Source organism: Schistocerca cancellata, chromosome 1 (genome assembly GCF_023864275.1).
Source record: "Schistocerca cancellata isolate TAMUIC-IGC-003103 chromosome 1, iqSchCanc2.1, whole genome shotgun sequence".
NCBI lineage: Eukaryota > Metazoa > Arthropoda > Insecta > Orthoptera > Acrididae > Schistocerca > Schistocerca cancellata.
Window position 1 is genome coordinate 535752226 of NC_064626.1, and position 144179 is coordinate 535896404.

Below are 144179 nucleotides of genomic sequence, written 5' to 3' on the forward strand. Positions count from 1 at the left end.
GTTAGCAGAGGGAGTTGATGGAGAAGAAATAAAAAGTGTAAGTTTGATAATAACATTTCAGTTCTGTCACAGAGAGCAGAGGACTTCAAAAAGTGGTTGAACCTAATAGATAATGACTTGAAAAGAGATGATCATCATCGACAAAAGTAACACTAGGGTAATGGTATGTAGTCGAATTAAAACGGACGATGCTGAATAAATTAGATGAGGAAATGAGACACCAAAAATAGTAACCGAGTTTCGCTATTTGCGCATCAAAATAGCTAACGATGGCCGAAGTAGAGGGGATATAAAATGCACACTGACAATAGCGCAAAACGAATTATTGAAAAGTAGGAATTCGTTAGCTCCTAATACAAATTTAAGTTTTAGGAAGAATTTTATAGAGGTATTTCTATGAAATGTAACATCCTACGGAAGTGTAATGCGAACGATAAGCAATTCGGACAGCTTGAGAATAGAAGCTTTTGAAATGTGCTGCGTAGTAGAATACTGAAGATTAGATGGATAGATCTAGCAAGTAGTGAGGAGGTATTGAATCGAATTGGAGAAAATATATTTACGGCACGTCTTAACTAAAACCTTGAGTTGATTGATAGGGCACATCCTGAAGCACGAAGAATTCGTCACTTTGGTACTCGACGGAGGTGAGGGGGACAAAAATTGTAGTGGGGAGGACTAAGGGTTAAATACAGCAAGTAGATTCAAATGGAGGTAGGTTTCAGTAGTTATTTCTACATTAACAAGTTTGCATAGGACAGTATAGAGTAGAAGGCTGCATCACACCGGTCTTCGGACTTCTGACCACAACAACAGTAACTCAGTATCAAGTGATAGGGCTAGCTTTCCATGTACTTGTGCGTAAAACGTTGATTGATATTTTGATTTCTCTTCTTTTTCTGGAATAGATAAATCATTGTTTCTACGCCAGTATTGTTTTAGAAATTCTGGCTTGAATTTATGGAAACAGCCATAACGACAATGTCATTGTCCACTGGTGGAGTTTTTGCCTATTTTAAGTAGACTATTCAGATTCACTATAGTTAGCTGGTCTGACAGCTAGCGGCAGTACGTATTCTTGAAGGCCTGATTGTATATATGTTGTGAATACTATTGCATCGTAGACGAGGAAGGAAGAATGGAAGGAAGGAAAGTACAGTAGGGTTTAACGTCCCGTCAACATCGAGGTCATTGGAGACGGAGCACAAGCTCGGAATGTATCACGGGTGGGGAAGGAAATCGGCCGTGCCCTTTCAAAGGAACCACACGGCATTTACCTGGAGCGATCATCCTCCCGGATGCGAGTGCAGTGTGCTGATCACTGCGCCACCCCGCACAGCTGCATCATAGAGAAATACCCCCTTTAACTGACAGCACTCACCTTCGTCTGCGAGGCAGTTACTCCTGCATAAACATCTGGAAGCGTAAATCCTAATTATTCTGTGACATTAGATTAACAGGCGCACACTTTGTAGAGATATCCTATAACTGAAGCCTCGTCGGACATTGCTTGAAAGTACAGGAACCGACTTTGACAGTCACATTACGTACGTGATCCTAAACAAGCGAATGTGCTAGAAAATGGTCGTGATTTCTGACACATTTCACAGTTGACACAACAGAAAGAACCACTGACCATACGAGATGGATTAATTTGTTTGATATACTACCGACAGTTCTATGACGTCACGAAATAGAACCCTACTTCTTGTCCTAATAATTTACTTCCTCACGCATGCAGCTCATCTTGAATTTAATCGACAAAAAAATTAACCTTCTTCAATCTGCCTCCATTACTATGCGCAATGTTGGAGCTGCTTATGTGGTGCCTCTCCCTTCCTGTAACCAAACTGATCCTCCAGTTCGCGTTGAACATTTGTTTCTACTGTTCTCCATATTCTTCTGGTTATCAATTTAGAAGCGTGTCTTGGCGCACTAATCGTCTGCTGATTATCACATTTCTGGCACATGTCTCCTCTGAAAATGTGATTGTAACGCTTTGCTGGAAATTTTATGTCAAGCCATCCGGTTTGAAGGTGCCAGTAACTCAAATAATCTTCTAGTTCCTACACCTCCCACAGATTTCAGTAGTTTCGAAGCAATGTCATCAACTATCGCTGACTTGTTTGAGCTCAGATCGAAACTAAGTTACAAATGTCATCTCATACTATGACGCAAAAAGAGTCGCATTGTGAGAAGCGACTGCATTTTTGGCCCTACTGTAGACACAGTTTTACTTCGGTACGGATAAAAAGTTCGTAACAGACTGTGAACGAAATGGTGTGGCAACTCGAAACGTACTCATTAGGTGAAGTATGAATGCGGTACTGTTCAATTACTGTTGGCAAAACGCCAAAATTGTACACAGGGTCGCCTTGAAATTGCTGCGGTATGTGGGCCAAATGAAATTTCGGGTGCAGGTGTGGTGAAATGGTGCCAACAATTTGTCCAAGTCCGTACAGACATGGGTGACGCTGATCTGGAAGTCCAAATCATGCACCATGGGATTTCCATCTTTCCAGCATATGTTTACTGATCGCACTTCTGCTGTCGAATAACTGAATGATTGGTAGAACGTTCCGACCGTTGTTATAGAGACTTGACCAGTAAATAGTGTCATATATCTGTGTGACTTTGACGTGTAGTGCAGCATTCAATAAAAGCCACTTGGCCAGCCATAATATTGTAAACACCACCAGGGAAAAAAGGCGAATGTGTTGTGGTTCAAAACACACCTATCTATCCCACCTTCTGCAGCAGCTTCAAAAAATTTCCCAAAAATTTTGGCATGCGAACATATTCCCGTTCTTCTTAACATGCAAATCATCCCTCATGTCCACCAGCTCCCCTAATTGTAACTCGCTCACATCCTTTAGTCCATCGGCCGTAAGTCGATCATACCCGTCCATTCCTACTTATCCATCCTCACTCAGTCACGCGGCCCACTTCATTGCCATTATCTCTTTGTGTCTCTCTGTCATTGTCTCCTGCCCTGTAGCCACAGTCTCCTTCGTTCTGTTTCCTCTCTATTACCGCTACTATCGTCTTCATTCCTTCCCACTGCTGCTGTATCTTCTAACTGTCACAATCCTACCCTTCCTCGTTTTGTAACTGTCTTATTATCACTGGCTCTCGCTCACCTCTGTTTCCCCCATCTCTTCATTCCTCTCCCACTGACAGTGCCTCCTCTCTTTTCCCGGCTCTGTTATGTCACTCTCAGCTATGTTCCATTCCCACTGTTTCCCATTCTTTCTCTCAAGCAGCCATTGTGTCCTTCTCTCTTTCCATACTACAACCACTGTCTACTATCTCCCAGTATTTATTACTTTTCCATCTCCTTCCGACTGCCACTGTCTCCTCGCTCACCATAAAGAAGCGCGATTATGCGTGCATGCTAAAACTTTTGGAACATTTTTAAAGGTGCTGTGGAAGGTAGAATGAGGCTACCGGTACCCCACTTTTCAATCAAAGTCCTTCAATAACATTCTCCTTTTTTGTGTTCCGATAGGAGGACTTTTCCGCTGGATACATTCTCGTCCCTGATACAGCAGGGCATGTCACTCATATGAAAAGAACTTTATTGATACTTTACTTACATGAAATTGAAATAATGCACAAGTTATTTTAAACTTTATACCGGATTTAATGTGCACAAAAATTTTGCGTGTGCTTTAGTACTATAATGGTTTCCCAGAACACTTCTGATGATAACAGAGACACTCTACAGAATATTTCTCCGACCTACGTTACATTATATATTACGTATTCGCCTCATATCGATTTTACGAAAGTATTTTATGTGTATAACCAGGGTATCTTTGAATCTCTGTATCTCGGAAACGGATAAAGATATTAAGAAAATTTTCAAGATTCCTCCTAATCGTGATCTTAAAAATATGTCCTAAATATTTCAACCATTTTCAGTGCATATCTGTCTTGAAATCCGCAGTGTTGTTGGGATACACTGGAATCATATTTTTGAGGTGTTTCTTGATAACAGATACAGAAAAATGAAAATGGGAAGATGTCATTTCTGGATGAATGTCTAGATTCTATACCGTTAAAATTCGAGCAATTTGCTGCAGATAGTTGTTTACACTGAAGAGCCACAGAAACTGAACACCTGCCTAATATCCTGTTAAGTCCGCATGAGCACGCAGAAGTGCCGCAACACGACGAGGCATGGACTCGACTACTGTCTTTAGTAGTGCTGGAGGGAACTGACACCACGTATCCATAAATCAGTAAGAGTACGAGAGGGTGGAGATTTCTTCTGAGCAACACCTTGCAAGGCGTCCCAGATGTGTTCAATAATGTTCATGTTGGGGAATTTGGTGGCCAGTGGGAGTGTTTAATCTCAGAAGAGTGTTCCTGGAACCACTCTGTACCATTTCTGGACGTGTAGTGTGTCGCATTGTCCTCTTGGAATTGCTGAGTCAGTCGGAATGCACAATGTACATGAATGGATACACGTCATCAGGAGTCACATATCACTCCAACTGCACGCGCCTCACACCATTACAGAGCCTCCACCAGCTTGAACAATCCCCAGCTGACATGCAGGTTCCATGGATTCATGACGTTGTCTCCATACCCATACATGCTCATCCGCCCCATACAACTTGAAACGAGAATCGTTCGACCAGGCAACATGTTTCCAGTCATCAACTGTCCAGTGTTGGTTTGAAGGGCCCAGGCGAGACGTAAAGCTTTGTGTCGTGCCGTCGTCGGTGGTACACGAGTAGGCCTTTGGCTCCGAAAGCCCGTATCGATGATGCCTCTTTGAATGATTCGCACGCTGACACTTGTTGATGGCCCATTATTGATATCTGCAGCAATCTGCGGAAGGGTTGTACTTTTATCACTTTCAGCGATTCTCTTCAGTCGTCTTTGGTCCCGTTCTTGCAGCATCTATCACCGGCAGCAGCGATGTCGGAGATTTGACGTTTTACCGGATTCCTGATGTTCACAGTACACTCGTGAAATGGTCTTACCGGAAAATCGCCTCTTCATCGTTATCTCGGAGATGCTGCGTCCCATCCCTCGTGCGCCGAGTATAACACCATGCTCAAACTCATTTAATAACCTGTCACTGTAGCAGCAGTAACTGCGCCAGACACGTGTTGTATTATATAGGCGTTGTCGGCCACAGCGCCGTGTTCTGCCTGTTTACATATCACCGTACTTGAATACGCATGCCTATACTAGTTTATTTGGCGCTTCAGTGTAGATTTCTGCTGCTGAAGGCGAAAAAATGGTGAAAAACGCTTTTTGCGGGTTTTCTCGGGAAACATCCGTGAACCAAATAGAGCCTCCGTAAGTCCCTTCAGGCGCACTGTGGGTCACATCTAATTGAAAAATGGGGAATAGATTTGTTCTATTTACCTAAGCTGGAGGAAGTGTGTAATATTCAGACTTTCAGCCTGTACTGTAGGATAGTTACCAGTAACACGATCGTTCTGCTGGGTATACTAATGGTCCCTAGTCCAAGGTCTACCCGAAACACTAGTTACCTTTCTATCCCCAACAGACCCCGAGATATGAGTCCCGAAAAGGTCCCGTTTTTAGGAGCGGCGTTTTGTAACTTAGCGAGAGCGCATGCCGTCACGGGCGTAGCGATACCTTTTGAAATCCTTTCGTACATTTTTACGCTTTGGTTAACACCTTTACATTTCCTTCTCCAAATTTACGCACAATCTTTCAGTATGTTCTGTCGACTTTCTCTGCAGTCATATCTTTCCTGATATCTCTCAGTCACTCTGATGTAACGTTTTTGCACAAACTACTATTTACCTTAAGATTCATATATTTTCATTTTCTCTCATAAGCTCGAGTATTTCTTGCTAAAACCTATACTCCTTGTATACTCTCAAATGCCAACGTGCTGTTCATCCTTACTTGGTTACGGTCTATGTGTGACCTAAAGTGCATAAAATACCACGCTTTCAAAAAAATGATGTTTCCGCATTGCTGTACCTAGAAGAAGAGGGGAAGCTGCCGTAGCTTCTGTTTAGACGTGTTACCCCGTGACTTGCGAAGATGATGAGTACTTGATAGCTACAAACTAACTCCTCACTGACGCAACAAATAGAGAGGTCACAGATAAATTCAAGGAAGAGTTGACTGATGTGCAGAAATAGGCGGCCTTGTGTTCGTGCCGTACCAACCTACGACCGGCGCCCGCTCCTCAGTCGTAATACCAGGTCCGCGCCACACTCCAGCTGCAGCAGGAAGATCCTGTTCCTCTGCCGCGCCTATGCCTTCAAGCAAATAGACTCTGCTATTAGGGGCAATATCTTTCCTCTTAATAACGTCAGAGCGGTTCAATCGTGCACGTCATTTCCTGGGATTTCAATGTTATGAACAGAAATTCTAAGCCTATACTTGACGTAGATGTAGCAGATGAGTGAACTTTTTACAGAGACACTCTGTCGAATTCTTTGACATGGATATTCAGTCAGAGATGTAGGATCTGGCGAGTACTAAGAACTTGAGGAATCGTCCAGAACTATTTATATTTATTTGTTCATTACTTACAGTTTTCGCTAATACAGCTGATACAATACAAAAGTATGAAACGTTAATAACTTGTAATGACATTAGTTGTGATGTAAAGGTTAAAATTACTCTAAAGTAATAGGAAGGTCGCAATCACGGCACCGAGCTAACTTGGCATATTTTATTTCATTTACTTTTTCGTTTAAGTAAAGTTTATATACCTATTTAATGAATCCTATGGTTATGCCTAAAATTTAGCATTAAATATGACTTAAGTGATGCCGAAATTGATGCCGAAATTACGGCGAACCAAAATACTTTTATTATCTGGTTTGAGGATTTCACAAAATACACTCCTGGAAGTGGAAAAAAGAACACATTGACACCGGTGTGTCAGACCCACCATACTTGCTCCGGACACTGCGAGAGGGCTGTACAAGCAATGATCACACGCACGGCACAGCGGACACACCAGGAACCGCGGTGTTGGCCGTCGAATGGCGCTAGCTGCGCAGCATTTGTGCACCGCCGCCGTCAGTGTCAGCCAGTTTGCCGTGGCATATGGAGCTCCATCGCAGTCTTTAACACTGGTAGCATGCCGCGACAGCGTGGACGTGAACCGTATGTGCAGTTGACGGACTTTGAGCGAGGGCGTATAGTGGGCATGCGGGAGGCCAGGTGGACGTACCGCCGAATTGCTCAACACGTGGGGCGTGAGGTCTCCACAGTACATCGATGTTGTCGCCAGTGGTCGGCGGAAGGTGCACGTGCCCGTCGACCTGGGACCGGACCGCAGCGACGCACGGATGCACGCCAAGACCGTAGGATCCTACGCAGTGCCGTAGGGGACCGCACCGCCACTTCCCAGCAAATTAGGGACACTGTTGCTCCTGGGGTATCGGCGAGGACCATTCGCAACCGTCTCCATGAAGCTGGGCTACGGTCCCGCACACCGTTAGGCCGTCTTCCGCTCACGCCCCAACATCGTGCAGCCCGCCTCCAGTGGTGTCGCGACAGGCGTGAATGGAGGGACGAATGGAGACGTGTCGTCTTCAGCGATGAGAGTCGCTTCTGCCTTGGTGCCAATGATGGTCGTATGCGTGTTTGGCGCCGTGCAGGTGAGCGCCACAATCAGGACTGCATACTACCGAGGCACACAGGGCCAACACCCGGCATCATGGTGTGGGGAGCGATCTCCTACACTGGCCGTACACCACTGGTGATCGTCGAGGGGACACTGAATAGTGCACGGTACATCCAAACCGTCATCGAACCCATCGTTCTACCATTCCTAGACCGGCAAGGGAACTTGCTGTTCCAACAGGACAATGCACGTCCGCATGTATTCCGTGCCACCCAACGTGCTCTAGAAGGTGTAAGTCAACTACCCTGGCCAGCAAGATCTCCGGATCTGTCCCCCATTGAGCATGTTTGGGACTGGATGAAGCGTCGTCTCACGCGGTCTGCACGTCCAGCACGAACGCTGGTCCAACTGAGGCGCCAGGTGGAAATGGCATGGCAAGCCGTTCCACAGGACTACATCCAGCATCTCTACGATCGTCTCCATGGGAGAATAGCAGCCTGCATTGCTGCGAAAGGTGGATATACACTGTACTAGTGCCGACATTGTGCATGCTCTGTTGCCTGTGTCTATGTGCCTGTGGTTCTGTCAGTGTGATCATGTGATGTATCTGACCCCAGGAATGTGTCAATAAAGTTTCCCCTTCCTGGGACAATGAATTCACGGTGTTCTTATTTCAATTTCCAGGAGTGTAGTTATCAGACAAAGATATAAGAATTATTATTATACCTTGACAGAATTAATTACCAATTGCACAATGTGCTTGGAGATGGTAACTAAATGTAGTTACAGTCTGAAACTCAAACAATAAATGGACAAATAAAAGATAAATACTGTTTCCGGATTTCTCCTTTACTTCTTGGTAGATCAGTTGAATAACAAGTATACTGTTTTTGTTCTACTAATTTTTCATTTCGAACAAGTTTGCAGCTCACTGTGCCATCTTCAGGAAACAACTGACTAACGTTCGGAAGGAACACTACTTTTTACGTAATTAAACATTTTGTCTGTAATATTGCATAGTTCAATTATTTATTGTGCTTAATTTTGCCCATTGGCTAAAGCGTAATTTTCATTTTAAAAAACAACTTTGATGCAAGTGGTTTGTAAATTTGCTTATATTGTTCGGTTACCCAAGAGCTAGTGTTACTTCCAGAGGCTAGTATAGAAAAATCAGTAAATCAACAACAGAGTACTTGTTATTCAACCTTAAAAAGATAAATAATCAGCATGAAAGTAGAGCGCTGCTTTCCGCCGAATGCCTGTGTGGTTTTAGCTCGCTAATGACGTGCATGTTTCAAGATTGTCACGTAAAGCGTACACAGTCATCAATTTGACGCAATGACAAGCATTTGCACTCCCGGTTGCGCTTAGGATCCCTCCTTCTACATGTCTTCCGTATGTAGTTAAATCTAGAAAGAGATTATAGTTCCAAGTGCCCAAATAGCAATATAAATAAGCCGCATTGAGCGAAAGGAAACTATTCCTATTCTTAGTGCACATGACTAGTTTCAATGACAGACGCTATACCAGTTAAAAGTACTAGTTGTTTATTTTCCTGAGAAATGGCCGTATGTTTTACAATAAAGAAGGCAACTGGCGTCAGGAAGGAGAGCAAAAGGAAAAACTGCTTAATGAAACGCATATTTATGTTGCATTACAGCATTTAGACTATGTCATCACTAAAGATGTAGCGCAGGGACAGATTAAAACAAGGGGCTCTCGTCGTCTTGTTTACAAAGTTAGTCCAAAATTTCGATTAAGTATTTCAAGGAAATTATGAACACCCCAAGGCTGGCAGGAAAATTATTCTTAACGGTGACTCCTTCATAATGAATCTATATCAAAACAGCGCTGCTTGACAAGAAACAACATCCAGGAAGAATTTATGGAACACCAGACACTTGAAACAAACCGAGTTCTCTTTGTTGAACTCATTAATCACACCTACGAAGCTACAAAAAGAAATTATTTTGGTAGAGGACATAAAAAAGCCCTACAACGGATAAGATTGCATTCAGTGCACTGCATGAAGAAATAAAAGAGACTGGAAACACTTCTTTTAAGAAATAATTGAAACATATGCTAATATATATAGATCTTCGAGAACTAAAATCATCTATTCACAATCTAAACAGACAAACACTGTTACAAGACGATATAAGGGACCTGATTCGGAAACACTAGAGTCGAAAGTTATAAGCGAAATGCGTTCTGATACCTCTCACAGTGGAACAGATGTAACGCTGCTGTTGTTACTAAGACTGTAGGGTACGCAACTTTTCAGAGGTGGTATTATGGACCAAAACAAGAACATATGCCTCCTAACCTGGGCTCTAAAATGTTTCCTTTAAGAGCTACGAGCGCTTGTTTCTTTCGATACCGTGAAAGAAATCTATTCTACTGAATAAGTTTCCTTAGCTTTTAAAGTGTGCATTTTAGACTCTCTATTAACTGGACATTTTTTCCTTGTTTTGGTCCATAGTACCTTCTCCAAAAATATTAAAACCAAATAGCTTACAGTAGAAGAGTTGTGTTTCACCGTATCGAAGATGAACAAGTTCTCATAGCTTTTAAGGTATGCATTTTAGAGCTCATGTTAGTAGACATTTTTTTTTGTTTTGGTCCATTCTGGTACCTGTCAATGTTGCCTAACCTACAGTGTTAGCTGCATCAGTACTGGTATGTGTATTCCATTGTCAGAAGTACCAGAAAGCTTTTCGCAACTCGGTCGTTTCCAGACCAGCGGCCCTTATCTCAGTTTGATACAGTTACAGTCTCCATCATCCCAGAAAATTTGTAGCACCATCACGGAATCACCTTGTATAATTGTTCCTGATAAGTTGACGACTCGCGCTGTGGCTGCTGGAAGCAGTATGAGGCGAGTCTTACCTCTACATTTGGACTGCCGGTGGGAGAGGAGCACTGAAAGGAAGGTGGCACAACCTCCTTGCCGCAGTGCTGGCACCATTAATATATACTGCGCTTATACAAAACTAGATCTGATACACGCCGATACATTGGCAGCGCTCGTATTGAAGTAGATGTCTTACAACTACCGTCAATTCTCTCCACTACTGGCGGCACCAGTAAAAATGGTCAACTAATCGTGGTCAAACTGTACCATTTAGTTTAATTATTTGCAATGTGACTTGTAACACACTTCCGTTAAAAGTTCTTCTTCTTCCTCTTCTCCTCAGCGATCACAGGCCCTGTAGACCACGCGCTGCATCAACTATCTGCTCCCACCGCCTTCTATCTCTCGCAGTTTCCTAATGCTGCGATGTCCTTCTCTGTGTCATCTTTCCATCTTGTATGAGGTCGGCCAATGGCCCCTGGAGAGTTCCTTCAAATGCTTTTTTGGTGATTCTGTTGTTTTCCATTCTAGCCACATGTCCAGACCATTGCATTCTCCTACTTTTTAATTTCTGGATGATAGTGGTTTGCTTCATTAGCTGATAAATTTCATTGTTCTTTCGAATTCCCCATACGCCATTCTCTAACACAGGTCCCCAGATTTTTCTCATTACTTTTCTTTCGAAAACATTCAGTATTTCTCTTTCATTGTTTGTAAGAGTCCAGATTTCTGAACCGTACAGTACAATGGGGCAGATGATAGTGTTGTATATCTTCATCTTTGTGGTGACTGACAAAGCTTTACCTTTGAGTGGGTTGCCTAGAGTACAGACATCTTGACCCTGAGGCTGTTCTTTCGTTTATATCCATTGTTATGATATTTTTACTGTTTAAATGTGATCCATGGTATTTAAACTGAATAACTTTTCTGAATTTAGAATGTTGGTCAATTTCAAAGTAAGGATTTGGGTTTATGACTCGACCTATTTCCATATGTTCTGTTTTCTCTTGGTAAATTAAAAGCCCCATTTTGCTGGCACTGTGCCTGAGAGATCTATACATGTCTTTCAATTCTTCTTCAGTTTCACTCAGCAACACTACATCATCTGCATAAGCCACGAGTTTTACTTCACTGTGTTCGAATCGGAGACCATAGTATAGATGTAAAATACCCTCCCGAAATATTTTCTCTAATGCAAGGTTGAAGAGGACACTTGAAAGAGCGTCTCCTTGTCGTAAGCCTGTTTTAATTGGAAAGGCGGGGGATAAATAATAATAATCATTAGTAACATCATCTACTTCATACAGTTGATGGCGATTTCCGAAGCATACTTTTATGACGTCTCATTTCTAGTCGAATACGTCAGTCTGAACTTAAATTTCGTTTCCTCGTACGTGTAAAACTTGTTGATAAAACGTGGATGTGATGTAAAACAGGCCCAGTACAGTATCAGCAACATATCTAATTAGCTCACTGTGGAGCTATTTTCAAATCATATTTTTTTAGCGGTTGCCGCAATGACGTTTCGTCTTCTCCGAGAACTGTAGTCCTCAATGCATCTTCCCTCACAGGAAAGCACGTTGCTGAGAGGTGACATTTCGCGAGGTGATCGAGCGAGGTGTGTACAAACTTGCGCCCATTGAGGATGGCGGAAGCTGCAATGGCGGTCAGGTGCTTCCAGGGATCGGCGTCTTGAGACGTCACTTTCTGCGAAAGCAGATGCAGAGACCGGCCGCTGCTGCTGTTTTATATGGAGGCGGCGGCGCGTCTCCGGCCAGTCGCAGACAGCATGCGCACTTGGGAGGCAGTTGTTGCCGCGGCGCTCGCGGCGGTGTTCGCGCTGACCTTGGCCGCTGCTGAGGACGCGCCGGTGAGTAGACTCACTCCTTATTAACGTGTGGGAGGTAATCACAAGGAACTTCTCAGCGTGCTCTGCCCCAAGGGACTTGCAGTACTAGTAGGGATTTCCAACAGGTGAACGAGATAAAATTCAGAATCATTCCATACAAGACGTCGTGTTTTCCTCTAGCAGTGTGTTAAGTACCTGAGTCACGCAGATATGCTGTTGTAAAGAATGGATTCCCTGCCTTCACGTACACTGACTTCTTTAGTCCTGCTGTATGACACTCGTGTCGCAAACGTATCTGTTGAATGTAGGTGGCAGTAATGGATGTGTATGACGTCATGTTTACTCGTACACTGTGAGAAATGTTCACTAATACCTCTATCCTTATTGCTAGCCAACCACTAGTGGTGAAATTTTCTTCCAGCAACAAGATTCGAATGAAAACCTATGTCTCCGAGTAGGAAACCACAGCGCACTCATAGCTTCTCAACGATTTTACCCTCTAGCTTTCTGTAATGTAACTGTCTATCGCCCTACACAGCAAGATAAATTCATTTAATTCTTTCGTATTTACTTGTTACGCTATACATATTTTTTTTGGAAAATGGAGTTTCAAAACCCAACATAACCCGAGGCGGTTTTTAAAGCAACAGCCTCCACTTTGTGAGCCATCGATACATTGTCCTATATCGATACACTCTTAACGCACTGGACCGATACCCGTGAGAAGGACAGTCAGATTCCCATACGGCCATCACCATCATTCCAAAATATGACCTCGTATTCCTCCCTTCCTTCTTTTGCTCTTCGAAGTCAGTGCCCTCTTGACAAAGACGAAGCAGCCATGCTAATCATCATTTTCGGCAGAGGGACGGTCAATGTGTTAGCATCATGTGATCACTCTCCTTTGAGACTGTAAGGTGAGATGTGGCAACAATCTTACGACAATGACGCAGTGTGCCGACGAGTAACTTTAGGGTAACCGTTGTTCTTTCTCTGCTGACCAAATAACAAATCCTGGAGACGCAAATTACTTCAGCTATCGAGGTTCTAACTGGTTACTTCAGAATTCAACACCAACGCAGTAGCGGCGTCATTAACCTCACGCAGATACTTTAACTTTTACTACAAATAGTTCAAGATATCGAAACTTGATTTCCGCCAGCAGAATCCGTCGAGGGATGAGTTGATTCATTTATTTATTTGTTTATCAAGTTCCGTGGGACCATGCGAGCCAGAGCTACATTGCCGTAGAACGAGTCACTGCACTGATTATAGAATGCTGACTGGAAGGTTTATAAACAAAGAATTAAATAATTAATAAAACGTGCAAAGAGAGAGTAATGGAATAGATAGCACACAACAAAGAAAAGTTCTCAACTACTGCGAAGAACTCATGTGCAGAATAGAAAGTTTATGCCTCAAGGAAACCTTTCAACTTCGATTTGAATACCTCGGTTTTATCATTTTTATTTCTACTGACTTTTATTCAGAGTTAAATTTTCTGAATATTACATACTGCTTTTGTACAATGCTTCAGGAAATATTATCCAGGGGGTGGTAGTTTCTTCTGAAAGAAGCGCTATTGTCAACAACATACATCATGATGATCATGATGAAGGAATTCATGTATGAGGGTGGCAGAGTTAGAATCCTGAAATACGTGAACGACGACCTATACGAAGTCAGTGAAATGACACCGCAGATATGAGTGACCACCCGTTTCTGGACGAAGGTTTTTTTTTTTTGAGAGTACAGAACTCTCTCAAAATGTAACATCGTAGGAGGTACAGAGTGAAAGAAAGCAGAGTAGACAGACTTTCGCGTTTCATTGTCAGTGACAGTGAAGATCATACAGTGAAGATAGCAGCATTTACTTCCTGCACAAGATCTTCAACGTGGTTCTTACAAGAAAGCCTTTCATCTTCACTCCGTCCTAACGATTTAAAATTGTCGATTTCATTGACTGTTTTGTGACCTTCTAACAATAAAATGTTCCTTTTACAAACCTTTACCTACTGTGTTTTGTTACACTTAAGAGTTAATCTCTTCTCTGAAAGCCACGTGCTAATGTTACTGGCTGCCTTGTTAGCTATGTAATTTATATTACGTCCCACGTCTTTTAAATAATAGCCGTGTCATCTGCAAAGCGAATAATTTTTGTGTTATATGTCATGTTTATTGGCAGATCAGTGATGTATATCAAGAAAAGCGATGGACCCGTTCCCACATTACATGACCCCTGTCACATCCAAGCCTTTCCCCCTTTGCGCACAGTGGAGGACAACATTCTGCTTTCTACTTTGCAGATATGAACTAAGTCACTGATAAACTTTTCCCTCAAACTATACAGTTACAATTTATGAAAAATTATTGAGTGGTCTACACAATCAAATGACTTTTTCGGAATCAAAGGAAACACTTCCTGTCCTCAACCTACCATATAGCCCTACCACTGCCTCATAAATAAGCAAAAAGTGACATATTCTGCGGATACCCCGTTCCTAAAACTAAACTGAGACTCTGACAGAGAATTGTTCCTACTGAGTCGTGTCAATACTCTCGTATACACGGCTTTCCCAAAAACTTTTGAAATCACTGGTAGCAATTAAATTGGACGGTGATTCTTTACGTTATCTGTTTCACACATTTCATGTTGTAGCTTCAGTTTTTATAAACTGATTTCGCCAACGAGTATTTCAAACAGTCAGGAAACTGACCAATGCTGAAAGATTGATTGTACATGTGACTAAAAACAAAACCAATGAATGGTGCGTTGGTCTTCTTAGCCCTACTTGAAATTTCATCATATCCTCAGGCGTCTTTACTCTTTAATAATGGAATAACTGATTTCAGTTTCGACTTTCCTTGTTTTCTGTAGCTACATATGATATTATTGTCTCGGAATGTTCTTTATGTTTATCTGTACCAATAAAATTTTGATTTAGCTTGTCGCGTATTCCTAAGAAGTGGTAATTAAATATTTTACACAACTCTGGCAGATAACTAACAGAGGTGTAACACGTCGAGCACACATATATTCTGCCGTGATACTTCTTTCACAATTAACCATGAAGTTTTAATTCTGTTCCGAGTGGTTTCTATTCTCCTGGTGTAATAAATTGTTTCAGTCTGCCTGGTAACAAATCTATTGCTATTTGCAGTATTCCCAACATCAAATTTTTGTTACTGGGCTCTGGGTGTCCTTTACATTATGATACAGCTCCTTTTTCCTCTTACATGATATCACTTATAAAAATCGGTCACTTATTATTGGTTCACATGTGCTTGCACCTTCATAATTGGAAAGACTGTAGGCTTCTTTCAACTCCAGCCATTAGACACCGGTTTTAAACGTGTGCATTGCAAGTGGAGTCGTATCTCAAAATTTTTGTTTACTGCTTCGGGATATGATTATGCTTCGATTCTTTTCTGTATTACAATCTGTGCCTCATGGTCTGACAGTAATTTGGTAATTTTCTCACACTGCCCATTAACTAGAGAACAAACTATGAATATATTGTCTATCACTATGCCGATATTTCTCTGAACTCTAGTTGTAAAGTATACTGTCTGTACCAGATTGTCATATTCATGCAAATCTGTTAACCTTCTTTCCTCTGGCGAATCAGTCAGAGAGTTTATATTAACATCGTCATACGAGCTCAGCCTCCTGTCTTTCTTAAGAACCGAGCCTTGCACATTATCGAGTCTGCAAAGGGAAACTCTGTAGTCTACACTGCGAGAATCTGCGGAGGTCTATAACGACAGTTTTTTCCCTGAAAATTCAAACTCCTCTGCGCATTTTCAAATATTTTGTTTTTACATACTTCTGAGATCTCATCTCTCATGAATAAGATCATGCGTTTGGCATAAACGGCACACCTCCCTTCTGCAACCAACTCCTTTCATAGAAATCAGTAAGATGCACTCCTCTAAAGGAAGCTTTACAATTTTTTTCCCAACGTAAATGATACCCTGAGATACAATGTCAGTGTACAGATCTACAGGCAATTCATCTTGTTTCCCTTTCACATCCATAGTATTTTAATGAAACAAACATATTGTAAAATCTGATCTGCATTCTCATTTATTGAACAATCTGCAGCGTGAACGAACGTAGGTAAGATAAGGGGATGTTCTGCATAACTTCATCCTAAGAAAGGTGTCGTCCTTCTTCACGCTCTCATCGGAATTTGGCCTCGAATGAGCCCAAACCCACCTACTAAACTGTCACTTACAAGATTCGCTAACCGCCCCTTCGCAAACCGGTTTGGGTGTAGGCTGTGTCTAATAACGCCGAACTTGCGGATTCAGCTGTCCCCACCAAAATGTGTGCCTTATCAGCAGTTCAAAAATGGTTCAAATGGCTCTGAGCACTATGCGACTTAACTTCTGAGGTCATCAGTCGCCTAGAACTTAGAACTAATTAAACCTAACTAACCTAAGGACATCATATACATCCATGCCCGAGGCAGGATTGGAACCTGCGACCGTAGCGGTCGCTCGGCTCCAGACTGTAGCGCCTAGAACCGCACGGCCACTCCGGTCGGCTTTATCAGCAGTCATCAGCGCCTTTTAGACACCCGTATTACCTTACTTCTCAGCACTTTCAAGACAAGGTTTCCAGCTGACCTGCCCTAATGCTGCTTACTCTACACCTTGTGACTGGATTAAGCGCTGGAGGCAGCTGGCCGATGGACGGCTCTATTTGAAACATTGGCTGGATATCGTCGCAGGATCGAGCCGTATGTAGTCTGCTTTCACACCCAGCAGCTAAACTCGCTGAAAAAATTATTAACCTATGATCCTTTGGTGAAATTTATCCTTGCATCATTAAGTAATGCAAATTTAAGTAAATGCAAGTTGCAATAAAAGAAAATATTATTAATGTGGTGAATAGTGTTATATTCTCGTGAATTATTGATGCAGCCATCACCAAAAGGTTTATATTGCGAATAACTGATGCCCACTTCGCTGGAGACCTCCAGTAAAGAGTAGTACGCTAATATAATACAGTTCTGATATTAACAACGACAGTTTTCTCTAAAATACGAGAACAAGGAAAAACTTAAAAATGATACCGAGGTCTTAGTGTGAATAAAATCGAGACTGCACCATTCTGGCATTCTCAGCCTTGATGAAAATGGTGTCGCCTCTTTATTTCTACAAAAACTGTCACTGTTAATGTTACGGTTGTTATGCCATTGCACCAGACTATGCAGAAACTCTCGAATGCCAGTAGGAGGTTCATTACTCTATTAAATACTAGTAATACCCGTAAGCCGAATTACTCGCCCCTGTGCACTTGTCAAAGACTGTTACGCTACCAAGTACCGTTTATGAAATGAAATAGATCAACATATCATAAAATTATAACCCTATTTACTCATTACTTACATTATCGTGCACAGCGAGGATGAAAAATTTTCTTTCGTAACAGTCACCGACAATTGCATTTTACAGACTGAACTTTTGTATGTGCAGCTAATTTCACAAAATATAAACGCAGTCAGTTTTCAGGATTACGGCAAGGTCTCAGTACGGCAGGTATCAGCTGTGATATCTTCTTCTTTCTCTGATTCCCTCGGCAGTAAGAACTTGGTACCACAAATAGTCTACCATTACGCAACACAGCCACCGACATTAAACCCTGGAGCTCAATATACGTGCACTTTTGAGGAAAGGAGATAATGAGAATGAAGATGGGAAACATTAGTACGAGTAGTTACTTAGCTGAACCAACCCCTTGGTATCCATCAGCATCGGATTACATTGTTGAAACCTACGCTATTTGGTGACCGACATGTTATTTTTACAAAATAAATGCGACATGTTATTTTTACAAAATACATGTGAAGTTGAGAAATTCATCTACCGGACATATTAAATTTCATTTTATATGTAAAACAGAATTCAATAGATATATTAACAGGCAAAAATCAAAACCAAAATTTAAATATTACTTCGTGATACTCTCACTACGACGAAGTACACCAGAGCGACCTGCGATATATGCGTTAATTTCTTACCGCTAGTGACGAGATTAATAAATGAAAAGGACAATTTTAGTTAGAATGGAAATACGATATTTCATTCGTACTGACGATCACAAACGTACCTGCAACTCTGTCAGCCTTTCCTGCAGTTTTACAGACAAATTATGGTTTATCTGCATATACTACCAGTGCCCTTGACCGTTAGAATAAGAGTTCGCTGCCTGCAGTAGATGTTTCAATAGTGGCTTGTTTCAGCCTCTTAGGCACAGGTAGAAGCGTTACGGAGGAATTTCAGAGCTGTTGTAATTGAATTTAAAATCCATATTTTAGCTTCAGACACAAAGGGGATGGTGAGGCAGCCTTCGCAATCTAGGAACGGCCATGATACACAATTATGGATTATTATGGACACAAATAAGATATCCGCAGAGAAAAGAATACTTAAAACACAAGAAAAAAAAAACAAAAGCTTGTTTCGTCCCTTAGGGAAAATTACTAGATGTACCGAGAGAATGAACTAATCGGAAGGAAATAAACAGGCAATTACTGAACCATGTGGCTGGTAGTGACGAGAACGAGGGGCTCGGACGCATGAGCGCTTTGCCAACCACAGAAGCATCGCTGAGCTGGCGGTCGGCTTGTTGCAGAACTGGACGCGAGCACGTGTTGTTACAGAAGCTGCACAAAATAGCACACGTCTTCTGGAGGTGCAACCGAATTCGTGCCATGAGTTTCCCATGCACGCCTAACCTCAAAGTAATGAAGTTAAGCATATGGTCAACAAATGTGGCAGCAGATTCACAGGCTAACCTTCACTATGTACCGAAACCAACAAATTTCTAGTAAACAGCGTTTCCGAGTGGACTTGGGAGCGTATGATCCTTGGTGACTCCACCAACAAAAAGTCCTAATTTTTGGCAACACATCGATCGGTTTGGAATGGCAGGAAAAATACTTTTGTGGGGGAAATACTACTACCAAATTTACGCCTCATTAATTATGTACACTGTGAACCCCTTGTTGGCGACTGTTTGATTCGTAATGTCTTCTATAGCTCGAACCTCTTCCTGTAATTAACATCAATGAAAGGTTTCTTAATTCTTTATAGGAAGTTCTAGATGCTAGAAAAGTCATTTGTTGACATCTGAGATGGCAATATGGTCAAGTGGCCAACTGCCAACAAAGAATCAATCAGTCCATTAATTACGAGTAATTAAGTATCGTAGTCAATAAGATTACAGATCCACTTGAGTTGTGTTCCACGCAATTTCCTTTCCTTTCTATAAAAACTGAGTGAATGCGGAGTAATTGAAGGTGAAAGTGGGAGAAATGAGGGAGAAGAATGGGACAAAAAATGAAGAAAACAAGGGGAAAGGGGGAAGCAATGAGAAAGCTTGCTGCAGGACTGAAGTTGAGCCTTGTTTCAGGGGTATCCACCACCAGACGTGTACAGCCTCCATGTGGTGAGCCACGTGCGGAACCGGTACGCCAAGACTGTGGTGACCAGCAGGGTGGCCAACACCGCCAACGTGTCCAGAGAAATCAGCTTCGACGCCGTCCTGCCGGAGACTGCCTTCATATCGGGATTCGTCATGTGAGTTGCAGACCAGCTAGCAGCCTACTGTCAGTGAAACTTCTCTTACGTGTGGCATCACGAATAACGCCAGTGACAGGGTGTGCACTGTAAGGTGTCTGTTGTGTTGTTGCAGAGAGATGGACGGCAAGGCGTACGAGGCGTACGTGAAGGGGAAGGAGGAGGCGCTAGAGGAGTACCAGCAGGCCGTGCAGGCCGGGCAGGGCGCCGCGCACGTGCAGCTCAGGTAGCGGCGGCTTCTCTAATTTTTTTTTTTTTTTAAATCTTATGGGACGTAACTGCTAAGGTCATCAGTCTCTAACCTTACACACTACTTGACCTAAATTATCCTAAGGACAAACACACACATCCATGCCCGAGGGAGGACTCGAACCTCCGCAGGGACCAGCCGCGCAGTCCATGACTGCAGCGGCCGAGACCGCTCGGCTTATCTCGCACGTCGCAGCTTCTCTCACAGCGCTTAGTGTAATGCGTAGGCTCGCGTGTGTGGAAAGCTGAAATCTTGCCCTAAGGTAGATCAGCCTTAGCTCATGGTCTAGACTTCCGAAAATTCGCCGGCACAAAGATAAAATCTGGAAATGGCAACTAGAAAATATAATAATAAACAGCATTTTAGCAACAACGATGGTCTACAGGGCAGGTGTAAGGGTTTATCTGTTTTTCAAAACGTTTGTGGCCATTTTCCCAAAGCACGCCGTGATAACGAATTATTCAGATATCAACAATCTGGAGATATAAAACAACATGTTAAGAATTGCCCATTTCACTTAAAGTGAAATCATAATTGATGTTACCTTAGCGTACTACATTGTGAAGACAATAACACACATATGAACCACATCGACCATATACGTGACTATCCATGTTTCGCAGTTCTTATTACAGGGTTCTAGGGGCTGTAGGCCACATTTTGCGAGCGCGCGCGCGTGTGTGTGTGTGTGTGTGTGTGTATGTGTGTGTGTGTGCGCGCGCGCATAAAAGGGAGAGACACAGACGACAGAGAAATGATTGGAAACAAAAATTTATTAGATCCTCGCCCCACCGGATTAGAATAAAATCTCGAGTTTTCAACTATTATCTTCATCGTCCACATCAGGAGCAGCGGACTGTCGTTAACTGCTTGTGAGAGGGGCTTTTCTATATACTCTCATAATAACGTGAGCCCCATTACGTGCATCAGTTAAATTTTAGCTGCTGTTCCAATTCTGATTTGTACGACTTCTTTCGTGGCAGACACGGTAGGTTGCTGGGAAGGCATCTTTGTCTCATCAAACACAATTTGGTATTAATTGATGGGGGTGTGTTGAGCAACTGCGTATTCAGCGAACTGAAATTTTTAATGTATCATTCGTGTTCTGCAAAACATTCAGCATCTGATATTGCTTCCACGTTGCCAAAGGATGTTCAAAATTCTACGGACCCTGCAACCAAGTTAACTTTTGAAGCTGTATTGGAACGACAGCGATCTTAGACAGCATAACAAAGCCATTCCGTATCCATCGCCACTAATATTTATATATTATGGAGCAGTTGTTACCGAATAACGTTTGGTATCTACAGCAGTTTTATATACCTGCTCCACATGTCACTACAGACGTAGTGGCCTGAAGATAATTACGTTTTATTGAATCCGGTTACCAGAATAAATAAATGTTAGCTGCTATATAGACTGACTGTTCTCGTTATATGTGAGACCAAGACTACCCTCAACAAGGTACACGGTAACGAACTTCACCAAAGGACTCTACTCATTACAACTGAGACATTATAGGGGATATGCAGTGATTTTCGTTATATTTGAATCTCGAGTCTCTTCGAACCGGAGAGTACTCTTCTCCAACATGATCTTCAATCTGTGGCAATACCTTGCGGTTATTTATAATGATTGCTCCACTTGTTCTATCCATGTGCCTTCACTCGCAGTTTTAACTTTATGTTGCTACTGTGATTTGCCAAAAATTTTGTTTTATCATATGCAGTTTGGGAACCATCTAGACCTTATGGCAGTGTTCTAACCTTGGTGGATGCACTCAAAGCATCTAAAATTTGGTATTAAAGACTTTGCTTCCAGGTTCCTATTTTGATCGAGAACATATAAAAATTTGCCTTATTTTTATTTTAGTGCAAGAGATTCAAACGTGGTGTCCGTGTCGGTGAACGTGGAGGCGCAGAACAAAGTGACCTTCAACCTGACGTACGAGGAGCTGCTGCAGAGGGAGCTGGGCGCCTACCACCTGCGCATCAACCTCAATCCCGGACAGGTACATTTGCTCTGAGTAGGTACATGCGAACTAAAAACCGCGAATACTCAGAGTTACTATCTAGCCGCGACTGCAAAACAGCGTGTGGAAACATGGGTGTTGAGCCATGATTTTTGGGTTCTTCTCCAGTACCTAGCATTAGTTCTGATAGTGCTAAAAATCCTATAGTTTTTTCTGAGCTGTCTACGAACGCTTCCATATACAATGGGAACTTGAAGAAAGTAACTTTCAATAAAATTGTTGAAGTTCTGTGAAGAGAAAGAAATCTATAAGGAGTCTTCAAAAAAGAAAAGAAATGCAAAGATAAAATCGAAAGAGCTACGAACGTCTGTAACTAGAGTTGTATGAAGGCCGTTCAACCCAGTCGATACCTCGTGATGAATGGTATAACATAGACGTGTCGTTCATTACAACTACTGCTTAACTTATAAAATCAGGATGTGATTGCAGAAATGAAAGTTCGGAACAAGAGCAAGAATAACTGGGAAATGTGCTAACTCGTATTTTCTCCGAATAAGTTACCTTTTTGCATGAAACTAAAGACTACTCAGAAAAAAATCACAAGAACGAATGGAGTACGAAATGAGGAGTCAGGCTGTTTCTACGACAATCTGACTGGAAAGTCTGTTAGATTATAGATTAGCGAAGTGACTACACCCGTGCAGGGACTGTCAATTTGGCAGCCCGGGCCAGATCTGCAGCATTTGCACGATAGGGACACAGTAATGACACCATTGGTTGTAATGGTTGTCGAGAGATAAATAAATAATAGATAAAATTAAAATAAAAGCGGTATCAAGATTGTAGATGGAACAAAGATTATAAAAACGTCTTGAACCTCAAGACTCCAAATTTGTTACGGAGATTAGCATCGCTCTGACTCTTTTTTTGTGGCCTTCAGACCTCAGACAGGTTGGTCTGACGCAGATCTGCATGCTGTTCCGTCCTCTGCAAGCCTCTTCGTCTCTGCCAACTAGTCTAACCTGCATCGACGTGAACCTGCTTACTGTCGTCTAGCCACGGTCTCCCTCTCCACTTTTTATTCCCCCACTGCCCTCAGTTACCGAACTGAATATTCCCGGACGTCTAGCGTGCCTTATCATCCAACTTCTTCTTAATGAAGCTGTGTCATATTTTCGTTCTTTTCACGATCCGATTCAGTAGCTGCTCAGAAGTATCCAATCCACCCATCCAATCTTCAGCATTCTCATATGGTACAAGGTTTCGAATACTTCTGATCTCTTCTTTTCTGAGCTGTTTATCGTCCACAATTGAGTTCCGCACAGGACTACCTACTAATATCTTCAAAAAAGACATCCTAAATATTAAATTTATATTCGATGATCGCAAATTTATGAGTATCGCAGTGCGTCATAATGTGAAAAACAATACCAAAAAAAGCAAGGTTCCGGGGTCTAGGCAAAGAAGAACACCTCTTAGCCGTAGCCGAAAAGTTACTTTGTCTAATATTGCTTTTTACACTGTGGCGCGGTACGATATTCAGAAAAATTCTGTGTTAACAGACTGACTCCGAAGCCTACGCAGTTATTAAGTTGGTGCTTATGTTCGTAGCGTTTCTGTTTGGCACGTTGAAATTCCGGTTGTTATGGGTTTATTTATCGACTGTCATTTTTCATTTATAGTTCATTGTTCCTATTTGGGTTTCTATTTTGTTATTTTGTCATATGGAGATAGTGTGTGAGGCTGTGAGAGCTATAAAACGGAATGCCAAATGGAGTAATTTCCGACGTATTCTTCTGTTTGAGTGCGATAGAGGGCTGTCGCTAGCTGAGGCAGCAGGAAACTTTTTCACCATGTGTGGGGATAACGACAATGGGCAAAGCACTGCAAGAAAATGGTTTTCTCCTTCTAAGCAGTATCTTTTTGGCATTAATGATCTCTACGTTCAGGTAGACCCTCGGGATTTGATGAAGACCTTTTAACACGCGTTAATTCACAGTCACGGTATGCTCACGAACTGTAAAATGTGACGAACTGTGATCATTCGACCATTGTACGACATGTGAACCCATTTCGGAAGATTCAAACATCGGATGTACGGGTACCACGAGGTCTAGCTCAAAACAAAAAATAAAAAAAGTCAGCGGGTGGCCGTATGTCCGTCTTTGTTTGCTTGACATCTGCTGGCTCGTGAACAACACCGACCCCTCTTTTAGTGTTACTGGTGACGAGAAATGGTGTCTTTATTGTAACATAAGGAAATGAAGGAAATGGTTGGGCCCAAACAAAGTAGGAACATTCTGTACAAAGATGTACGAGTATCCATAAAAGACGGTGTGGTGTACTACGAATTGCTTCCTGGAGGTGTAACCATAACAGCTGAAATCTATCGTCAACCACTGAGAACAACGGCGAGCAGGAGTGTGTGAAGTGATGTGATCCACGCATTCTACTAGATTCCCAAGAAACATTATAAAGGAGTTGGGTCGGGAAGTCATTCCACACCGACCTCATTCAACTGATATTTCGCTCTCGGATTTTCATCTCTCCCGCTCTTTACCGAACAACCTTCAAAGAACCTCCTTGCTCGTTGAAAATGCACTTCGAACATGGCTCGATGCGCTCTTCGCCTAAAAACCATGTGATTTCTACAACTGGGGAATCGAAAAGTTACATCAGCGTTGGCAGACTGTTGTAAATACTGAAAAAACATATATTATTGATGACTAAAGTCTCTGTTACGTGTATTTGTTGTGTTTATTAAACTTACGGGAAAACGCTACGATCCTATGCACCAAGCCAATAATAACGAATTCGTCTTCTTCAGAAAATTTGATTTTGCTGTTGTCAGTCTACAGCTTTTCACTTTGCTGTCCAAATATAAAATCTCATCTACAGCTTTCAGTGACTCATTTCATAACGTAATTCCCTCAGCATCATCTGGCTCAATTCGACTACTTTCCATTACCCTTGCTTAGTTCCTGATAACATTCATCTTACAGTGTTTCGACGTTTTCCTACTCGTCGTCTTCGTCTCTTCGACTGAAGATAACTAGTGGGAAACTTGTCGAAACGTTGCCACAACACGACACGACTCATATGATGCCCCGAGAAGATTTCTTCAATGAAATTCGTAGAGAAAGCTTGTAATCCTGTGTCTATCTTATAACCTTTTTTTTAAGGGCCTATACATTCCGTTCAAATGGCCTTTAAGTACTCTGTCGTCCCTAAGAAAATTACAATATCATCGGCAAAACTGAAAGTTATTGTTTCTCCTCCCTAATCTTTAAAACGTTTCCTCCACTCATTAGTCAATGTACGAGTAGTGACTAATTAACATTAGGGAAGTCAACAGCACCGTGACGTTCGTTATCAACCTCTGTGACCCTTTCATGACCTTCGACTCCGCTTTTTGTACAAATTGAAGGTCAACTTTCCTTTCACCTATGTTATCGCTGGTACCTACAGACTATCCAATAGTGCTTTCCAGTAAACGTTATGGAAAAACACCTGTAAACCTATAAATGGTGAAAATGTAGGTTTGCCTTTATTCAGTTTACTTTATAATTTTCTTTCTGCACCACAGATCGTGAACGATTTATCGGTGGAGGTGCACATCAACGAGACGAGCGACATCACCCTCCTTGAAGTCCCCAGTCTGCAGCAGAGCAACGACGTCTCAGACGAAGAGAACTCTAGTGAGTGCACCGCTGGTCTCAGGTTCAACACGCCACTAACGTACTTGCCACAATTATGGAAGTTTTATCCATAAACACAGGATCTGCTCGTCCTTTGCTCTGAATATAGAGTATCTTCATCTTACTATTTGTCTTAGCATTTAAAATGTACCATCGTTTTGAGAACAAGGACTGATCAGTTGCTTCTCTATACATCCAGGCAAATTGAGAGTACAGAATCTTAAAATTTTATCAGTGGAATGAGCATTTCGTGAGGTCTGGGGATTACAGTTGTGTGGCATCGACATCTCGCCACGATATTTCGGCTGACAGACAGTCTTCCATTTTCAGTTCAGTTTTACAGTGGTAAATTCACCTGAAGATAATTCCTTGTTTGCCAGCCGAAATATCGTGGTCAGATGTTGAAGACATCCGGCCGAAATTCCGAAATCTCGTGAATAATTCAGGCATTTTAAATTCTTGTACTCGAAAAAATTTAATTCTTAAGTCTAATGAGATACCGGCATACGTGTAAATCACTGTAAATAGTAATGCCTACACGCAGCTAACCCTCTGGCGCACACGGAGAGGCCTTCGCCCACGACAGCCGAGGTGCGGTGGTCTCCCAGCAGGGAGGAGCAGGCGGCGCTGAGGGCGGAGGGCGTGCAGGGACAGCTGCTGGTGCGCTACGACGTCGACCACGCCGCCAGCCCCAACCAGATACTCGTGAGTCACCCCTCTGTTCACTTGTTCCGTAGTGTAGTGGCTAATCTTGTTCCAAGTGATATAATTTGGTTTCAGGCACTTCTAAATGCACTAACTCACAAATGAGTACTAAATGATATGATAACCTTATGTTCTCATTTCGACAGACTGATGCCTTTCCACAACTCTTTTTTTCCCTTCGTCAGTCTACTAATTACGACTGCATTCCACATAATAAATAACCAAAACCCTTGTATTATATCCTGTATCTCCAGTATTAAATGAAATAATCGCCAATGCTTTAGGAGTTAACAGCGGTAGAGAGATCTTTCTTGCTGTAAGGGCTTTATGTACACTCTGATTAACACCTCTTTTATTTCATATTTTGCCCATATAACCGATATGCGCTGTTCTCTTGTACACATCAGCCTCCGTATTCTTTGCAGTGCCCATATAAATAAACTGTCTTGTTCATATTTGATTCGCACTGACGAAATTGGTTTTAAGGATGCATCTAAGAATGTTCTATTTAATCCCTGTTGAATGTTGATATCAGCTGGTGTCTTCCTCTGAACAAGGTTTTTTTGCCTCTAATCGTCTTTTGTGTTTCTTAATATCGAGCAATTTTTGTTACTTCATCTTGTATTTGCAACTTCTTTTTGCTTCAACTATCTCCTCCAACAGGTATTTATTCTGAGTTGACTACTTGTCTTTTTCTTTTTCGGTTTCTTCCACGTGTTTCTTCATTATAGAATGTCAACTACGTCCGCAAAGCATAGCGGTGAAATGCTTGTAATGTTATACTTGTTCTACATCTTTTATGTTCCCTCATGGTTTCTGCAGAATATTAATGATAGAAGAAGAGCAAAAAATTGGAATCATGTTATTTCCCCCTAGAAGACGGAACAATTATTGTTGCCTGAGCTACCTTTATGTTGTTGCCACTTTACTTTCTTCAGGTATCAGAAGTTATTTGCCTCTGTTTATAGTTCACTTCTGATTTCGTCAAGGTTTCAGTTTTTATATCCAGTTTCTCACTGTGAAGTCTTTCACAACTTCCATTAATGCCATTCACATAATTGCTTTTTTTTCACAAAATTTATTCTTGTTAATGTATTACTTTCGTAGTCCTCATTTTTAAAGCTCTTCCAATGTTTCTGTGGCGGCTTTTAATTTTTTCTCTCTTTTTTCTTAATTTTCTTTTCTTTTTAGAGTTTCCGTATTTGTTTGCTACTGCTGGATACAAAGAGAAGAGATAAATTTTTTCTAGAAATATAAAAGTAAACGTGTATTCTGCTGGAAAGAACCGTCCAGCACTAAGAAGGGTTCGTCACAGTAGGTACCAATTTATCCTACAAATTACAAATACTGACACAAATTCTCGATTATGGTTTGGTACAAATACAACAATATTACTGTCACAAAAACAGGTTGTTATTAGGCCATCCCATATTGAAATAATCCCTCCACCCAGTGGACAAGTACCACATATTAGCCATTTAAACAAGGTAAGATGGGAACTGTATGGACTAAGTGTAGCTAAACTCAAAATATAAACGAGCGTGGTTGTGTTGAAATGTACGTGCTGAACAATGAATATGCTACTATGTCGTATAATTTTACCACATGTAGATAGTGTTGATAAGATCACTTGCTACTTATAGTGGGCGAAATTATCTGTGATATCCGAAACAGGTAAAGGTTCTCCATCAACCTAACTACTGTTGATCTTAACACCAATGAATTTACTCACACATTCTTTGTGACGTATGTTGTCACTGATTAGAAACACGGAACTGGTGATCCAGCCTATGTTCTGGAGTGTACTTTTGAAATTGCAGTGCGTTTGAGGCTAGGAATCACCAGAGAAGTTTGATGATGATCATAACAACCTACTGCTTTGTGTACCTATTGTCTCAAAACTAGAGAAAAAGCCAACGCTATAGTGCTAATGTAACATTCCAACATAACAATGCTATAGCGCTCTGGGCCAAAATGTGCATGTCTTCTCTGCGTCACTGAAATGCTTATTCATTTCACTGCCCAACACAATGCAGGTTCTTGTGTGCCCATGCTGGTATGATTTTTATTAATCTCACACTTCCTCAACACATGTTGCTGTCGCTTAATCTCGAAGCAGTAATATAAGAAAATGATAAGTTAAATTATTTATTCACGCTGATAATCTACCAAGTATTGTAATACATTAAATAGAAACAAGTACTGAACAAATTTCACCGTGATTTTTGTATCAAATATTCAAATATGGGATCTTGAATGGCGAAAACTGACCTGTAAAATTTAGATAATGGAGTGGTAAAGCGTTTTCAAGCCCAATCAGGTTGTTTTCTATATAGCATTTCTAACTAGCACAGATTAATTTCATTTGGGTACTCGTTGTCTAAACAATCTTGTTATATAGACTACATACTTAACATCAGTTTGACATATCAGATCAGAAATTACTAAAATATATGCTGTGGTGGCTATACATATTATCAAACAACTATTTCAGTCTGATTAGCAGGAAATAAAATAGCAGCGTGGGGATATTGGTCGGCAAGGAAAGTTCTTTACTGCTATAAGCATGTGTGCGAAAAAGCAGAGAAATTGACGATTGCAATTTGCGAAAAAAAATTACAGAAATGGTAGTCTCGCATGGACAGTATAGATCATCAGTATAATTCACGCACAAATTCGTAAATCACGTAATCACTACATAACATCCACAACGAAAGCTAGAAAATGTCTGCTTTGTCTTTTATGAGAGAGAGGGAGATATCGTGAGCTCTTTGTCGTCACAGATGGAAACGTTATAAATGTATATCGTCAACCACGAATGCACGTGGATTGTAATAGGCTACAAAGGAACAGTGAAGTCCCCCTAGAAAATTGCCAAATGCATGGTACAAGAAGTTACTTTGAATGATAATTATTTGAAAATACATTTGAAACACGGAAACTGTGAATGGATCATCAACGAATGGCTTGAATGCAACAAGCAGGAGTCATACTCCATTGCACAAAATGGCATGTTGAAACACCAGAATACCACCATCTTCATTCAGAACTTTTAAACTACACAGAAACAGGACACAGATACAATAGTGAACCTCCCTCCTTCCACAGCAAGTCATTAAAACTGAATTTTGGCAACCTGCATAGTCATTGGCCCACCCTGGCCAAAGTTCTTTAGCTCAAGTAGATACGATATGCGTTTTGGAGCAGAGATATTTTGCTGCTGGCCTATCGACTCACAAGGCATGCGATCCTTGGCAATCAAGTGACTCATACAGGGTTACTTACTTGGAGTATACAAAGTTATGGAACAGATCACAATGTACGATCCCCACATACTTCAATACCAATACGAATGATTTTCTGTGTCTTTGCAGCTAATGATTTCTTGTTAACCTGACACATTTTTTAATCCACCATTGTAACACTGTTGAACGGTGCTATGCTGATTAGTCTCAGTTTTCATAATGACTTCACTGGCAATGCTGAAACATTTCTTCTGGACAGGTGACCGATGACGGATACTTCGTGCACTTCTACTCGCCGCCGGACCTGCCACCGCTGGAAAAGTACATCGTGTTCGTGCTGGACGTGAGTGGTTCGATGAGCGGTCACAAGATAGAGCAGCTGAGGCAGGCCATGGTCTCCATCCTTGATGAGCTGAGTCCACGTGACAACTTCACGCTCATCACATTCTCATATGGATCACGGGTAAGGAGCAGGTGCTCTCATTTGTTTACATCATGATAGTATGCACTATTTCGCTTAACAGACACAGGTAACTGAAGACTCGGAAATAGAAAAGAGAGTTTCTCATATCAAAAGGAAAGAGGTAGCACAGAGAACGTAGAGTATGTTTCAAAATCCCATATATTGTGCTGTGCAGACACTGTCAATAAGCTTGTAACGTAAGTAGGTGTTGCTGTGTTTAAGTGCTTTGACATCAGAAAAGCTGCAGTCTCCACCAAAGAGTCCATATGAAATTCCTAGTAGATTGTAACACAAACAAATTGATAAAATTTTTAAAGAACGCTATCAGAGTTAGTGGAAAACCATTGAGGGCTACAACATATCCACTACAGAGTATGGGAACATTATAAAAAGAAAGACTACATCTGATATTTTTACTTAATAGTTACCTGTTATACAGGGTGTTCCGAAATACCGGTCACACGCCCCCAGGACTTGTAGAGGGGAGTGCGTACATAATGTTTTGAACAGGAACTCATGTCTGGAAACGTCATCCAACGACGCTACAGAGCGTCAAAGGTAGAGGCTCAGACGCCTAAATATATAGTGATGCTGTGATGATGTTAAAAACTTACAAGGTCAATGGAATGGGTAAATGTATCAATTTTGGGTAAAGGTTCCTGGTTTGGAAACGATCGAGTTGCAAGTTACAACCAAAAATCAGTCTGATACCTCTGACATGGGAGTACATGTATCAGCGTGTTGTTGATAAGAATGTAGGATATGTAAGTTTTAGTGGTGGTAATATTTGATCAAAACAAGAAAAAATGTACCGTAAAAATGTGCTCTAAAATGCATACCAGAGGAGCTATGAGCAATTGTTCATCTTCGCTTCTGTGAAACACATCTCTATTGAACAAGTTCTCGTAGCTCTTAAGTTATGCAGTTTAGAGCTCATGCTTACACGATTTTTTTCTTTTTCTTGTTTTGCTCCTTACTACTACCTCTGAAAGTTGCATCTCCAGCAATCTTAGTAACAACAGTACCGGTACATGTTTTCTACTGTGAGAGCCATCAGAATGACTTTCCCTTGTAATTTTCTGCTCATTCGTTTCCGAACCAGAGACCCTTACTTCAAATACACTCCTGGAAATTGAAATAAGAACACCGTGAATTCATTGTCACAGGAAGGGGAAACTTTATTGACACATTCCTGGGGTCAGATACATCACATGATAACACTGACAGAACCACAGACACATAGACACAGGCAACAGAGCATGCACAATGTCGGCACTAGTACAGTGTATATCCACCTTTCGCAGCAATGCAGGCTGCTATTCTCCCATGGAGACGATCGTAGAGATGCTGGATGTAGTCCTGTGGAACGGCTTGCCATGCCATTTCCACCTGGCGCCTCAGTTGGACCAGCGCTCGTGCTGGACGTGCAGACCGCGTGAGACGACGCTTCATCCAGTCCCAAACATGCTCAATGGGGGACAGATCCGGAGATCTTGCTGGCCAGGGTAGTTGACTTACACCTTCTAGAGCACGTTGGGTGGCACGGGATACATGCGGACGTGCATTGTCATGTTGGAACAGCAAGTTCCCTTGCCGGTCTAGGAATGGTAGAACGATGGGTTCGATGACGGTTTGGATGTACCGTGCACTATTCAGTGTCCCCTCGACGATCACCAGTGGTGTACGGCCAGTGTAGGAGATCGCTCCCCACACCATGATGCCGGGTGTTGGCCCTGTGTGCCTCGGTCGTATGCAGTCCTGATTGTGGCGCTCACCTGCACGGCGCCAAACACGCATACGACCATCACTGGCACCAAGGCAGAAGCGACTCTCATCACTGAAGACGACACGTCTCCATTCGTCCCTCCATTCACGCCTGTCGCGACACCACTGGAGGCGGGCTGCACGATGTTGGGGCGTGAGCGGAAGACGGCCTAACGGTGTGCGGGACCGTAGCCCAGCTTCATGGAGACGGTTGCGAATGGTCCTCGCCGATACCCCAGGAGCAACAGTGTCCCTAATTTGCTGGGAAGTGGCGGTGCGGTCCCCTACGGCACTGCGTAGGATCCTACGGTCTTGGCGTGCATCCGTGCGTCGCTGCGGTCCGGTCCCAGGTCGACGGGCACGTGCACCTTCCGCCGACCACTGGCGACAACATCGATGTACTGTGGAGACCTCACGCCCCACGTGTTGAGCAATTCGGCGGTACGTCCACCCGGCCTCCCGCATGCCTACTATACGCCCTCGCTCAAAGTCCGTCAACTGCACATACGGTTCACGTCCACGCTGTCGCGGCATGCTACCAGTGTTAAAGACTGCGATGGAGCTCCGTATGCCACGGCAAACTGGCTGACACTGACGGCGGCGGTGCACAAATGCTGCGCAGCTAGCGCCATTCGACGGCCAACACCGCGATTCCTGGTGTGTCCGCTGTGCCGTGCGTGTGATCATTGCTTGTACAGCCCTCTCGCAGTGTCCGGAGCAAGTATGGTGGGTCTGACACACCGGTGTCAATGTGTTCTTTTTTCCATTTCCAGGAGTGTAGATACATCATCCTCGAAAGTTTGTGACGTCATTTTGGAATCATCCTAAATAAACATACGTCTACATGCGCCGGAGCGTATAAGTTTGACGCTCTCTAGCATCCTTTGATGACGTTTCCAGACATGGGACCCTATTCAAAATACACTCCTGGAAATTGAAATAAGAACACCGTGAATTCATTGTCCCAGGAAGGGGAAACTTTATTGACACATTCCTGGGGTCAGATACATCACATGATAACACTGACAGAACCACAGACACATAGACACAGGCAACAGAGCATGCACAATGTCGGCACTAGTACAGTGTATATCCACCTTTCGCAGCAATGCAGGCTGCTATTCTCCCATGGAGACGATCGTAGAGATGCTGGATGTAGTCCTGTGGAACGGCTTGCCATGCCATTTCCACCTGGCGCCTCAGTTGGACCAGCGTTCGTGCTGGACGTGCAGACCGCGTGAGACGACGCTTCATCCAGTCCCAAACATGCTCAATGGGGGACAGATCCGGAGATCTTGCTGGCCAGGGTAGTTGACTTACACCTTCTAGAGCACGTTGGGTGGCACGGGATACATGCGGACGTGCATTGTCATGTTGGAACAGCAAGTTCCCTTGCCGGTCTAGGAATGGTAGAACGATGGGTTCGATGACGGTTTGGATGTACCGTGCACTATTCAGTGTCCCCTCGACGATCACCAGTGGTGTACGGCCAGTGTAGGAGATCGCTCCCCACACCATGATGCCGGGTGTTGGCCCTGTGTGCCTCGGTCGTATGCAGTCCTGATTGTGGCGCTCACCTGCACGGCGCCAAACACGCATACGACCATCATTGGCACCAAGGCAGAAGCGACTCTCATCGCTGAAGACGACACGTCTCCATTCGTCCCTCCATTCACGCCTGTCGCGACACCACTGGAGGCGGGCTGCACGATGTTGGGGCGTGAGCGGAAGACGGCCTAACGGTGTGCGGGACCGCAGCCCAGCTTCATGGAGACGGTTGCGAATGGTCCTCGCCGATACCCCAGGAGCAACAGTGTCCCTAATTTGCTGGGAAGTGGCGGTGCGGTCCCCTACGGCACTGCGTAGGATCCTACGGTCTTGGCGTGCATCCGTGCGTCGCTGCGGTCCGGTTCCAGGTCGACGGGCACGTGCACCTTCCGCTGACCACTGGCGACAACATCGATGTACTGTGGAGACCTCACGCCCCACGTGTTGAGCAATTCGGCGGTACGTCCACCCGGCCTCCCGCATGCCCACTATACGCCCTCGCTCAAAGTCCGTCAACTGCACATACGGTTCACGTCCACGCTGTCGTGGCATGCTACCAGTGTTAAAGACTGCGATGGAGCTCCGTATGCCACGGCAAACTGGATGACACTGACGGCGGCGGTGCACAAATGCTGCGCAGCTAGCGCCATTCGACGGCCAACACCGCGGTTCCTGGTGTGTCCGCTGTGCCGTGCGTGTGATCATTGCTTGTACAGCCCTCTCGCAGTGTCCGGAGCAAGTATGGTGTGTCTGACACACCGGTGTCAATGTGTTCTTTTTTCCATTTCCAGAAGTGTATTATTCAGGTTGGTCCATTGATCGTGACCGGGCCAAATATCTCACGAAATAAGTGTCAAACGAAAAAACGACAAACAACGAAACTTGTCTAGCTTGAAGGGGGAAACCAGATGTCGCTATGGTTGGCCCGCTAGATGGCGCGGCCATAGATCAAACGGATATCAACTGCGTTTCTTTAAATAGGAACCCCCATTTTTTATTACATATTCGTGTAGTACGTAAAGAAATAATGTTATAGTTGGACCACTTTTTTCGCTTTGTGATAGACGGCGCTGTAATAGTCACAAACATATGGCTCACAATTTTAGACGAACAGTTGGTAACAGGTAGGTTTTTTAAATTAAAATACAGAACGTAGGTACGTTTGAACATTTTATTTCGGTTGTTCCAGTGTGATACATGTACCTTTCTGAACTTATCATTTCTGAGAAAGCGTGCTGTTACAGCGTGATTACCTGTAAATACTACATTAATGCAATAAATGCTCAAAATGATGTCCGTCAACTGCAATGCATTTGGCAATACGCTTAACGACATTCCTCTCAACAGCGAGTAGTCCGCCATTCGTAATGTTCGCACATGTATTGACAACGCGCTGGCGCATGTTGTCAGACGTTGTCGGTGGATCACGATGGCAAATATCCTTCAACTTTCCTCACAGAAAGAAATCCGGGGACGTCAGATCCGGTGAACGCGCGGGCCATGGTATGGTGCTTCGACGACCAATCCACCTGTCATGAAATATGCTATTCAGTACCGCTTGAACCGCATGCGAGCTATGTGCCGGACATCCATCATGTTGGAAGTACATCGCCATTCTGTCATGTAGTGAAACATCTTGTAGTAACATCGGTAGAACATTACGTAGGAAATCAGCATACATTGCACATTTAGATTGCCATCGATAAAATAGGGGCCAATTATCTTTCCTCTCATAATGCGGCACCTTACATTAACCCGCCAAGGTCGCTGATGTTTCACTTGTCGCAGCCATCGTGGATTTTCCGTTGCTCATTAGTGTATATTATGTCGGTTAACTTTACCACTGTTGGTGAATGACACGTCGTCATTAAATAGAACGCGCGCAAAAAATCTGTCATCGTCCTGTAATATCTCTTGTGCCCAGTGGCAGAACTGTACCCGACGTTCAAAGTCGTCGCTATGCAATTCCTGGTGCATAGAAGTATGTTACGGGTGCAGTCGATGTTGGTGTAGCATTCTCAACACCGACGTTTTTGAGATTCCCGATTCTCGCGCAATTTGTCTGCTACTCATGTGCGGATTAGCCGCGACAGCAGATAAAACACCTACTTGGGCATCATCATTTGTTGCAGGTCGTGGTTGACGTTTCACTTACTGTTTCCTTAAATAACGTAACTATCCGGCGAACGGTCCGGACACTTGGATGATGTCGTCCAGGATACCGAGCAGCACTCATAGCACACGCCCGTTGGGCATTTTGATCACAATAGCCATACATCAACACGATATCGACCTTTTCCGCAATTGGTAAACGGTCCATTTTAACACGGGTAATGTATCACGAAGCAAATACCGTCCGCACTGACTGAATGTTACGTGATACCACGTACTTACACGTTTGTGACTATTACGGAATCATCTATCACAAAGCGAAAAAAGTGGTCCAACTATTTCTTTACGTAATACACGAATATGTAATAAAAATGGGGGTTCCTATTTTAAAAAACGCAGTTGATATCCGTTTGACCTATGGCAGCGCCATCTAGCGGGCCAACCATAGCGCCATCTGGTTTCCCCCTTCAAGCTAGACGAGTTTCGTTCTTTGTAGTTTTTTCGTTTGATGCTTATTTCGTGAGATATTTGGCCCGATCATTATCAATGGACCACCCTGTATACTCACTCCACTCTACAAGTCCTACAAGTTTGTATCGGGAATTTCCGAACACTTTGTATATTCATATAAAATACAAGTATACCCATTGTTAGTAAAGAAAAGTTTCATGGGCGTTACCGGAGTTTTAATCGAGTTGGCTAAGAGGCAAACGGACCTGGCTGACGAGCTTTTTTGGTACTGCTGTGGAGCATGTCGTTTACTGGGCGGTGGTCGATGTACTGGCGGCGTGGCTGAATATGCACTGGAGTCGGGTGGCAACATCTTCCGGTAGCAGCATGGATACAGCAAGTGGTGTGTGTATTTTGATAGCAGCCAGAGATGGATGCCCATTGTTAGCGGCAGCCATGACCAGAAACAAAAACTCAACCATAATCGACGTCGCTACTCTCACCTCTCCAAGTGAAGTCCCTCCCGTCAAGTCTCATTAGGAGTGTCCCCTTTGCTGTGTCGAAGTCTCCCACAACATATGGTCTCTGCCCTAGCGTTCTGCAAGGAGCCCTTCTTGGGCGAGGCCATTCACCTGACTGGCCGTGTCGTCGTTCTTTTCTGGACAATCATATTATTTTGCAAGGTCTTTATTGATTGTTACCCACCGTCCACGATTCTCATAGCAGGAGCAACACACATTCACAAGAACGTTATTCCTGAAAGGCATTTCTTTACCTGGAAAACTGTGTTTCGTCAGTTAAGTGTTGACGACCCGCGACCTCTGGAACTGTCCATTTGTCATATCTGCCTACGTACAGCACCTTTACACTACAAATGCTAACACCAGCGAAACAGAACAGGTGTGGATCAACCAGTGGCCCGATATATGTTCAGCCATACAACAGATGCTATGATGATGATGATGAGCGTTTGGCGTCATTGGCCGGGAGGCCCCTCGCGGGGCAGGTCCGGCCGCCTTGGCGCAGGTCTTATTACATTCGGCGCCACATTGGGCGACCTGCACGCCGGATGGGGATGAAATGATGATGTACACAACACAACACCCAGTCCCTGAGCGGAGAAAATCTCCGACCCAGCCGGGAATCGAACCCGGGCCCGGAGGACGGCAATCCGTCACGCTGACCACTCAGCTACTGGGGCGGACAACAGATGCTATGTGAATATCCTGTGACGTCCCTCGGCTTATGACTCCAAACTTCACTGGTGGTTATGACTGCGTTGCCAAGTGGCTGTAGCAAATAAGGGCAGGCTAATCGCCCCATCTGACCCTAATATTACAATGTGCAAGAAAAAAGAAAAAAGTTCTGCTGCTCAATAAATAAGTTATTGGTAGACACCTTTGTAAGATGGTTGAGAGCACAGTTTCAGTAACTCTTAATGTACCTTTCTACTAGTATTTTTTAGAATAGAATATTTCCTAGACAAATTAGATTTATACCACACTACAATGTTTGTCCAATCACAATTGTGCCTCAGAAGATCACTTCTATTCACAAAGTTATTTATACATTTACTGTTCTCAAACAAAATATTCTGAAACAGCAATTATCCATAGCTGCGATCAGAAATCGGTAGTTTTATTATAGTGCGTGATGGTGAGTAAGTAAGCTTCTGCAGTAACATCAGTTGCCTTCACGTGAATGGTAATTATATGTACCTGCTTTACAAATGACAAATATTACATCAAAACACTTATTCTGAAAATAATCTATAGAAAATGTCACTGTGGGAAAGACTGGCTGGTTGTCACAGTGGGGGTTATGGAAAGAGGTAATTGGCCTTGGAGCATAAGAGGTGGAATTAGTAGCCGTGGAGAGCTGGCCAGTCACGAAGTGTAGGATTCTGTAAAGGCGTATTACAAGACTCCGGGTAATTTTGTTGAAGCTCAATGCTCTTTCGGTTGGGAGTTTAACTTGCCTCCATAGGCTCGTGGAGCATCTCCCTATGCCATCAAGTCTGGAGAGAGCCACTCTGGAACCGCTGGCAGCTCAAATGGTTCAAATGGCTCTGAGCACTATGGGACTTAACATCTATGGTCATCAGTCCCCTAGAACTTAGAACTACTTAAACCTAACTAACCTAAGGACATCACACAACACCCAGTCATCACGAGGCAGAGAAAATCCCTGACCCCGCCGGGAATCGAACCCGGGAACCCGGGCGTGGGAAGCGAGAACGCTACCGCACGACCCCGAGCTGCGGACCCGCTGGCAGCACTAGAGAGGAAGGAGGTGGTAGTGTAAAAAGAAACTATATCCAAGAGAATAGTTATCGGCAGCAGTTCCTCCGTCTCAACTCGATTCCTATGATACAGATGAGGAAACACGCTTTCAGCAGGATGGCGCACACAAACAATACTCTTGCAATGACACTGAGGTTGCAATATTCTGTAGCACCCCCATCCTGCATATTTCTCTTGTCCATGATGATGTGATGTTTTGGTTTGTGGGGCGCTCAACTGCGTGGTTATCAGCGCCCGTACAATGTCCCAACCTTTGCTCAGCCCAATTTTGCCACTTTCCTGGATGATGATGAAATGATGAGGACAATACAAACACCCAGTCATCTCGAGGCAGGTGAAAATCCCTGACCCCGCCGGGAATCGAACCCGGGACCCCGTGCTCGGGAAGCGAGAACGCTACCGCGAGACCACGAGCGGCGGACTCTCTTGTCCATATGTTTTTCTTTGTGGTTACCTCGAGTCTAAAGTTTTAATGGAAAAGCGTTCAAGGATCGGACATGATTTGAGACAGCGAATTCGCCAAGAAACGAACAACATTGCGCTGGAACTACTACACAATGTCATGGGCAAAATCACTCTCAGCCTCCAACAATGTGTACTAAACCAAGGATGTCATCTGAATGACAATATAATCAGAAAACTGTAACTTTGAAGGTAAACTATTAATTTCTTCTCATATACACTCCTTTCATGTCAAAAAATAGAACATTTTAAAATCTTCTGTTCGTTTCAGTCTTCCCATTTGTCTGCTTCACCCTGTATTTTGTTGGGCACATCTTGATTATCTTTGTAGAGGCATAATGAACTTCATATGAACGCATTTTCTATCTGGAGATAAATCTAATGTATCATTTAACCGTAGGTGTGGTGGCCAGGCGGCGAGAACGAGACCTATACATCCTGGTACGATCGACCCAAAGGACCAGAAAATGATGCTGATGCTGTCGTGCCTGCAACTCCAGAAAATGTTGCTAGCGCCAAAAATTTCGTGAGGGGTCTCCAGGCAGGAGGAGGTGAGTTCAACATCCTAAGTAGTGGTGACGCTCACCACAAAAATAGCAGCAGAAGTTAAAAGTATTCTTGGAATTGTAGAGATTTGACAGAACAGAAGTAAACACTACAGCAAACTGCTCATATCCTGTGTCAGATTTTTTATTTAAAAGTTAAGAAGCTAAAAATTGTCCAAGAAACTTTTGAAGCACTGTGAATATCACGATAAAGTTTAGTAACAGTAGCGTCAGTAGGGAAAGTAAATGATTTTATATTTTCATGTTTTGGCTGAGTATTATTAAGATATTCTTGTCTTCGATCTGGAGGTCGTGCAATTCAACACTGGTTTTAATATTACCGACAGCACATGAAACTGAGTACATCAATCTAATTCCACGTAAATGCTCTTTTATAAATTTTCACAAACTTTCATTGTTAGTTATAACAGTGAACACCAACAAAGATATTAAAATAGGTTTGAAATAAGGTAGTATCTTCAAACGTTCTTGTGACGATTCCACATTCCCCATTATCACATGACCAGTAATTTTAAAAGCAACTACATGGTTAAAAGTTAACTTCTATATGTAATATTAGACTAGTGTGGTTTCATACTTTCTCATGGCTTGCCTGGCAAACTGCGCACATCAAAATTGGTACTTACTGCTGGAGAAGAAAAATCATAGGAACTCTCGAGTTATGAGACAAAGAAGCAGACCAAATATAAAATAATCCATATTGCTCTTTTACTAAGCTGCAGACATTTTCAGCACCAAGTTGTTGTAGAGCGTCATAATGAAATGTTACGCTACATGTCTGTTGAATGAATTTTAAGAGAATGCTCTTTACAGCTTTCATGCACAAGTTGTTAATACTGAGAATATCGGTTGTGAGTATCTGCTGACAATAGTCCATGGAACCCATGGTCATAATAATTGTTTCTCTAGCACCATACTAGAAAACTTGCGCTGAAACATTATTCTCAACCTACACAAGAGTGTGTAGGTGATTAGGTACTTAACTTTGGGTCAGTCTACAGTCGTTCAAACTGATGTATGTTTTTCAGTACAGTTGCCACACGTGATCCTTTTTGTACAAAATGTATGCTGTATCCTGCCTCCGGCATGGATGTGTGTGATGTCATTAGGTTAGTTAGGTTTAAGCAGTTCTAAGTTCTATGGGACTGATGACCTCAGAAGTTAAGTCCCATAGTGCTCAAAGCCGTTTGAACCATTTGGTATGCTGTAACGACCGCTTAGGGTAAAGTTATGCATCAATATGTCACATACGTACCTCCCGTTTAGATTAGAAGGCCTCACAGAGCGCATAAATAAGCCTCATAAAAGGGCGGCCCTGCTCTCTACAGGGACGGCAATGCACGACGGTCTGGACACAGCACTGCGAGTATCCAAGGCAGGTGTTCCACGTCCGGATGCGCCACTTGTGATGGTGCTGCTGACGGACGGACTGCCTAATGGAGGGCCAGAAGCCATCTTGCAGGACTTCACCGCCGCCAACATGGAGCGGGGAGCAGCACTGTTCACGCTGGCATTCGGTGAAGATGCAGACTTCGGTTTTCTGAGGAAGCTGGCGCTACGAAACGGAGGCTTCGGCAGGCGCATCTACGAGGCAGCGGACGCCCACCTGCAGCTGCGCAACTTCTACCGGCAGGTCGCGTCGCCACTCCTCTCCAGCGTCAACTTCACATACGGGGATGGACAGGTGAGCTCGAGAGCCTGACGTTACAAGTACAAGAGATGGAGAGTCACTCTTTAAAAGTCACATATGTTACTTTGGAATGTGCAACAGTCACTCTTTGTATTCCCCTATTCAGTCGCAGACAACAGATAAGACTCTAGATAATCGGGTACCAAATTATTATTATTTTGTTGAGTCATCAGTCTTCTGACTACTATGATGCAGCCCATACAAATTCTTCAGAGAAGCAATTCCAACCTACGTGTTCAGTTCTTTGTTGGATGCTTTCCAATCTCTATCTTCTTCTATAGTTTTTATCTCCACAGCTCCCTCTAATAGCATGGTAATTGTACCCTAATTTCTTAACCGATGTCCTATCATCCTGTCCCTTCTTCTTGTCAGTGTTTTCCATATATTCCTTTCCTCGCCGATTCTGTGGGAAACCTCATTGCTTACCTTATTGGTCCACCTAATTTTCAACATTTCTCTGTAGCATCACATCTAAAATGCTTCGATAATCCTCTGTTCTGGTTTTCCCAGAATCCATCTTTCACTACCATTCAACGCTATGCTCGAAAGGTACATTCTCAGAAATTTCTTCCTCAAATTAAGGCATAAGTTTGATACTAGTAGATTTCAGCCGGCGGCGGCGGCCGTGCGGTTCTAGGCGCTTCAGTCCGGAACCCCGCGACTGCTACGGTCGCAGGTTCGAATCCTGCCTCGGGAATGGATGTGTGTGATGTCCTTAGGTTCGTTAGGTTTAAGTAGTTCTAAGTTCTAGGGGACTGATGACCTCAGATGTTAAGTCCCACAGTGCTCAGAGCCTATTAGATTTCACTTGGCCAGAAATACCATTTTTGTCAGTGATAGGCTGTTTTCGTGTTCTCCTTCCCCTGTCCATCGTGGGTTATCGTGATGCCTAGGTAGCAGAATTCCTTAACATCATCTACTTCGTGATCATCAATCTTGATGTCAGGTTGTTCGCTGTTCTCGTTTCGGATAGCTCTCATTACTTTCATGCGTCTTTGATTTACTCTCAGTCCGTGTTCTGTACTCATTACACTGTACTCATTAGACAGTTCATTCCGTTCAGCATATCCTGTAATTCTTCTTCACTTTCACTGGGGATAGCAATGTCTTCAGGGACTCTTTGGTATCCTTCCACCTTGAATTTTAGTTCCACTCTTTAACATTTCCTTTAGTACTGTCATTGCCTCTTTGGAGTAGCGACTGAACACCAGGGGTGAAAGACTACATCTCTGTCTTGCACAATTTTTAATCCGAGCACTTCGTTTTTAGTTTTCCACTCTTATTGTTGGCTCTTGAATCTTGTATATATTCTGTAAAACCCCTCTTTCCCTATATCTTACCTCGATTTTTCTCAGAATTTGGAACACCTTTTACTATTTTATAGTGTCGAACACTTTTTTCCAGGTCGACAAATCTAATTGAACTTGTCCTGATTTTTCCCACTCTTGCACCCATTATCAACATCAACATCAGAATTGCCTTTACCTCTCCTAAGGTTAAATGATCGTCATCTAATAGCTCCTCAATGTTACTTTACATTCTTCTGTATATTATTATTGTCAGCAACTTGGGACGTGCGGGATAGCCTCGCGGTCTAGGTGCCTTGCCACGGTTCGCGCGGCTTCCCCTGTCGGAACTTCGACTCCTTCCTCGGGCATGGGTGTGTGTCTTGTCCTTAGTGTAAGTTAGTTTAAGTTACATTAAGTGGTGTGTAAGCCTAGGGAGCAATGACCTCAGCAGTTTGGTCCCATGGGAACTTACCACAAATTTCCAAAATTTCAGCAACTTGGATGCTTGAGCTGTTAAGCTGATTTTGCAATAGTTCTCGCACTTGTCATCTCTTTCAGAATTGTGTCGATGCCATTTTTCAGAAAGTCATATGGTATAAGGCCAGACTCATACATTCTACATACTACATACTAACATGAATAGTCGTTTGGTTACCACATTCCTCAATGATTTTGGAAATTTTGATGGAATGTTATCTATCCCTTTTGCCTTATTTGATGTTAAGTCTTCCAAAATCGTTATAAATTCTTATTCTGATACAGGAGATCCTATCTCTTCTATATCGGCTCCTGCTTTTTCTTCTATCACGTCATCAGATAAGTCTTCTCCTCATAGACCACCATCAGCGTATTCTCATTTCTTATCCACTCTCTCCTCTGCATTTAACTGTGGAATTCCCATCGCACTCTTAATGTTATCGCCCTTTGTTTTTAATTTCACTCAAGATTATTTTGATGTTTCTACACGCTGGGTCAGTCCTTCCAATAATCATTTCGTTTTCGATTCCGCACACTTTTTATTCAAACATTTTGGATTAGCTCCTTGCGCTTCCTGTTTCTTTCATTTCTGAGTGACTCGTGTACTTATATTCCTGCATTTCTCTGAATGTTTTTGTACTTCCTTCTTTCATCGATCTACTGAAGTATTTCTTTTGTTAGCCATGGTTTCTTCGCAGGTACCTTCTTGGTACTCAAGTTTTTCTTGCGAGCTTCTGTGACTGCCCTTTTGAGAAATGTCCGTTCAACTGAACTGTCTACTGAGCTATTCCTTATTTCAGTAGCTATATATTCAGAGAACTTCAGTCCTGTCTCTTGAGTGCTTAGTACTTCCATATTCTACTTCTTTGTGCATTGATTCTTCCTGACTAGTCTCTTAAACTTCAGCCTACCATTCATCACTACTAAATTGTGATATGAACCTAATCTTCCGTATCTCCCGTCATTTTTCAAGTCTACCTCTTCCTCTTGTCAATCTTGAACAGAGTTTTCACTGTTACTAGCTGGACTTTATTAGGGAACTCAATTAGTCTTTTTTCTCTCTCTTTCCTACTACCAAGCCCATATTCTCTCATAGCCCCTCGTTCTACTCCTTCCCCTTCAGCTTCATTCTATGTCTATTAAATTTTCAATTCCCTTAAAGTTCTGAATAATCTGTTCAGTATTCTTATATACTTTCTCTATTTCTTCATCTTCAGCTTGCGGCGGCGGCATCTGTCTCTGAAAGGTTGTCGCTGTTTGTTTGCTGTCAATTCTGATGAGAACAACTATATCATTGAACTGTTCACACTAACTCACTCTCTGCACTGCCTTCCTATTCATAAGGAATCTTACTCCCATGCTGCTGTTGTTGATATTACCCTACAGTCATCTGACAAGAAATCCTTGTCTTCTTTCCATTTCACTTCACTGATAACAATTGTATCTAGATTCAACCTTTCCCATGTTCAAACTTCTGACATTCCATACCCCGACTCATGGAATGTTATTCTTTCGTTGGTTATTCGATCTTTTTCTCATAATCATCTCCCCCTTGGCAGTCCCCTCCCACATAGCTGAATAGGGGAGTAGACAGGAATCTTTTGCCAATGGAAAGATCATCATGACACTTTTTCAGTTACAGGCCACATGTCCTGTGGATACATATCGTGTGTCTTTAATGCGATGGTTTCCACTGCCTTCTGCATGCTCGGCCGTTGATTATTGCCAATTCTTCCACCATTAGGGAGAGTTTCTCACGCCAAGGGCAGAGAATGCCCTGAAGCTCTGTCTGCTCCTTCACCATCTTTGACAGACCATTGGCTGATGGTAGTGGCTTCTTAAAACCGGAAGACTCCAGCCGGCAATGTAGATGACTTTCGTTGAAAATTTAAGTGGTGGGGAGTTTGAACCTGGGACCAAGGACCTTTTACTTATTTCTCTTAAAACTGTTAAATGTCTACAACTTGTAACAAGGGAACCCCAGATATCTACATCCCAACCACCAAAACCAATTTCTATGTGAGAAAGACTGTAATACCTGAGGTTTAGGTCATGGGAGATGAAACAACTGGTTCTTTTTGGATTTGGAAGAAAACTATCAATGAGAAATGGAAACAAAATGATTTAACGACATTCAATACATATTAGTGTACTAGCTACGTTAGTCCATGGAGATATAAAACAATAACATGTGGCTAGGACAAGTCGCTGTATCATGTGAAACTTCTCAAAAATTAATCTCCGTCCCAACAGATCTCAGGTGGTCTAATGGTACCGACCGACGGTCGTGGATATGGAGGGGCATGTGGTCAACACACTGCTGTCCAGGCCACTGTCAATTTTCGCGACCGAAGCCGCTACCTTTCAGTCAAGTAGCTCCTCAGTTCGCTTCACAAGGGCTCAGTGCGCCCCGCTTACGAACAGTGGTGAACCAACTCCTCACTGCCTGAATCCCAAGGGCAGGTGCACCTGAATAAGAGAATGAGCAGGGCGTGTGGCTGATAATACTACACAGAAAAGAACACGTACACCAATATTAACGATTCTGAAGCAGCCAACCATGTAGTATTGTGGTGGCGAGTGGGTGACTATTGTTCAGGGACAGAGAAAAAAAATACTGGGAGAGGAGAGGAAGTGTTTGGCAGGAAAGGAACAACCGATGAATATGTACTGAAGAATATCATCTTTATTGGACAAGTGTGGTTGGGTAGCGAATACTGATGAATTCTAGAATAGGAAGGATTTAGTAACAGAGAGCAGCCTTTCCCATCACTGACTGGTACATATGCGGTACAGCTTAAATATCTTTGCAGTACTGGGAAGGTATCCATAAATGAGGTTAACATTTTGTTAAGGAGACACACAATCAGATGGCGTTGAGTTAAATATTTTATGCTTTGTTTTAGGTACCTCTCTGTCGTTTCAGTTGCCTAAAGTGCTTTTATGTTTCACTGTCGCTAAGCTTGTCCAGTTGATAATATCCCTGTATTTACCGATATAGCAAAGGGGTCGCTCATCGTTGAGGCTGAAGTGATTGAAGGGCTTAGGAAAATAAACTACGTTGACAGAGTTTGTCTTTTTAGATGTAAAGCGAGGCAGATGACAATAATACAAAATCTATTACCTAAGTTGCAAGTGAAACAACTATAGAACCGTTTGCTTGTTTCGTGAGGCTCATAAGTGGTGTTTCAAGAAAAAAGTGGGAAGTGGGATGTATTCTTTCAAAAAAAAAAACACGGAAAAGTACAGTCAAATTACAAGACCTATAGGCATTGTGAAATGGGTGCATCATTGTACTTACAATGTTGTTTCTTATTTTATATCTTTCCCCACTCAGTTATGTCAAAACAGCTGGGTTTTCATTCTTCGGAAATTGAAAAAAGCTTTTCAGATTCTATAGTGTCAACAACTAATTTCTCCCTCAAACTATATACTGAAACTGGACAGCAGGTTACCCAGCTGTAGTTCTTCTAAGAATATCTGCCTCCCCCATCTCCCTCTTCCAGCACCGCTCCCACAAGGCACAATCAAGTAATCGTTTCAGCCAACACTCTTTATCGAAAATAATCACTTAGCTGTTATGAAATCGATGCTGCTCAGCAGTTCCTTTAATTTGATGATATTATAATCACAACTGAGAGCCACCTCTTTGGTTGTAAGACTTCTGCTACCACAGTCATTGTCCTGATTTATTAAGAGTCCTTAAAGAACCACATTCTTCAAATTTTTACTACTTTTATATCACTCTCCTAAATCTCAATGATAAACTTGTCAAAACACTCAAAAATGAACCTGAAGGTTTCTGAATGCTGTTGATCATAAAAAGTCTTAACACACTCGTCCCTAGTTGGGTATGTAGCTTTCCAGTTTCGTAATCAAAAGCCTGCTGGTTAGCTTCTCAGTACTGTTCTTTTGTTTGTATTAGAATTTTATATTTATTGTGAAGTTGAAATGCTAATTAATTAATATTTCACATAATTTTCTAATAAAAGTAACATATTTTATTTTTAATTATTAATTGCATTAAAATATGATATTATATTTAAATGTGGTACAAGATTGTGAAACATCAGAACAGAAAACAGTTTCTTTGTTTCTAAATATTATGATTAAATTTAAAGATAATATTAAGATAGTAGTAATAGCATATATAATTTTTTAATTAATAAGACATTTTGTTTTTTACCAAATTTTAAATTGTTACAGGTTCCCATACTTTCGTATGATTGGTAATTAAGAATGCAAATTATTATTTGAATTCTCAAATATCCATTAAAATCTTTGTGTCTAATGAGAATTTATCTATCAACCACGTGACTACGAGGCTTGATTGCTGTGCACAATCCTTTGTAAAGCTTTGTTAAAAACACCAATAATTTTTTACGAATTAGACCTCTTAGAATTACTAAAGTAATTTTTTCCATGTGTTTTAAGACGTGTATCGATTTGCTTTAGGAAATTAATGCCATGGCATTGGCTTTAATATACTATAGGCATGAAGAAAATCGAAGAAGATAATATTCATCTCCTTGTAAGATAGAACACACTAGACCTCTGTTCAGGTATATCTGCTCACTTCCATCATTCTCTAACAACATGTGTACCACTAATAGAAGTCGAAGAAAGAGGCTACTGCAGAATCATAAATTTGTCATTTTTCAACTGTCTGACTTCAAATGCAATTTCCGTCTAGTAAAGAATTTGTGCCCTGCAGGTGGAGGAGGAGACACTGACACAGACCAAGTTCCCAACGTTTTTCCGCGGCAGCGAGCTGGTGGTGTCTGGCAGACTGCGGCCTGCGGTGCCGCTGCTGGAGCCCGTGGTGGTGGGGGAGGGCCGCCAGCGCTACAGGTCACCTGCCAGGCTGGAGAAGGCCTCCTCTGGGGAGCGCCTCTGGGCCTTCCTCACTGTGCGCCAGCTGCTGGACATGGACGCCGCCACACCCAACCAGACGTTCAAGGACAGGGCCAAGGCCATCGCTCTCAAGGTGAGTGCTGCAGAAGGCCTGCAAATGACCCTCACATGTTAAAGTGGAGCTGTCATCATCACGAAATTTGAAACCTCCTGGCAGATTAAAACTGTGTGCCGGACCGAGACTCGAACTTGGGACTTTGGGTGTCCGGGCAAGTCCCGAGTTCGAGTCTCGGTCCGGCACACAGTTTTAATCTGCCAGGAAGTTTCATATCAGCGCACACTCCGCTGCAGAGTGAAAATCTCATTCTGGAAACACGAAATTTGGTTTGAACATCACAGTGTATTCCAGCACATTGTCCTCTTGCTCAGCCAGTCAGTTTAACGTGGATTCCAAACGATGTTACAACTAGGCGTTTTTCATATTAATCAACATGGCCAGAAGGTTGAAAGATGGGATAAACGACAGCTCAGTGTTCTCCAACTTCGCCGGCCAGTGTGGCCGAGCGGTTCTAGGCGCTACAGTCAGGAACCGCAAGACCGCTACGGTCGCAGGTTCGAATCCTGCCTCGGGCGTGGATGTGTGTGATGTCCTTAGGTTAGTTAGATTTAGGTAGCTCGAAGTTCTAGGGGACTGATGACCTCAGAAGTTAAGTCCCATAGTGCTCCAACTTCCTGGGATGGAATCACGTAAGTTGATAGAATTGTCTAAGGATAGAATTGCAGAGGCAGATCAACATTTGATTATAAAATGCAGCTTTTTGAAGCTGAAGTGTGTAGCAGTTACAGTGAAATGGGTGACTGCCAGGCAACAGGACTGGAGAAACTCCTGGAACCAAATTACTTTTTTTTTTGCAAAGTTTAAAAATATTTCATGAAAGTTGTCGGTAGGCAAGTGTGCATTTTTTATTTAAACGGGAAGTTCAACAAAACTCACTGGAAAAGCATCATATACACAGCCTGACAGAAGAATGTGAAGCATCCAGAAGATATGCTCATATATCAATGTAACTTCATACACGTACACACTACGAGTGGTAGAGTAAATTATCACAGTTGCAGTTCTCTGTGACAGGTAGAATGGCCACCTGGTGCTTTAGTGTTGTTCATGTTTAATGTTGTTACGAGGACTGGGAGTGTATATAACGCTATGAACAGAAGTTGAGTGTCCACTATGAAGGACATAGAGATGCGATGTACTCCTGTGATAAAGCATAATCGTCACCTGACAGAGCTTGAGTGGGCCTCACTGCGGGACTATATTTCTTTGGCCGGTCGAATCGTGCCATATCCAGATTTTTAGAGCATTTGGATGTAACAGTGGCGAATGTTGAACTGGGAATGTGAGGGCAGACATTCGCAGCATCAAGGTTCCAATTAATCCCGTCTTGTCATCACAAGGGAGGAGTTCATTATTGTGCACCAAGCACTTCTAACCACCTAATATTACCGCGTGAGGTGGCGCAGTGGTTAGCATATTGGACTCGCATTCGGGAGGACGAAGGTCCAAACCCACATCTGGTCATTCTGATTTAGGTTTTTCGTGTTTTACCTAAATAGCCCCAGGCAAACGCCGGGATGGTTCCTTTGAAAGGACACAGCCGACTTCCTTCCCCATCCTTTCCTAATCGATGGGACCGATGACCTCACTGTTTGGTCCCCTCCCCCAAATCAACCAACCAACCACCTAATATTCTGACATCCATAAACCAGCAACAGACTCCCTGCAACGTCCTCTGTCGTTTGATACCATTGACTGGAGACTAGCAATAGTCGGACCAAGTAAGTACCATCCTATGCACAGGCTACCACTAGCATCATAATACAAACTACTGTAATAGGGATGGTGTCGTGGCTGAGAAGCATGGGTTGCTGATAAATAGCATCACATTGTGTTAAGTAATGAATCGTGATTCTGCACCAATTTTGACAACCATTTTCAGCGGATATGATTTGGAGAGGCACAGCAATGTTACTCCTGGCGTCGTGACGTGGGCTGCCATTGGTTATAACTTTTCCGGTCTTGCAGTGACTGTGGGAACTTTGATGGCACAAAGGTATGTCACGGGCATACTGCATCCTCAAATGTTATTTCCTGTGTGATTATTTTTTGGTGCCATTCCTCATAGGAAAATTATCGTACACGCGTGGAATGTGTCTCTATGAGCTGTTTGCGTGATGTTGAGGTACTTCTATGGCCAAGAAGCTCCCCGGATGAATCCTCCGTAGAATGCGTGTGAGACGAGCTCAGAAGTTAACTCCGTCTCAATGGCAATGTCTGGGATATCAAGGACTAGTTACAGCACCTGCAGCACAGCGCATTTCATGGGAGGATACAATGTATTTATGATACCCCTCCCATGGCATCTGCCTATGCATCTAGGTCAGAGGGAGTGAAATATCATACTGATAAATAGGCACCTACTGCCAAGCTCTTTGTCAATTTTACTCAATTTTGTAATAACAAAAAAGTATCACACACCTTTTCACTTCGTTTCCCTAACCCCTTCCAGCTCACTATTCTTGTTAGACAGTACAATTAACAAATATCAGTTTTGCTCTACAAATAATTCACTTCAACCTTCTGCATAATTTGACGTTCCACGAATCAACATCACATCCGGGAAGCTTCTACTCATTTCGTTGTGAATGTGTCCGTCGTCTTCGTGTTGCAGATGGTGCTGTGTGATTAGCATGCAGTAGTAAGAGATAGAATAAAACCTTTTATAATGATAAATAACTAAAAGTTGAGTTTCAGAGTCTCAGTATTGACATGGTCGACTTCAGATCCGAAAATCTTGATTTCGAATAAGGTTAATCCTGTGACTTATATCTGTCGCTAATCACTTCCTTCACTTCTGACTACGTTTCTTATTGTGAGAAATGCTGAATGGCACCAGGTTTCGGAATCCATGATAAACTGCAGGTTCCCCAATAAATGACTGGGAGAAACAGTTCTGTACAAACTACTATGTTATACGATTCCTTGTCACCTGTTATAGTTCTCACCTTGCCTTCTATAACTGTCTGTATAAGCAATATGTACCTCAAAAAGGAGGGACATTGTAATATTAATTCAAAAGTAAAAGTGTACACAGTGAGGAGATCGCTATATCAGTAGATCATAGATTGGTACTTCGACATACGGGATACTGCACTTTACGGGCGAGTTTGTTCCGCTGATTGTTCGAGAACAGGACGTGCTAGGACAAGATATTACATAATCGTACAGCCCAGCCAGCACTGTTTTCATGTAGTCCATGATATTGTCCTTATATCAAACATTTTTTCTCTTTTGTTTACGGCGTCTTGCACAAAGCTTGTTGCTGCGTTTGAGATCATTCTGCTTTTTGTATTGAGTCCCACAACTCTCCTTTTGCTGCTACTGTTATCTGTTGCCCTTAGAGCGTCCTCCGAAAAACGTATCTGCCCCATTATAACCAGTGAATTTTCGTTGGAATCCTACCACACGCAACATACAGAAGTAACCAGCACGTTATATTCACTCTTTTCTCTAATACTGCACTTACACCACTACAAATGAACTCCTCAAATGTCTGTCTGTCCAGCAGACAGGTTGCTCTGTTTCATTTACAACTTAATTCACAACACGTTGCCGCTGTGGCATACTAAATAAATTAAAGGAAACAGTCTTGTTTATGCCAGAGTAAACCAAGTGGTTCAAGTGGCTGTAAGCTCTATGGGACTTAACATCTGAGGTCATCAGTCCCCTAGACTTAGAACTAAGTAAACCTAGCTAACCTAAGGACATCACACACATCCATGCCCGAGGCGGGATTCGAACCTGCGACCGTAGCAACCGCGTGGTTCCAGACTGAAGCGCCTAGAACCGCTCGGCCACCGAGGCTTATCAAGATAAGCCGTTGTTAATCGTAATAACTTCCTGATCGTAAAAGCTTTACGTAATATTTCAACGTTTTAGTACACTCTCGTTATTTGCTGTGGACCTGAATTTCCTCCTAATATACGTGACATTATGGTAGCTCAGAAATGAGCTCAACGTAACCTAATGCGTTTTAACTGTGTTGCTTGAGACTAAGCGTAAAACTCATACATCACTTCCCTGAATCACGTCTAGCGACAGAAAAATTAAAGTTCCATTTCATATGTTTTCGCAATCTAGTATAAGATACTCTGCTAGTGATTCATTTCGCTTTTGCTGTCTGTTAATCCTTCGCTTTACCATGCGATACACCAATGTCTTAGGCACCTTTCAGGAAGAAAGGTTGACACAGTTTCTTGAGAACAGTATGCAACCAAATAACTTCTATGATCTATCATTAAAATTTATTCGAAGATTGCTTGTGTTGCTCGAGGCATGTGTCAAATAATTTCTCCCATACTGATACTTTCAGGAGAAGGGCCGTCGATAGTCCACACGAAACGAAATTTCTTAAGAGCTACAGTGACATTGGTTGCAGATGCGCAAAATCTGAGAACAAATAATTACGCGCATTGTCTTAAGTAATTAATGGTGTATTTTGCAGTTCAGGTTATTACATCCGAGTGTTTACTTGTGTTTATGCCCGTGATAGACGCAGTATAAAGCGACGCACACCGCTAGTCTTTACGTTACGAGAAATGTCTTATAAGAGTGTGCTCTCATGAATCGAAAGAGAGGTATCCTTTGCCTATGTTCTGCTTCGTACTTCTCATATGTTTCATTGTAGATGGAGAAAATATTGAAGTATTTTGGTCGTACCAGATTTAATTATCTGATGAGTGGATTACTTATTTGAGTAGCAGCTACCCTTACCTTTCACTTCTCTGTTTTCGAGTTGAAATGGCATCGATAATGGCGCCAGAAGAGACTGGGCAGTCCCTCTGATAGGATAAGCGCGGCTAAAGCGCAGTGCCTTCCCATAATAAACCTCGACTACAGTTTCAAGTGGAGCTTCAGGAAAACTATAAAAGTCGTAGGCAGGCGAGCCACACGTCATAGGCCAACAACGGCCCTCCTAGCTACTGTATTATGTTCTCAGATCCTCACCCTCCACGTTCTCTTTTCGACTTCCTATAACTACAGCTAAAAAGTGAACCGATGTTTAATAGGGCTGGAGTGGATATGCAGACAAGCAACAACTTTAGATAAATAATGCCAATACCGTTTCTCGATCACGCACGTACTTCTGAAAAGTCTACTACTTGCCCTGACCATCAAACTGTACTGTATTGTTGTATTGCTAATTATTGTACAGAGATTTCATTGTGTTGTGCTTGAATGAAATGGACATTTGTACCTTACTACCACATCCAAATGGTCCTCCTTGCGGAGCCTATGGAATCAGACTGATGTAACATAATGTAATGTATTGTACAGAGATTTCATTGTGTTGTGCTTGAATGAAATGGACATTTGTAACTTACTACCACATCCAAATGGTCCTCCTTGCGGAGCCTATGGAATCAGACTGATGTAACATAATGTAATGTAATTTTAGCAAGATCGTTCTCACTTTTGTCTTTCACGAGATAAACATGTTGATAAACAACCATATGAGTTACCATCCATCAAGAAAGTTACCATCCATCAAGAACTGAAGCTGTGACGCTATAATGTGTTTCAGTACTCCTTCGTGACTCCCGTGACGTCATTGGTGGTAGTGAAACCTAACGACACATCTGCCGTGGACCTGCAACGCGCTGGTGGAAACCGTGGAGGTAAATATTGTCAATGAATAACATTTATTCAGTTAAAACAAGCTAATTCAAGCTCTCAAGTACAGTAATAAATTCTGTTCCTTTTAGTACACCTATGATGTCGCTCTATACACCTGGGAAAAATTTTGTTTCTATGTCAAAGGCTTTACATTTTCCTATTATTTCCCTTATTAGCGTATTCTGTACATAACTTCTTAAACTGAAATACGGTTTTATCCTGCATTCTCCTTGTACGTCACAGTTTTGTATGATCCCTCGCGCCATTTTACAGACTTCAAAGCCCTAATGTTGAACACGAGAATGCATCATGCGGGGTATAAGTTCGTAGTCTTGCTTGTTAATGATGACATTTCAAACTGCGACGAGGGAATTCGTTCTCGGTTTGTGTGCTCTGAAGGGCCACATACTCGAGCGATAAACTGCTGTCGGTATCTCCTGTAGTCGATCGTTCACTTCGACCCAGACACACACGATAGATCTTACAAGCGATTTCCACCAGTATTTCTAACGGCGCTGTGTCGTGACGTTCTACTGTGGAGTATGAACTGCTACAGCACAGTAACTACTGACGTCTGTATCTCGACGAATACTGCAAGAAAATAACTAAACAGGAATTGAAATTTATTAAACTTGTTTTGGAACTCATTTCTTGGGAAGAGAAGCTATTTTACAGAATACTTATGATTGGTCGTTGAGGTCAAGTGGGTTATGTGCATCTTTCCAGTTTTTATATTGCAAATAAATCTTAAAGTCCACGATTTTTTTTTCGTTTATTAAGCTTTTGGTTTAACCTCGAGTGTGTACACAACGCCTTTGAAGTGGCACTGTGTCTATTTAGAGTGAATGACAAAAAAGGTAATGTACCCAGAAGACATGCTCGGATGTCAGAGGAACTTCGTGCACGTCGGGTATGTGAATGATTTGAGTAGCAATTCCCTGTAATTCTTAGAACGGCCAAGAGACTGCTTTGTGTTGTACGTGTGTAGTGTTGTTACTAAGACTGGTATGGTATATAATGGAGGTGATCTGCGTCAGATGTTGAGGATCGCTGCAAAGAACATGGAGATGACTGTATCTGGATTGGTACTTTGAACGGAGAGCATGGACTGCTATTCCATGGAATTGCATTGTGTGCAGCGATGTATCGAGTTTCTTCACCATGACGAATCACTCTGGCAGCGATCAGCCGATATGTCACAGTCTTCGAATGTTTTAGGGAGGTACTGCGGTGATGCTCCTAACGTCATGGTGTGGTCAGCCATCGGATATGACTATGGGTCAACGTTGGTCGTGACTGAGGCAACACTGACGTCACAGATATCCTGCGTTCCTGTGTTACCTCTCATGTGCAGTATCGTGGTGCCATTTTCCAATAGGACAATGTTCAGTCTTACATGGCACGTATCTGTCTATGTGATACTGGAGAACTTCCACGGCCAGTAGGATCCACAGATGTTTCTCCGAGAGTACGTGTGTGGGACCAACTAGGATGTTATCTCCATCCCAGTGCTAGCATGCACGATGTGAAGGGTTAGCTAATTGTGGTCCTGCTTGCCTCAGGGGAGGATACAACGGCTTTATGACACTACTCCCAACGGGATCAGTGCATGCGTCCAGACCAGAGGGGGCGCAATGCTCACTCTGCCGAATTATTTAGAAATTTGACTCGATCTACTCACTGGCGTAGCGCCATGTACACACTCGACCCCTGAAGGTTCATTTAGTTTCTTTACCTCCTTGTAGGTGCTTCGTTTTTTTTCAGCAAGTTAAAATGTTATCGGTTGCATACCTTCTGCTTTCTATAGCTCTTGCCGTACATTATATGGAAACGACTTACATTAGATGACAGGGTAATTAGGTATGACTGTAGAATGAGTATGCCCATAATTTTAATTGAAAGTACAGTTAATATTATCTCTTTCTGTTTAAAAATTAAAGTGTCCAGTTATTTCAAAATCACCAGCAGTTTCCAAGTATATTTTGACTATTACTATGAACTTCACTTGAATTTCTGTAATATATTCTTCCAAATGCTCACTTCAAGTTCTAAGGTTATTAACGTATTTAGATTTGTATTCGTTCATGACACAAGTGGCAACTTCGCTTTTCAGAGAGGTTCGTGCTCTCTGGTTAACCATAAATATTGATGTAAAGTCCTTACTCTACGTGAGCATAGCAGAAAGAAACAAAAGAACGTAAACTTCTACACAAATAAATCGCAGCCTGCTAGCCGTGGTGCCAAAAATGCTCGATTCTCAGTTTCCTAACTATCAGATTGCTTGGGAATTACGAGCGATCAACGACTGATCTTTGCGATCTGAGATTTTCCTGCAGACATGCTATCTACGGGCAGATCGCGTGACCTGGCGACGGGTTGCTGCGCTGTGTCGATCTTATGTAGGGCCCTTGGGAGACTCTCAGTTACATGGCTGACGGGAGTGGGTGAATCGACAGAAATCGAAATACGTTCACAGGTACTGAGTTGCAGTTGGGCCTTTGTTAACCTGCAGGCAATGCTGTCCACAGCGTACATGCCATCAACCAAAGAACAAACGACATGTGGAGATACTGATCAGTGAAATATGTATAAATTTGAAGTCACCTCATTTATTACATGTCGGGGATCATACACACAGTATCGTCCGCTAGATAAGGTTGACAGTGACGGGAAAGCATCCAGAGAACTGTCCCTATTCCACCACGAATAAATTGGATGGTACTCATTTTCAACGCTTTGGTATAAATTTATGGAATACACGTTTTTCTCCACGGCATTTGCGCCTTTGCAGTTTCGCCGCCGCACTGAGTAACAGAATTTGAGGAAATCATTCCTAAGAATAATGTCGAAATGCTATCCTCCTACATGAGAACCAAGTTATGTTTTCCTTCTCTGCTCTCCGCCTCGACACGGAAAGTCCTCAATAGATTAACAGTTTTTGTATCCAGTCCACGGATGTGACCGTTTGGAGGCTTTATTGTCTACTTATCGCCATGAGCTAAAAGTAATCGCTCATCGGAACATCCATGCCTACGAAATTTTTTACTGATTTTCTTTTCACGTTGCCTTTTACAGTCACGATTACCACCACAGTTAACCCTTGAAAACTGATGGAATTGACAGAATGTAATGGGAGCTTGGGACGGCAGTTACACCGGCCCCCCTCCCATTTCCCGATCCATGTCTTGTGTTACAACCTGCGTAAACGGATCGTAACATCTCACACAAACATTTAAGAAACAGTTGTCTTGCCGGCTCTTACAAGAGCTGCTTTGCGGTAAGGTCTGAGCACTAGCAAGTATGCTATTCTTCTGCGGCTTGCAGAGGTAGAAGTTAGAAGCACTAGCTTTCTTTTGGTCATGGGAACCATCAGGACTACCTCAACTAACTAACTTATATGTTTACGTCCTATACTGAGTGACTTCATCGAATTTCAAGAAATATTGGAGCTCAATTATTTATTTTTCATTGCCTTAACTTCCCCAGCGACCCACTACAAACAGCCAAGGTAGCGCATTTAGTTAATCGCCACTGAGCAACCACATGAGTTGGGAAACTAATGCTGTGATTATCAGCTGATACCAGTTCCACATAGTTATCAGTCACTCGACTATCTGCTCTTTCAGAGTGCTGCAGACGTAATATTCTGCAAAGCTGAATCTGTTTTATGACGTGATACATACCTGTCACCGCAATGAACTTACAGAGTTATTGAAGCATGCCTTGTGGCCCAACTCAGAAATACATTCAGACAATAACTCTCTCATCATAACCAAATTTTACGAACATTAATGTAAATTTACTATTTTAGATTTCGTAAAAATTTGCTGATGTTCCAAGTACTTCTTACGTTGCAGTATATGTACTTTACTCATTGTGTCGTTTAAGGGGCGGTTAAAAGGTTTCAATTAGAGGGAGTTGCTGCGGCGTATATGCAATATAGCGCGATTCCGATGCAAGTATATAAGCACCCACATGTACGCAAAGGACTTGTGTGGCATTCGTGTCTTTCCGACTTGCGCGCAGTAAATTTAGTATCGTGAGTTACGGCTACGTTATTTCCAAATGCGCCCAAACAGGACCAAAGTGCTGTTGTTCTATTTTTGGCTGTAGAAGACCAAACACTGGTAGACATCATCGGAGAATGTTGAACGTTTATGGGGCAGCATGTCTGTCGAAAACCGTCGTTGTCGAATGGTACGCCAAGTTCCGAGCCTCAAGGGATGCTGCTGCTGCTGCAAGACAACGCACGTCGCCATATCGCAGACCTCGTAATGCAGAAGTTATGCCAACTCAAGTGGGTGACACTCGTGCAGCTGCCCTATAGTCCTGATTTCACACCAGGCTATTATTACGCTATTAGTTCCTTAAAAAAAGCCTTGGACGGTCGACGATTCCAGTCGGACGAAGACGTGCAGCGGGCAGTTACGGATTTCTTCATGCAGCAGAACACAGTGTTTTACCAAACATGTATTTTCAACCTGGTGCATCGTAGGAATGATTGTCTCCATGCTCACGACGATTATGCATAATTGGCATACCGATTTCGGACTGTGTGGCTTTCTAACAGAAACTTTTTGATCGCCCATTGTATGATATTGTATTTGTATGTTACCAATAGAGAAACGATAGGATCTAATTTTGTTTCTCGGATGTTTTTCAGGCTACTTCGCGAGTGGAGCGCCGGCCTCATTGGGCGGAGGTGAGTGATGGCACCGTTTCATTGTGTTCCACAGCACTCTCCCTCAGATATTAATTAATTACTTATAGTCTTGTCAACTACGGTGTATGCAGATGAAATACCTATTGACTTTCAAAGGTTTATCGGCCAAGGAGGAATATGCTTAGTGTGACTCGTATCCTCAAGCTGCAAGAGGCAAACGCCTATGCTGTTTTCATTAGTAATTTTCCGTCTTTGTCAAAGGTTTTTTAATCGTGGTAGCAGATAGCTTCCTTCGACAGGCTACTTCGCTTCTTTTCCAGTCCTCGTTCAGATGAATAGGCAGTCAGTCCCTAATGATCTAGATGTCGACGAGAAATTAACCTCTAGCCTCTCTTCCTTGTGCTAAAATTCATCGGCAATGATTAAACGTTGACGCTGGTTCTGTTATTCTAGACTTCAGGGTCTCTATTGTTCATTGGAAGTAGCTTCATTGGGAAGTTAGCCGTCGGCCTTTGACGGAACGGAAATTTCAAGGAGCTTTTAGTTGAAATGACAAAAGCATTCTTACTTTCTGTATACTTATCGTCACAGTGCTGCAGTATTCTAAGATGACATTTACTACCTTGGCTTAATGAAATGTATTTATTTAAGATCGCGTTTCCGACTAGAGTGCCATTCTGAAGTAACAGCTTTACTAACATAAACTGCTAAAAGCCAATTCAGTTTTAAGGATACATTCTGCCTTCGTATATAGTGAAGTGCCACATGCATTTATACACTTGAGAAGCAACCCTATTCTTTTATGCATATGAAGCACGGAAACATGGTTGACATGACGGCAATGCCATCTTAAGAGAAATGAATATGCATTGGCGCACTTCATGTCGATGTAGGAAGTGGTACATATTTTTTTAAAAAAATGGCCTTTACAATATTAGAAAACGTAATGTACTCAGGAATAGTCTTACATTTAAGTAGAAACAATTTATTTAGCATATCACAGTTTGCATTCCAGGATTGTTGCTCGACTGAGAATCCTATTTACTCGTTCACCCACCAAATATTACAAGCCTTAAATAATAAAAAAATCGCCAAGTGTTATTTTTTGTGAACATTAGAAGGTCTTTGATTATGCAACTCATGTTACACTCTTAGAAAAACTCATGTTTTGTGGAGTCGATGGCTTTACAAACAACGGCGTGAATTATACTTAAGACACATAATTCAAGGAAGTGTGCTGAATATTTCAAGTACTGTTGCACAGGTTGAAAATTTTAGTGACTGGGGATAAATCGCAAAGGGAGTCTCACAGGGTTCAATCTTGAGACCACTTCTAATGCTTGTATATGTGAATGACCTTCCACTTAACATTCAACAAGCAGAATTGGTATTTTTTGCAGAATATACTAGTACTATAATAAACCCCATTAAAAAGAAAGCAGTAGAGGATGTTGTTAGTCGTATTTTTAAAAGAATTGTTAAGTAGTTCTCTGAAACTGGGTTCTCCCTAATTATGAGAAAGCAAATTGTGTTTAGTTCTGTAGAATAAATGGAGTCATATCAACAATTTACGCAGTGCTTGAACAGGAGCCAACAAATATGGATGAAAGCTCCAAATCTGTTGGTGTACTTACTGGAAGAAATATGCTACTGAGCTTTTCAAACAACTGAGTTCAGCTACTTTTGCTTTTAATAACTATAACTACTAGTCTTGGAAACAAATGAATCAACCTTCTGACATATTTTGCGTACATCCACTCAATAATGTCTTATGGAATAATTTTCTGGGTAAATCGTCACTTAGAGTTTACTGATTGCACAACAGCGAGCAGGAAAAATATTACTTGTTGTTCACTCTCCGGTCATTATGTATAAATCTCTTTAAAGAATTAGGCATTTTAGTTGTACCATCACGACACATATATTCGGTAATGAAATTCGACGTAATTACAATTTGATGATAACAGTGATTTTCAAACTTACAATACTAGCTGAGAAAAGACCTTTCGGGCGAATTATTAAAGCTGTTGGTATAAAGAAAGGACTTCGATATGCAACAACAAAAATTTTTGATCATTTGCACAATAACACAAAATATCTGACTGATACCAAAGCAAGTTTAAATTCTAATCTGAAGTCATTTCTATTGGGAAATTACTTCTAATTCGTGGAAGAATTTCTACTTAAAAACTAGTAGCAAGACAGTAAAAAAAATTAAGAGTAGTTGCATCAGATGGACTTGAAAATAATGTGTTCATTAATGTTAACACTAAACATGTATACAGATCCAGTAAACTGACTCCTTTCACTCCATTTCGATAAAATAATCGTTCAAATGATCTATGGAACACGTAACTAAAAAATTTTTGTAAACAGAACGCATCCATAAAACTGAATTTTTATTTTAGGAATTTACCTTGTTACAGTTTGTAGTCTTCCAGTTTCGTGTGGCAATGATCTATTGTTTCCGAGGTCGCGTTTTCGGTTGGATGTTCAGGTAATCCTTACGGAGATTTGCCTTTACGGCACGAGGTGTCTCTTGGTGACAGAAGACGCAGGGTGAGCGACAGTGCTGCACAAAACTCTGTATTATTTCAGCAGTCAATTCCCTCTGTCAGCGTAGTTCAGTGTTGACGAACAGGTTCTACACAAACTCCAAACACGTTCAATAATTCTCACTGTAGATAGAATATAAAGAAATATTCCCATAACAATTTTACACTTCTTTGCATAATTGTTTGCATAAAGAATATAAAGAAATATTCCCATAACAATTTTACAGTTCTTTGCATAATTGTTTGCATAACTCTTTACATTACTGCTCGTGTAAATTTCATGGACAGCGCGTGCATATCTCGGATCCGCTACAGACTTCCCCTCGCAGTGACTTGTGGCCAGATATGCGGGGGCCAGGTCATAAAAAAAAAGGATAGAGACATTTTCTTCTGTAGTACCTTATACTGTGGATGTGCAGTTCCTCAACAGTGTCAACACAAATAAACAAGATGGACCGTACATTCAGTCGGCTACGCTGAAAGCTGGTGTCCGCATGTGGGACACTACAAACTATACGTGACAATGACACTCCACACCAAATCGTGATTTTAAATTTAGTGACAGTTGGGGCGGCAAAAGTAGTTTCTAAAAACGTGATTTCCACCTCTATACTATTTCCATTTCGTCTTACTGGTAGGCTTACAAGACAAAATTCTTTACGGAATGAGAAACTCTTGCTGGAAACATGGACTTCGTCCATTGCTATTTGACATGATATCGATAAATACTTGATATTCGCTGTTTAGAGGATGTTATGCCTATAGAACGCCTCCCATAAGAAAACGACTTTAGGTTCTTTGTCACTGTATCTGTATACGGAAGTAAAAATCTTAAACTTTTTTTTAAAAAATTCCTAGCTGTATCTTTATATTTTAAGAAATTTGTAGCTGATTTCTCTCTCCTTTCTGAAAATGTCAGATATAACTAGGAATATATCACTTTCCATTAAGCATCTGTCTCACCTCACAATAGAAATCTGAGTTTCGGTTTCTTCGTATTTATTATGTCTCATTGAAATCTAAAGCAGTTTTGTATGTTTTGCGAATAATTGGAAATTTTTCATTTGCAACACGACAGTCAAAACATACAACAGATAATTAATATTGCTACAGTTTATTAATGGTTTTCCTTGTAAGTGAAACGCAGCTTTCTGATGACGAACAAAATGTTCGAAATTTGTAACGGCAAGGAACAATAAAATGATCCGGAAATAACCCTTCGACTAGTTGTTCCTAGTTGTCTTTAAACGTATCTAAACTGAGACATTTTTCACTTAAAAATACGTTGTTGTAGCGTGTGGTACATTGCTCCTTGATGCTAATCTCCATAGTAAGTTATTGTGAACTTAATGTGTACATGATTAAGTGACACTACATTGCACTTGCCTCCGGTGTATTCTTTCGCGGATTTCCCATGGGTCAAGCTCAACTTGAGTACAATGCTGTGCTCCGTAGTGCTCCTCAACTCTGTTTGAACGTTTGATGCCCTTAGAACTATTTGGTTAAATAAAGGATGTAAAGATGGCCAATAGCGATTAAAAATAAATTACAGTTCCGTCTATAATGACGAAAGTAACAGGAAAAAAAAATCTGAAGATCCTTATTTGTAACGTATAGAAGTTCATAATAATTATTCTGGTATTTGTTGAAGAACATTTTGTTGTACTATTGCGTCCATTGTCTCTCTAATGTACATTTTACGATCACAACTTTCCTTCGGGCAGTGTTGTACTATTAATGCTAAAAAAGAATCACTTTATTTCCATGTCAAGAGACACGTTTCACTCAAGAAACAGTACCAAACCAAAACTAATCATTCGGAGAAAAATTAAGTTGTAGCCTACACAGGGGAAAACGTTTTCGCACAAGAAATTCGTTTCAGCTGTGGACCCACGTGGACAATTTACACACTATTTGGTACTTCATCCGAAATTCTGTCGAAATACTCAAATCATGACAAATGGAATATTCATTCAAGGTAAAAATCTGACTTTTTGTACGGATTCAGTAGTTCAAATGATTTGTTCCGTTATTTTAGTAATGAACTGATGAGAAATTTACCGACACATGCTTTTTGTTATTCACTGTGTAAATAATACATTTATGTTTTTCTTTACAGCATTTGGAACTTCGGGCTTCAGCCCTAACATCTTAGCGTTAGGTAAGTACTTCCAGGTACATGTTCTCTTTATGTGTTCCTATTCCACATACATAAGCTATAATTTTAAGTTCTGTGCATTGTATCAATTATACGCGAAGCGTATAGTATTAGAACTGGTACTTGCGTGTTTTTTTTTCTTATGACTTATATTGTATAGCAGTTTTCCTCTATTATGCATGCATTTAACTTAGTTGTCGTAGTAAGGGGTTTATAACCTTCAGCTTCGATTTTGTATGCTCATATCTTTCATTAATTTTTTCTTCGCATACATCACAGCAACGCTTATTGCAGCATGGTCCTCTGGGTGAAGATGCAGGACACGCGAGCACAAAGTCTTATAATTTTGAAGAAATGTATCTGCAGTTTGTGAATACGATTGCACATCAGCTGTTTACGTGGTTAGTGACTCATGAAAATTGGTGCCGGACGGTGATTCTAAACCGGATTTCCCACTTATAGCAAGCTGTCACATTAATCACTTCGACTATCACTTTGCGCCTCGCAGAATGACTCAATCTTCCGTAAGGCAGTTTCCATGTCCTATGCTCGCACACATTTTCATATGATTCCCGCACAGCGATGGAGATTATTATCCCCGCCGTATTCGACTTCCGGGGGATATAATACAGGTTTGCACTGTCTGTATTTCTTGGTTTCTGTAGAATTCCATATAATGGTTTGAGTCCCGGTCCGGCACAAATTTTCATGAGTCACTCACTAATCATTTGCACAGCTGACGTATATTGGTATTCGAAAATTGCGGATACGTTTCTTCAGTTTAATATGCGTACAGATCGTCGGCAGTGCCAGTTGCGTTGGGTATGCATGCATGTCCGAAGGACGTCGTATGGTACTATACAGGCACTGCAAAACACAGACGCTGTAAACCTTTCTTATAATTTTCCTCTCTTGACTGTTAACATTGTTTACTCTTCACAAGCTCGCGAGCATTTTACAGTTTGGATGGATTTCATTACCTTGATGATAATCAATTGACAACTAATCGTTCTATGAATTTTTTCTTCGAAACAAAAAGAACGAAGTAAGAGTGTTTTCTTAGTGCAGCCACAACATTCTCTTTTCTCGCTTGATTAGATAGTCTGTCATTAATTCTTGCATTAAATGCTGCCTTCATAGAACATAGAGTGTGTAACAGGTATTATTGCAGACTTTTTTTACATGCTGTACCTTAATACACATGTACAAACTTCAGTGTGTTGGTTGTTTTTTCACTGCGTCGCACAGTCTTCCCACACACACGTCACAAACTTTACAACCTGATGTTTTCTGCATGGTCGCCTGTCAGTATAGATAAAATGTTTTGCGTCCATGCGTCCACACTTAGCCACCTGACCCGCTGCCCAGCGGAAAATAAGCATTAATGGCTTGTTCTTGTTACTTTTAGTTGGAGGTACTAAACAACTTAAAACATACTGCTCTTGATGGGTATTAGTACGCAAATGACATAAATATTGATGAAATGTTTACTGAACCGTTCTCAGCCACCAATAGTAATATCCGCACTTATACGCATTACATCCTGTATTTTTATATGAATACATTATCACTTTTTGTTTAAAACATGGAAAATTGTAGGCAAAACCATAATATGTCACTTACCGTAGCAAATTTCCATTTGCATAAAGGCCTCGCATTCCATGGCAGTGCCCTCCATTGTCAAAAAGTACAGTAGTCCTGTGGCCCGAGTATATAGATCGTAATTTTCAAATTACTTCGCTGCTTTTGAAAGTGCTTCAAACACTCTCTGTACTGGTTTGCAAAAGATCTGGCATCATTCGTATAAAGGTTTTTCCTTTCTGTCTCTCCTTCTACAGTTTTGGAAACACACACACACACACACACACACACACACACACACACACAGAGAGAGAGAGAGAGAGAGAGAGAGAGAGAAAGAGAGATCTGAGTATGTGAGGTAAAAATTACACTGAAACTATGTCTCAGACCAAAGATATTTTATTCTGTCAGCATACAGCCAATGTCATTATTTTATTCAAGTAATAAATACACACTGATAAGCCAAACCATTATGTCCACTGCCGACTGTGAAATCGAATACCAACTGATGGCGTTGCAGGCATGTGACGCTGTAAAGAACCTGACTAGTGCAGCAGAGGCTATTGGGGAATCATTCTATCAATGACACGGGCCGCAAATGGAGAAATGCACTGATATGCACTGAAATGCACTGGGGGCAGATTGTTAGTGCATGAAGCTTGGACACAAGCATCTCGTAAACGGTGTAGCTGGTCGGCTGTCCGCACGCTACTGTCGTGAGAATCTGGTTGTTTGAGGACGGCGAAACCGCGAATACGCGGCAAGGTGTTGGACGTGGACATCACGTCACACCTCGAGCAATGCGGACGCTTGCCCGCTCTGTAAATCAGGGTAGGCGGCGATCTGTGACATACTTGACGACAGAGTGCACTGCTGGTGCAGGCGCAAGTGCTTCGGAGCACACCACTCATCGTACATTACTGAACATGGACGAGCCGTAAATGTTTCCATGTTGCCTCCACGACTCAGGGAATTACGAGTGCAATGGTCACGGAATCATCTAGACTGAGGCGTAGAACGGTGCAAACGTGTTGCCTGGCCAGATGAGCCACTTTTATTGTTACACTACATCGATAGGCGCGTGCGGTTGCGCTGTCATCGAAGCGAATAGCAGGTCGAAACATGTGCCGTCGCACAGGCGCAAACAGATAGGGGCAGTATCATGCTATGGCAGACGTCCACCTGCGTTAACCGTGGGACCTGTTGTAATAATCGGAGGCACTTCGATAACTGTGGACTACTTCAACGCTGTTGCGGACCACCTGCATCCTTTGATGGTTGAGCTCTTCACAAAATGCGATGGTATCTTCCAGAAGGATAATGATCCACACCACAAGGCCAAAATGTTTCTATAGTCGTTTGATAAGTATGATAGTGAACTCATTTTAGTGCCAACGGCAACAATTACGCCTGAGCCGGGACCCATTTGTGACGCCCCCAGCCGCTAGCTGCAAGTCCACAAACCACCGGGCAGTAATGTACCAGTATTGCGTGACCAGAGGTAAGCCAACACGCTATTAAGCATGTGATTATAATCTGTGGGCTCACAAGTGTATCCCCTCTGAGGTCATCCGGACGATAATACAGCTGTAGCATGTCGTCTCGACGCAAATGGAAATTTGGAGCGAATTTATCTTGTTAAAGTCCTATGCGGTGATACGAGAGGGAAAGGCTGACTGTGCTACTGAATATCTCGGCGGAATCAACTCCGTGTAAAATGATGGCTCCAACAATTTAGGTGATCTCAGACCTGTGGCGAGGAGCGTCGTCCTGCAATTAAATTACGGTGCGAATGACTTGAATCCATCCCGTTTCAAAACATTTAACATGTCCTGATCTTTGATGCCTGTCACTTTTGACTAGTGAAAGAAATACACAATTGTGTCTGGGAATCCGCACCGTCGGAACTATCTCGTTCCATTGTCTGACCACAGTGGTGTGCAACCTTATATGTTTTACGACGTGTTAAGAGGGTTGGTCTTCAAACAGGCGAGGTTGTTCCGTTAGTCAAAGAGTTCCCCCTGAAAAATGGGTACCCTGCGACCAAGCATATCTAAAGCCACTGTTGGTAAAGTTTTTGCGGCAAACAGCATTTATGCGTTTCTGAAAAATTTATCTTAGTAATGCAGGTAAAGCTTATGTTTACATTCACATGAATGTCGTCTGCTTTTGTTTTACAGCAGGACCTGTGCCTTCCCGACTATCCATACCTTTCTGCTGTTCTCCTGCTCTGGGTGAGTTCCATGTTTATTTATATGAGCCAAATGAAATATAAAAACCAAAGTGCTTTTTTTCTTAATCGTTGTTTTTGCGAGACCAGACACAGGAAAACTTAGCCGAGACCGTAATCTTTATAAAATTATTTACGTACCAACGAAAGATGAAATAATCTTGGTCTTACCTGCATCTGATTCTACATCAGTACTGTGCAAAGCAACGCACGGTGCGGTGATGCACCAGAATCAAGATATGTCTTCCTAGTCCATTCGAAAGCCAGTGACGGGAAAAATACTTTTCGAAATACACTACTGGCCATTTAAATTGCAACACCACGAAGATGACGTGCTACAGACGCGAAATTTAACCGCCAGGAAGAAGATGCTGTGATATGCAAATGATTAGCTTTTCAGAGCATTCACACAAGGTTGGCGCCGGTGGCGACACCTACAACGTGCTGACATGAGGAAAGTTTCCAACCGATTTCTCGTACTCAAACAGCAGTTGACCGGCGTTGCCTGGTGAAAAGTCGTTGTGATGCCACGTGTAAGGAAGAGAAATGCGTACCATCACGTTTACGACTTTGATAAAGGTCGGATTTTAGCCTATCGCGATTACGGTTTATCGTATCACGACACTGCTGCTCGTGTTGGTCGAGATCCAATGACTGTTAGCAGAATATGGAACCGGTGGGTTCAGGAGGGTAATACGGAACGCCGTGCAGGATCCCAACGGGCTCGTATCACTAGCAGTCGAGATGACAGGCATTTTATCCGCACGGCTGTAACGGATCGTGCAGCCACGTCTCGATCCCTGAGTCAACTGAACGTTTGCAAGACAACAACCATCTGCACGAACAGTTCGACGACGTTTGCAGCAGCACGGGCTGTCAGATCAGAGACCATGGCTGCGGTTACCCTTGACGCTGCATCACAGACAGGAGCGCCTGAGATGGTGTACTCAACGACGAACGTGGGTACACGAATGGCAAAACGTCATTTTTTCGGATGAATCCAGGTTATGTTTACAGCATCATGATGATCGCATTCGTGTTTGGTGACATCACGGTGAACGCACACTGGAAGCGTGTATTCGTCATCGCCATACTGGCGTATCACCCGGCGTGATGGTATGGGCTGCCATTGGTTACACGTCTCGGTCACCTCTTGTTCACATTGACGGCAATTTGGGCAGTGGACTTTACACTTCAGATGGGTTACGACTCGTGTCTCTATCCTTCATTCGATCCCTGCGAAACCCTACATTTCAGCAGGATAATGCACGACCGCATGTTGTAGGTCCTGTATGGGCCTTTCTGGATACAGAAAATGTTCGACTGCTGCCCTGGCCAGCAAATTCTCCATATCTCTCACCAATTGAAAACGTCTGGTCAATGTTGGCCGAGCAACTGGCTCGTCACAATACGCCAGTCACTACTCTTGATGAACTGTGGTATCGTGTTGAAGCTGCATGGGCAGCTGTACCTGTACACGCCATCCAAGCTCTGTTTGACTCAATGCCCAGGTGTATCAAGACCGTTATTACGGCCAGAGGTGGTTGTTCTGGGTATCGATTTCTCAGGATCTGTGCACCCAAATTGCGTGAAAATATAATCTCATGTCAGTTCTAGTACAATATATTTGTCCGATGAATACCCGTTAATCATCTGCATTTCTTCTTGGTGTAGCAATTTCAATGGCCAGTAGTGTACTTCCAGATAAATTCCTTTCACTGTCGTTATCATGAGATACGTATGGCAGGAAACAACATATTTTTGATTCATTTCTGAACCTAAGCTCTCGCATTTATGAATATGAGCTTTCGTGTGGTGCACAACTTCTTTCTTCTAGAGTCTTCCACTAAACAAGGTTAAAAGTTACTTAGATCCGCTCCGACTGTCGTTATAAACCCGTTAAAAATAAGAGGTTCCTCTTTCAGTTTCCATCATCTCCTTTATTAATTGAAGTTGACACGTTTCCTACACAGATAGATTAAGTCGGCAATAATTATGTCTTGTGTTTTGTGCCCTATCTCCTTCCAACATGGGTTATTCCTCCCTATTATTCCTCCACAAATTCCCAGTCTGGCTTTCTTCGGCTTCACAACTAGATCCAAGGAGTCGTTCGATATCAGATCGCTTCCTGTGGATTTCAATGCATATTTGACGGTTGTGACTGATTCTAATGTTTACTAGATTATGATGTAATAACAGAATACCGAATATCTGGTTTCTTCAGGTGACACGGTACTCAATGCAAAGGAAAAGTCTCTGGTTGGTACACCTTTCTACGATGCTTGGAAAAGTATAAAGCGTTGTTATTGATAATTATTATTAACTACTTAAAGCCGAAATTAACGGAGAGTTTGTATGGTATTTAGTTACAAGTTTTCTGGTGACTGTGCTCTTAAAATCAGTTTATCTGCCCTCAGTCTCTCACCCCCCCCCCTCTCTCTCTCTCTATCCCAGCTGATGTTTCTATGTCTAAGATACACGTCTCCCCTATTAGCCTTGATGAATTGCATAATGAGCTTGATCAATCATGGTAAAAGATTTTAAATATCGTTTGTTTTTCATTCGACAATGGACTCTGGTGAAAGTAACAGCTCAGGTGTCAACATGTACGTTGTTATTAAGCTTCTCTTGACGTTTCTGATAGGAGTTTTATCTCTGTGCTATGATGTGTTAGGCATTGGAAACCGGTTCCCTCAATACTGTTACTATGTTTTCACAATCATATCCGTGAGAGAGTGTTACTAATTAGATAACCGTGTTGGGATGGTAATCATCAAAGTAAAGGCTAGATATTGTCAAGAACTTTCAATCAGCAACTTTCACTTCCTATTTGATTTGGTAGGAATGACCATCGAGATAAATAAGAGACGTGGTACTGGAAGATGCTTTCCATCGCTCTATTTGGGTGTGAAACGGTAGAGATGTGGATTGAAAGTGACGTCTTGTACCCTGCAGTTCTAAAATTTTACTGCAGAGGAATCATATAGATGTAGATTTACTCAAAACTTTACGTCGAATGTCTGTTAGTGCAGATATTTGAGTACACATTAGACACTCTCTCTCAAATGCAAGAACTAGTGAATTTATATGCAGCAGTTCCTTTTGTAGCCTTGATTTCCGAGTTGGATATTTCCTATAATTCGGTCCAGGCAAACCGGCCCAGTGCTCCAGGAAAAGTCAAATAAATCATTTATAAACAGTCCTTTTCATAGTCACGGAGGAGCTTCTTTTTTATATGAAAGAATTGAAATCTGCTATTTGTATTCACGACTGAAGTAAAAGGAGCTATATCCCAAAGATTCCAGACATAAATCTCTATTATGTGAAGAAAAGTCAAATATGAACATTACATGCAAGTTTAACGTTATGGAATAAAATAAATCCATATTATCTCGTGAACATGGATTAAATTATAATGTCTCAGATTCATTTTAAGAGAATTTTGAAACATTTCTTCAATTCAGTCGAAGTGTTGATCAGTTTAATTTAATTCCGGGAGGTTGTTGAATACTTAGGGAACCATATATGTGATTCACTCAAATTCCAAAATCTCGGTATATTTTCAAGATTAATCTAATTCCCGGAGGTATCTGTCGCATTAGAACAGAAACGGTGTATGTCCAGTTGCTGTAATATTCCTGGATCATCGCAACATGCATTGTTTAGACACACCGCCAACATGACGATTTTACTGTAACTCTTGAGCAGTGTAAATATCAGTGCCTCTCTGTTGAAATTTCTTATTATAGTGGATACGTAAGGCTTTTGCTGGGAATAACCCGAAAATATTTCTAGGTTGTAAAGGTACAAACAAATGTTGATGTATGTTATTTATAAGTTGAGATTTCAATGAATGACATATGCTTTTACTTTGCAGTGCTTCCTGAGGCAGCAAAAGTTTCTTCTGGTCCATATGTAACCACAACTTTACACCCTGGTGTTGTGGCTTTTGTTGGTGAGTTGCGTGTTAAAAGTTCTGATTTCACTGAAATAAAAGACACTGCCCAAACTACATGGACCGAAGATGTTAGAACACATGCCTGCTACTTTCCACTAGTCTTAACAACACCAGTTGTTGGAGAAATTTGTGAAATTGACTCTTTATCGGAATATGTATCACTGAACGATGTAACCTGTCTGTTGGCGCAGATTTTTCGGTACTTAACGGAAACTTTCGTGAACCCACAAGTTGTGAAATCCTTACCAGCTCTTCTCTTTAGGCATACTCCTTGATTTTATATTGTCGATAATCACTGTTCAGAGCAATGCCCTAAAAATCGTACAATTGTAAATGATATTTTTCGCAGATAAAATGGATATTTCCAATATCTCACCAATCAGTCGAAGTCTTCCACATACTTCACTCACAGAAAACCAGTGAATCATGAAAAAAAAGAAAAGAAAAAAAAATCTCGCAACTTCATTACTAACTAAGATACAGGCATCACTTTGTTTTTCCTTAATGGAATTCTGCTATTTTTTCCGCCAAAATAGTAGATCTCGATCACACAAACCCAGTGATACAAAACTTTTGCTAATCTAACAAGAAATCATGGAATAAAAGTAACTGAATTTTTGGATTTCTTGTGCTGAAAGGTACGAGATATTTTACATCCCAGATTCCCAGACAAAGAAATCTAACGCCATCATTTAGGCGATCGTACTGAATATCTCTGAATATGACTGCCACTTCCTACCCACAGGTTTGGAAACAGGTGGTTGAAAGTGTCTCTCCCTGCTGAAGAATTATGAACAGGTCATCTATCATGATGGACAAGCAACATTTAACGTGATCTCAAACGCATATTTTCTAATAAAGAGGGTGCATTACTCATTAAGAAATGTGTGTGCTTTCCCCCGTTTAGAGTACTGTAAATGAAACAAGTGCTAAACATGTGCTGTACGGTTGCTCCACACCACACATCCGCACTCTGCGGTCGTTCATTAGTCACTTGATGAAGCCGATGTGGGTTAACCAACGACCAGTAGTGAACGATTCTCAAACTTATAACTTCTTGATCTGTCAACGACGCCCATTCAGAAAGGAATACAGTCTCCAGAGTATTTATTATCTTACTGCCGAACCCAGTGACAGTATTCAAAACGAGGATGAAACTCTGATGTAGCAAAATAAAGAAATACTGATATTTTTGCCTATGAAGAGTATGCAGACCGCCTCTTAGGCTGATACAAACTACTCTTTGTATTTGACAAGAAGTGACCTATGGATCTATTGCAGTGTCTGAGGAAAACGGTACTTCCGCAGGTTTGTTGATGGCAGTATTGTGTTGAATAAATTTTCTTGGGCAAAACTTCCAGCCTCGCGCTTTTCATTGTTTCAACGAAGGTAGGAGGTACTTTCAGCGTCTACCTGGGAACCGTTCAGTATACAGTCCTGCTGCTCTTCTTGTCGACCAATTCTTCATAATTAAATGGCGTTGTGAACCTGAAAATATGTTATGCGCTTATTAATTGAGCTGCGAGGAGATATTGCTCTTGTTTTATGAATCCCTGGTTACCGTTCATCTACGTGTAAACAGTTTAGAAGTATCTGTATCGGGGGGAAAGCAATTTTAGATCAGTGATTTAGCCACATCCCGCTGTATATTAGTGTGACATGGCTAAATTCCGTTGCTACTCATTAATTATCAATAGAGCTTAAACTAGAAACTGAAAGTAGTTTTACATTTTTTTCTGTCGCTTTTATACACAGAAGACCATTGATGTTGATTGCGTTACAGGACAACCGCAGACCCTGAACATATCGGAGATCACGTGGCTGGGTGGCGTCTCGAACTCCTCACACGTCACACTAGAAGTGAATGGCACGGCAGAGACTTACGAGCTGGCTTTCAACAAGGTAAGGAAGTAGTTCACAGTATGTAGAACTAACACGGCCCCATATCGTTTTAGTTTTGTGACGGTAGATCATTTAGATGCGTGTATTAAGGGTAATAATAGCACTTTGTTTCTGTTCAGATCGTATTACCTTTAGTTACGCGAAAGTGTCACCTGTGGAAGTCAATTGTCTAACGTCCAGAGTGGTGCAAGTAGCTTTCCAAAGTGAGGACAGAATATGAACTATTATTAGAATTTTGATGGACATACGACGACGGTTCAGCACTGTAAATTCTGGCTATTTTTGACAATTACTTATGTCTTACCCAAAAATATCATCTACTTCGTAGTTTTACTGTTGCTCCTCAAGACCTGCGCGTACAGGTTTCTACCATATGGACCACTACTCTATACTGATGAGTCTTCGGTCACCTTGCTGAATACATTTTCTGTAACGTGAAGATAAGCGCATAATGTGAAAACACAACTTGGAGGTTTCATAATCGGGTTGCCTTTCAGAATACGTTCACAGTGCAAAATAAGTGTGTTCATTCGTTGCGTAACTGTAGGTTCCGTAAGTCAGGAGATTCCGTCAAACAGATTTTCTTAGGTCTTACGCGCACTGTTCTAAAGCGTACTTCACGATCTAGTCAGCAGATTTTATTGACCTGTTGCAGAGGCCTTCCGTTGCAAATAAGTAAGCTGCCCAAAGAAGCTTCGCACTAACCTTGTAACATGAATATTTCGTATTTTTTTCTTTTTAACCGAAATGGTGGCCCTGGATACTCTTCTGATCACCAGAAATTGCTAAGTACAGCCAAGTGTGTGATGGAGGTCAAAGTAAATCTGCTTTTTCAGTGCATGTGACTCAACCGCGGAATCTTCAAGCGTGCTGTGGAAATCGCGTTTTGTGTCGACTGTCCCCTCGTATTGGTCGCACGCGGTCGACAGCACCTGCTGATGATATGAAAATTATGGCTCGTAAGCACCCCGAGGAGGCCTGCCCCGCTAGCTGCGCGGTCTAACGCGCTGCTACCCAAGCGGGAAGGCATGCCGGTCCCCGGCACAAATCCGCCTGGCGTATTAGTGTCGAGGTATGGTGTGCTGCCCAGCCTGTGGATGGCTTTTTAAGGCGGTTTTCCATCTACCTCGGCGAATGCGGGCTGCTTCCCCTATTCCGCTTCAGTTACACTATGTCGGCGATTGCTGAGCAAACACTATCACTGCGAGCGCGTACTCCATAATGGTTCTACCATGCAAATATTTGGGATTACACTCGTCTGGAATGAGACATTCCCGGGGGAGGGGGGAGGGGGGGTTTCACTGGGGGTCGAACCGCGCATTAACCCTGGGTTCGGTGTGGGGCGGCGGTGGGGTGGGTGGACTGCTGTGGCCTGTTGTGGGGTTGTGAACCACTGAAGTCTACTGGGGACGAAGCCTCTCCGTCGTTTCTAGGTCTCCGGTTTAATACACAACACAGACAATACTCAATACACCCCGACGAGGCTGCAGCAGAATTGGACGGTGCCTTGTTGGAGACAACTGGGAGGACTCTGAAGGGCAAAAGTGTATCTATCTGCCCCCACTCGACCATTACGACCTCTAGGCAATCATTACAAACAACATTACAAACGCCATAACCCAGTGATACACGAAGAACATAACAAGGGAACGTCTGGAATCGAATCTCAAGCAGTGTTCTCGGGTTCTCTTTGCCAACGTGTACAGAGTTTGTTTGACGTCAGGTCATCGCGGTAGAAAACTTCCGAGGCACCCGTGCACCACTGCACTTCTCAGACATGAAGTCCCAGGTGTGGAGCATGGAGAAGGGTTAGCTAAGTTTTATGCCGGTATCGTGTATGTATGCCAGACACCTCGGGGAAGAGGAGAGATCTGTATATCAAATTTAAGCGATACTCAAGGTGATAACCCAGGAGAACAATGTGCCGTCATCGTGAACACCTTCATCCAGCAAGCAGCAATCAACCGAATGGGCTAGTCTACAGTATCTGCTGATATTAAGTTGACTAACCGTCCTTGCTTTTAGTTGAAAATTGCAGTGCATCGTCGCAGAAATCCTCCTCATACACTGGATGACCTCCAGAAGTTGTGCAGCAAATAGAGTCACACCAACAAATGATGAGCAACAGTATGTAGATAGGGTAGAACGCTCGAAATTTTTGGGTGTACATATTGATGAGAACTTGAACTGGAAGAAGTATATTACCGAACATCTCAAACAATTATGTTCAGCTACTTTTGCTCTTGTGCAATTGGTAATCCCCGAAACAAACGTATCAAACTCCTCACGTATTTTACATATTTCAACTCAGTTATTTCTTATGGGATATTTTTATGGGGTGACTCATTATCTACTGCACAAAATTGAGCAATAAGAATAATATGTCGCGTTAACCAACGGCCGTCACCTCTTCATGGAGCTAGGTATTTTAACTACGTCGTCACAACGTATATATTCGCTAATGAAATTCGTCATAAATAGTCCACCACAATTTGAGAAAAACAGTGATGCAGATACCTAGAACACTATAGGGAAAAATGACCTGTATTACCAATTGTCACAGCTGTCAGTGTCTCAGAAACAAGTTCAATATACAGCAACAATTGTTTTGTACAATTTACGCAATGATACAAAATGTCTGACAGGTAACTAAGTAAGTTTTAAATCTAATTGAAAATCAATTTTCCTTGGCAGCTATATTTATTCCAGCCACAAATTTTTAATTAAAACTGTTAGTCAGAAAAAAAGAAAATTAAGTGTAGTTACATGAGTAGGACTAAAAATGATAACGTGTGAACTAATGTTAACACTAATGATGTATACATGTCCTGTAAACTTACTCGTTCCACATCATTTCGATGAAAACATCGTTCAGATAATCGAGGAAGATGTAAGTAACTAACGAACAGGTCTGAGCAGCACCTCGACGACGACAAAGAGACTGTAAGATCTTGTTGCACTGCGCGGATTTGAGGAACACAGTTTTGAATTTTACCCGACAGCAGATTTTTGTTTCCACAGATGTACCAATATGAGCACTTTCTAACAGATTGCCACTAATTTATGGGCCAAGGCTTTCACAACCCGAGTCTAAGTCTGTAAGACTTTCTTTTTTTTTTAGTGTGTGTGAATTTCTAAGGCACCAAACTGCTGAGGTCATCGGCCCCTAGACTTACACACTACGTAAACCAACTTACACCATCTTATGCTAAGAACAACACACACACCCATGCCCGAGGGAGGACTCGAACCTCCGGCGGGAGGGGCCGCGCAATCCGTGCATGGCGCCCCGACCGCGTGGACACTCCGCGCGGCTCAGTAAGACCGTTCAGTGAGTTTTATTGTACTATATAAAACGGCAGATATTACGGCATTTTTGAACGCAACGTCGTTTATCACCCTAGCGAGGACTGCCTGAGATAATTATTCTCACTCCGCTGGTCTTGGTGATTTTCGCTTGTGAGCCGCAGAAGTAAAATAAATATGATGGTCCCTACGTGAGTTACCATGCTTTTAAAATGAAAACGGGGGTATAATCAAAAAGATAATGTAAAGGAGTATTTGATGGGAGAGAGGGGAAGACCTATGACGGTATCGGAACCCACCGTCTTGGGTGCAAACAGAAGTCCATATGACATTTCAGACAGACATATAATTACACGAGAAAACAATTGCGCCACAACATTTCGAATCAGTCTCCGGGTATTTGATTTTTCTTTTCTGGATCGACTCTTTGCGTCTGGGTTTCATCGTTTGACGTTTAGTTTGAGCTCAAGTTTCATCTGAAGTTATGATTTTATGGAGAAAAGGTTCACCTTCAGTCTCGTAACGCAACGATATTTCCTGGCAAATGTCAAGCCTGCTACCCCTCATTTGAGAAACGAGCAGACGCCACTACTCATACTGTGTGATAATGAGAGAAACACGCTCTTGCGAAATTTAAGTTATGCTAAGAATTTCCCGTTGAATTATGCTTCAATGTGCATACAATACATTTTTACAATTAAAACGAAAAAACAGATGAGTTTAAAAGAGAGCACTGTAAATATTGACGAATTTTCTTATTAAATGCTGCTGAATTTGAATAGAGCTTTTAGGAAATACGTGTGAAATTTTTGAGGTAACAGAGTAAGAAATTGGCAACTCCATACATTATCTGATCAAAAGCATATGAACGGGTATGTAATTCCGAGCTGACCACTGGATGTAACTAGGGATATTCGTTTGCGTAACGATATAATTGCGCAAACAAATTAATGTGAGCCACAGGAAACCGAACCACGAACACATTTAGCGACAGCGTCTTTTATGGATCACTCGAATTTCTGCGCCCAACAGCTTGACAGGCAAACTTCAACGATAATTAACTCTGAAATAACGTGTCGAGGAGATCCTTTCGAGGAGACTGCTGTCTTAGAGCAGATGTAAATTTTGAAGTAAGCGTACTAGACACTTCAAACTGAAAGGCTTTTTGTTTCCTTCACAGACGGAGTCGCAGCTGGAGGAGTGCGCGACCCCTGACGGAGGTCACGGGCAGTGCCGCCACCTGGCCAACTGCGTGCTGCCCAACTTCACTGACAGCCTCGATGACTTCCTGCCCTACCTCTGTGTCGTCGACGGCAGGTCAGTCACTGTTTATAATATAGAGTTATTCTGAAGAACGTTGAGGCGTCATTTGTGCAGAATGGGAGCCCTCGTGTCTTGTTCATTGTATTTCTACAGGTACCTTAGTCACTGAATCACAATAGGTTGACGCTGTTTTTAAGGAATCTATGTAAATACAGACTGCGGACAACCTTTCAACCGAAACGAGGTCTTCCATCTCGGTAATTCATGGGAAACGTTTCTCGTCGGCGCTCTCTGAGAAACTGGTCCTCTTCGCTTCCTGTCCTTCCTTAACCTGCCCTCCATTTTAATAACCAGCCACATAATTTGTAAGCACTGACGATGTGCTGACTCGACGTTTCCTACATTTTTATCTTACATGTAGAAGTTTTTTTCTAAGAATGGCGCTATTTTGCTGATTGTCTTATCTACGAAACTTGATTAGTTTACTCCACAGTACATCTCTGTGTGTCATGTGTTTACAATTTTAACGCAGAAACAGTGACACTCAGACAGTCAGAATTCTGTCAACGGCTCGCCTTGAGGAAGGCCTTACGCTGAATTACCAAAATATCGAAAGATAAATATCGAAAGATAAAGAAAGCTGTTCCTTATGTATGCCGGGAGGAATATGTTTCTGATTAAATCTTACAATAATGTTCTGCCAAGAACCAAAGAAAAATTAGTTTCACGGGATTTGTCGTAGTCCCATGTCGGAAGAAAATATTTCAGAATAATTTAAAATGCCAATGACAATATGATCCTGAATCATATGCTAAACCGAAAATCCTGATTCGTACTGTACGGTGTCTTAGCTATCACAGGCTGTAAGTGATCAAAAGAATCCGAAAATTGTCCCCTAACTGAGCATGTCATTTCACTGAAAACAAACTACAATCAGTGAGGAACCAATTTTTCAGTGTAGAGCAACTCGCTATCAATTACTAACGACAGTTTTTGATACAGCAACAAACTCCTTTCACACACTGTGTAAACAGAGGAGAAATTAGAATGGTAGGAAGAAGCCTTGCCGTATATACAACGCTCCTTTCGTAGTTTCCTTAATTTTGCCTGCGTTTTGGGTTTTAAATGCTGAGGTCACAGCCACATGAGTTTCTTATTAACGTCTGTTTTGTGGATCTTTGTATACCAGCAGAAACATTTTATTGCTACAATCGGAAAGTACCGGGAAATATCAATTCAGAATGACGCTTCAACGTTACGTAGAGCTTAGTAGAAAACACGATTTAAGTAGCATATCTGTACAAAAAATCTGCAACAATCTGTCAATGACGCCTTCACTTGTCCGTAGTTGTAAAGCTGCAATCTGGATATGAACTGCCTCAACACAGAACCGCTCATTTTGAATGGCAAGATCGTATATTAGTTTCACGACTGCTTAGTGGTTGTAGTTCTTTTACATATTCCTTAACGTAGAAATGTTGCGTGTTCGTCATCGGTTTCACGATCAGAGAAATTACTGAACAGGAGAGATGCGGAGGAGTGAGAACCACTCAGGCACCTTCTTTGTTCTAGTAAATGAATGGACTACGCACTCGTTTTTTGAATAACTTTTGTATTTCTGTTCCAGTTACGTCGGAGCTTGTTGTCCGGACAACACAGTTCCCCCCACGATCATTGGATGAGCCGTATGCCGACTGCCGAGACCGCTAATCTAAGCAGAGGTTTGTTCCAGATATTGCCTCCCAGAGCTGTGGAGAGCAAAACAGGAATTGCTGAATCATTTGTATTGTTATCTCCCGGTTATTATTCACAGAAATTAAATATTGTCACAACAGAAAGGTAGTTACACTTTATTTGCATAATATCGGTTTCCTTCCCTGAATGCTCCCTTATTGCTTCAGCACTTTACTATACCAATAGTCAAACGACACAAAGCCAAGTTTTGTGTGCTTATGCAATATTACAGACGTAAAACAGAGTCCTGATACAGTCATTGCGAAGTAGCACAATACACCTCTACGTCATTGGAAATACAAATACTAATCACAGCTGATATTCATCTCTCAACGAAGAAGATAGCATAGACCACCACCGAAAGGTTAAATAAATTGATGGAATCTGTACAAGAAAATGAGTCTCAAACGTAAAGGACTCCCCAACCCTGCTGTTAAGCAAACCTCTATAATTTTTTCGCAGGCTCACATGCAGAATGAGGACCAGCGAAGGCATCGCCCGCGGCTCTGTCGAAACTGACACGAGCTAGGTAGACTGAAGTGCATTCAGACTGCACTGGTTAACATGTGCGAAACCCCTTGTATGGAGTAAGCTATCTAGTTCCAGAAACTAACTGTGAGCCTGGCACACCTTCCCTGACTGTAGTTCCAAAAAGTGGAGATTTACGCAAATCTTCATTTTAATACGACTGGAACGTTTCTAATAGAAACAATCGTTCAGTAGACAAAATAATTGCCCGCTCAGTTAGCAGTGCGGTCTAACGCACGACTTTCCAGATTGGAAGGAGCGTCTGGACGCCGGCACGAATCCTCCCGGCGGACTTGTGTCGAGGTTCGGTGAGCCGGCCAGTCTGTGGATGTTTTTAGGCGGTTTTCCATCTGCCTCGGCGAATGCTGGCTGGTTCCCCTTATTGCGCCTCAGCTACACTATGTCGGCGATTGCTGCGTAAACAAGTACTCCACGTCCGCGTATACTACCATTACTCTATCACGCAAACATAGGGGTTACACTCGTCTGGTGTGAGACATTCCCTGGGGGGATCCACCGGGGGCCGAACCACACAATAGCCCTGAAAGAGTGGTTCGGCGTGGGGCGGCGGAGGGGTGAAGTGGACCGGTAGTCGTCGTGGGGTTGTGAGCCACTGCGGCTGCAGCAGGGACGGAGCCTCTCCGTTGTTTATAGGCTCACTGTTAACATACAATACAATACAATACAAACAAAATAATTTATTCAGTGAACCCTAGTAAGACATGAACTTATTATGTAGGATTGCTCAAGGACTTATAAACTCAATGCATACAAGTATAACTACTGGATTTTGAAGGGTTTGCGGAGTTACATTCCTCAATGACCTAACTAAGTCCTTCTAACGAAAAATATCAAATAGTAATTTGGTCTGAAAATTAGTTAATCCTATGTGGCTCTACGCGTATTTAGGCGAGCTAATCAGTAGCCTAGTATTGGTACGAGGCAGTCGTAAGATGAGTTTCTTGTATGGCTGAACGCTAGCGAGTCCCAGGCAAAAAGGCGAGTAGCGTAGCTGCAAATGAGTAAATCCGAAAGCTGGGAATTTTGATAACGGACTGTCGCTTTCGAGGACACACATTGCTCCAAGAAATGTCATCTAACAGACAAGCTGAAAAATGGATTCTTCCAGCTCTTTAAGAATCTATAGTGATTCATAGTCAAGTATCAAAGCAAATCTAAATAATCTGTGGTATCAGAATAGTGAGCTGCATACGATGACACAACAGTATTTCAATATCTTAAAAACTACAGAAGTTAACACTGAATAAACATTTTCACAACGAATCAGTAGGTTAACAACTTTTAAATGCTTCATTTAATTATAACATATGACATCTCAGGTGACAGCTTACACTATAGCTACCATCTCTGAAGGTTATGTACCTGCATGTATTTTGTTTATTGATTTATTACGTTTTTTATACCTTTTCATTTTGCAAATGTTTGTCTGGACATCGTGTTCTCCACCGTTACAAAGCAAATGAAAACAATAAGAATACCTCATATGTAGTCATATTGTTTATTTATTTAATGAACAGTTTACTATTTCGCCAGTAACTTTATTTAAATGTCGACTGCAAGTGCTATTAAAAAAAATATGCTCATTTGAAAATGGTCAGCCACATGTGTTAGTAGACACCAAAACTGGAAAGAGAACCAAAAGATGCTTGTGTCAAGAATGCACGAAGAAAAGTTTAAATAATATTTAAGAACAATTAGTCGTCACTTAAAGTGAGTGCACTTTTGCAAGAATGCTAGATTATTTATTTGTGAACAATAACTTATTTGTAATTATTGTGAAGAATCTGAGTGTGAGAAAATATTTATAACACTTCATTATTTAAATATCGATGTAATATATTAGTTTAATCTGGGAAGTGGTCATATTGAGTCAAATCATGTCTGTGGAGCTTCAGAACGATGTAGTTTTGGTGGGGATAGCCTTCAGCCAATGTAAAAGCAGACAGAACAAAAAGCTGTGCAAACGAATGAAAAATTCATAAACCTTGCTCTAGAGCAGACCATACAAATTAGCAAGCGTATTCAGGACAAAATGAACGAAAATTTTAAGCAATTTGCAAACTTAAAGAAGGAACAAATAAACAGCGAAATTTAACACCAGATGAATTTTATTTTCGAACACTTCATTAATGAGCAAGGTATGCGAATTAGCAAACAGTTAGTTGAAAAGATAAGTGCAGATTTTCGGTGGCTTGCCGAAGAGTAGTCTGCTGAAATAGGAAAAATAAATTCGAAGATAGGAACTGTTACCAATAACTTTTGCTGAGCTACAACCTGCATGTAAAGACATGCCCGAGTCGGTAAGGCAGTTGAACTCGGAAGTGAGTGAACTAAAAGATACGCAATCCAAAAGACTGCACAACAGATCATGTTGCAAAGTGACTAGCTGAATGAAGAGATTGTTACCTGGTTGCATGACAAAAACAAATAGGTTACCGAGTGCTTAGCAGCACAAAATTAATGAATTATTAGCTATTCTATGAACTGGTTGCATCAATAGGATTCACAGGTTAACAAAGTGCTTAGGACTGAATTACACATCGTAATTCAAAATTTTAGTGCTAAAGTATTATCTCAGAACAACAAGGAGAATATTGATGTAAAAACAGAATTAGAACAAATTAAAACGATAGTAAAACGTGATCTTCCTAAGTAGAGGCATGATGTGGAACAACACCGCAAACGCTTTTACTGTCTCCTCAGTCGGATGTGTTGTACAGAGAAACACCGCATAACACATACATGAATGAGGGGTATTCATCATGTGATACGGGGACGGCAATTGCTTCGACAAACATCTTATTGCAGGAGAGTTTGCTCAAGCATCGTCAGTTTCAGACGTACATCCCAGACAAGAAAGGGGGTCAACACACAGTTCCTTTCATGAAGAGATTCAGAGGGATACTGCTCAGATCCTGGAGAAATACCCAAAGAATACAATTTGTTGCCTCACATGTACAAGGTCCGCTGTGGGCATCAAAACTATAGAGAAATGAGAAACATATGAACAATTCGAGAGAGCATTTTTATCAACGTACTGGTCTCCAGGTTAGCACCAGCGATTAATAAAGGAAGTGTACTCACCTGAATTTTCCAACAGTAAACAAGGTACTCTACACAAATACTTTGAGAAATGTATCAATAAGACAAGATACTGTAAAATATGTTACACTAGTTTTAAAGGCAAAATTACCTTTACATTTAAGGGGAAAGCTATTGCAAAATGTTTACATGTGTGTGAAATCTTATGAGACTTAACTGCTAAGGTCATCAGTCCCTAAGCTTACACACTACTTAACCTAAAGTATCCTAAGGACAAACACACACACCCATGCCCGAGGGAGGACTCGAACCTCCGCCGGGACCAGCCGCACAGTCCATGACTGCAGCGCCTCAGACCGCTCGGCTAATCCCGCGAGGCGAAAGCTATTGCATGGCACTGAAAATTGCATTGATCAATTCATGTCTGTTGTTGACTCGACAGACTTGTTTCGTGAGGACATAAGGCCGTGGACTCAAGACAACCGCCATACTAATATTAAGGACAATGCGTACCACAATTATAGTGGCATGGGAACCAGAACTAAAACCAAAACAGTAACGGTAATGGTAATGGGAATGGAAATAACGGAAATGCATCCCAGCAAGGTTATAGAACTTACCATGCGCAGGAAGATAACAAACGACACCAAATTGGAAAGAAAAGAAGGTATGATAATCGGTTTAATCCCGGTTGTCAGAATGACAGCTCAGTAGTAACCAGGTTAACAACCTAATGCCAGAAATGTGGTAAAATAATGAATAAGGGAATTGGCAATCGAATACTGCACCACGGAACAGTGGGAAACAGCATTCGAGAAAGAATAACAACCCAAATAAAAGTAATGAGAATAACACTAATAATACTGTGAAGTGGCGGGTACAAAACCTACACACGAGGCTAACTGAAGTGATTGAAAGTAATCAACCTTCAAATAACCTGCCAACAAACTAATTTCAATCACATCGAGCCCTCCGATAGTGGTCGGGAATAGTGTAGGGGGCAATACGCAAAAACAGATCAATCTGATTCGTTGTAATAAAGCTGTTGATGTACATGGTGAATTGTTCTCTGTCTAAAATTCCTGCGGGGAGGAAAACAATACGGTGATACAGGCTGCAATTGAAGCGGAAGTAGGTAAAGTACCTTCAGTAGCAATAACTGACACTGGGGCACCGACAAACTGCATTTCTTACCATTCGTTTAAACAAATATGTGAGAAGGGTACACCTTCAACATTACTAGTCCAGAATTGTAGAATTTTTTCTGCAGAAGACACCAGGTCGAAGAATATTAGCTGGAAGTCTCAGCTGAAAACATGGACGGGAAATCGAGCATTTTGCTTCACGTTCCTGGTAGTTGAGAATTTGTCGGCCAACTGTTTTATTGGTGTAGGATTTATGCAACAGAAGGAAACAAAAATAGACTTCTCGACAGGCAAGGTCTCGCGGTAGCGTTCTCGCTTCCCGAGCACGGGGTCCCGGGTTCGATTCCCGGCGGGGTCAGGGATTTTCACCTGCCTCGAGATGACTGGGTGTTTGTGTTGTCCTCATCATTTCATCATCATCCAGGAAAGTGGCGAAATTGGACTGAGCAAAGGTTGGGAAATTGTACGGGCGCTGATAACCACGCAGTTGAGCGCCCCACGAACCAAAACATCATCATCATCGACAGGCAAATGCTATATTGCAGTTGATGGAAAAAGAAATACTGAATTTAGAATGAGATTTTCACCCTACAGCGGAGTGTGCGCTGATATGAAACTTCCTCGCAGATTAAAACTGTGTGCCCGACCGAGACTCGAACTCGGGACCTTTGCCTTTCGCGGGCAAGTGCTCTACCATCTGAACTACCGAAGCACGACTCACGCTCGGTACTCACAGCTTTACTTCTGCCAGTACCTCGTCTCCTACCTTCCAAACTTTACAGAAGCTCTCCTGCGAACCTTGCAGAACTAGCACTCCTGAAAGAAAGGATATTGCGGAGACATGGCTTAGCCACAGCCTGGGGGATGTTTCCAGAATGAGATTTTCACTCTGCAGTGGAGAGTGCGCTGATATGAAACTTCCTGGAAGATTAAAACTGTGTGCCCGACCGAGACTCGAACTCGGGAGCTTCTGTAAAATTTGGAAGGTAGGAGACGAGGTACTGGCAGAAGTAAAGCTGTGAGTACCGGGCGTGAGTCGTGCTTCGGTAGCTCAGATGGTAGAGCACTTGCCCGCGAAAGGCAAAGGTCCCGAGTTCGAGTCTCGGTCGGGCACACAGTTTTAATCTGCCAGGAAGTTTCATATCAGCGCACACTTCGCTGCAGAGTGAAAATCTCATTCTGCAAACATCCCCCAGGCTGTGGCTTAGCCATGTCTCCGCAATATCCTTTCTTTCAGGAGTGCTAGTTCTGCAAGGTTCGCAGGAGAGCTTCTGTAAAGTTTGGAAGGTAGAAGACGAGGTACTGGCAGAAGTAAAGCTGTGAGTACCAGGCGTGAGTCGTGCTTCGGTAGCTCAGATGGTAGAGCACTTGCCCGCGAAAGGCAAAGGTCCCGAGTTCGAGTCTCGGTCGGGCACACAGTTTTAATCTGCCAGGAAGTTTCAATTCTGAATTTGCTCAAAACAAAAGCTCGCCATGGCCAATTCTTCCTGCCAATGAAAATCAAGTTTTGAGGTATTGAACCTCCACAGATAGGTGGTATTTCAGTTGCTCTGGCTGATGTAAGTAAGTGTGCTAATGTTGACAACAACCAGCAAGATCTCAAGGTTATTTAAGTGAGCAGTAGAGAAATGAGCTATGCAGTCTGTATCATAGTCCTTAGACGTACCACTGCACTACACTGAACATGTATTTGAATACCTGTTTTGTAAATAAAACTGCCTTTTACTGCTACCACTTAATTCATTTAATAAATTAAGTGGCAGTAGGAAAAGGCCGTTTTGTTTACAAAACAAGTATTTCTGAGCTTGCTGTGGAGGATGGACACCCAAACAAACTTGATATATTTGAATGTTGTGCGGGGACAGTTGAATTTAGTGAAACTAAACTTCTAATTTATGTTGTTTATAAGTCCCTTAACTCTGACTTCAGAGTATTTCTGGTCAAGCTAGAGAGGGTCCTTGATTCACATTATAGGAAGTACCAGAAATTAGTTATATATGGTGACTTCAATATTAATTTTATATATGATAGTGCAAGAAAAAGGGTGTTGGTGGATCTCGTAAATTCATATGATCTGATGCAGAATGTGTTTTTTGCAAATAGGATTCAGGGGAACAGTAGCACAACCATAGACAATATTTTTATTCATTCTTCATTACTATATGGGCATTAAGTTAGTAAAAGGGTGAATCGCCTTTCAGACCATGATGCACAAATTTTAACACTAAAAGGCTTTTGAACTCAAACAAATGTCACATATAATTACAGACTATGCAGGAAAGTTAAACCAACGGCAATGGAGAGTTTTTTAAACCTCGTCAAGGAACATGAGTGGTAGGATGTTTATAGAGCCGATAATACAGATGAAAAATATAATGCCTTCCTTAACACATTTATCATGCTCTTTGAAAGTTGCTTTCCATTAGAGCGCTCTAAACGGGGTACTAGCAGTAAAAGGCCTCCTTTGTGTATGACGAGTGGTATAGGGATATCATGCAGAACAAAGCAGGAATTATATCAAAATGTTAGAAGTAGTCACAATCAATCTACAGTTGCCTATTACAAACAGTACCGTAAGGTGCTTAAAAATGTTATTAGGAAGGCAATGAGTATATGGTACACAAATAGAATAACTAATTCACAGGATAAAATTAAAATCATATGCCCAGTTGCGAGGGAAGTGTCTGGCCAGCAGCACAAGGTCGACAATATAAAGTTAGTTCGAAGCAAAAATATTTCTGTTACTGATAAGTCAGATATATGTGCAGTATTTAACAACCATTTTCCGAGCATTGCTGGTGAATTAAAGAAAAATTTAGTTTCTACAGGGAATCATTTAGCCTCTTCAGTTCCAAGGAAAAGTTTTCTATTTTTTCAAATATTTTATTATAAGAGCATTGTATATGGGTATCACGAATGAGCATTGTAATGGTAATTTTTTGTTACTGTTTATCTGGGAAGAGATTTCTCTTTGTCCAGCTGGCTGGACACTGGAACTCAATGTAAATATTGATGATACATGTTCATCTAAGGAAGAAGAAAAGTATAAGTTTTATATTATTTATTTACCATTAAGAAACATTGCTTACAGATTATTACAAAATTATGACACAAGAAAAACAGTTTTGTTATCAATATTTCTGAAACTGTGGTAGTACATCATAATCGATTTCATTTGTGAAAGTCAAAGAAATATTTTCTGTCACTAGTTATACACAAATATACTTGGCATTCTGAGCATATGAACTTGGTTTTAGCTTTGCAGCCCTTGTTTCGGCATCTCATCCATTTATTTTTATCTCTAATTGGACAGAGAAGTAAATGTTTGCTCTCACTTTTCCTAACATCTTTGTTTAGAATTTGAAGTATATTTGCACGTTTTGTAGGAGCCATTTCAAGAAATTCAGATTCACAGTCTGAAGAGCAAATGTCCTGTCTCGCAGCAGCTGCCGAACTCAGTGATTCACCAACGTATATCTTGACATCTAATAAATCCATGATTGATTTCCTTCCAACACCTAGTGCCTGCTGATCCTTTTTGTACTGAATCTACGAGTTCACAATTGCCATGTCAATGAAACCCAACAAGACTCTTACAGGCCTCTTCGTTGTGCGTGTGGAGTTTCGATAGTAGGAAATCATTCTGCCACAAAGATCCACACCTCCATTGATTTGTTATAGTTACTAATACATTTGGGTTGAGGTACTCCAATAAATTCTTTTGCTTTTCTGTCGCATCTTTTCACTACGTTAGTAGGAGAAGCACCAGAGAATGTAGATGCTACTGTTACTGAACTATTATAGATCCATTTCAAAACAGAAATTTTTCCATCTTCTGACGAACTCGTCGAAGGAACCTTCCCTCTCTTCATCAATTCCTTGTCTGCAATGAGTTTCGATTTGAGAGCAGACGGAATACGGCCGACTAAAATCGTTCGTACTGCACATATTTTTCTTTCCATCAGGTGTTCTAACAGTGTAATTGATGTGAAATATAGGTCAATATACACAACACGCTCGCTGGGAACCCTACTCTTCACCAGCTTCTTCACCACAGAACCTCTCAAAACGAGATCTGGCTCTGGTTGTCCAGAAGGCCAAGTGCTTGCTCCTTGGTAAATGAAAAAGTCAAGTACCAGCTCATCAGAAGTAGTCAGCACAAAATTCTGCAGACCGACTGCATTCGGCTTGTTCCTGACATACAATCTAAGAGAAGTTTTGTCATTATAAGGAATCATTTGTTCATTTATTGAAATATGGCTAGAACTGGTAGTGAGAGACATTTTCTCCTAATACTGGCAAGGACTGGTTGCACTTTCCATAGTTTATTTCTCTTGAGTTCGTCTCGAAAGTGCAAGTAGTTCCTCAATTTGAACATACGATTCCTTGGAATTGTAGTTACTGCAGGGACACTCAATCTACTGTGATAACACAATTTCAGTCTTGGCAGTTTCATACAAAATGTTATTATGTGTGCACCCACGAATTTCTTAATTTCTGTTGCATTTAACAAAAACTGATTATGCTGAAGCGTCTTTATATTTGTCTGCTGAGCAATGAGCAACATGTCATTTCCCAAAATACTGCTCAAGATATCTTAGTGGTGTCTATAGTTCCCTGTCATCCACTGACCACTCCTTCTCGGTAATATTGGCTATGTGATCAATAATAGATCTTTTTTCCAAAGCTTTTGTCTAGGTTCTACTTTTGATTTTCCAGCAGCTCCTTTTCTTACAGTTGAACTGCTTGGGCGTAGATTACGGTCTTCAGTTTCATTCTGAAAGAAGAAATTATAAGTAAAAAATACGGTTTTCAAACAAATAATTGAAATGTGGTATATTTTCCAATCTTCAGTATTTTTTGAGTGGGTATCTCAGAAGGAAACTATTCTTCTAAATGAAATTGATAATGGAAGGTTTACCATGTCTGATGAACTGTCACTTACAGCTTCAGGAACGTACAAGTCTGTATTTGTAGTAATATCAAGATCTTCCTCATCTAAGAAGTCCCCTACTCACTCAAATCACTGCCCTCTTCTATTACTCTTAGCAGTTCTCTTTCAAGTTCAGCATCTATAAGTCGTTCATTCACGCCTGAAATGGTGAGAGGAAAGATAGTTATGGATCTTTAAAGTTAATTACGAAATAGTAATTATAAAAGAATTATGCACACTTAATTTCATACACCTCACTAGGTAATGAGAAGCACAGACACCTGAAAGAGTAGATACTGCACTCACAGGTATTAGTCAAAGATCAACTACAGTCAGGGCAAAGGCAGCCAGCTGGACTTCATTATTTACTCTTTGAAATAATAAGAACTCATGGTTTTAGGCTACTACACAGATTGTAATGTAATTCTTTGATCTATTTCAACAACAAAAATGGTAAATAATAATAGAAAACTGAGTATAACGTTGTTACTTACGTTTCTTTCTTGAAGACATCGCAGAGATATTGCCAGCAACGGAGGGCACGACACAAAGAGCAGAACCGCTCAGTGTAGCCAACAGTTGAAACTAAATGTCACAAAAAAAATCCCAGACGGAAGTCAATTGTCCAACATACTGCACATATGGTTACAGTATAGAAAAATCCGTAACTTCTCTTAAAGAAAAATAGAGAAGTAGCATCCAGCCCACTGGATGTGGGGACTGAAGAGGATAACTCTCTTGGCAAATTCCTTTCCGAGATTGATGTCTGAAATACTCCTCTGTGATACAGAGAAGAGGGAGATTAAGTCAATTATTAAATCACTGAAGACTAAGGTCTCTCACAGGTATGACAGAGTGCCTAGCAGAATATTAAAGTACTGTGCTGCACTTCTTAGCCCTGTACTTAGCCATATTTGTAATTTTTCCTGAACAATCAAAGTACTCAGTAGTAAAGCCGCTTTATAAAGAGGGAGAAAGGGATAAAGTAGACAATTTCAGACATGGTTTCTATGCCATCAGTGTTTGCTAAAATTATTGAAAAGGCTGTGTATTTAAGGATAATTTATTATTTTATATAACATTCTTTGCTATCAAATGTACAGTTCAGCTTTAGAAGTCGTTTAACAACTGAAAATGCTGTATTCTCTTTTCTCTGTGAGGTACTGGATAGGTTAAACAAAAGGTTTCGAACGCTAGGAACATTTTTCGATTTAATTAAGGCATTTGTTGTGTTGATCACAAAATATTGCTCCAGAAGTTGGACTATTACGGAATATGGGGAGTAGCTCACAGTTGGTTCACCTCTTACCTTAACAACAGACGGCAAAAGGTCATTATTCAGTGTTGAGAATGGCTGTGATGTGGGGTCTGAGTGGGGTATGGCCAAATGCAGGAGGGGGGATGGGGGGAGGTGCCCCAGGGATCAGTGTTGGGGCCGCTCCTGTTCCTTATTTATATCAATGATATGCCCTCTACGTCAGGTAACTCTAAAATATTTCTGTTTGCTGATGACACAAGCTCGGTAGTAAAGGATGTTGTATGCAACACTGGCTCTGTTTCAAATAATGCAGTTCGTGACATAAGTTCACAGCTTTTCGAATATAAACTAAAGGTATGTCACAGTAAGACTCAGTTTTTACAGTTTCTAACACACAATTCAATAAAACCCGACGTTTTCATTTCACAGAATGGGCATATGATTAGTGAAAGAGAACAGTTCAAATTTATAGGGTTCAGGTAGATAGAAAAATGTCGTGGAAAGCCCACGCTCAGGATCTTGTTCAAAGACTTAATGCTGCCTTTTTTTTGGTCAAAAGGTATCTGAAGTAAGTGATCATTCGACATGAAAATTAGTCTACTTTGCTTTTTGTCATGTGTTTTGGTATTTTAATTTGTGGTATATCTTCCCATTGTAAAAGGATATTTTTGCTCGTAAGCAAGCGGTTTGGTCAATAAGTGCTGTAAGTTCGTGGACCTTTTGTTGACCCCTGTTCACTAGTCTCAGTATTTTGACACTGAGTACTTTGTCCTTTCCTGTTGTTTTTTGTTAACAGCGTATTCCCAGCTTTCACTCAGTTAATAATCGGCAAAATCAAACCTGCGTTTGGATTGGACTTCCTTAACTCTTGTGCAAAAAGGAGTGCAGTATACTGCTGCATCCATCTTAGCAGTAACCCCCACTCGCATTCAAATCGAAACTGAAGAGTTTCCTCATGGGTCACTCCTTCCATTCTGTTGAGGGGTTTCTTGAAAAATTAAGCTGATTCTTGTGTTATGTTGTTGACTGCGTTTACTGAAACTTATGGCTTGACTTTTTTGGGCTCATAAACATATTATTTTTATCTGTTGTTACTATTACGTTGTAATTTCAAGTACTAATGCGTTAAATAGACTTGTAGATTTGCTCCTTAATTTAGTCCTATGGAACTTGACCAGTAAATAAATAAATAAAAATGTCTCTTATATCTATAAGTCTCTTATATTTACAAGTCTTTGCAGAAAAGTCAGATATAATAAAAGGATATGTATATATCACATGCAATGTTAAGCCTTGTTTCCTGGACTGAGAGAGATGACATAAACAAATAAATCAAGAAAATGTTGGAATGGGGAATAGGAGGCAAATCGTTATTTCCATGTAGTAGTCCTCTATTACTTGTAATCAAGCCAGGAGGTAGTTTACACTTAGTGCCATTTGCCTGAGCAATCAATAAGATTATAATACCTGTCAGAACAAGAAGTGACAGCTGAAGTACACTGGTCCATACAAAATTGTGGATATCCCTCATGAGACAAGCTATTTATGAGGTGCATTCAAGTTCTAAGGCCTCCAATTTTTTTTCTCCGGACTGGAAAGAGATAGAAACATGAGCATTGTTTTAAAATGAGGCCGTGTTCATTGTCAATACGTCCCAGAGATGGCAGCACCGTACGCCAGATGGAATTTTACCGCCAGCGGCGAGAATGAGAACTGTTTTAAATACTTAAAATGGCGACGTTTTCCTTACTTGAACAGCGTGCAATCATTCGTTTTCTGAATTTGCGTGGTGTGAAACCAATTGAAATTCATCAACAGTTGAAGGAGACATGTGGCGATGGAGTTATGGATGTGTCGAAAGTGCGTTCGTGGGTGCGACAGTTTAATGAAGGCAGAACATCGTGTGACAACAAACCAAAACAACCTCGGGCTCGCACAAGCCGGTCTGACGATATGATCGAGAAAGTGGAAAGAATTGTTTTGGGGGGTCGCCGAGTGACTGTTGAACAGATCGCCTCCAGAGTTAGCATTTCTGTGGGTTCTGTGCACACAACCCTGCATGACGACCTGAAAATGCGAAAAGTGTCATCCAGGTGGGTGCCACGAATGCTGATGGACGACCACACGGCTGACCATGTGGCATGTTGCCAAGCAATGTTGCCGCGCAATGACAGCATGAATGGGACTTTCTTTTCGTCGGTTGTGACAATGGATGAGACGTGGATGCCATTTTTCAATACAGAAACAAAGCGCCAGTCAGCTCAATGGAAGCACACAGATTCACCGCCACCAAAAAAATTTCGGTTAACCGCCAGTGCTGAAAAAATGATGGTGTCCATGTTCTGGGACAGCGAGGGCGTAATCCTTACCCATTGCGTTCCAAAGGGCACTACGGTAACAGGTGCATCCTACGAAAATGTTTTGAAGAACAAATTCCTTCCTGTACTGCAACAAAAACGTCCGGGAATGGCTGCGCGTGTGCTGTTTCACCAAAACAACGCAACCGCACATCAAACTAACGTTACGCAACAGTTTCTTCGCGATAACAACTTTGAAGTGATTCCTCATGCTCCCTATTCACCTGACCTGGCTCCTAGTGACTTTTTCCAACAATGAAAGACACTCTCCGTGGCCGCACATTCACCAGCCGTGCTGCTATTGCCTCAGCGATTTTCCAGTGCTCAAAACAGACTCCTAAAGAAGCCTTCGCCGCTGCCATGGAATCATGGCGTCAGCGTTGTGAAAAATGTGTACGTCTGCAGGGCGATTACGTCGAGAAGTAACGCCAGTTTCATCGATTTCGGGTGAGTAGTTAATTAGAAAAAAAATCGGAGGCCTTAGATCTTGAATGCACCTCGTACTAGCAAACATCCTACCAAATAAAATTATGGTTTATGCCCACATGAACATATTAAGAAATTTATTTCATAAATATGACATTTGAATTGATGTAATTGTGTAAATATTTCTATTCTATTTTCATATACATTGCAGAGTTGGTTGTGAGAAAAAACGGCTCAAAGCAGTTATATGGATATTGTAAGAGAATTTGAAATACTTTCAAAGGACTCTAAAAATAACTTTGGCCAACACCATTTTACTTGTAAAGCAAAAACTTGTTTTAGAAAGACATATCACCTTGTTGTTGTTGTTGTGGTCTTCAGTCCTGAGACTGGTTTGATGCAGCTCTCCATGCTACTCTATCCTGTGCAAGCTTCTTCATCTCCCAGTACCTACTGCAAGCTACATCCTTCTGAATCTGTTTAGTGTATTCATCTCTTGGTCTCCCTCTATGATTTTTACCCTCCACGCTGCCCTCCAGTACTAAATTGGTAATCCCTTGATGCCTCAGAACATGTTCTACCAAACGATCCCTTCTTCTAGTAAAGTTGTGCCACAAACTCCACTTCTCCCAAATTCTATTCAATACCTCATCATTAGTTATGTTGTCTACCCATATAATCTTCAACATTCTTCTGTAGAACCACATTTCGATAGCTTCTATTCTCTTCTTGTCTAAACAATTTATCGTCCGTGTTTCACTTCCATAGTGGCTACACGCCATACAAATACTTTCAGAAACGACTTCCTGACACTTAAATCTATACTCGATGTTAGCAAATTTCTCTTCTTCAGAAACGCTTTCCTTGCCATTGCCAGTCTTCATTTTATATCCTCTCTACTTCGACCATCATCTGTTATTTTGCTCCCCAAATATCAAAACTCCTTTACTACTTTAAGTGTCACATTTCCAAATCTAATCCCCTAGCATCACCCGACCTAATTCGACTACATTCCATTATCCTCGTTTTGCTTTTGTTGATGTTCATCTTATACCCTCCTTTCAAGACACTGTCCATTCCGTTCAACTGCTCTTCCAAGTCCTTTGCTGTCTCTGACAGAATTACAATGTCATCGGCGAACCTCAAGGTTTTTATTTCTTCTTCATGGATTTTAATACCTACACCGAACTTTTCTTTTGTTTCCTTTACTGCTTGCTCAGTATACAGATTGAATAGCATCGGGGAGAGGCTACAACCCTGTCTCACTCCCTTCCCAACCATTGCTTCCCTTTCGTGCCCCTCGACTCTTATAACTGCCATCTGGTTTCTGTACAAACTGTAAATAGCCTTTCGCTCCCTGTATTTTACCCCTGCCACCTTTAGAATTTGAAAGAGAGTATTCCAGTCAACATTGTCATAAGCTTTCTCTAAATCTACAAATGATAGAAACGTCCGTTTGTCTTTCCTTAATCTTTCTTCTAAGACAAGTCGTAGGGTCAGTATTGCCTCACGTGTTCCAACATTTCTACGGAATCCAAACTGATCTTCCCCATGGTCGGCTTCTACCAGATTTCCATTCCTCTGTAAAGAATTCGCGTTAGTATTTTGCAGCCGTGACTTATTAAACTGATAGTTCGGTAATTTTCACATCTGTCAACACCTGCTTTTTTTGGGATTGGAATTATTATATTCTTCTTGAAGCCTGAGGGGATTTCGCCTTTCTCATACATTTTTCTCACCAGATGGTAGAGTTTTGTCAGGACTGGCTCTCCCAAGGCTGTCAGTAGTTCTAATGGAATGTTGTCTACTCCCAGGGCCTTGTTCCGACTTAGGTCTTTCAGTGCTCTGTCAAACTCTTCACGCAGTATCATATCTCCCATTTCATCTTCATCTACATCCTGTTCCATTTCCATAATATTGCCCTGAAGTACATCGACCTTGTTTAGACACTCCATATACTCCTTCCACCTTTCTGCTTTCCCTTCTTTGCTTAGAAGTGGGTTTCCATCTGAGCTCTTGATATTCGTGCAAGTGGTTCTCTTTTCTCCAAAGGTCTCTTTAATTTTCCTGTAGGCAGTATCTATCTTACCCCTAGTGAGATAAGCCTCTACATCCTTACATTTGTCCTCTAGCCATCCCTGCTTAGCAGTTTTGCACTTCCTGTCGATCTCATTTTTGAGACGTTTGTATTCCGTTTTGCCTGCTTATTTTACTTCAGTTTTGAATATTCTCCTTTCATCAATTAAATTCAGTATCTCTTCTGTTACCCAAGGATTTCTAGTAGCCCTCGTCTTTTTGCCAACTTGATCGTTTGCTGCCTTCACTATTTCATTCCTCAAAGCTACCCATTCTTCTTCTAATGTATTTCTTTCCCCCATTCCTGTCAATTGTTCCCTTATACTCTCCCTGAAACTCTGTACAACCTCTGGTTTATTCAGTTTATCCAGGTCCCATCTCCTTAAATTCCCACCATTTTCTTCAGTTTAATCTACAGTTCATAACCAATAGATTGTGGTCAGAGTCCACATCTGCCCCTGGAAATGTCTTACAATTTAAAATCTGGTTCCTAAATCTCTTTCTTACCATTATATAATGTATGTGAAACCTTTTAGTATCTCCAGGGTTCTTCCATGTATACAACCTTCTTTCATGATTCTTGAACCAAGTGTTAGCAGTGGTTAAGTTATGCTCTGTGCAAAATTCTACCAGGCGGCTTCCTCTTTCATTTTTCTCCCCCAATCCATATTCACCTATTTCGTTTCCTTCTCTTCCTTTTCCTACTACCGAATTCCAGTCCCCATGACTATTAAATTTTCGTTTCCCTTCACTACCTGAATAATTTCTTTTATCTCATCATACATTTCATCAATTTCTTCATCATCTGCAGAGCTAGTTGGCATATAATCTTGTACTACTGTAGTAGGTTTGGGCTTCGTGTCTATCTTGGCCACAATAATGTGTTCACTATGCTGTTTGTAGTAGCTTACCCGCACTCCTATTTCTTATTCATTATTAAACCTACTCCTGCATTACCCCTATTTGATTTTGTATTTATAATCCTGTATTCACCGGACTAAAAATCTTGTTCCTTCTGCCACCGAACTTCACTAATTACCACTATATCTAAAGTTAACCTATCCATTTCCCTTTTTAAATTTTCTAACCTACCTGCCCGATTAAGGGATCTGACATTCAACGCTTCGACCCGTATAACGCCAGTTTTCTTTCTCCTGATAACGACGTCCTCTTGAGTAGCCCCCGCCCGGAGATCCGAATGGGGGACTATCGTATCTGCGGAATATTTTACCCAAGAGGGCGCCATCATCATTTAATCATACAATACAGCTGCATGCCCTTGGGAAAAATTACGGCTGTAGTTTCCCCTTGCTTTCAGCCGTTCGCAGTACCAGAACAGCAAGATCATTTTGGTTAGTGTTACAAGGCCAGATCAGTCAATCATCCAGACTGTTACCCCTGCAACTACTAAAAAGGCTGCTGCCCTCTTCAGGAACCACACGTTTGTCTGGCCTCTCAACAGATACCCCTCCATTGTGGTTGCACCTACGGTACGGCTATCTGTATCGTTGAGGCACGCAAGCCTCCCCACCAATGGCAAGGTCCATGGTTCATGGGGGGGGGGGGGGGATATCACATTATGAAATGTAAATAATACTATAGCTTACTGAACAGAATTTGTAGGTATTGCGCTCTTTTAAATATTATTCATTTATGCTTTGGAAATATCTGTGCGCTATTCGTGTCAGAAGTACATGCCCCACAGGCTCGAGATAAAAGATTTGAATAATAGTACATGTACTCATGTACATAAATGGTAAAAGACATATTTTCTATAGGATGACGCCCCATGTCAATGCATTAGACTGGCAGCATGTGGCTCAGGTCATCTGTCTTGAAATTAAGCTCTGCATTTATGTTGGCACTAACTGGTGTCCTCAGACATTAATTTTGCATTTTACAGTTAATTTTTGCGTTCTTCCTTGTCGGTATAGAACATTATTTGGAATGACCCTTGAACTGGGTCTTCCTTAGAATAAAGAACTAAACTGTGTGCCATATAGGAACAAAAGACATACGTGTAAACCACGACCACACAGCACATAAAATAATGCCCAAACACAGTGTGCATCGCAAAATTTCAAAGATACTGCAAAAACATATTATCGATGTTCATATGCAGCCATGATTATGGACTGGGGGGAAGAAATGAAAGAGGTAGCCGTCTGGTAGAATTTTGCACAGAGCATAACTTAATCATAGCTAACACTTGGTTAAAGAATCATAAAAGAAGACTGTACACATCGAAGAAGCCGGGAGATACTGACAGGTTTCAGATGCATTATATAATGGTAAGACAGAGATTTAGGAATCAAGTTATAAATTGTAAGAGATTTACAGGGGCAGATGTGAACGCTGACCACAATCTATTAGTTATGAAGTGTAGATTAATAATGAAGAAACTGCGAAAAGGTGGGAATTTAAGGAGATGGGAGCTGGATGAACTGACTAAACCGGAGGTTGTACAGAGTTTCAGGGACAGCATAAGGAAACAATTGACAGGAATGGGGGAAAGAAATACAGTAGAAGAAGAATGGGTAGCTCTGAGGGATGAAGTACTGAAGGCAGTAGACGATCAAGTAGGTAAAAAGACGAGGGCTACTAGAAATCCTTGGGTGACAGAAGAGATGCTGAATTTAAGTGATTAAAGGAGAAAATACAAAAGTGCAGTAAAAGAAGCAGGCAAAAAGGAAAACAAACGTCTCAAAAATGAGATCGACCGGAAGTGCAAATTGGCTGAGCAGGGATGGCTAGGGTACAAATGTAAGGATGTAGAGGCTTATCTCACTAGGGGTAAGATAGATACTGCCTACAGGAAAATTAAAGAGAGCTTTGGAGAAAAGAGAACCACTTGCATGAATATCAAGAGCTCGGATGGAAACCCAGTTATAACCAAAGAAGGGAAAGCAGAAAGGTGGAAGGAGTATATAGAGGGTCTATACAAGGTCGATGTACTTCAGGGCAATATTATGGAAATGGAACAGGATGTAGATGAAGATGAAATGGGAGATATGATACTGCGTGAAGAGTTTGACAGAGCACTGAAAGACCTAAGTCGGAACAAGGCCCTGGGAGTAGACAACATTCCATTAGAACTACTGACAGCCTTGGGAGAGCCAGTCCTGACAAAACTCTACCATCTGGTGAGAAAAATGTATGAGAAAGGCGAAATCCCCTCAGACTTCAAGAAGAATATAATAATTCCAATCCCAAAGAAAGCAGGTGTTGACAGATGTGAAAATTACCGAACTATCAGTTTAATAAGTCACAGCTGCAAAATACTAACGCGAATTCCTTACATACGAATGGAGAAACTGTTAGAAGCCGACCGTGGGGAATATCCGTTTGGATTCCATAGTAATACTGGAACACATGAGGCAATACTGACTCTACGACTTACCTTAGAAGCTAGATTAATAAAAGGCAAATCTACTTTTATAGCATTTGTAGACTCAGAGAAAGCTTTTGACAACGTTGTCTGGAATACTCTCTTTCAAATTATGAAGGTGGCAGGGGTAAAATACAGGGAGCGAAAGGCTATTTGCAATTTGTACAGAAACCAGATGGCAGTTATAAGAGTCGAGGGGCATGAAAGGGAAGCAGCGGTTGGGAAGGGAGTGAGACACGGTTCTATCCTCTCCCGAATGTTCAATCTGTATATTGAGCAAGCAGTAAAGGAAACAAAAGAAAAGTTCGGAGTCGGAATTAAAATCCGTGGAGAAGAAATAAAAACTTTGAGGTTCGCCGATGACATTGTAATTCTGTCAGAGACAGCAAAGAACTTGGAAGAGCAGTTGAACAGAATGGAAAGTGTCTTGAAAGGAGGGTATAAGATGAACGTCAGCAAAAGCAAAACGAGGATAATGGAATGTAGTCGAATTAAATCGGATCATGCTGAGAGAATTGGATTAGGAAATGTGACACTTACAGTAGTAAAGGAGTTTTGCTATTTGGGGAGCAAAATAACAGATGATGGTCGAAGTAGAGGATATAAAATGAAGACGGGCAATGGCAAGGAATGCGTTTCTGAAGAAGAGAAATTTGTTAACATCGACTATTGATTTAAGTGTCAGGAAGTCGTTTCTGAATGTATTTGTATGGATTGTAGCCATGTATGGAAGTGAAACGTGGACGATAAATAGTTTGGACCAGAAGAGAATAGAAGTTTCGAAATATGGTGCTACAGAAGAATGCTCTAGATTATATGGGTAGATCACATAACTAATGAGGAGGTATTAAATAGAATTGGGGAGAAGAGGAGTTTGTGGCACAACTTGACTAGAAGAAGGGATAGTTTGGTAGGACATGTTCTGAGGCATCAAGGGATCACCAGTTTAGTACTGGAGGGCAGCGTGGAGGTTAAAAATCGTAGAGGGAGACCAAGAGATGAATACACTAAGCAGATTCAGAAGGATGTAGGCTGCAGTACGTACTGGGAGACGAAGCAGTATGCACAGGATAGACTAGCATGGAGAGCTGCATCCAACCAGTCTCAGGACTGAAGACCACAACAACAACATGCAGCCATGTTCTGAAGTAAGTATTAAACAAGTTCTGTAAAGTTATGTCGTATCAAACGGGTCTCCACAATGTGAACAAACAAGCTACTTTGGACGTTCGATGAAATGCATAGCTTCGATATCAGCGTAATTTGAATCAAAAGACTGTATCTAATTGCAAATGAATAACAAAACGACTGCCAAAGTCAGTGTTGTTAAAGACTTTCAGAGAAAGCTGTAGTACATGGACTTCGTGTGCAAATAAATAAAACTGTGCAAGGGAACTAGTCTGTGAGAACAGTGAACATAGTAGTGTTGCAAAGTGCATAATAACGTTGACACTTATCTTCAGTGAAGTCGTCAATCACGTGCACAGGTTCAACATCCTGTGTAGAAACTCCTGGGTGAAGCCCAAGCAGCCTTTCTATGGAACTCGCATTGCAATGTAAACCGCATCTCGATAATCGTCAGAGCGATGCTCTGGATTGTTGCGCTGGAATGTGAGCCATGTGATCGCCCAGTGTTTGTAGCATTTCAACACATAGAGACTTGTCACCACTAAACTCTGAGCGCTCTTTTAGTGTAAATAGTGATAGCGTAAAATGCCAATAAAGAGACAGTAATGCTCATTGGAAACAAATGACAATCGAGATGTAATCAGAATGAAACGACAACTTGGACAAGAGCACAGAAAGCAAAACTTCATTGCGATAAATAAAACGCAAAGAAAAGAAATAAACGGACACGCCTCCGTGGGACAATATATGTACTATGACACCCTCTTCCAGCCAAACAGAGTAATTGTGTGGTTGTATATTAATGCTCAATCGATTGTATTCCATGTACCTCATATCCAAAACTGTGCAAAGGAACTAGTCTGTGAGAACAGTGAACATAATAGTGTTGTCAAGTGCATAATAACGTTGTACTGCGGAAGAGCAAGGCCTAGCCGCCTGTATCCAGTAACCAGCTGAAAATCCGGGCATGTCTTTCCATATTCCAGTCCGCACCTGAGGATAGTGGCATCAACTATCATCTACCATCAAGAAACGTCGTTCCTGCAGTCCATCGCAAGATCTATCATCGCATCTACAAATCACTGTATTCAACGTTGTAAAACTGCGAAAAATTCTTAATCGAACGCAATTTTGTAAAGACTTATGGTTTTGAGTAAGATTATTTATCACAAAGTAATATAATGAAAGACATTTAAATTTAAAAAGAACTATATGATGAAGGGCTCTTACACGAAAGAATTCTTTGACAACTGAACATTTTGTGTAACAATCTTGTTTGACTTGTGTTATCATGAACATTTTGTGGACTTCAGAAGTTGATGTGTTTTCAAAATGACATGAGAAAATGTCTATAAAATTCTGCAATTTGTGTACTTTCTTGTAACATGAAAAATACTTGTACTTTGCTACCAAATATTCAAATACTTTTCGCTGAAGAAATAGACTGAGGGCTATGGCTCCATCACTTGGTTTTTACCCTGTTTTCCTTGAGACCATGCCTGAGTAGATGGACAGGTAATTACGCTTTGAGTACAAGTGAGAATAGAGGCCTCAGTCAAATAACAAGGGCAACAGTAAAGTACTCAAATAATCACCCTTTTTCTAAAATGATAGAAAAGGTATTAATGTAACATGTAAAACTATGAACTTATGCCCATGAACTATGCAAACAACAAATGATGTGACTTTAGTTTAATGTTGATGTCTATCTATCAGAACAGTATGATCGCAGCATTTAGGGGCATTTTATGTCACAAACTTACCCAAAGTAATGTAACTATGCCAGACATCTCTGGATAATATGTCGATAATCATACGAAGATCATAATATGTAATTAGTATAAACAGCACTGAAACAAGGGAAATGCTGACTGTTTCTCTGCGCTTTTTCTTTTTTCTTTTTGATCTTTACTCTACTGCAGTTGTGCTGATCTCTCTTGGTTAGCTTGATTCATGTTAAGCAGTTATTTCTGTAGATTTGATGAAATGATCATAGTAGATCTTTCTTAGACTGTTACTTAATTATTTGCAATTAGAACTTGTATTAGTGATCATAATATCAAGTGCGTGCACTTGAATGTCACGTGTTACATGTAGAGGACCTTTCATTTTAAATATTAGGCATCAAATGTTTGCTGTGGAAATAGTGTGGATTGACTCTTATTTCATTTAAAATGTACTGTTAAAATTCAATCATATTTCATTGCCTTTACAGATTCATAATTTTTGTGTTTTCCTAAATACAGATTAATTTCTTTTGGTTATTGTAGTTTGTGTGTGCCGTTTCATGCATTGTAGTCTGTCGTTAGTGAAATATGGTAGACTCTGCACTCATTTTAGTAAAATCAAAGTCCGATAACATATGTAAGAGTAATTTACATTCACAGTCGGTAACAAATTTTACCAAAACACTTGCACTCCAAGCGAAAACTGTGGACTGTTGCTACTGTCAGAAAAATCCATTAATTTTCATAAAAGTTCATAATTAAACCAGTCATTTAATTAAAGAGGCCTCAGTTTCTTTTAACGTTGCTGCCATTGCTTTTCATTTTAATATAAAAATACACTCCTGGAAATGGAAAAAAGAACACATTGACACCGGTGTGTCAGACCCACCATACTTGCTCCGGACACTGCGAGAGGGCTGTACAAGCAATGATCACACGCACGGCACAGCGGACACACCAGGAACCGCGGTGTTGGCCGTCGAATGGCACTAGCTGCGCAGCATTTGTGCACCGCCGCCGTCAGTGTCAGCCAGTTTGCCGTGGCATACGGAGCTCCATCGCAGTCTTTAACACTGGTAGCATGCCGCGACACCGTGGACGTGAACCGTATGTGCAGTTGACGGACTTTGAGCGAGGGCGTATAGTGGGCATGCGGGAGGCCGGGTGGACGTACCGCCGAATTGCTCAACACGCGGGGCGTGAGGTCTCCACAGTACATCGATGTTGTCGCCAGTGGTCGGCGGAAGGTGCACGTGCCCGTCGACCTGGGACCGGACCGCAACGACGCACGGATGCACGCCAAGACCGTAGGATCCTACGCAGTGCCGTAGGGGACCGCACCGCCACTTCCCAGCAAATTAGGGACACTGTTGCTCCTGGGGTATCGGCGAGGACCATTCGCAACCGTCTCCATGAAGCTGGGCTACGGTCCCGCACACCGTTAGGCCGTCTTCCGCTCACGCCCCAACATCGTGCAGCCCGCCTCCAGTGGTGTCGCGACAGGCGTGAATGGAGGGACGAATGGAGACGTGTCGTCTTCAGCGATGAGAGTCGCTTCTGCCTTGGTGCCAATGATGGTCGTATGCGTGTTTGGCGCCGTGCAGATGAGCGCCACAATCAGGACTGCATACGACCGAGGCACACAGGGCCAACACCCGGCATCATGATGTGGGGAGCGATCTCCTACACTGGCCGTACACCACTGGTGATCGTCGAGGGGACACTGAATAGTGCACGATACATCCAAACCGTCATCGAACCCATCGTTCTACCATTCCTAGACCGGCAAGGGAACTTGCTGTTCCAACAGGACAATGCACGTCCGCATGTATCCCGTGCCACCCAACGTGCTCTAGAAGGTGTAAGTCAACTACCCTGGCCAGCAAGATCTCCGGATCTGTCCCCCATTGAGCATGTTTGGGACTGGATGAAGCGTCGTCTCACGCGGTCTGCACGTCCAGCACGAACGCTGGTCCAACTGAGGCGCCAGGTGGAAATGGCATGGCAAGCCGTTCCACAGGACTACATCCAGCATCTCTACGATCGTCTCCATGGGAGAATAGCAGCCTGCATTGCTGCGAAAGGTGGATATACACTGTACTAGTGCCGACATTGTGCATGCTCTGTTGCCTGTGTCTATGTGCCTGTGGTTCTGTCAGTGTGATCATGTGATGTATCTGACCCCAGGAATGTGTCAATAAAGTTTCCCCTTCCTGGGACAACGAATTCACGGTGTTCTTATTTCAATTTCCAGGAGTGTATTTCACAGCCCATTATTGCCTTTTATATTAATTACAAGTAAGATAATTAAATCCCAATCAATGGGTGGTGATCTTAAACAACAGATGCTTTCAATTCTAAAAAGTTGAAAAATAATTAATATTATTTTTTCTCATAAGTTATGGGGACAGTTTATTATACAAATATTTGTCATTATCTGTCTGTAGATTTCTTGGACATCACAGCTTCAAAATTTTTCGAAAGCATCAGCCACATTTTTATGTGTTGTACTTTAACCAGAATAGCTCAAGGAAATTTTGGGAAAACATCAATATAGTTAACAAATGTCCACATTCCATATTTATTTTTGATATTTCTTTCAAGTTCCCAGAATCTATTTCCGCTAAATCATCTGCCTTATGTCATTTATATTCAATGAAACAACAATTCCTCTTTTAAAATTTTTAATTGGTTTATGTAATCCATTAATAAATTCTTCACAAATATGCAGACAGTGACTGCTAAAGTAGTCTTTGGGCTGCATTCTATTAGCTAGAAATAGTTTTCACAAAAATTACTCTTTTTAGTTTAGCAGACTGTGCAAAGACTTTCAGCACTCTATCATTTTTAGATGTTACTCCATGAGGATTATGTGTGTCAGTAAACTTTCTGCATTTCAAACACCAGTTTGTCGCATGTTTGTATAAATTCCGAATGTTTCAGTTGATCTAAACTTTTTGAATAATCAAACAAGTGACTGATTTTATTTCAGTTCAACCACCCTGAACTAAAATATAATTGTTGATCATTAATGTAGTTCTTCCAAACCACTTGGTCCTATTATTGGACATTGAATAGAATTTGGTAAAAGCTTATGATGTTTATGCAATGATTTCTTCTCTAGAATTCTTATCTTAGGATGTCAATTAGTTTACTTTTAATTAAATGAACTTTGATTAATATTAAATGAGTCACCTCTTTCAGCTGAGTGGTAAGTTACCCAATGGTAAAAAATTGACTGTATATATACAAAAATGTTTTAATAATGTTGCACTAGTTGTATTTTATATAATATGTTACACAGAAAATGATCAATTACATTGTGATGGAGAAACGATAGAAATTCCTGTAGGTCAATATGGTTTAAAAAGTTTAGAAAAATTTATTCGTACAAAACAGCCAAATGTTCACGCTAATTCAGATGAAACTTTAAATAGAGTTATTAGTGAGAGCAATGTTAAACTGTATATGGATATAAAAGATGTGCTTGGATTTAGCAGCCAAACTATTGAAGCTAATGAAAATACTATTGCTAGCAATATGCCTAAATTTATTCCAGTCAAATTAATTAACATAAATTTTAATTTAGCTGATGGAATATTTGTAAATCATGCTGATATTTTTGCTTCATTCAATTAGCAGTCCACTAAATTTAGCATTATGCTTCATTTAAGCCTAATGCTGAATTTGGTTGGCCACTAATTCATGAACAACATTATCCTGTATATGTTCCAACTTATGATCCTATTCAGGATTTAGAAATAACTGTAACTGATGACAATGATAATTTCATTGATTTCATTGGTACTGCAGTAATAGTTATTTTAGAAATGGCTTAATAAATTTATATCTTTAATAAAAAGATGAACAAAACTGTTTTACTCATTCCCTGTGATGAGAAAACTAACAACCACCTAAGTCTTTCCAATAAGCAGTTCATATAAATGCTGGAGATGATTGAGTTCATTCTAATCATGCTCATCTGTACATGAGTATTGCAGCTGATGGTACAAATTATGCAACATATGTTGGAAAATACAATAAAAATTTATTGACAATTACGTGGCAAAACTGTTTGAGATTATCACAATAAAGAAGGGAAACAATATTTGATCTCAAATGGAACATCCTTTTATTTACTCATCTGTTGTTATGTGATTGACTTCATATCTAGCCAATGAATTAAACATGGAGGGACATATCCTCAATAACGGGAAGATAAAAAGTAAGAAACATGAAACACTTTATCCTTTAGTAACAATGGGTGGATTTTTCAAAGTTTATAAGAAAATAACGTGAGAAGGACATTTAAAACTATAATTTTTACACAGTCTTCAAGTGCTGAAGATGCCATTTTTCAGTGGGCTGTAGCTGTGCTGTGATAGAGAGACGCAAAACAACAAGAAGCGTAAGCCGCTCCATGAAAAACACGACTACACCATAACTCTACCGTCTCCGAATTTTACTGTTGGCACTACACACGCTGGCAGATGACGTTCACCAGGCATTCGCCATACCCACACCCTACCATCGGGTCGCCACGTTGTGTACCGAGATTCGTCACTCCACACAACGTTTTTCTACTGTTCAATCGTCCAATGTTTACGCTCCTTACACCAAGCGAGGCGTCGTTTGGCATTTATCGGTGTGCTGTGTGGTTTATTAGCAGCCGATCGACTATGAAATCCGAGTTTTCTTACTTCCCCCCTAACTGTCGTAGTACTTGCAGTGCATCCTGATGCAGTTTAGAATTCCTGTGTGATGGTCTGGATAGATGTCTGCCTATTACACATTACGACCCTCTTCAACTGTCAGCGGACTCGGTCAGTCAACAAACGAGGTCGGCCTGCAAGCTTTAGTGCTGTACGTGTCCCTCCACGTTTCCACTTCACTATCACATCGGAAACAGTGGACCTAGGGATGTTTAGGAGTGTGTAAATCTCGCGTACAGACCTATAACAGAAATAACAGAAGTGACACCCAATCACCTGAACGCGTTCGAAGTCATTGAGTTCCGCGGAGCGCCCCATTCTGCTCTCTCACGATGTCTAATGACTACTGAGGTCGCTGATATGGAGTACCTGGCAGTAGGTGGCAGCACAATGCACCTAACATGAAAAACGTATTTTTTTGTGAATGTCCGGATACTTTCTATCATATATTAACGCTTACGTACCTAATTCTTGCAGCGAAAGTATGAGGCATGTACTTGTTACTGTAGGTGTCCAGAAAAATGCATAATGAATTTTGAAGATCGGCACCGCCTAAGGGTATTGACAGCCTCACCGATAAGTCACACTTTCCACAAGACACGACACACAAAATGAAGGCTAATTCATATTAAGGATTATTAATCATAAAGTAGATTTACACATGGAAACGGAAAGCTAAACCATAAATGTGAAGCGTAGAACAAACAATTCGAGCTCTTACCGAGTGCTGTGTCGTACTCATACAGTATATGAAACAAAGAGAGCCAGATAAGTGGTCTGCTGTGAAACGTGTTCTTCAGAATGGTCACAGAATACTGTCGGAAAAGAAGGGAATCTTGAGTCCCGTTTGCGCGGACGAGTACTTCCGTTCGTTGTTTCGAATGTTATGTACTTTCCTGCTTGGGGCGTATAAGGTGGACAATAGGGCGTTAAAGACAGTCATTAACTTTAAATTCTGAATACGATGGTGATGGAGGCAGCCGTCAAAAGATCGATGTATATCATTCAAATACCGATACTTCAAAGCGAAAGAATTTTATTCCAAGCGATGTGTCCTCGGTCGCTGTTGTGTCAGCATAGGGATTAATTTATCGTATAGCACGCTCATTCCCTATTATACTTATTCTGCTTTTGATTCGTGAGCAAACACCTGTCCCGGAAATAGTCCATATCATTCGTTGCATATAAAATTTTTTAATACGCACAGTTCAAAGGATTTCAGAAAATAAATGACCAGAAAAAGGAAATATTGCAGTTTTCAGAAATATTTTGGGATAAAACCAAGATCCCGTCGAAGAAAAAAAGCAAATACAGAACTGTATAAGCACATGGAGGTGATAAACGACCGATTCCGAAAAGAAGGATTGTCTTTTATGGCTACATCAGACGAATCAGTCCAGTAAGGATGCCTAAAATGACATTAGCCTATTTTCGAGATAAGAAAACCAAGGGGGCATGGCTCACTGGAGAAAAGGATCTACGACAACTGGAAACTTCTATTACAGATATTCAGAAGTGTACCCACGTGAGGAAAAACTACGAATATACAAAGATTTGAAGGACACTCCGACGTTGGAGACAAGGAAGTCGGGGATCCCAGAGAGAAAGAACAACTCATGAAACGAGCGCAGCTGCACTGGCCAGTAGTTTAAAAAAAAAACTTATTTTACACAGGCCTTCGAAACAGGAATGCTAAATTGTAGTTATATACACTGAAGCGCCAAAAAACTGGTATAGGCATTGGTATTCAAATACAGAGGTATGTAAACAGGCGAAATACAGCGCTGCGGTCGGCAACTCCTATACAAGATTTTGGAAATTTGTGGTGAGGTTTTATGGGACCAAACTGCTGAGGTCATCAGTCCCTAAGCTTACGCACTACTTAATCTAACTTAAACTAACTTACGCTGAGGACAACACACACACACCCAAGCCGGAGGGAGGACTCGAACGTCCGACGGAGGAATCCACGCGAACCGTGACAGGATCCCTGAGACCGCGCGGCTACCCCCCGCGGCCCGTACATAAGACAACAAGTCTCTGGCGCAGTTGTTAGATCCGTTACTGCTGCTACAATGGCATGATATCAAGATTTAAGTGTCAGAACGTGGTGTCATAGTCGGAACACAAACGATAGAACACAGCATTTCCGAAGTATCGATGAAGTGGGGATTTTCCCACGACCATTTCACGAGTGTACCGTGAATATCAGGAATCCGGTAAAACATCAAATCTCCGACATCGCTACCACCGGAAAAAGATGTACAAGAACGGGACCAACGACGACTGATGAGAATCGTTCAACGTGACAGAAGTGCAACCCTTCCACAAACAGCTGCAGATTTCAATGCTGGGCCATCAACAAGTATCAGTGTACTAACCATTCAACGAAATATCATCGATATGGGCTTTCAGAGCTAAAGGCCCACTCGTATACCCTTGATGACTTCACGACACAAAGCTTTGTGCCTCGCCTGGGCCCGTCAACACCGACATGGACTGTTGATGACTGGAAACATGTTGCCTGGTCGGACGAGTCTGGTTTCAAGTTGTATCGAGTGGATGAGCGTGTACAATATGGAGAAAACCTCATGAATCCATGGATCCTGCATGTCAACAGGGGACTCTTCAAGCTGGTGGAGGCTCTGTAATAGTGTGGAGCGTGTGCAGTTGGAGTGATATGGGACCCCTGATATGACTACATGCGACTCTGAGAGGTGACACGAACGTAAGCATTCTGTCTGATCACCTGCATCCATTCTTGTCCATTGTGCATTCCGACGGACTTGAACAATTCCAGCAGGATAATTCGACACCCCACACGTCCAGAATTGCTACAGAGTGGCTCCAGGAACACACTTCTGAGTTGAAACACTTGACTGTCCATCAAACTCCCCAGACACGAATTTTATTGAGCATATCTGTACGGAAGAGATCTCCACCTCCTCATACTCTTACTGATTTATGGACAGTCCTGCAGGATTCATGGTTTCAGTTTCCTCCAGCACTACTTCAAACATTAGTAGAGTCCATGTCACATCGTTTTGCGGTGCTTCTACGTGCTCGAGGGGGCCCTGCACGATATTAGGCAGGTGTACCAGTTTCTTTGACTGTTCAGTATAGAACATCATCATCACACAGAAGTGGAGGTATTACTTTAAAGTTACCAAAATCTGGTTCATATTTAATGTACATTAAAGTATCAGTGAAACTTCGTAAATACACCCTTATTTGAACTAGAGTGAAAAATTCCCCTATTTTTGCACAAAAAGGCAATATTTAGAATTTTTGCTCTTCTTTAAGTTCGGAAATTTTCTTGGGACCTTACCTGGACTTGGTGTTTATGTTACTCTAATAATTTCGTGTCATCTTCATTGATGTAAAAGTCGGTGACGTGGCTTCGACTAGAACAACCTGCACCAGGAGGTCTAACAAACTTAGGCGTGGTCTCCTGGCCGATGATACCATACCGTTATTTCAATTTTGTTTCCTGGAGTTGGTGCAATCGAATCTGAATCCCAGTGGAAACAAATGTTTGGAATCGGCAGAGCCCTAGCCTATGGAAGGCAAAGCTCCGAGATCGAGCCCTGGTGCGGTATGGAGACTGAATCTGCCAGTAAGTTTCACTGAATTCCCTGTTACTAACAACAACCAAGCCCACATTTTCCCATAACACTCATCTTCTATTACTTCCACTACTACAGCATTCCAGACTCATGATTATTAGATTCTTATCTTGCTTCATATACAGTGTTACCTGTCCAGTGTGCTCTATATCTTCATCTTCTGCTTGTCCTGTCGGCATTTATACCAGAAGTACTATTGTTGGCCCCGGTTTGCTGTCGATTCTAAAGTGAATAATCTTATCACTTGAAGGTTCATAGTACCTCTGGCCTACCTTTCTATTCATGAAGAATCCTATTCCTGTTACTCCAGTTTCTGTTGATGTGACCCATTCTCTCCTTTGCATTTCACCTCAAGCGCTATCGTTGGCGCTGGCTTTTTGTCGATTCTAGTGAATTGTTCATATGCCTCGGGCATGGATGTGTATGTGATGTCCTTAGGTTAGTTAGGTTTGAGTAGTTCTAAGTTCTAGGGGACTGATGACCTCACATGTTAAGTCCCATAGTGCTCAGAGCCATTTGAACCACTTGAACTGTTCATAACAATTCACTTTGCCCTAACTCCCATTTCGTGTCGATTCCTACTCTCGTTATATCATTTTCTGCTGCTGCTGATATGAGCCAATACTTATCCAACATCTGACAAGAAACCTTTATCCTCTTTCCATTTCACTTGACTGACACCACCCCCACCCTCCCACCCCTATTATAATGCGACCTTTCATTTCTGATACGAACCCGAGCATTTTCGAGACCAGCTGAACTTTCACTTTGGCGTCGCAAGAATCCTCCTTTCACACAGGATGACCTCGGGGGGGGGGGGGGGGGGGGGGTAGCAGATGGAGAGCGAGACAGGCCTAATGTTTCCACCACCTTGCGGACCCCACACTAAGGAGAATCCAAACACGTTACTATGTAAGGGAAGAAGTGTCATGGTACTGAACGTTATGCACCAACAGACTTTAATTTCACAGATTTGCAAAGATGTCTTACATCACAGCAAATTTTGTTTTTGGTACCAGAGAGCCTACCCCTTCATTCCCTTTTCTCCATGAATCTAATCTCACACGTATCCACAGGTGCTGAGGAACTAACCAAGTATGGTGAAGCCGCTCCACCTGGACGAATGAATTTTGCAGTTTCGAGTAAGTACTGGAGCTCTCTACGTCTCGAATTTTTTAGGGTGGTCAGGTACAGGCGTGTTAGATCATCCCCTATGTTCTCGGCGCTAAATTTACTTCGTTCGTTGAAAGATAACAGAAAGATTAATAAAAAAATTGTGTGATACATACACGCCTGAGCAGTGCTTGAATGAGCATAAACTGTACAACAAGACTGCAGATACCGCGACCTCAGGAGTATCGAGTGCTTACGCAGATTAGTATTAACGAATGTCTGTCATAGCTTTGTGAAACTTTGCTTTCGCTGACGGTGAAATATAACATGAATGTAACTGTGATCTGGAGAACAAGAGAATGCCGCTACTCGTTAATGGCAGTTCCAATCGAAGCAGTTAACAAGACATCTGCGTGGTGGTCGACATTAAAGATGAAGAAAGTATGACTCTTCCCGTATATTGTTCAACGGAATACTTTCCAAATAATCAAAGTGATTATGGGGTGGATACTCTAGTGCTTTATGAATTTTCCCCTATACGAAGATCTACATTATGTACCATGGGATCAAATTCTACCAAACTTTAGTTCCCATCGCAAAACGATAAATATTTTCAATTCACAGAATCATACTATCATGGCAGAAAGGTCAGCCTCATGTGTCCTGAAACATTCTGTAGGAGCATAAGATTGCGTCTTATTCACGAGGTTTGTCACGTTATACACCTGATATTACGAACAGATAAAAATATCCAGGCCGTGAAATAGTACAGTAAGCTAAGAATACTGACAGATTTTATCAGCAGTCCCTGGGAATATACTAAGAGACGTTCTTCAATGATTTTCAAATATGTTGCATAGTTTTATAGTGATCACAATTATCTGAAGGGCAGAGGAATTTAAAGGAATGATTTTCAATTTATAATATGTCACGAGAAGCTATGGTTTACATTTGTTACTGCAGGGTTAATTCTCTCCTAGTTTTGGACACGAAAGGGATGGCATATTCCTTGTCTACTTTCAATAGCCTATTATTAATTTTTACCTTTATAGGATATGGAGCGGGTGCGAACTATTAAAACAAAGGTGTTAATGAAGTTGTAAGGAAGCTATCAGGTCATCTACCGAGTTCCAACTGACAATTAACTTAGTAATAAAAGCAATATTTTTGAAATAATAGGTACTATGTGAAGCTAACTCACAGATTCAGTCAAAATAAGTTAGAAGTTATTAAAAATCGATCAATAATTATGAATACAGAGAGAAATATTTCACACAAACGTTGCTTGTTATTGAGATAATTTCTATTCCCAGTTCCCGATATTAAAGGCAACTACACTTACATTTCTCCATCACTAACAAGCAGTAATAGTAATTAAATGTTTGTACTGAACGTGGCGATACACTTCCCGCTTGAGACATGAATTTTAACGCCGATGGCAGGTGATGGTTAATCATCTCCTTTAAGCTCTTGCCACTCAGCATCTTCAGTAAGTACTCGACAACAGCTGCGCTGTTTTATTTGTGACATAAAAGACATCTGACGCTGTAAAACCCATAAATTCAAGCATGCAGTGTTTAGTGGTCGTAATACTTTTAAATTTATGCTTCAAAATATCTCTATGAATTTATAACTGGACTGGAAACCTTAGCAGAAATTTTAAGGTTGTCCACCATTGGCACCTACGCTTTTCTACCAATGATTCCGGCACTTAGAATGGGATATCTTAAAATACCTAAGACTATCAGTTTAGTAACGATAAGAGTCAGATATTTCTCATTTGCCGTCTCATTGCACTTACCGTTCAACTGTACATACGCATCTCTCTATAGCAGAACCCAAGATAAACAATATTTGGTGAATATAGAGAAGAGTAACAGATACTGAAGCTGCACATATGTATATGTAGAAGGTGAAGATTCGAATCTTGAATAGTTCAGTCGTAGCACTCTATGAGTTAGAGAGTGAAATATTAGACTCCTTAATCGAGAACATAGGCCAGAGAATTTAAAAAAGGAATATGGAAATTAGTGAACTATGATTGTAGGTGGAACAGAGCTTTATTTGGTCAGATGCCTACACGGCTATAAGTACAAAATCAAAGCGAGGTAATGCAGTAAGAAAATGTGTAAGAAAATATGAATATGCACAATCTTTTATGAAAAAATATAATCAACACATTGTTGTAGCCAAGATAGACACAAAGTCAAAACCCGCCACACGAGTACAAGTTTATTTGCCAAATAGCTCTGCAGATAGTGAAGAAATTGAAAGAATTTATGGTAAGATAAAATAAATTATTGAGCTAATTAAGGTAAACGAAAATTTAGTTGTGATTTACTGGAATTTCATAGCAGGAAAGAGAAGGGAGGGAAAAATTTTAGGAGAACATGCCCTATGGGGAAAAGAATGACAGAGCAATCCACTTGGTACGAGGGTGATTTGAAAAGTTCTCGGAACGGAACACAAAAAAGTACTTACATCACTGAAACATTTTTTATTTTCCAATGTAGTCTCCTTGTAGATTAATGCACTTGGTTCAACGATGTTCCAGTGCCTAGATCCCATCTCGAAAATGAGTTTCCTCCAGGCCTGCAAAATAGTTGTCAACTCCGGCTATCAATTCTTCGTTTGAAGTAAATCTTTGTTCACCGAAAAACTTTTTCACTTTTGGGAGGAGATGGAAGTCTGACGGAGCCATATCACCTGAATAAGGCTGGTGTGGCAACAATTCATACCTTAGTTCGTGGAAGTTTGCCCTGGCGACGGCACTTGTGTAAGGGCGAGCATTGCGTTGACGGAAGATGACTTTCGTCCTCGGTAAACATGGCCTTTTTTGCGTATCTTTTGTTTAAATTTGTCGAGGAGGTTAGCACAGTATTCTCCAGTAATTGTTTGCCCAGTGGGGAGATAATCTACAAACAGAATGCCCTTCGCATCTTAGAGCACTGATGCCATGACGTTTCCCGCCGAAGGAACTGTCTTTGCTTTCTTTGGTGGCAGAGAATTGGCATGTTTCCGCTGCTTTGACTGTTGTTTTGTCTCTGGGATGTAGTATTGCACACAAGCTTCATTTGTGGTCACAAACCGGAGAAAAAAATTTGTTCGTTTCTCCAAAAACGGGCCATTCTCATGCGTTTTTGATCCAGTGTCAAGAGTCGCGGCACCCATCTTGCAGATAATTTTTTTCATTTCTAACTCTTCAGTTAAAAAGTGATATACCCTTTCACATGACATATGACAAGCGTGAGCAATTTCACGCACTTTCACTCAGAGATCCACCATGACCATTTTGTGCACTTTTGCAATGAGTTGTGGAGTAGTGACCGTCTTGGCCGACGATGCGGATCATAATCTAAGCTCTCAAGAACAAATTTAAATTCATTTGACCACTTGGCAACACATGAATATGAAGGAGCAGAGTTCCCCAGTGTATTCTGGAAATCAGCATAAAGTACTTAATCACTGCTCGAAGCTCGATTTTTTGCATCTTCGCAAATCACTATGCGGGAAAGACAACAGAGCCAGGCACGTGTTTACAGGCAACAGTGTAATTAATATCACGTGAACTACTCGTTGCGCTAGCGCTGACCTCTCGTGGTGATTCTGAGAGCTTTTCAAACCCCCTCGGAGAAATTTACACAGGTTGTAATATAATCATCGCTAAAACTAGATTTAAAACTCACGAAAGAAGGCTACAAGCTTAGAAGAGCGATGGGGATACAGAAAGTTTTAAGCAGACTACATAATAATAAGATAAAGATTTTTAAACCAGGTTTCAAACTGCAAAACATTTCCAGGAGCACATGTACACTGTGACCGTAGTCTGGTGGTTATGATATGAAGATGAAAACTGAAGAGATTACGAAAAGGTAGGAAATCGATGAGATGGGACCTGGACAAATTGAAAGAACCAGGGTAGGGAGAAGGAGTATTAAACAACATTGACTGAAGCGGAGTAACGGAACACAGTAGAAAAGAGAGCGCAGCGTTAGAAGGTGAAATAGTGAAGGCAGCAGAGACTCAAAAAACCAGAAAGATCAAGGCAAGTAGAAATTCTTGGATAATGCACGAGATGCTGAATACAACTGGACGAAGTAGAAAGCATAAAAATGCAACAAATGAAGCAGACAAAAGAGAATACAATCGTCTACAAAATAAGATTGACAGAAAGTGCAAAATGGCAATGAAGGCATGGCTACACGAGATATGCAGAAATGTAAGTGTATGCATAATTAGTAGAAAGACTGATGGCTTCTAGAAGAAAGTTAAATAAAACTTAATAGTTTTAAATAAAAATAGAGAAGTAGCTGCATGAATATCAAGAGCTCAAATGGCAAACCAGAAAGCAGTGACAACTGAAAGAGAGAAGCAATATACAGAAGGGCTCTACAAGGGAAACGAACTTGAATATGGTACTATAGAAAGTGATGATAAAATACGTTATGAAGATTTTGGAAATATGATACTGTGAGAGGAATTGTAAGAGCGAATTCGAAACATGGTCGCTGGACCTGCCGACATTCTACCAGAAATTTTAAGATCCTTGAGACAGCTAGCCATGACAAAACGATTCGATATGGTGTGCCAGACATAATGAATGACACAAGCTAAATATCCTCAGACTTCAAGAATATATACGATAGGGCAGTGTATGTGTTATTCCGAATTACCATAATGTACCTTTTGAAACAGGCATTGCAACGTTGTATTTATCCACCGACACCGGTGTCATCATTTCTGTGTTTGATCGCGCGGCCGGACATAGAATATGTTCAGAAGGGAGAAATTCCAATCTCAGCTGCATTCGGGCGTTGAAAGATTTCGTTGGCGACAAACGAAATTTTGTACCAAGAACAGGTTTCGAACTTGTGTCTCTTGCTACTAGGCAAATGCGGTAACCATGTACGCTGTCTTTGTACTGTGGTTAGGCGCAGCCGGCCGCTGTGGCCGAGCGGTTCTAGGCGCTTCAGTCCGGAACCACGTTGCTGCTACGGTCGCTGGTTCGAATCCTGCCTCGGGCGTGGATGTGTGTGATGCCCTTAGGTTAGTTCGGTTTAAGTAGTTCTAAGTCTAGGGGCTGATGACCGCAGATGTTAAGTCCCATAGTGCTTAGAGCCATTTGAACCATTTGGTTAGGCGCAACTGCACTGACTACCCGAGCACGCCACACCCCCACCTCCCCCTATCTCAGTCCAAATCCCCGTTTACCTCACACTACCAAATTAGTGTCCCCTAGATCTTTTTACCCTGTTTGCTCGTCGCATCACGCGAAATCCCGCACGAGGTGGCGAAAAGAGTGTTCTGTACTGAGTCATCATATTAGCCTTCAAGGCGCATGTATTTCTATTCATACAGACATTCAAGAACAACGTAACAACTCCAGTTCCAAAGAAGCAATGTGCTGACTGGTGTGAATACTACCGAATCATCAGTTTAATGCATCATGCTTCCGTATAATGGCACGATTTTTTTTTACAGAAGACTGGAAAACTGTTAGACCTGGGGATAGACCAGTTCCGTATGAATGTCGGATTACACGAGACCCTATTTCTTATCTTAGAAAACAGACTGAATAAAGGCAAAAATACATTTATAGATTTTCTATATTTGAAGAAAGCGTTTGAAAATTTTTTGGAGTACACAATTTGAAATTAAGGAGATAGCAGGTATACAACAGAAGTTGCAAAAGGTTGTACAGAAGTCAGACGGCAGTTATAAGAGTCGAAGGACGTGAATGGGAAGTAGTGATTGAGAAAGAGTTGTAGCCTACACCCAATGTTATTCATTCTATATACTGAGAAAACAGTACAACAGACTAAAGACATATTATGAGAGTTTATTAAAGTCGATTCAGAACAAATAAAAACTATGAAGTCTTATAATGACATTGTATATGATGACACTGAAATTTTGTCAGAGACAGCAAAGAACTCGAAAGAGTAGTTCAATGGAACGTATATCTATCTAAAAAAGGATAAAAGATGGAAACCAACGAAAGTGTAATTAGGGCAATGGATTATAGTCGAATTAAAGCAGACGATTCTGAATAAATTAAAATAAGAAATGAAACCCCAAAAATAGTAAATGAGTTTTGTTACTGAGGCAGAAAAGCAGCTGATGATGGGCGAAGTAGAGACGATTAAAATGCACACTTGCTATATTACAAAGAGCATTTCTGAAAAGGAGGGATTTATCTAACATAAATTTGAGTTTTAGGAAGTATGTTACGGAATTATTTGTCTGGAGTGTAACATCGTACGGAAGTGATATGTGATCGATAAGCAGGTCAGACAAGATGAGAATAGAAGCTTTTGACTGTGGTGCTACAGAAGAATGCTGTGGATAGATGTGTAGATCTAGTAAGTAATGTGAATGTGCTGAATCCAATTGGAGAGAAAGGTAATTCGCTGCTCAACTTGACCAAAGGAAGGGACTGACTGATAGGACACATCCAGAAACACGAAGGTATCGCCAGTTTGGCAACGGAAGAAATTTTGCAGGGTAAAAAACTGAAGAGGGAGACCAAGGGCTGAGTACAGTGATGATGATGATGAGGTCCCATACTCAGAGGAGCGTAGGGGACGGTGGTGCGGGACCCGCTCCGACAACTAGGCAAGGTCCTAGCGGAAGTGGTTTGCCTTCCTCCGACCATAAGGGTGATGAATGATGATGATGAAGACGACACAACACTCAGTCATGTCGAGGCAGAGAAAATCCCTGAACCGGCCGCGAATCGAGCCCGGGACCCCGTGCGCCGGAAGCGAGAACGCTACCACAAGACCACGAGCTGCGGACCTGAGTACAATGAGCTGATTGAAATGGATATAGTTTGCAGTAGTTATTCGGAGGTATAGAGGATTGCATAGGATAGTGCGGCGTGGAAAGCTGCATGAAACTAGTCTTCGGACTCCAGACCACATTAACAACAACACTTCAATATAAAGTGCTAGAGCTAGCATTTCCTGTACTTGTACCAATAACGTGTAGTAAAATTTCGATCCATTTCTTTTCTCTTACGGGAACATATAAGCAAGTATTTCTACGCCAATATTGCTTTACAAATTCTGTTGTTAATTCATGGAAGCTTTAAATAATGGAAAGTCTTTGTTCACTGGTGGAATTTTGACTATTTTAAATAAACTGTTCAAATTCGCTGTAGTTGGCTTGCCCCACAGCTATCGGCAGTACGTACTCCTGAACGTCTGACTGTATATATTCATGAACAGTATTGTATCGTATATAATCGGCTATTTAACTTCTTACAATACTCCACTTAGTTTGTGAAGTACTTAATTCTGCTTAAACATCTGGAAGCATAAGTTATAATGATTCTGTGACAATAGATGAACTCGGGCACGGTGAGCAGTGATGCATAATTATTTTTCAATGTGCCTTCCATTACTAAGCGTAATGTCAGATCTGCTTTTCTGGTACCTATCCCTTCCTGAAACCAAACTGATCTTCGTCCTATACGTCTTAAATTTTCACTTTTACTTTTATGTATATTATTCTGGTCAGCAGTTTCCAAGCGTGTTTTGTTAGACTAGCTGTCTACTGATTATCACATTTATATCACGTCTTTCCTTTAATAGCATGGTGGTAGTGCTTTCCTGGATATTTTACGTCAAGTCATCTGTTTTACAGGCGCCGCCAACTCTAATCCATTCTAGTTCCTACACCTCCAACAGATTTCAGGGCTCCAAAGCTATATCATCAACTACTACTGACTTGTCTGAGCTCATATCATTCAGTACTCTGACAAAATCCGGCCGCGTTACTGGATCACATTTCGTCTAGATTAAGTTCATTCCCCTATTGTGTCATCTTTCTGCAGTTCGTCTCCATCGTATTGACCACTGAAATATTGTTGCCTTTCGTAAGTCGTTTCTTCTGCGTTTAGTAGAGGTTTTACGTAGGGACTTCAGAAAATAAGATATGTCGTCCCACCCTATGACCACTGTACAACAAGGTTGGTACATTGGTAGAATATACTGTATAGTTTGGCCTCCTATGGACACAGTTCTACTTCGGTACGGATAACCAGTGCGTCACAGTCTGCGAATGAAATTTTGTGGCAGCTGGAAACGTATTCCAGAGTTGAAGTTTGTACATGGAACGGTACGATTACTGTGGGCAAAACGTCTAAATTGCACGCAGGTCCAGCGTGAAATATTTGTGGTGTATGGATCAAAAGTACCATGCGTCCAACGGTAGTGAAATGGTGCCAATGATTTCACCAAGCCCGCACAGACTTGAGTGCCTCTGATCCGGAAGTACGGGTCATGCACTATGAGATTTCCATCTATCTAGCAAGTTGAAAATTCATTTGGGGTGAAAGAGATATTTTCCAGCGATGAGAACGTCCACGTGCAGTACAATTACTTATTATTTTTAAAAAGTATTACTTTTTTCATTAGCTCTAGCTATACTCTGCCATATCCTAGAAACTGAAATGCAAAATCTTCTGTTATGGTCGGCTGGCTGCTGTGCCTGAGCGGTTCGGAGCCTCGCTGCTGCTATGGTCGCAGGTTCGAATCCTGCCTCGGACATGAATGTGTGTGATGTCCTTAGGTTAATTAGGTTTAATTTGTTCTAAGTTCTAGGCGACTGATGACCTCAGAAGTTAAGTCGCATAGTGCTCAGAGCCATTTGAACCATTTTTTTATGTATTGCATTCTAGTGTAATAAAATAATCATCAGATAAAAACGGTTTTGGGCCTCCTTTGCTATCAAGAGTGACACACAAATCATAGGCGCTTCAGTCTGGAACCCCGTGACCACTACGGTCGCAGGTTCGAATCCTGCCTTGGGCATGGATGTGTGTGATGTCCTTAGGTTAGTTAAGTTTAAATAGTTCTAAGTTCTAGGGGACTGATGACCACAGATGTTAAGTACTGTAGTGCTCAGAGCCATTTGAACAAATCGTAGACAGATTTTATGGGTCACCACTCAACAACACTAAAGCATTTTACATGGTCGAGAGTGCGGAGTCGAGCAGACGTTGTCGGCAGAAGGCGAGACAATGCAGTGCCTCAGCCCCCGCCGGTAGGCAGTAAAAGGGTCCCAGATATCTCAGACGCATGCGGTGTTCAGAGGCAGATGGTCGGCAAAGAAATCTTTCGCTAAAACATTGTTGCCAGTGTGACAAAAAGCGATATCTATTGTAGATTCGCTTGAATTACACACATAGCTTCAGCACCAAGAGGAAAGGGGCGATAAAAGCTTTGTCTACGTGTGCTTTTAGTTACCAGACGTCGTATTAGCTAGTCTCGCGTTTTACCTCAAGACTACGGTCTTAGACAAGAATAAAGTACTAAGACTGAAGTCAAGACTTCCTCTGGGAAGTGCCGCAGTCTACAAGTTGCCAGATCGAGAATATTGCCGGACATAGGATTCTGAGAGGAGCACGACTGTATTGCCCACCTTACGTGAACGACTCGGCGGTCAATGTTTTGCTCTAAGACTGTATCTACAACACATATTGCACGCTGAAGACCCAGAAGAATTAAAAAACAAAGGTAGTTTATGAGAGCAACTTTAACTATAGCGTTCGAAGTATTCATAGTATTGTATACGCGTGTGTAAACGCCTTCCCATGCCCTCTCAAGGAAGACAAGGATACACAGTCTAGTTTCAGTATTATAAATTCGCCTCAGTTTGCGGATGAACTCAGACATAGGTTGATAATCATTTCGAATATTTAGCAGTACTGTACCCATTGGTGTTAAACTCGTTTTCAGCCAATGATTCCCACAGCTACAGGAACACTACTTGTGATACCTCATAGACAAAATACTTACGCAGTACTATCAGACGAAAAAAATCAACCTGACACAAACTGTGGGAAGTTTGTTTTACAACCTTCGTACCTGGCTAATGAGCTTTTTTCTATTTGAGATGTCTGTGAACATTGCTGATTGAGACGATTTAAGTCGAAACTAAATTCCTTCAGCTACGACAATGTTTAAAGAAATCGTCTTAACGGCACTAAATCGTGGTTTGTGAACCGTTTATCGACCGTACTCTGCCGCATTTCGCTGGCTGGAAGGCAAAAAGCTTACTGACAAATTTCACAGAAGGAAAAAGAGGGACGAAATGTCTCCCACTGGAAGGTCATGTCGTTTTATTTAAATGATTACAAAATCAGGTAAAACGAACAGTCAGGTTGTCAGTATAAGCACATTACTGTTGTCAGTACGACAGGCCGGCCAGAGTGGCCGAGCGGTTCTAGGCGCTTCAGTCTGAACCACGCGACCTCTATGGTCGCAGGTTCGAATCCTACATCGGGCATGGATGTGTGTGGTGTCCTTAGGTTAGCTAGGTTTAAGTAGTTCTAAGTTCTAGGGGACTGATGACCTCAGAAGTTTAGTCCCATAGTCCTCAGAGCCATTTGAGCCCTTTTTTTTTGCACTGCCCAGGGCCTGTAATGATAAAGGGCCTGTTTAGGTAGGCATATTGTGTACAGAAGTGGAAGAGAGAGCACCACTAAATTCTAATCCGTATGCATTGTATGCACACAGAAATTACTGTTACTGTGTACTTACGGAGCCCAATGAGTGAACTGCGTTATTTCCGGTGAGAAGGAGCACTGGCAAACAGTCTTCGCTACATTAGGTTACTTAATCTGGTGTCACTCTGAGCTAGAATTTATAGTCAGCGACTAAGTGCAAGGTCAATGACTCGGATGCGAGTTTTGCAACTGTGAAATACTTTCCTACATCATAGAAGCGAATATTAAATTAGAACTAATATTGCGAAAATTTTGTATTTGGATACTTAGAATGAATGTTATTCAATCTGTAAAGGAAACAAAAGAAAAATTCGGAGTAGGTATTAAAATCCATGGAGAAGAAATAAAAACTTTAAGGTTCGCCGATGACATTGTAATTCTGCCAGAGACAGGAAAGGACTTGAAAGAGCAGTTGCACGGAATGGACAGTGTCTTGAAGGAAGGATATAAGACGAACATCAACAAAAGGAAAACGAGGATAATGGAATGTTGTCGAATTAAGTCGGGTCATGCTGAGGGAATTAGATTAGGAAATGAGACACTTAAAGTAGTAAAGGAGTTTTGCTATTTGGGGAGCAAAATAACTGATGATGGTCGAAGTAGAGAGGATATAAAATGTAGACTGGCAATGGCAAGGAAAGCGTTTCTGAAGAAGAGAAATTTGTTAACATCGAGTATAGATTTAAGTGTCAGAAAGTCGTTTCTGAAAGTATTTGTATGGAGTGTTGCCATGTATGGAAGTGAAACATGGACAATAACTAGTTTGGACAAAAAGAGAATAGAAGCTTTCTAAATGTGGTGCTACAGAAGAATGCTGAAGATTAGATGGGTAGATCACATAACTAATGAGGAGGTATTGACAGGATTGGGGAGAAGAGGAGTTTGTGGCACAACTTGACTAGAAGAAGGGATCGGTTGGTAGGACACGTTCTGAGGCATCGAGGGATCACCAATTTAGTACTAGAGGGCAGCGAGGAGGGTAAAAATCGTAGAGGGAGACCAAGAGATAAATACACTAAACAGATTTAGAAGGATGTAGTCTGCAGTAGGTACTGGGAGATGAAGCAGCTTGCACAGGATAGAGTAGCATGGAGAGCTGCATCAAACCAGTCTCAGGACTGAAGACCACAACAACCACAACAATAACTTAGAATGAAAATCTTTCTGTTTATTGCAAAGGAAAACAATTGATTTTCTAAAACATTATCTATCATACACAACTTGAAACAGGTCATGTCGACCAAATCATGTGCAAGAACTGACAGCGACGTATATCGGAAGGCAGTAAGATCTCTTGCCTTTTGGTTTGGCAGAACTCGATAGCAATTACTAGGTGCAAGTAAATGAAGAAAGGGAGCACGTTTTTGTTATCAAGTAGCGTCTTCATCAACTACTTTAGTTTTAATGTAATCTACGAGTAATTGCTGATGTTTGATATTAACATGAAAAGGATTCCGTAGACAGGGAAAGAATCGCGTTGGGTTCGTATCTCTGTCACAGAACTTCACATCATGCACTTCATCTTTAAATGCATGCACACTTTGTTATTTCAGAATAAAGGTATATCAAACAAATGGTTCAAATGGCTCTGAGCAGTATGGGACTTAACATCTTAGGTCATCAGTCCCCTAGAACTTAGAGCTACTTAAACCTAACTAACCTAAGGACATCACACACATCCATTCCCGAGGCAGGATTCGAACCTGCGACCGTAGCAGTCCCGCGGTTCCGTACTGCATCGCCTAGAACCGCACGGCCACCGCGGCCGGCTATATCAGACATCTTTCATGGTTAATTAACAGGGACGAAAGGGTCTTCATAGAAGTCCCGGTTTATTCGTTCGTCATTTATTTTCAAGTTTAGATTTAGTTACTGGTATTAGCAAAAATTTCGGTAATTCATGACTCTTCATGGCTAGTCATCAATATGATATGATTAGATTAGATTACATTAGATTAATTCTTGCTTCAGATATCATGAATACGATATTTCGTAATGTTGTGGAACGTGTCACTTTAATGAATGATTTCTTTACATACCATGATTCAATTTCTTTAAAATTTTTTGCTCTCTCTCATTCTTTTTTATTTCTCTCTCTCTCTCTCTCTCTCTCTCTCTCTCTCTCTCTCTCTCACACACACACACACACACACACACACACACACAAAATGGTTCAAATGGCTCTAAGCACTATGGGACTCAACATCTTAGGTCATAAGTCCCCTAGAACTTAGAACTACTTAAACCTAACTAACCTAAGGACATCACACACACCCATGCCCGAGGCAGGATTCGAACCTGCGACCGTAGCAGTCCCGCGGTTCCGGACTGCAGCGCCAGAACCGCACGGCCACCGCGGCCGGCACACACACACACACACACACACACACACACACACACATACACGCACACAGTCTTTTTTTAATTTTTATTTGTTTGTTGTGCTCGACTATCGTCGAGGTACGAAAACGTTCGTCAATGATTTTCTTAGTTTTGAGTACACTTACGAAAGAAATATAAAAACAACTATGAGAGTTACTGATTTTTGACGCTTAGTTTACAGTCAGTTCTGAGTATTATTAGTAACTACGCTCCAGTCCCTAAACCTAGTTACAAAAATGCGAATCAGACGCATTACGTATTCCAGGCCGTAGCAGCCTCGACTTGGAGACACCAGCTATGGTCACTTCCCAGCCCGCTGTAAGATCACGTCGGTCCGTCTTCTTCCTGCTGGTAATGCAACTGAGATTTGGCAACACGGCAATGTATGTTTGGCAACTCTGTGATCGACTAGTTTCTTCCTAGTGTGCACGGAATTAAGCCTCAAAGTTCACTTGATCTTACCTGTCATTTCCATTGAATAAACTGAGTTAATATCGCTTGAGGTGTAACAAAAGATTGTAAATTTACGGTTTTCAGCCCAGGAAAGTAGTTGCACGTAGAAATCTCAACTAATCTCGTCCTTTAAACAGCGGTTTACGAGCTCTATCCGCTATTGGTCTCGTAAGAGGAAGCTAAGACACATACTTCTCCGCTAGCTCTTTGCTCGTAGTTCGCCGGCGGACGGCGTGGAGGTAGGACGTAGTGTGGTGCGCGCTGCGCCGTCTGTGCTTCCGCGTGGTAAGTCTTGCGCTTGCTACGGCTTAAAACTCTGTTTATAGAACACTTCGAGAAGTAATGAGTAGCATACAGTGATGGCTCAACCAAGTCGAAAAGATACGTTGAAACTAACCTTTGATCCTCGATATGCCAGACCCAAGTCGTTTGAAGTAGAAAATTGGTTAGAAGAAGATGTGAAGCTCTCTTTTAATGATGTAATTTGGATCCACCTGTCGATTGTAGCTTGTGTCGTGTTTGTTAAAATGCGTAGTTCCGAGTTGTGCGCGAAAATAGTTGAGTCTTCCGGAGGTGTCACGAAATTTAAGCACTCAGATGGAAAGGTTGGTGTCGTCACCGTTGCACATGCTGGTTTTGGCATTCGCACAATTCGTATCTTCGAGTTGCCTTTTGAGATTCCAACAGACCAAATTAATGCTGTAATTTCACCCTTCGGGAAAGTGCTCAGCAACTTTGCCGAGAAATGGTCAAGCGCGCATAAATTCCCAGTACTAAATGGCGTAAGGCAGCTTCGAGTAGAGTTACAAAAGCACATCCCGTGGTACATCAATGTCTGTGGATATAGAGGGATTGTAAATTATGACGACCAACCGCGAACCTGTGTCGCCTGCAACAAGCCTGGGCACGTTCGCGCAGAATGTATACAGCGGCGCGTTGCACAGCTGCCGGCCGGAGAGGCCGCCAAGCCACCGGCGATGACAACACTGCCAAGAACTTCTGCCGCTGCGGCACGTGAACGGCCGACTGCTTCCTCAGCCCCTGAATCGTGTGCAAATACAAATTCTCCAGACACTGACATTCCGATGGACGCCAGTGCTGTCATTGCTGACGACCTACAAGAGTCCCGCCAATCTACGGAAACAGTTGAAGTTCCACCGAAACAGTCACCTGAAACTGTAAAGGCAGCAAATGCGCCTCGAGTTGAAGACCGACACACCTTGCAGGAAAGCGACACTAACTTGGATACTGAAGAAAGTCCGTCGAGAGGCAATTCTCCAAAGAAAAATAAGAAACGCCGGCTGGCGCCCTAAGGTGCAGAGGAGACAGCTCCCACACTCCGACAAAAAGCGAAGGAAATAGGTTGTACCTTAAGCCAACAGATCTATAGCAACACGAAAGCGACACCAGTTTCTGAGGAGCGTTCCCCTTCTGCGCTGGAAAAACGAGACGTCCAAGGAAAGCCAACAAAGAAAGCATCCAGCCACCCCCAAGAAACGAGTCCCTCTCATGAAGCTTCACTCGTCCCACCCACGACGACAACCTCAACCAGATGGGCAGACGAAAACGACCATAACAATGCCGTCGAAGAAATGACAGAAGTTACAGAAACTAAGACAGACTGTAAGCTAGCCCCACAGGTGGCTGATTTCTTCACCGAAGACGTCTCCGCGAACGAACATTCTAAAGAACAAGGACACACCACTGAAACATTTGCTACCGGTGAATATTATTAAATGCGTTTTAAAGCTGACGCTTGCGAGACAAAACAGAAGAATGTTTTTTAAAGTTAGATCAAGTAGAACGAAGAATGTCTGACATACAAGCATACAAAATCGCGACAGTAAACCTTAATAAGATTCATGGTTCTTTTAAAGTACAGAACTTAAAATATTTTTATATATGCTTCTGACTGTGACATTGTACTTTTACAAGAAGTGACAGACATTGAGCTTGGTAACGTACCTGGATTCAACGCCATTACAAACCCAGGGCATGGAGCGGAAATGGGCACGGCTCTGCTCACAAAGGAGGGCATAGTAGTCCAAGATGTAGTTAAACTACCAAACAGTAAAGGCATAGCGGCCACAATAAACAAAATACGACTTATTAACGTGTGTGCCCCTTCAGGATCCAGTAACAGGCACTGCAGAACGGAGTTCTTTAAAGAAGAAATTGTCCCACTATTTGGAACTCGATATGAACACATCCTGGAAGGAGATTTTAACTGTGTTTTGCATGCCAAAGACGAAACTCCCAATTTCAATAAGTGTACTGAACTGGAACGTATAGTTAATGACTTAAGAATCATAGACTCATGGGAACATATGTACGGTGCAGCCCCTGGCTTCACCCACGCCACTAGTCACTCGGCGAGACGTCTCGACAGGATATATGTAACGCACAATTTGAAACACCTCTATTTTGCAGTCCGAAGTATGGCCTACCGTTTTTTCGGATCATGCTGCATACATATGCACAATCAATCTGATAAAACAAGCCCGCATCTCGTGGTCGTGCGGTAGCGTTCTCGCTTCCCACGCCCGGGTTCCCGGGTTCGATTCCCGGCGGGGTCAGGGATTTTCTCTGCCTCGTGATGGCTGGGTGTTGTGTGCTGTCCTTAGGTTAGTTAGGTTTAAGTAATTCTAAGTTCTAGGGGACTTATGACCACAGCAGTTGAGTCCCATAGTGCTCAGATCCATTTTTTGATAAAACAAGGGAAGCTCAAGGTGTCACATCTGGAAGGCCAAGCTTGTCAGGAGGCATTTTACAAGGTATGGAGAGAGTGTGAAAGCAAATTTAACTCGTACAACTCTGGCACTGACTGGTGGCTGAAACATGCCAAATCTTAAATTAGGAGGTTTTTCATAAACTACTGAAAAGACAAAAACTTTTGGTACAAATCAACTATAGAATTTCTTTTCAATGTCTAAGGGATTTGTACAAGTCCGATACAACAGTTGTGGACAACTGCGAAAGAATTAACAAAATTAAAGCAAAAATTTTAGCACTACGGCGTAAACAACTGGAAGGCTACCAAATAAGGTCGCGTGCCCAGAATATAGCAAAGCACGAGGTCACTTCCATTTATCATGTCATTCGTGAAAGCAAAAGGGCGTTTCGCAAGATATTATCTGAAATAACAACTGATTATGGAAGGAAGCTGACGAAGCAAAGAGAGATTAAAGAGGCAATCGTACAGCATTTTGAATCCTTAATGTCTAGTCAACCGGTTGACGAACAGCTTCAAGACGAGTTAATGATCAACCTCCATGGCAAAGTATGCCACGCGGAAGCACAAACTTTCATCTCGGCAGTGACTGAAGAAGACGTCGAAGAAGCTATGTATGGAAGCACGAAAAATAAGACTCCAGGGGCAGGTGGAATTCCGGCAGAATTTTATCGCAGATTCAGTGGCCTCGTAAAAGGCAAGTTTACTCTCATCTGCAACGAACTGCTAAACCCTGAAAATGACATCCTGAAAGAATTTCGTGAGGGACTCGTAGTGTTAGTGCCAAAAACTACCAATACGAAATCTGTAAGCGCTCTGAGGCCAATTACGCTTTTAAACAGCGTTTACAAAATCTTTGGCTGCATCCTCGCTCGCAGGCTGAAAACCACAATGACCAGCATCACTGGCCCTTATCAAACAAGAGTGGGCAAAGACAGTAGAATTCTCCAGACCCTCTGTGATTACAGGGACCTAATCTCAACGGCCGACGTCTGCAAAATAAAATGTGCACTCATCTCACTCGACTTTGATAAAGCCTTCGACAGGGTTAATCATAGTTTTCTCCTTCGCACCATGGGCGCAATGGGCGTCCCACCTAGATTCATTGCGGTAGTAAGAAATACATTAACAAACAACTCAGCCAGATTTGTCATCAATGGACACATTAGCCGCCGATTGACGTCACCAGCTCCATTAGGCAAGGGTGTCCAATGTCAATGGCACTCTTCGCCATCGGCATCGAACCCCTGCTTGCCTCCCTTATTAAACACCTACAAGGACTACAAATACATGGAGAAAAGATCGTGTGCAAGGCATACGCTGATGATGTTGGCTTCCTAGTCGTGAATGACGCTGAAGTACAGAGCGCACTACGAACAGTAACAAAATATGAACAGGCATCTGGTGCAAAACTTAACAGAACAAAGTCGAGGATTTTCAACATCAGCCGTGGAATTGGAACGCAAACGCAGGATCTGTTACGCGAGCTTGTAACCATGAAATGCCTCGGCATAGATTTTAATAGAAATATCAAGCATACTATTGCTGCGAATTATCGAAATTTACTAAACAGCATACGCGCCTCTGTACAAGCACACAGCATTAGGAAACTCGATGAACTTCAAAAAGTAACAGTGGCAAATGTATACATCACATCCAAAGTTAATTATGTAGCACAAGTGCTGCCACCACCTGCGACTTTGTTGAAAGGCATCGCATCTGCACTAGGACACTTTGTGAGCCGCGGACGTATTTTCAAAGTCAAATATGACATTCTGATGCTCCCTACGAAATGTGGTGGGTTAAATCTCACCGATGTCACCAGAAAAGCGCAAGCCTTATACCTTGCTACCACATACAAACAATGGAAAGAGCCAAGTGGTACCCTTGCTGCACGAAATAGCTCCTGCTGACGTCAGTGCACCTATAAATGTCCAACACATAACCAAGGACTATACCACTTGAAATACTTTTTCGTAGAATACAGCTACATACCGCCCAGGATTCCTGAAAAAAACATCATGAAATTAAAAGAAATTTACAATAACTTGATTAAAGACAAACCCAGAAACGACGTAGAACAAAAGTATCCTTGTTATAACTGGGAAACCATATGAGAAAATATTCAGTGCAGGAACCTGCCAACGTATGTCAAATCGACCTGGTACTTTGCTGTAAACAGAAAAATTACGACGAACTCTAAACTTCACCGAGTCACCGCTGTGTACATTATGTAATATACCAGATACCGAAGAGCATAGATTGCTGTGTGACAGGGTAAAAGAAATATGGCTCTACATAAGCCAAAAGATAGCGAGCGTCAGCAGAACTACGCCCAATGCCGTTACGACTGCTGAATTTTTAAACCCTGACGGTATACCTTACCCTAAAACAAAACGAAATGCAATTAACTGGTTGAAAGGCCAAACGATGCATTACATCCTAACAAAAGAATCAAGAAATAGGGAGGACTTCTGGGTATACCTTACAACTGAGCACCACAAGTTGATGTGTACTAAAAAATACAAAGAAAATTACGCAAATTTTTTAACTAAAACAATCCTGTAACCGATAGAAATGCGTAATTTCCATTACACATCCAAGCATTTTGTAAATTAGACGAATGATTTTTGGTTAAAGTTTGTACTTCTCGTAGCAGGAGGAGGATTTCCAACAGAAAGTAATCAGACAAGATCATCAGTGTAGACCAGTTAAGCCTATGTGTATCTATTACATTGTTTTGGGGGAAGCATAGTGATGAAACTGGTATACACCCTTTATTTAGTTTCTGTCTTTCTTTCCTTTCCTTTTCACAAGAAGACACATTTATGTTAATTATGTGTAAAATCAAGCAGAAGAAGCCTATTTTACTTCATTACCTTCTGAAATGGAAATTTTACTTATCGGCAATAATGAGTTTGCTTCTTTCCGTTTCTCCACGCACGGACAACGAAATATACAGATGCAGTTACATTTCCATAACAATTATGTGACTGCCTTCTCAATGGAATTAACATTTATTTTTATTCAAGCCATATTGCAAACAAAGGCAACGGCAGGGGCATACTTCGTTTGTCGTTCAGAAGAAGCGGGTCTCCACATCATCAAGTTGCATTAATTCTTTTAAAGGCGGAGAAGCCGGGCCGAGAAGGCAACACTTGGCGAGTGTAAAGGACGGGTTGAAGGGGAGGAATCAGACCAAAAAAATAAAAATAAAATAAAAATAAAAGGTGGTAATGTGCTGACCTGTGAAACAGAGTATGGTATGGTTCGCAGTTCCAGTTTCACTGAGGGCAGCGTTTTTATCCCTTCTGTGAAAGAGCTACAAACAGTCAGATCAAACATCGATAAGGAAATCGCAAGAAAATACTTTCGGCTCATAGTGCAATGGTGAAAAACTTACAATACTGCACTACAGGTAACGCCTCTTTCCGCTGCTGACAAGTAAATTTTCGGTTTCTGGGCATACATAACTTTATTTATGAAATGCCACATTTGCATTCATGTTGCGTAGGACACAGCATACCAATTAAACACAGACCCAATCAAAATCTAAGTGAGTAGTATTTTACCAATTCGTGTCGATAGAGGCACGCTTGTGTACAGATACTCACTTTTATTAAAACAGACTTTCGTCGTAAGGTTATTGTGGGTAGTTTTATTACATTTCTTATAATACAGCTCACAATTTTTGTAAGGTTTCCTTTAGTGTTGTTAAAACAATAGTAAACATGAGAGAGAAATTAATCATCAACGATATTTGCGAATTCTCTGATGTTATCTGTAACAGTCTGAAAATGCACATGCGGTTTATTGATTACATGCATGTAGAAAACTTGTTCTGAGTTAAAGCTCTCAAACAAGGTTTGAAGAAGAATAAAATGCCACTACCAGACGACAGCTAATGTAGAAAATACTTTTCCGACGTATTTTGGTACGATGCGCTCTACCCACACGTAATACAAAAGTTTCGAGATGCATCTACTGTCTGGCTGTCTGTTAAACCTGAAATGAACAAAACGTCGCAGAAGTTAGCCCTTTTTCCACATACGACTATTTTGGGTTGAGAAGTGAAGGGAATTATGTTACAAGTTCCATTAGATTGATAACTTTAGCAGACGGCAGAATTGCGTTTTAAAAAATATAGCAGTGAATGTACTCGAAATCGTGACATATTATCTACCGTGCGCGATACTTACCATTACGCTACTAGCCAACACGTAGCTATAATAGCTCAGAAGTCAACAAGAAGTCCCTAAAGAACTTCTGCATTCCACAGCGCTGTGGGATAATGCATATGGCCAGGTCAATACTTATGAGAGACAAACAGTTATATCTTTTCTTTTGCACTGCACGACGTTTTCAACAAACAGATAGCGCAATAGAGTGGCTCAAGTGGAAAGGAACACTTCCTATTTAAATTTCTGCATCCTATACTTTTGGCAGTTCTGTGTTGGTGGCAGTTACGTGATGTTATTTTGGTGATTACAAAATAAAGTTGAATGTATGCACTGGGTAGCCGAGGCACCTAGTTCGTGGTGATACGGTCAACCAAGTAAATGAATTTGCTGAACATGCTGCAAATTGATACAGGGAGCCTGCGTGTTAGAATACTCAGCCAGTGTGGCACAACGGCGTTATGATAGAAAAATGAGCCACTGAGAAGAGGATTTGGTGGTCTGTTGGGCTGATGAGACCATATCTATGGTCTGTGTTGGATTCCAAATTCGGTCAGTGATTTTAGATAGGGAGAGACAGATTCCATTCTCTTCTGGCTACACCAAGTGAAGAAGATATAATGGCATTGTGGTCTGAAATTCACATTAAAAATGATATTCCTTCTCTACCACGTAGACGTTAGGTTGAGCCACAATAGAGTCTGGAGTGGCGACATGTAGAAACACCTTTCTTATACTAGTTATTTATTTCTAGTGACGAAACAAACGCTATGTAGGCTCACAGGACGCTTATTCCATCTTTTATCTGAACTTCTGTATGTCGATAAAATTGGTTCTGAACTGGGAATGCAACTCAAACCGCCCTTAACGCGGAATTTGTTCCCTTCGTGACAATACAGCTCGGGTATAATTTGTTGTTTGTTCAAAACTGCAGATTCCTCAACATCTCCACATATTTCGCGTGAATGGGTTCGAATCCTGGCCCGGCACTAAAGATTTCATTATGTATTATCAAGATCTAGCATGAGAACACCTATCTGCTGGTGGATAATAATTTCGATTTTTAATATATTTTCATTCGTTGTCAACACTAACGATATTTGACGTTTTTGACTCACAGTGAGACACAGAACTATTTGCGAGATCACTGTAAGTTCAAGATGTTATTCCGAGGTGCTGGTGGAGAAATATTCGGTAGCTGACGTATCTTTGTGTGTAGTCAACAACGATATGTGTGGGGCTCTATTCCCAGTCAGTCGTCATATTATTATATAACATTGGACGATTGGACGATTGAACAGTGCAATAACGTTGTGTCGAGTGGCGAATCACGGTGCACAATGTGGCTATCCGATGGCAGGCTGTTGGTATGGCGAATGCCTGCTTTTGTAGTGCCAACAGTAAAATTCGGAGACGGTGGTGTTTTGGTGTGGTCGTGTTTTTCATGGATGGGGCTTACACCCCTTGTTGTTTTGCGTCGCTCTATCACAGTACAGATCTACACTGATGTTTAAAGTACCTTCTTGTCTCCCACTGTTGAAGAGCAATTTGTGGATGGCGATTGCATCTTTCAACACGACCGAGCACCTGTTTATAATGAACGGCCTGTGGCAGAGTGGTTACACGAAAAGAACATCCCTGTAATGGACTGGCCTGCTCAGAGTCCTGACCCGAAACCTGTAGAACACCTTTGGGATGTTTTGGAACGCCGACTTCGTGCCAGGCCTCAGCGACCGACATTGATACCTCTCCTCAGTGTAGCACTCCGTGAAGAATGGACTGCTATTGCCCAAGAAACCTTTCAGCACCAAACTGAACGTATGCCTGCGGGAGTGGAAGCTGTTATCAAGGCTAAGGGTGGGCCAACAACATATTGAATTCCAGCATTACCGGTGGAGGGTTCCACGAACTTGTAAGTCATTTTCAGCCGGGTGTCCGGATACTTTTGATCACATAGTGTACCTGCCCACTGTTGTGTCTAACGGAAGTTCAGTGGAAAGTTTCAAGCAGGTTATGTCACTTAACATGCTTTAAACACTCCAGGAGGCATTGTGTCGTCATCTGTAAGCCTGTCGTATGAGGCGATTTATTCAACTGATATGAATAGCTGGTCCCGAGCCCGGTTGAGAAAGGAGGAGGGGGAGGAGTAACACCTCGTTAAAAAACCCTGGCTCACTGGGCCCAGGTGACAGTACCTCGTGAGGGCCCCTTGTCAGGGATACGGTGAAGACCTCAAAGGCAGCGAAGGCGGAGAAGGTAGACTTCGGTACGGCGGAAGAGGCACCTTTTCTCTTTGGGCACATAAGAGTACAAGTAGCACTGTACTCCAGAGGAGGGGCTACAGACAGCGTCTGATTCATGGTGAGTGGCTGACTTGCTGACTTTAGGCTGGGCATCCTACTGCTTATGTGGAAAGTAAAGGGAAACTAACACATTATATTCTCAAGCAGTACATGGTATGTCTCTCCATGTGAAAGATTCCGGAGTTAAAACTTCCCTCATTCGGATCTCCGGGAGCGCAACACATTGTGAGTAGACATATTTTAAACGAAGAAAAGAACAGTGAAGGGAGGAAAGATAAGGATTGGATGATGGAATGCGAGGACACCACTGCAAGCAGGAAAGATAGAGAATGCAAAACCGGAGATGAAAAGGAATAGATTAGATGCCCTCGGTTTGTGTGAAATGAGATGGGGAGATAATGGGGAAATAGAAAGTGGAGATTATAAGCTCTTTTACTCAGGGGAATCCGCGCGGAATTATCCGAGCGGTCTAAGGCGTTGCAGTCATGGACTGTGCGGCTGGTCCCGGCGGAGCTCCGAGTCCTCCCTCGGGCATGGGTGTGTGTGTTTGTCCTTAGGATAATTTAGGTTAAGTAGTGAGTAAGCTTAGGGACTGATGACCTTAGCAGTTAAGTCCCATTAGATTTCACACACTTTTGAAAATTTTGAACTCAGGGGAAATCAAGAGTGGTAAAAACGGAGTAGGAATATTGATATGGCAAAAGTTGAAAAAAAAATGTAATGAAGGTACAATATATTGATGAAAGACTGACGATGATATGACTGAAGGGTAGTTCAAAAGATCTGGTGTTAATACAGGTATATATGGCAACCAGGCAGCATAGAGAAGAGGAAGTGTAAGAATATTATGAGAAAATACAAGAACTCATCGAGAAAGAAAATAGAAATGTCTGTGTTATCATCATGGGGGACTAGAATGCAGTGGTGGGTGAAGGAAGAGATGAAGATGCAGTAGGAAAACTTGCATTAGGAATAAGAAATCAGAGAGGTGAACGACTAATTAGTTTCTGTAAAGAAAATCCATTAGCAGTGCGTAACACATTATTTGAACACCACAAAAGAAGACGTTACACATGGATCTCAAATTTGAATAGAGAAAGATATCAGTTAGACTACATCCTGATACAAAAAATGTTTATGAACTGTTTGAAGAATGCTAAAGCATATCCAGGAGCGGGCGTAAATTCAGACCACAACCTAGTAATGGGAGAAATACAAGTGAAGTTGACAAAAATCTGGAGAGGTAAAGCAAAGAAAAGACTAAACATAGAAAGACTCAAAGAGGTAGGAAAGGCATTTGGAGAACAGATTTACGGAAAAATGGCAAAGAGGTAGTGTTGATGGAAGTGTTAATGACAAATGGATAAAAATGAGGGAAGGACTCATGGACTCTGCCAAAGAAGTACTAGGAATTGGAGTATCCCAAAGCACCAGCAAAGAATGGATAACAAAAGACATGTTGGAAAAGATGGAAGAGCAGAGAAAGTGGAAAAGTGTACAAACTGAAGAAGGCAAAAAGAGGTACAGGAGATAGAATAATGAATTTAGAAGAGAAACTGAAGAAGCAAGAGAAAAATGGATGGAACAGAAATGCGACGAAAGAGAGAAAATGAAGAAAGAGGGAAAGTATGAAATGATGTAGAGACTTGAAAGTCAGACAGGTTTTGAACGTAAAAGATAGAGGAATAACATGGAAATGGAAAGAGTGGATGGTACCCCAGCAGAAGAACCACAGGAGGTTTCGAACAGATGGCGAGCGAAATTAATGTTGAATAGGAGCAATACGTGCCGGAAGTTGGAAAGGGATTCACCATCTTAGAAGCAGAAGTCGAAAAGGCGCTCAATCAGATGAAGAATAGGAAGGCATGTGGAATTGATGATTTTCCAGCAGAACTGTTGAAGAACCTGGGAAACAAGGCAATAAAAGAAATAGTCTACCTCTGTAACGAGATATATGACAAAGGGGAATGGCCTGAAGACTTCCTTACAACAGTTATGATACCAAGAGAGAAAAAGAGAAACACTAAAAAATGTGAAGAGCATCGGACCATCAGTCCAGTTTCTCATGCAGCTGAAGTCTTGCTGAGAGTGTTGAATAGAAGGCTATACGGCAAGCTGGATAGATGGATTGTAGAGGAGCAGTTTATGAGAGGAAAAAGAACAAGAGATGCTATTGGCCTGTTAAGAACTATAGGGGAAAGACATGGAAAAAGGTAGAGAAATCTTCGCTGTTTTTATAGATTTAGAAAAGGCTTTTGACAGAGTTCAATGGAACAAGCTGATGGATAATTTGAAGAGGAAAGGAGTAGATTGGAAAGAGAGACGGCTGATACAGATTCTATATTTACACCAGAAAGTAAGGATAAGGACTGGAAATGAAATGTCAGAAGGAAGCAGCATTCGACGAGGTGATAGACAAGGTTGTTACCTTTCCCCACCTTTCCCCACTGTTGTTTAACGCATACTTTTGAAGAGATTATTGCGAAAGGCTTAGATGGGAAAAGAGGAATATGTATTGGTGGAAAGAGAATATAATGTATAAGATTTGCTGATGACATGGTATTAGTGGCAGAAAGTTAGCGGATAGTGAATAACATGCTGAAAAATTTAAATGAAGCTTGTGTGAAATATGGGATGCAAATAAACACAGCAAAAACAAAGAGTATGGTCATCAGTACAAGACGCAGACTGTCCAATATTAAAACAGGACAATCTACCAATAGCCAAGCAAGTGCATTTAAACATCTTGGAAGTACAATAACTGAAGACTTGAGATGTCACCAGGAGGTGAAAACTCGAACTGCCATAGCGAAAGAGGCATTTAACAGAAAGAGGAGACTATTATGTGGCAGATTAGATAAAGGTCTAAGGAAACGTTTTGTCTGGAGAGTGGCACTATATCGGGCAGAAACATGGACAGTGAGACGAGAGGATGGAAAAAGGTTAGAATCGTTTGAGATGTGGATGTGGAGGAGAATGGAGCATAAGATGGGTGGAAACAGTGAGTAACGGGAGAGTATTGGAAAGGGCTGGTGAGAGAAGATGTCTGCTGAAGATTGTAAGAGGAAGGAAAAAGATCTGGTTGGGACATTCATTGAGAAGGGAGTGCTTGATAGCAGATGCTTTGGAAAGATTGGTTTGTGAGAGAAGACTGAGATGAAGAAGGAGTTTATATTATTGATTATGAAACTTTTTCAGAGATTTATCACCGGAAGGCCTAGTTAAGGCTTCACCTCTGGTTTCAAATATTTTCATTGACGACATAAAGGGAAGAGGAAATTATGCAGATCTGAAGAGGATGGTAGAAGACCGGACAGCCTGGAAAACTACCATGTGAAAACCGGCATTTGGCAGAACACTGATGATGATAATGATGATGATGATGATATGAATGTAATGTAAACAGAGAAAATAATGCCTGTAATATTATGAATCATTTTACGGGTCTAATAACATTTTATGACAAATATGGTAAATAATTTCCATTAGCCTCAGAGATAGAGAATATGATATTTCAATATGTTCCATGAAAGCACGGAACTTCATATAATATATTCGCATATACACAAGAGCCATAGTGGTCGCCCTTGTTTGTTCTCTGTTTTTTCGCCTGCTTGTTCTCTCTCGCCTGCGGGTCGATGTGTGTATAACTCGCTGTCTCTACAATTGTATGAGCTGTAACGTTGCAATATGTTGTTAACTAAAAGTATCTTATGTTACCTTTCAAAAGTACGTCTCCCTCTATGTGAAATTTATTTAAAAATAATAATACTGCTGTCGATTGTCCATCTGGATTCGACTGTTTCGGTGGAGCTAAGGCCGCCATTACATGTATTAAAGAATATTTCAGTGTTTGCGAGCTTCACTCACAAAGGAAAGTAAACCTAAGCGCTTTTATGAATTTTTGCACTCAGTTTTCAATATTAAAGTTAGTTTATATTATTGATTATGAAACTTTTTCAGAGATTTATCACCGGAAGGCCTAGTTAAGGCTTCACCTCTGGTTTCAAATATTTTCATTGAATTCAAAGGATTAAAAGTTAGCTCAGTTGTTAAAGAAATTCTTTGCAATTATTTCAGCAATACGCAGGTGTTTGTACCGTTTTTTTCTTTCGGTGTAACATTAGATTAATTTACTAGAAAAAGAAATCATTTCATGCTCTATATTATCGCTGGGATCGTTGCAGGTTACGTTACGTTTTCTTGTGTTCCGCACTGATTGATCATATTAGCCTTCAAGACGTATACAGCGTGTTACAAAAAGGTACGGCCAAACTTTCAGGAAACATTCCTCACACACAAAGAAAGAAAATATGTTATGTGGACATGTGTCCGGAAACGCTTACTTTCGATGTTAGAGCTCATTTTATTACTTCTCTTCAAATCACCTTAATCATCAAATGGAAACACACAGCAATAGAACGTACCAGCGTGACTTAAAACACTTTGTTACAGGAAATGTTCAAAATGTCCTCCGTTAGCGAGGATACATGCATCCACCCTCCGTCGCATGAATTCCCTGTTGCGCTGATGCAGCCCTGGAGAATGGCGTATTGTATCACAGCCGTCCACAATACGAGCACGAAGAGTCTCTACATTTGGTATCGGGATTGCGTACACAAGAGCTTTCAAATGCCCCCATAAATGAAAGTCAAGAGGGTTGAGGTCAGGAGAGCGTGGAGGCCATGGAATTGGTCCGCCTCTACCAATCCATCGGTCACCGAATCTGTTGTTGAGAAGCGTACGAACACTTCGACTGAAATGTGCAGGAGCTTCATCGTGCATCAACCACATGTTGTGTCGTACTTGTAAAGGCACATGTTCTAGCAGCACAGGTAGAGTATCCCGTATGAAATCATGATAACGTGCTCCATTGAGCAGTACATCCTGACGAAACTAAAATGAGCTCTAACACGGAAATTAAGCGTTTCCGGACACATGTCCACATAACATATTTTCTTTCTTTGTGTGTGAGGAATGTTTCCTGAAAGTTTGGCCGTACCTTTTTGTAACACGCTGTATACGTCTTGAAGGCTAATATGATCAATCAGTGCGGAACACAAGAAAACGTAACGTAACCTGCAACGATCCCAGCGATAATATAGAGCATGAAATGATTTCTTTTTCTAGTAAATTAATCTAATGTTACACCGAAAGAAAAAAACGGTACAAACACCTGCGTATTGCTGAAATAATTGCAAAGAATTTCTTTAACAGCTGAACTAACTTTTAATCCTTTGAATTCAATGAAACTATTTGAAACCAGAGGTGAAGCCTTAACTAGGCCTTCCGGTGATAAATCTCTGAAAAAGTTTCATAATCAATAATATAAACTAACTTTAATATTGAAAACTGAGTGCAAAAATTCATAAAAGCGCTTAGGTTTACTTTCCTTTGTGAGTGAAGCTCGCAAACACTGAAATATTCTTTAATACATGTAATGGCGGCTTTAGCTCCACCGAAACAGTCGAATCCAGATGGACAATCGACAGCAGTATTATTATTTCTAAATAAATTTCACATAGAGGGAGACGTACTTTTGGAAGGTAACATAAGATACTTTCAGTTAACAACATATTGCAACGTTACAGCTCATACAATTGTAGAGACAGCGAGTTATACACACTTTCCTGAAAGTTTGGTCGTACCTTTTTGTAACACCCTGTATATATGTATGGTCATATAGGCATTCAAGAACAGTTTCATAACGCCAGTTCCAAAGAAAGAACTACTGACAGGTATGAATATTACCGAACAATCAGTTTAATAAGTCATTCTTCGAAATAATGGAACGAATTTTTTACAGAATGTCGATGACTGACCTTAGAAAATAGACCGAATAAAGGCGAACCTAACTTTATAGCTTTTGCACATTTAAAGAAAGCTTTTGACAATTTTGATTGGAGTACACTCTTTGAAATTCAGAAGGTAGCACTATACAACAGAGAGTGTGAAAGGTTGTACAGAAATCAGACGGCAGTTATAAGAGTCAAAGGACATGAATGGGAAGCAGTGGTTAAGAAGGGAGTGAGACATGGTTGTAGCTTAACCCCAATGTTCTTCAATCTGTACACTGTGCAAGCAGTAAGACAGACAAAGGGCAAATTAGGAGCGGGAATTAAAGCTGGCTCATAAAAAATAAAAACTCTGAAGTTTGATGATGACATTGTATGATGACACCGAATGTGATCATATAAATCTGTCAGAGACAGTAAAGAACTTAAAAGAGTAGCTGAATGGAAAGGACAGTGTCTTCAAAAGAATTTATAAGATGAAAATAAACGGAAGTGTAATTAGGGTAATGGAACGAAGTCGAATTACAACAAACGATGCAGAAGAATTAAAACAGGAAATGAGACGTCAAAAGTAGTAAATGAGTTTTGTTATTTAGGTTGCAAAATAACTGATGATGGCCGAAATTGAGAGGATATAAGATGCACACTTGCTATAGTACACAGAGAATTTATGATAAGGAGGAATTTGTTAGCATCTAGTATAAAGTAAAGTTTTAGGAAATATTTTATGGAATTATTTGTCTGGAATGTAACATCGTAATGTAGCGGTATGTGATCGATAAGCAGCTCAGGCAAGATGAGAATAGAAGCTTTTGACTGTGGTGTTACAGAATAATGCTGAAGACTGGATGGGTAAGTGTAGTAAGTTATGAGGAGGTACTGAATCGAATTGGAGAGAAATGAAATTTGCGGCGCAACTTGACTAAAATAAGGAATCGATTGACAGGGCACATCGTGAAATACAAAGGAATCGTCAGTTTGGTACTGGAGGGGAGCGTTGATGGGAAAAGACTGAAGTGTGAAACCAAGGGCTGAGTACAGTAAGCTGAGTCAAATGCCGCGCTGGGTAACCGCGCGGTCTCGGTCGCCTTGTCACGTTTCGCGCGGCTCCCCCGTCAGAGGTTCGAGTCCTCCCTCGGGCATGGGTGTGTATGTTGTCCTCAGCATAAGTTAAAGTCAGATTAAGTAGTGCGTAAGCTTAGGGACTGATGACCTCAGCAGTTTTGTCCCATAAGACCTTACCACAAATTTCCAAAATCTCATGAGTCAGATGGACGTTGCACTAGTTGTACTCTGTCTGTCTGTCCCAGCTAGGTTGGATACGCCAACATAAGGCACGCGATCTCCACACGATGTGCTTACTTCATCGATTTCTTAGCCACTGGTGCCCCCAATACTTATCTTCTCACATTAAACACCTATCATCATTCCACAACCGCAATACCAGATCGGATACGTCTAGCATCTTGGCTGTACCTTTACATAACACAAAATCTTTCTCTGTGTCATTCTCCATCTCAGCCATACGACTATGGAACGCGCTCCCCTGTGATCTGCGTCTTATCCAGAACCACTTAACATTCAAGAGGGAACTCAAGACTTACATATTAGGGACGGTATAGCCACAATTGTCGTGCCCCTCTCATCTTTTTCTTTCTCCTCTCCATCATAGCTTCGAATTTTACCATTCTATTTCTCTTCCTCTAACCTATCTACCTCTTCTATATCTCTTTCACCCCATTCTACCGTCTTATGTCTCTGCTTGATGAGAATAACTCACAAGCTGCAAGAATATAACGAGAAAATTCCCAACTAGCAATAGGACTGACATTCATAAAAGAAAAAATATGTTTACTTTCCTATACATAGTCATTACTATTATTATTATTCTTGATTATTATAATTATTTTTTGATTGTTATAATTATCATTGTACTACTTTTATAATCTCTAATTTTTTTCTGTAACATTAATACTGTATAACATGTTATATGTCCTTAATGTTCTGTAGAAACTGAAATTTGTTGAATCTGAGTATGCCTGGTTAGGTGTAAGAGAGGGCCTGAAGGCCCTAATCTTGTCAGGTAAAATAAATGCATAAATAAATAAATAAATAGTTATTAGGAGATGTAGAAGCTTGTATAGGATAGTGCTGCGTGAAGAGCTACATCCAGTCTTCGGACTTCAGATCACAGCAGTAACAACACTTCAATATGAAATGCTAAGGCTTACATTTTCTATACTTGTATGAACAACGGGTATTAAAATTTCGATCGATTTCTTTTGTTTTACGTGGACATATAAGCAAGTACTCGTATTTCTACACCAATATTGACTTATAAATTCTGACGTGAATTTATGGAAGGAGTCAATAATGTAAAGTCTGTGTTTACTGGCGGAATTCTGACTATTTTAAAGAGACTGTACAGATTCGCTACAGTTGGCTGGCCTCATAGCAAGCGGCAGTACGTACTCCTGAACGTCTGATTGTATGTATGCCGTGAACAGAATTGTATCCTAGATAACAAGTCGTGTAACTACTTACATTACTCCCCTTAATTTGTAAAGCGCTTCTCCGTAAGCATCTTGAAACATAAGCTCTAATGATTCTGTGACATAGATTAACATGCGCACGCTGAGCAGGGGAGTATAAGATCATGACTGACATCTCAAAGCACTTCTGCGTAAGCATCTTGAAAGATAAGTACTAATGATTCTGTGACATTAGATTAACATGCGCATGCTGAGCAGGGGAGTATAAGATCATGACTGACATCTCAAAGCACTTCTGCGTAAGCATCTTGAAAGATAAGTTCTAATGATTCTGTGACATTAGATTAACATGCGCACGCTGAGCAGGGTAGTATAAGACCATGACTAACATCTCATGTGGCAATACTTGAAAGTACAGGAACCGACTCTGGCATGATACTATTCTAGACGATGCGCTTGAAAATGTTCGTGATGTCTGACACATTTCACGCTTGATGGAACACGAAAGTAACAGTGTCCATTTGGGTTACATTAAAAAGTACTGATACAAACAATGAATCTTAAACAGAAAGAAGCGAAATATTGCAGTTAGTTTCAATATGAAAGGTTGGTAATTAATTACCCTTATTCTTTATTAATTGAAGCCAAAAAGAGGCAATGGATTACTTTGTTTGAGATACCCGCAAACGTCTACGAGGCCACGAAATGGAATCCTACTTCTCGTTCATCTAATGCTTTAGTTCCGCATGCATGCCGTCATCTTGAATTTAACTGGCACAAATTTTTTTTTCAATCTACCTTCCATGAGTAAGCACAATTTGAGATCTGCTTCTACTTACGTGTCTCCTTTGGTAATATGATGGTAGTGCTTTCCTGGAAATCTTACGCCAAGTCATCTGTTTTACAGGTGCCACCAACTGAAATAACCTTGTGGTTCCGACACCTCTCAAGATTTCAGGAGCTCCGAAGTTATATCATCAACTACCGCTGACTTGTCTCAGCTCGTATCATTCAGTACTCTGACAAACTCCGACCGCATTACTGGATCACATATTTCCCCTCTGTATCAGCGTTCTGCAGTTCGTTTCCATCGTATAGCCATCGAATTATTGCTGCCATTTCAACGTCGTTTCACCTGTAGGGACTCCAGAAAGTAAGTTACACGTGACGTCCCACGCAATGACCACCGCACAACAAGGCTGGTGCATTGGCAGAATACCGCCTCCTATAGATACTACGGTACGGACAACAGGTGGGTCACAGTTTGCGAATGAAGTGGTGAGGCAACTGGAAACGTATTCCAAAGTTGAAGTCTGTACGCAGGACAGTACGGTAACTGTGAGCAAAGCGTCTAAATTTCACACGGATTCATCGTGACATTTTTGTGGTATATGGACCAAATGTAAAGTTACGTCCAAACGTAATGAAATGGTGCCAACGGTTTGACCAATCCCACGCAGACTTGGATGACCCTGATCTGGAAGTACAGATCATGCAACATGGGATTTCCAACTTTCCAGCAAGTTGAAAAACGTCTGGGGAAAGAGGTTTTGCAGCGATGAGAGCGTTCGCACAAAGATTCTCGAATGACTCCAAGACCAAAGAACGGATTTGTACTGTCGAATAATGCGATGATTGTAAGAACGTTCCGATTCATGTTTATGGAGACTTGATGGGTATGGTTGATAAATAGTGTCATACATCTGTGTCACTATGTAATACAGTAACTATGTAATGTGCGGAAAAACTCTCCTATAGGAGCACAAATAAAAGGCGAATATGTTCCAGTTTAAAAGCCTCTGCTGCAAAGCGGGATTGCTGCCGTGGTCTTCAATCCGAAGAATGGTTTGATACATTTCTGCACGCTACTCTATCCTGTGTTAGCCTCTTCCTCTCGAAATAACTGCTACAAACAACATCCTTCGGACTCTGCTTACTTTATTCATCTCTTGGTCTCTGTCTACGATTTTTGCTTCCCCTCCCTCTCCCGACATACTTCCTTCCAGTACTAAGTTGGTGATCTCTTGATGTCTCAAAATGTGTCCTGTCAAACTATCACTTTTTATTGGTCAAGTTCTGCCACAAAATTCTTGTCTCCCCAATTCTGTTCAGTATCACATCATTAGTTACGTGATCAACCGACCTAATCTTCAACATTCTTCTGTAACACCCATTTCGAAAGCACAAATTGTTTGTCTAAACTTCTCATCGTCCATGTTCCACATCCATACACTGACTACACAAGCACTTTCAGAAAAGACATCATAACACTTAAATCTATATTTGATGTAAACAAATTTATCTTCTTCAAAAATGTTTTTTCTTGCCATTGCTAGGCCACATTTTATATCCTCTTTACTTCGGTTATCATCAGTTACTTTGCTGTGAGGTGTGGTGCCTTTATATCGCTCCTGTCTGGAGCCTGTGTATTGGGAGAATGGCTCATGGGTGCACAGTGACAGATGGTCTGAATCTGGGTCAGTCGAGTATATAGTTCTAATTTTCATCCACCGGAGTGCAGTAGCGCACAGCAACTTTGAAGGAACAGGCCACGAGAATGTTTTTGTGAATTGTTCTGTTTATTTCTTGAAGGCTTTTTTGTTTATTTGTGTTTGCACAGTTTTGTATATGTTTTTGGTAGTACGAATGATGCGTGAATCTGGTCTAAAGTAAATATGTAGATCATTGTTATACTCACAAACGCTGTACGAAGTAGCGTGAGAAATTGTTAAGACAGTGTGAAAGCACTACGGGGAATTTTGTATCATAATATGGTAAGTAAGTTAATGGTGAAAGGAAAGCTAATTCGAGTCCAAATGAAAATAGTTAATAACGTAAAGTATAAATAAAATATCAGAATGTGTATGAGAAAAAGCATATTGAGAAGATCGGTTCATTAGACACCGATAGTGAGGCAGGCAATTTCATTTAACACAATCCGTGTTTAGTAGCTGTTCATATTTCGGGAAATACGTTGCCATAAACTTGCTAACGTGAATGAAAGGGTTTGTGCATGACTGTGTTAGGATTAGCACGGGCTTG

The 144179-nt window shown here is 41.5% G+C and overlaps 1 protein-coding gene across 1 annotated transcript; it reads left to right on the plus strand.

Annotated features, from left to right (window-relative positions):
* Nucleotides 1-12218: 12218 nt before the first annotated feature.
* Nucleotides 12219-78914, plus strand: LOC126179496 (inter-alpha-trypsin inhibitor heavy chain H4-like). Its single transcript, XM_049924612.1, has 18 exons — nt 12219-12306; nt 19709-19875; nt 19991-20101; nt 21998-22136; nt 25684-25795; nt 26340-26500; nt 30005-30208; nt 39248-39398; nt 40742-41097; nt 47584-47856; nt 53369-53462; nt 58124-58162; nt 62798-62839; nt 66598-66651; nt 70525-70602; nt 72389-72507; nt 76994-77130; nt 78704-78914. The coding sequence occupies exons 1-18, from the start codon at nt 12226-12228 to the stop codon at nt 78756-78758; spliced, it is 2373 nt and encodes a 790-aa protein (XP_049780569.1). The 5' UTR covers nt 12219-12225; the 3' UTR covers nt 78759-78914.
* The last annotated feature ends 65265 nt before the right edge of the window (nt 78915-144179 follow it).

What these genes read in the sequence shown, in the direction of transcription:
- LOC126179496 (XM_049924612.1), top strand. Translation starts at nt 12,226, where the DNA reads ATGCGCACTTGGGAGGCAGTTGTTGCCGCGGCGCTCGCGGCGGTGTTC. An exon ending in GCCGGCCTCATTGGGCGGAG is followed by an intron (nt 58,163 to 62,797) that starts GTGAGTGATGGC and finishes TTTTCTTTACAG; the next exon opens with CATTTGGAACTTCGGGCTTC. An exon ending in CTGCTGTTCTCCTGCTCTGG is followed by an intron (nt 66,652 to 70,524) that starts GTGAGTTCCATG and finishes TTTACTTTGCAG; the next exon opens with TGCTTCCTGAGGCAGCAAAA.